Source organism: Canis lupus, chromosome 24 (genome assembly GCF_048164855.1).
Source record: "Canis lupus baileyi chromosome 24, mCanLup2.hap1, whole genome shotgun sequence".
Classification (NCBI taxonomy): domain Eukaryota; kingdom Metazoa; phylum Chordata; class Mammalia; order Carnivora; family Canidae; genus Canis; species Canis lupus.
The window spans coordinates 17569445-17713623 of NC_132861.1; the positions used below are offsets into that span (position 1 = coordinate 17569445).

The following is a 144179-nucleotide window of genomic DNA, read 5'->3' on the forward strand; positions in this document are numbered from 1 at the left end:
TGAGCCACCCAGGGATCCCCCGGATCTAGTATTTCTAATGAAAATTTCGAATTTAAATCAGAATGTTCTGTAAGTGTAAAGTACACACTAGATTGAGATGAAGGCAAGAAAAAAGAGAAAGAGGGATCCCTGGGTGGCGCAGCGGTTTGGCGCCTGCCTTTGGCCCAGGGCGCGATCCTGGAGACCCGGGATCGAATCCCACATCGGGCTCCCGGTGCATGGAGCCTGCTTCCCCCTCTACCTATGTCTCTGCCTCTCTCTCTCTGTGTGTGTGACTATCATAAATAAATAAAAATTAAAAAAAAAAAAAGAGAGAAAGAGAAGCAAACCAAGAAATAGACATTTAACTAGAAAGAACAAACTGATGGCTACCGGAAGGGAGGGGGTGGGGGATGGGAGAAATATGTGATGGGGATGAAGGAGTGCACTTGTGATGATCACCGAGTGCTGTATGGAAGTGCTGACTCACCATATTGAACATCTGAAATTAATATTACACTGTATGTTAACTCACTGGAATTCAAATAAAAATTTTAAAAAATAGATCTTAAAACTCAATATGAATAACAAAAAGGAAGTTAAGTTCATTAAAATATTATAATATTGATTTTTTCCTGAAATTACATTTTGGATGTATTTAATTATATAAAATATGTTCTTAAATTTAATTTCACCAGTTTCTTTTTATTTCTTTTCAGTGTAGACACTAGAAAATTAAAACTTACATTTATAGCTTGTGTTATATTTTTATTAGACATTGCCCTTATCTCCAAGAAGGTAAAAATCTTCGGAGGATGATAAATTATAAATCTATAACAAAGCTTATCTGTTTTTTAAAAGCTTTTATTTATTTATTTGAGAGAGAGAAAGAGAGAAAGAGAAAGAGCACAAGCGGGGTGGAGGGGCAGAGGGAGAGGGAGAAGCAGGCTACCTGCTGAGCAGAGAGCCCAAGGCTGGGCTCCATCCCAGAAGTCCGGATCATGACCTGAGCCAAAGGCAGAGGCTTAACTGACTGAGCCATCCAGGTGCCCCACAAAGCTTATCTTTTAATATTAATCCTTTGAGTGAAATATAATCTGATAAGCATAGCTCAGAATCAGAATTCACACCTATAATTTGCACTAAAAATTTAATTGACTCATTTTTTTTTGAGGATATCCCCATTTTAACTAATGACCATAAATCTCATAAAATAATCTGGTAGTAATTTTACCTTGATTTTCATTTAATCAATAAATCTCTTATTTATGACAACCTAAAATATAATTTAGTCTTAGAGAAGTTTAAAGAATAGCTTTCTTGGATCTTTTGAAAACTAATAATTATTATGTAGTTTCTGTTGCTGAGTAATAATTCCATCTTATTTGCTGTCTTTTTAAAAATGTGCAGACTTAACTGTAGTACCAATTACATAACATATACAAAATGTTACACCCTATATAATTTGAATTTCATTTAAAATATATTTTATGTAATGTTAAAATTCCTTTGTAGCTAAATCAAATACCAAAACTCACTTTAAGAACAATCACATCATGTTAGGCATTTACTTTCCTAGTCTCTATTTTTAGTGTCTATGTACCATGTTGAATAATGAATGGTCAACTTAAAATATTTGTTTAAATAGACATTTTCTGCTCCTTTTAAGACCAACTAGTGGCTGGTGAATAGGAATTCAGCTATTCATTATTAAGTTAGTATCTTAAATGCTACTGATATTGAACATATAGAGAAAAAATTAGTGCACTATTTTTTCTTGCATTACGTTTTTATTAGAATTTTGCTGACATACAACAAAATAGGGTTTAGTGTAGTGAATTCTCATATTTCTACTGCCAACATTCATCAGCTGTCAATATATTTCAAATCTTATTTCATCTATGTCCCTAAACAAGTTTTTCTAAAGTATTTATTTTTTTCTAAAGTATTTAAAGCATCATTTTATTTATTCATAAATGTCCTGAGAAGGATATTTAAATTTTGCTTAGCACTGTTGCCATACCATTATAACATCGAACAGAATATTATGTAATGTGAACTCTGTATGCAAGTATAATTTTAAAATCAGTGTGTTTGAATTGGGATACAAACAAGATCTACTTTTTTTTAAGATTTTATTTATTTATGTGAGACAGAGAGAGAGAGAGAGAAGGAGAGGCAGAGACACAGGCAGAGGGAGAAGCAGGCTCCAGGCAGGGAGCCTGATGTGGGACTTTATCCCAGGACTCCAGGATCACACCCTGGGCTGAAGGTGGCGCTAAACCGCTGAACCACCCTGGATCCCCAAGATCCACTTTTTTATGGCTTTGAAGTTGATCCTGAGAACCAGGTATTTCCCATTCTATACCAAGATGGAACAGGATGCAAATGTGCGTGTACTTGGTTCATTAATATAGTGGCTTTACATGGGCTGACCTAATTACTCTCAATAGTTGGAGTTACCTATAAACACTACATCTGTAAAGTTTTGTGGAGTAAATAGGTAGCTTTGAAGTTGGTTAAAATTAAACATCTATTACTTAAAAACAAATAACGGAGAGACAAAGAGGGATAAGAAATGGGAGTTTAAAAAGTAGACAGTTTGGTTTGAGGATCTGAAATTTTTTCTTTTCATTAATGTACATATGTAAGTACATATGAAGATATTTTACTATAAAGGGGAGGAGCCAAATAGAGTTTTAATTTGGAACAAAAAAACAGGTTTAAAAGAATTTCTTTATGAGATTAATTTGCTAATGATTTAAAGGAATGATCGGACTGCACAGGGAGCCCCCACACCTCTGTCTTGGGAATTTGTGGAAAATCCTGGAGAACTTATTTGGCCTTGAATGTGCTCTCTTTTTAAAATTCATTTGGAGAATTGTAAGAATTATGAGAGTCCCCACAGAAGAAGCAAAGCATGCCAGTGATTTCTTCATAAAAGATACTATTTCTCCCAATCTCTCTTCCCACTTCATGCAATATTTTTTACTCCCTCCCAAGTCAAGTCTACTTTTACATTTCTTAAATGTAAAATATCTCTAAAAATATTGTGGCAGTTTTATTCCCCATCCTTATTTTTCTATTCTCTTACATTTTAAAGAAATCATACATCGAAAAGCTTACCGTAGTTCATATATTACATCTCCCTATAATCCACAGAAACAGGATAACTGCAGAAAATAGAATCCTGGAGTCTCTGTCTCTGAATGATTGCTAATCCTGGCTAATCCTACATCTGATGAAAGATGTCTGTCTGCACGTGGAAAGAAAATTTGCTAAAGCCTAATCTAAGGATCAAAGGTCTTAAGAATCAGGGCTACAATGAAAGACAATGACAGAATTATTAAACATGACTACATTTCATTATAAAAGATTAATTATTTACTGTAGAATTAAAGGGATAAAATGAAATTAAAATCCATCAACCATTTTCATTTAACCAAGGCAAAAAAAAAAAAACAAAAAAAAAACACCACACACACACACAAAATCCAAAAAACCCAAGAGCATCCTAGTGACAAAGAACAATTTGATCCTTTCTTCATACCATTTTTCCCCCTTTGGATTATAATTATTAATGATAATTGCATTCTTGCTGCAAAAAAGATTAAACAAAATAATAAAAATTTTGTCACAGGAAGCCATTATTATTGGATATTTTGCTGAATTCAAGTATCATCAAAACATGGACTTAGTAATATTTTATACTTATATAATAAGAAATATTAATACACTTAGAACTGTAAGAAACTTCTATTTGTATTTTTTACACATATATATTATTTCATGTGCAAATTACTAACACAGACATGTATATTCAAATATCCACAGCCAATGATTTATATTATAGATTGTAAGAGGTTAAAACATACATCATTAGAAATTGAACATATTCCTCGAGGTGAAGTATTACAATTCATTATCTAAAAACATTTTAAAGATGATAAAGTTTGCCAGAAAAGAATGTTATGGTATTTGTCTTACATAATAGAGGTAATCGTGAACACCTCTTTTTGCAATGCCTTTTGAAATCCCCTATAGTTAGATATACTTTATCTACAGTGTAATCCAACCACTTTAAAAGTAAAATGTAGTCAGTTTTGACAAATGAATATACATAAGTTACCACCATGCAAATCAAGCTTCAGGAAATTTCCAACATTGCCAGAAGATCCCTCATATCTTGAAGAGTCAATTCTCCCCCATCTGTGACCTCGTACAATGACTAATCTATCTTCTATCCCTAAAAGTTCAATGTTTTCCCTGGAGTTTTATATAAAATGGAATCATATAGGATGCGTGATTCTCTTCTGTGTGGCCTTCTTTGCTCAGCCTAATGTTTTTGATATCCACGATGTTGAGCATAACGGTAATTTATTCTTTTAAATTGCCCAGTAGTATTCCATTGCTGAATATGACACAACTTGTTTATCTGTTCTTCAGTTTGATAGGCACTTGGCTGATTTTCAGTTGGCTTGTTTCCAAACTGTGCCTATTGATAGAGTCTCTATGTACATTCATAGAGAAGTAAATGCCTGAGAGTTATTGTATCATACAGTATATGTTCATTTAACTTGATAGAAACTTCCAAAAAGCAATATGAAGTCACTGTAACATTTACATTCCCACCAGCCTCCTGTAAGGAGAGTTCAAGTCTTTCTATATCCTCACTAAAACTTGGTACTGCCCATCTTTTAAATTTTAACCACCTTACTTGAGGTGTGGTGGCACACTGCTATGATTTTAATTTGTAATTCAGACAGGTAATTCTGAACATTGTTTCTTCCATGTGCATTGCCATTTGCGTTTTTCAAGAAAGTTCTGTTCGAGCTTTTTTGGCTTATTGTTATTTATTCCAGATAAAAGTTCTTTGTCAAATATTTGAATTGAGATTATTTTTTCCCTGCCATTAGACTCCCTCTTCGTTTTCTTAACCATGTCTTCTGAGGACAGAAGTTCTTTTTGATGAAATCTACTCACAATCTTTTTTTTTTTAAGATTTTATTTATTTATTCATTCATGAGAGACACAGAGAGCGAGAGAGAGGCAGAGACACAGGCAGAGGGAGAAGCAGGCTCCATGCAGGGAGCCGGACGTGGAACTCGATCCGGGGTCTCCTGGATCACGCCCTGGGCTGAAGGCGGTGCTAAACTGCCCCAAACTTGTTTCCCCCCCCCCATTTATTTTCTTTTCTTTTTATTTTTTTTAGCTTACTTTAATTTATGGTGTGATTTAAAGATTAAGGGATGTTTGTTGAAATATTAGCCAAATTTGTTAAAAAGGCTGTCTTTTCCTTTATTGAAAATATATTGGCCCTATATACACTGGTCTATTTATGGAACCTATTTTCTGTTTCTATATGCGTATCTTTGTGAAAATATCATCATGTAATGATTCTTATAGCTATATTACCCATCTTGAAATCAGGTAATGTGTAAGTCGTCCAATTTTGTTATATTTTTTCAAGAATATTTTGACTATTCTATATTCTTTTATTTTCATCAACACGTTAGAATTTGTTGGTCAATTTCTTTTTTAAAAGCTTGCTGAGATTTGTACTGGGATAACAGTTAGGTTTATAATTCAGTGGTTCTCAGCACTCTCTGGCAAACAGCATTAGCATCACCTGAGAACTTGTTAAAAATATAAATTCTCAATCCACACCTCTTGTCTACTGAATCAGAAAAATCTGGACGTGAAGATTTTCTTTTGCGCTATCATTGTCATTATATTTTACTTCCACAAATGATAATAATCACAGGGAGCATTCTTGTTTCTTCTGTGAATAGTTGATTAACTTTTACAAATATTTATAAAAACAGAAAAAACAAAAGTCTTGCATTTTCTGACATATATACCACTTCTGGTTGTGTTCATTCCTTTGCATAATTTGTGGTGTAGTTGGAATTATTTTCCTTAAGTTAGAAGAAATTCTTTAAAGATCCCTTATGTTGTAGATCTGCTGGTAACAGATTTATTAAGATACAGTTTGTTGGAAAGTATCTTTACCTTTTCCATTTTTTTTAGAGATTTTATTTATTCATGAGAGACACAGACAGAGAGAAGCAGAGACATAGGCAGAGGGAGAAGCAGGCTCCATGCAAGGAGCCTGATGTGGGTCACTCCCCGGGCTGAAGGCAGGTGCTTAACCACTGAGCCACCCAGGTGTCCCTATTTTTTTCCATTTTTTAATAATTCCCTTATATTTAAATACTGGTTCAGTACTCTTTTGTTATTATTTTTATTTTCATATTAAAGATGTTACTCATTTTTTCCATCATGGTTTCTTATGATGTCAGCAGTCATTCTTACTTTTGTTACCCTGATTGAAATGAGTCTTTGTGTAAAACAGGCTGCTTTAATGATATACACTTTATTATTAGTTTACAGCACATTTGTTATGATGTTTTGGTGTGTGTTTTTGTTGATGCTTTCATTTTTTTGCCTTTATCTGTCTTGGCATTTATTGAACTTATTAAAAGGATAAGAGATAACAAGTTTTGGTGATGATGTTGAGAAAAGGAAAAAAAAAACATTGTGCCCTGTTGGTGGGAATGTAAATTGGTGCAGCCACTGTGAAAAACAATAAAGAGATTCCTCACAACGTTAAAAATAGAACTACCATATGATGCAGTGGCCTTACTTTTGGATAGATATAAAAAGGGAACGAAAACAGAATCTCAAAGAGATAACTGTATTCCCATGTTCTTTGCAGCCTTACTAACAATGGCCAAGGTATAGAAACAACCTAAGTATCTGTCAATAGATGAATGGATAAAGAAGATGTAGTTTCTATGCACAATGTAATATTATTTGGCCATAAGGAAGAAGAAAATCCTAACATGTATGGCAACATGGATTGACCTTATAGGCATTATGCTGGGTGAAATAAATCAGACTGAGATAGACAAATACTGGAAGATATCACTGATATGTGGAATCTAAAAAAAGCTGAACTCATTAAAACAGAGACTAGAATGATGTTTGCCTGGATTGTGGGAGATGGAAGAAATATGGAGATATTGATCAAAGGAGAATAATTTCTAGAGATCAAATGCATAGTTCAAGGATTACAGTTAATAATACCGAGTTGTATACTTGAAAGTTGCTAAAGGAATAAGTCTTAAATATTCTCTCAGCAAAAAAGAAATGGTAATTATATAATGAGATGGAGCTGTTAGCTTGTGCAATAGTGATAATCTTTTCACAATATATTGTGCATCAGGTCAACTCTGTGTACATCTTACAGCTGCAAAATGCTATTTATCAACTATATTGCAACAAAGGGAAACAAAATAAAATGATTATAAATAAAAACAGTATCTCTTTTACTGAATTTTTCCGTTTTTTCCAATGTGAATAAGTTTTTTTGTTTGTTTGTTTGTTTTAACATGTGGCAAACCAACCTCTTAACTTGCCTCTTCTTAATGCCTGTGTTAGGAAGTATCACAGTACAAAATACATAGGGGTGTCATCTAACCCAAAATATATGAGTCTGTGACATAAAAAGAACTCTATAAAAATTGATAAGTGCATCACATAGGATGTTACTGTTGCTAAAAATAAATAGAAAATCCTAAGTCAGATCTCTCCAAGGTACTTTACTCCCTCAACCTGTTTCTTTATTTTAAACTTGGCCCTTAGTGCTCATCACACATTGTGACTGCATTTCAGATCAAATCTTCACTCTTTAGTAGGACTAGAGAGTTTTATAAGATGCTTTCTTGTCCACCTGTTTGATCCCACATTAGTACTGTGATGTGTGGGAAACAATCTAACTTTTATAAGAAAGTTTGGTGCGACCTCAAAGTCACATAAGCATTAAGTCAAACATTGCTTTGGATACCAATTGCAATGCTGCCTTTTATAGACAGTGAAAAGATTCTAATTTTGGTCTACTCATATAAAATTCAAGGAATCATTATTTCAGAATGTAATACTACTTATCTTCTTTGTCCTTGAATTCTGATTTTGTACCCCACTCTGGGCAAACATCAGTTGCCAGTTTGTGATCTTTTAAATATAGAATTACACTGCCTAGCTAGACTGGCTATGCTTAGTCAAGCTGGATTTCACATCACATGCTTTGAAAATGCTCTTTTCTTTTTCAAAATAAATATTACAGTATAATATGCCTACAGTATCATGCACTAGCGTATACAGTTTGAGGACTTGTTACATGTATTTAGTAAAGGTAACCATCACTGAGGTGAAGATGGACAAAATTTCTGGTATTCAAGTAGGTTCCCAAAATCTCCTCCCCACTCAGTAGTTATTTTCCAGAGGTTACTTAGTTTAACCTTTAGAACCTTCCATTTATCTTTCCTGTCTTTGAACCTCATTAAAATGTAATTGTACATTATGTACAATTTTGTATCTGGATTCTTTCAATCATCTTTACATTTTTCCATCCATCCACATTCATGTTTATATAAAAAGTTTGCTATTTTGTTGCTGTGTGGCATCCTGTAGCATAAATATAATTTATTCATCCCTTCTCATACTGAAGGACATTTGGTTTGTTTCAGCTTTTGGCTATTAGGAATAAAACTACAAGAGAAAAAAATTCTATAAAAAATCCTGTACATGTTTCCTAAGGACTTATACACTCATTATTCTTGGATATGAATTTAGAAGTTAAATTGTTAGATGATAAAGGAAATGGCTGTTTAGCTTCAGTAAATACTGTCAATTCTTTTTTTTTTTTTCTTATTGAAGTATAGCTAACACGTGTTATGTTAGTTTTAGGTATACAAATAGAGATTCAACATCTTTATACATTATGTTCTACTCACCACAAGTGGAGCTCCCATCTGTCACCATACAGCACTATTACTGTATCATTGACCATGTTCCCTATGTTGTACCTTTCATCACTGTGATTTATTCATTCCATAACTGGAAGCTTATACTTCATATTTCCCTTCACTCCTATCACCCATTCTCCCCTCTGCAAACCACTAGTTTGTTCTTAATATGTATAGGTCTGTTTCTGGTTTTGTTTGTTCATTCACTTTGTTTTGTAGATTCCACAAATAAATGAAATCATATGGTATTTGTCTTTTTCTGTCTGATTTATTTCACTTAGCATAATGCCCTGTAGGCCCATCCACATCACAAATGGCAAAATATCCCATTCTTTTTTATGGCTGAGTAATATTCTGTTAAATACACACACACACACACACACACACACACACAACTTCATTTTTTTTAAAGATTTTATTTATTCATGAAACACAGAGAGAGAGAGAGAGAGAGGAGGCAGAGACACAGGCAGAGGGAGAAGCAGGCTCCATGCAAGGAGCCTGATGTGGGACTTGATCCTGGGTCTCCAGGATCATACTCTGGGCCGAAGGCAGGCGCTAAACCGCTGAGCCACCCAGGAATCCCCATAGTATCAACTTTTAGTCTCAGCAGCAATGTAACCAGAGTTCCAGATGCTTTCTTCCTTCAGCAAAAAATGTTGGTATTTTTTTCTTAGAATATGTATCTTTGCATTTTACAGTCTACAATAAATGAGAATGTTCGTAACTTCCTGATCAAGAATCTTCTAATTCTAGCTACATCCCTTCTGCTTTTTCTTCTATTTCTGGCATGCATTTTAACTTGCACATTTGCCATAAACCCTTAAAGATATTTTGATTATTATTGTCTTAAACAATAATTTATTTTCATAGTCACTCTCTTATTTACCTTTGGAGTATACTTCTTTCTTTCTGATGGTTCCATATTTTTACCTGATATCATTTTCCTTCAACCTTAAAGACACCCTTTAGTATTTCTTATAGCACCATGACTGTTGGCAATACATTCCCTCAGATTTTTGTGTTTCTTATATCATCGTCATTCTTCCTTTATTCTTAAAAGAGTACTTTTGTTTTATATGCAATTCTGAATTGTCATAGTTTGTTTATCCTTTTAGCACTTTACAAATGTCAGTCCGTTATCTTCTCATTTTCATAGTTTCTTTTGAGAAATCAGATTATCTTTACTATATATAAAATAGTTTTTTTGTAGTCTTTGTCTGCCAGTTTCAACCACTGAATCATCCATGATTCTACTTCTATTTGCTTTTTTTCTCATCTTGATTCTTGGCCTCATTTTTTTCTGCATCTTTGCATATCTCATACATTTTATCACATACCTGACATTGTATGAAATTACTGTAGAGCATGAAAATGACGCTGTTTTTCTCCCAAGTATGTATTCCATCACCTCTGTTAAACAAATGAAAAGGATGTTTACCTCAGTTCCCATAGAAATTGAGCTGGGGCTACGTTGCAGTTCTATTTCGGCTCAGCCCACCTGTTTTATCTTGTGCATAAGGTATAGTCTTCTTAGGGTTTTTTTACAGAGAAAATATTGAATCTTTCTTTCCCCATCCCTTAAACAGTGTAGAAGATTTGGTCTTGCCCTGGAAATTTTAGTTTAACACTTAAGCCTCAGGACGCCTGGGTGGCTCAGTGGTTGAGTGCCTCCTTTCCACCCAGGGCATGATCCTGGAGTCCCGGGATCAAGTCCCACATCAGGCTCCCTGCATGGAGCCTGCTTCTCCCTCTGCCTATGTCTCTGCCTCTCTCTGTGTCTCTCATGAACAAGTAAATAAAATCTTTTTTAAAAAACAAAACACTTTAACGTCACATAATACGCAGTTGAAAATCTCTGCAAATAGTTTTTGGGGTTATCTGATATCTGTTAGCTTCAGCCCCTTTTCTGGAGTGGGCCACTGTTTGTAAAGCAACATCAGACTGTGAGAGATTTTATTCTATACTTTCAACTAGCTCTCCTCCAAATTTTGTCTTACCTCAGCACTCAGCAAAAAGCGTGTGAGGAGAAAGAAATATGCATTTGGGAATTCTTCTAGATTCCAAACCTCCACTCAATCCATGTGATCATCAAATGGTCTGTTTCTCTTTTACCCAGCAGAATCCTTCTTTCTTTACCGAGTGCAGTCATCAGTCTGTTTTCAGAATCCGTTTCCTTCAGAAAATAAAATGATTCATAATTGTCAATTTGGAATGGCTTTTCTGTCTCTGAAACTTTAGTTCATCTAGATCTTTTTGCTTTTTTCTGGTGTTTTTAAAATATAATAAATAATAGTAATATATGATATATATTAAATAACATATAATAAAAATATAATTTATCCATTTTCTTTCTAGTTGCTGTAGTAGGAGGGAAGAGCTGCTTGTTATTTATGCCATTTTACTCAGAAGAAGTCCTTGGGGAAGTTGGTTGGCTCAGTCCATGGAGCGTGCAACTCTTGATCTCAGGGTTCTGAGTTCAAGCCTCATTTTGGGTGTAGAGATTACTTAAAAACAAAATGTATTTTTAAAAAATTAGAAGTCCTTTTCTTTTTTTATTATTTAATTTTATTTTACTAGAAGACAGACATCTCATGTTATATTGAAGTTATTGAATGATTTCCCGCTTATCTTGGTCATTGATATTATTTTCTCATTATTAAAGTTGCTGAAATCTGTAAGGACTTAGATTCCATCATTAGACACAATGTGGCCCTTCCCTGGTCTTGAATTTTGTCCTCTTCTTTAATAGCTCAGAATGCAGTTTTCAGAGCAATTCCCAGATTCTTTCATGCATTTTAAATTGCATGTATGGCTTTCTGGTATATTGAACAATAATCTGTCTACTTGTTTGTCTTTTCTCTGAGTTTCAGGTTTCCATGGTCGCGGTACATTCTGGCATCTGCTCCACACATCTTGGTCTTAGCCTAAAATCATGGATTATGATATGAGAATACCTTTTGGAAAGGAATACACAGGTAATGGAAATAAGGATGGAATAGATGAAGCACTTCCCATTCACCTAGTCTCATTTTTATATAGAAAACACTCTAAGTTGAAGGAGAGCATCAATCTTTTCTGAAGAATGGGGAGACTAAAGGAAATTTAATCATATGATAGCATTACATATTTAGATTATCTCTAAATATCTTTGTAAATGTAATATTATAATTAATAACAATGTCTAATATCATATTTTTATATCGATATTTAATATATTCATTGTGTTCAAGGCACTTTACATACATTGTTTCCAACCTCAGCAATTCTTAAAGATCAGATAATTATATTTTCCTTTCCTTTCCAGGTAGTAAATGGCATTGAATCTGGAGCTAGACTGCTGGGGTTCAAATCCTGGCTCTGGCACTTGTTAGGTAATTGGCCTGCTAAGTTACTCCAAGTCTCTGTACCTTAATTCCTCTTCTGCATTTTGGGATGATAATAGCAACTATCTCCATAAGCTTTTTGTTTTTCAAAGATTTAATAATTTAATAAATTTAAGGAACTTAGAATAATATCTGACAAATGGTAAATACTCAATGAATATTAGTTAATATTTAATTTATAGGGAACAAAGTTATGGTTCACTTAATTTTAGTAGTTGCTCTAATGTGGTATAGCCAGAAAATGTGGCAAATCTTAGCTTTGAATTTAGTTAATAGACTTTTAAAGCCTGTGTTTTTTGCCCTATACTATGAGCATATAAAATAAACCTATATTAATTTAATGTGTTTTTTTAATTTATTAGCAACTAATGCCCAAAAATGACTGAATTAATTTTCACCAAATGTGACATTTTTGTTTGTAATGATTTTATTTAAAATACACCATTTTAATTTTAGAGATACCTCAAAAGCAGCCATCTTCCTTAAACTATTTTTAGTTACTAAGTTATGATAATAAGCGATAAGTCCATATAAAACCTAATAATATAAACATGCCATACATTTTTAAAAAGAGAGCATAAACACTGGGTTTATCGATGGGGCCTTAGTCAACTCTGACCTGTGTACACGAATGCATACATTATCCCAGCAGACTCTCTTGTGGAAAACTATGTTAGATTGTTAGCAACAAGAATTTGCTTAATAACAGTGGTTAATAATGCCCCTGAGTAGTGCTTAATGGGTCAGTCAGAGAATATCTAATTATAAGTCTGCATGTCCTTGCCCACATTTTCCTGATGAGTATCTGGAGTATCTCCTTAGTCTGTATAAAAATGGTCCCTCCAATTTTAGTGTCACAAATGTCTGCTTTTCAAAGGATCCTGACAAATACAAGCTACCAATCAAGTCAGATTCATGCAACTCTCAGGATATTTCTTTCACAGAAGGAAGAGAGAAAGCTAATCAAAAGCTAGGCACATCATTTTTGATTTAGAAATTTTCCCTGATGTATATCACTTTGTACAAAGTCTTTGGTGAAATATTTGAAAGGATAAATACAGTTTAGTTATGTAAGTTTTACTGCTTTGACCCTTTTATATAAATTTATTATTAATGTAATTTGGTAATCATATAAATACAGCTATTATATCAATATTGTATCAATGGCTTTATCTGCCATTATTAAGGAATAAATTCATACTTGGTTTGGTCAAAAGTGAAAGAAAAGCCAATAGTGGGCTAAGCAATTGGGTATTTATTTTCCTTCATGTACAATTCTGGGGGAAGACAGTCTAGAGATGTTATTGAGGATTTGAACTGTCAAAGACCTTGGCTTCTTGAGTTTTCATTCCCAAGGTCACTTTGTGGCCCAAGATGACTACCAGAGTTCCAGCCATTATTTCCTCATTCCAGCAAATGTAAATGAAAGGAGGGGATAAAGGACATGGCTTCTCTCTCCTTTAAGGACACTTTCCAGAAGGTACCATTCATGTTTACATAATATTGTCCATAACTTGGTAATATGGCCACACTCAGCCTCAAGAGTGGAAGAGAAACGTGGTCTTTCTTGGTGGATGGTCATATGGCAAGCTAAAACTTGGAGGTTTTGTTACAGAAGAATGGAATGTATTAGAGGACAGACGATATCCACATTGATAAATTTACCCTCTTATAATCTCTTTACCAGTTTGGCTAGCTGGAAAAGATGTTCCAAATATTATGTACTTCCCTAACTAAGCAGAGGATGCTGAACATGATTTCATTTTCTTCTCAGCATTGGAGGAGGTCATGGGGAGGAAGTGATCCCAGGTTGACCTACAGGCTGGACCCAGACAAAAGGCTCCTCACCCTCTCCCCTGTCCTTGGAATGTATATTCCACCTACCATTCCCATAACCAGTGCTGTCTCAAGGGTGTAGAGCATAAGGGATCACTAAGCACATGTGAACTGAATATGTGACTGAAGGCCTCTACATAAACTTTTAAGATTCAAGTGGGCAAATGCTGAAATCTACTCATCTCGCTAAGATAAGCCTCAGTCCCCTTGCTTATTAAACCTGCTACCTACCAATCTATAGTAGTCTGCCTGCTTCTTCAGACTTTCCTTGCCCTCTGTGTATAGGGGCCAGTTTCTATATATAGATGATATAGATATAGATATAGATATAGATATATGTAAATATATACATATACATATATGTATAAATATACATATATATGTAAATGATGTGGGTGCTCAGAGAAGGACTCCCATTTATAGAAAAGAAGCAGGGAACATTCCAAAAAGTAAGACAAGAATGTAGTCCCACCTCAGAAATGAGCTGAGCCTGAATCTCAACTCAGTTGAAACTTGTAGTCCTTGTAGCCCTGTCTGGGCTTCTCTATCCACATCTACTTCATGCTTGTTTCTTTCTGCAGACTATCTCTGCTTCTCTAGGCTACAGGCTAGAAACAGAACATAGAATATAAGTTTCACATTTTACATCTTACAATTTTGGCCACCAGGAAAGATGTCCTGTTCTTATTGTATGACCTCCTGATTATATAGCCTGATAATGACCAATTCTAGATTTAACCCTGAAATCACTGTGCCCTCTATTTGGTGCCTAAATTGTCTATTTGCTTATCTATCACCAGGTGGGTCAGTTATTTGATGCCCCTCCTCACCCCACTACCCTAGGAAGCCATTTTATGACCAGTTCTTTTTTTTCTGTTATTAACATTAACTTTAGTCCATATATCATGTGCTTATTATATACCAGGCCATTTTAACTGCTCTTCATGAATGATCTCACTGAAGACTTATGTATGCTTTGTGTGAAGTATATCTTCTCTCTAGAATTTTGCATGTTCATGAATGAATTTTATTGTAGATGGCTGCAGCTGCTTTAAGTTGGCTTAACATAATGATTTATTGTATTTTTCCAATTAAAACTAATAAGAATTGATCTGGAGTTTACCTGCCTTGGATGCAAGGTGGTATAGTATAGTCGCAAACATAGATGCAGGAGTTAGGTCAAATTCCCTGTTTTACCAATTACTGGCCAGACCACTTAGGCAAGTTACTTAACCTCTGTGTCCCTAATTCTTCATAAATGGAGGAGGGAAGAGGATGACAGCAGTACCCTCCCCACAGTGTTTAGTGAGTGTACCTATGCACAGTGCATAGCAAAGTACCTGACCGGTACCAAGGGTTATAAAATGGCATGATTTCCTTTTTTAAAAAAATTATTTATTCATGAGACAGAGAGAGAGAGAGAGAGAGAGGCAGAGACACAGGCAGAGGGAGAAGCAGGCTCCATGCAGGGAGCCTGACGTGGGACTTGATTCCGGGCCCTGGGCTGAAGGCGGCGCTAAACTACTGAGCCACAGGGGCTGCCCAATGGCATGATTTCCTGTCAGAAGATTCCTCCCTGTCAGTGCTGATCTGTATCAAACTCGAGCTAATAACTGCCCTGGCAGTTCACGGCTATCATATTCAAAATTATGATTTGGGGCTAAAGAATATTTCTGCCACCTGCCGAAGAGAGGTTCTGGACACTTAAAGTTAAGACAAAGAAGACCAATAACGGATCACCCTCTGTGTGGAGTAGAGATGAAGGAATTCTCACACAAATCCCAAATTCCTCCAGGCTTTTCAAAATGTGCTGTGGTTGCTATTAAGTGCATGTTTGCTAATAAAACGTCTCTCTTCTCAAGTTGGCCATCTCTTCCCACTGACATCAAATTTAAAGAAAGCCAGATTTGAAGAGGGTTTTATGGATGAAAAAGAAAACATGATGATACAAGGGCTCCAGAGCCAAGGAGAGAATTCAGGCTGGATGCTAATAAAAAAATTGTTCTAAGAACTGGGCAGAATGAATATGCCTCTGTCAGGGAGGTGATGAAAGGAAACAGACCAGAAGAAAGGTCTACATGGTTTTGACTTGTTTCATACCACAGACTCACAAGATCGTGCTTTGGCTGCGGGTCACATGCCTCCAACAGCTTCCCACAGGTGCTCCCATCAGGAGGAGTCAGAACTGAGTGCTCCGTAAGCACCTCTCCACCTCCTAGCTCTTGCTACTCACTTCCTGGACAGAGTGGAGGTTCTACTGTGTCCTTTCTGATTTTGTCTTTTAAAACAGGGCACATTTTAAGGGCACGCCAAATTCTGTTGCTCATGCCTCATACTTTTCTCTTTATGCATAGTTCTGAGCAAACCAAAGCACGTGTCAGACGGTCTTGGATCAGAAACCAAGAAAAACAAAACAAACAAACTGGTAGATGATCAAATACCCAAAGAAACTAAAAAGTGCTACTGAATTATTTTAAATGTGCAAATATTTCCCTAGAGGAAGGTGTTATTTTTGTAAAGGGATCTGTGCTTGTGGTGGAAGAAAAAGTATCAGGACATCTGCCTTGCTGAGGAAGAAGAAAAAATAATCTTTCTGTCACATATTTTTAATAGGCTGAGCCCAAATAAGGAATAGCTACAAATCTGAGTGCTTTTCATTTAAATCTATGAGGTTTCCCTTGGATCTTTAAACTTTTAGGAAATAAAATACAAACAGTTTCGGTCTCATAAGATGAATAATGCTGAAAGGCAAATTTTTTTCCTTCAAATTATAAAAAAGAAAAATATCAAGTTCTAGAGAAAGAGAATCTATATTTTATTCACCACAGTAGCCCCAGCACCTAGAACAGGGCCTGGTGGATGCAGGCACTGAGAAATGTGTGTTGAATGAATGCCTGGATAAATAATCATTTTGAGATTATGAGCACAAGGAGTGCAAAGGCAGCATTACCAGGAACTTCAATGGAAAAAAAAACAGATGCTAAATAAAGGTGATGCTAGTTTGCAGCTGGGAGAGGGAGAAAGATAAAGAGTTTGGTCACTGATGCATGAGTTGGTCAGTATTTTTGCAGAACACAGAGTTAACAACGGCCTTCAACAGTGCAGCACTCAGAGAGTGGTTAAAGAACCCAGCTTAGGGGACTCCTGGGTGGCTCAGCAATTGAGCATCTGCCTTTGGCTCAGGTCGTTATCCTGGGGTTCTGGGGTCAAGTCCCGCATCGGGCTCCCCACAGGGAGCCTGCTTCTCCCACTGTTGTGTCTCTGCCCGAATCTGTATTTTAGCTATATTTGTTTTCTTAGGTTTTTATTTATATTCCATTAGTTAACATACTGTTATATTAGTTTCAGGTGTAAAATGTAGTGATTCAACACTTATAGGTGCTCATCACAAGTTCTATATAGTTGAGTCTGCCTCTTGGTTTGCTTCTATTTTTCTTCTTTTTTTTTTATCTCTTTGTTCCTTTCTTTCATTTCCTTTTTCAGGTTTTTATTTAAATTCCAGTTAGTTAACATACAGTATACAGTATCATATTACTTTCAAGTGTACAATGTACTGATTCAACAATTGCATATATTACATTTGTAATCATGCAACTCATGATCAATTTTGATCAAAGCTGAAGCAGTGTCTTAAAATGCTTTCTTGGGGATTTTAATTCTGCTTTTCCATGGTAACACAGGTATATAATGAAGAAAAAGTATCTGTCCATAATCTGCTGTACATATATACACAATTAACTTTATTGAAAAATAATTTACATTCAATAAGATGCACTAATTTTAAGGGTTCAAAAAATAAGTTTTGGAAATCAATGCAACCTTGTAATTACAATCTGAGCAAGACATGAAAAAGTTACATTGTCCCAAAATTCCCATGTCAACCCTTCCCCTTAGGCAGCCACTGATCTGATTTCTCTGACTGTAAATAAGTTTTAGAGATTAAAAATGTTCGAACCTTACAGAATGTGTCTTTTGTGTCCTGACTCTCACTCAGTATAATATTCTTGAGGCCCATTCACATTGCTACCTATATCTGAAGTATGTTCCTATTTTATGCTGAATAATACTACTTTATGAACAGAGCATGGATAAATTAAGGTTTTTCCATTCACCTTTTAATGAACATTTTTATGGTGTCCAGCCTATTCTGAAGAAAGCTGCTATAAACTTTCATGTACAATTCTTTCTGTGAACTACTCTTCTTTTCACTCATATAAATAAAGGATTGAAATTCTAGTCATAAGTAACTGCCAAACAGGTTTACAATGCAGTTGTACTATTTCTTTTTACAGCCTGAGCCATAATGAAAGAATAGCTCTGCACTCCCACAATACATGATAATATTAATTACTTTTATGTTAGCCATTCTAGGGCCTATTGATTTCATTGTGATGTAATTTGCTCTTCCCTAAGAACTGGTAGTGTTGACCATCTTTTTTTTACATGCTCACTGGCCATTCATATATTTCTTATATAAGGATCAATCCAAATATTTCCCCCCATTTTTATTTGATTGTTTCTCTTTTTATTAGTGGCATAACAGTTCCTTGTACATGCTGAATATAAGCTGTTACTCAGATATATGCACTGACAATATTTTCTTCTTACCTATAATGTGCCTTTTTCCTTTTTTTTTTTTTCAGTATCTTTTGGAAAACAGAAGTTTTAGGTAGGCTTAAGGAAGTTTAATTTAGCATTTTTTTTCTTTTGCCATTAGTACTTTTTGTATAGATTTTACTACACAACAAAAAATTGTTTTCTGTGTTTCTTCTTTTTTTAATTCCTAAAGGCAGTATGGCTAGAAGTGTAAATTTTTTACACTTTATTATCCATTTCAAATTAAATTTTGAAGATGGTGTGAAGTTGAGATCAGAGTCTTTTTTTTTTTTGAACCACATACGTTTAATTGCTCAGTATCATTTGTTGAAAATTCTATCCTCTCTCAGTAAGATTACACTGAGAACTTTCTGAAAATTCGTTGATCATAGTTTTGAGTCTATTCCACCACCACTTGATGGAACTATGTATAAAACAAGGCACAAATGTTAGTCACATATGTAATTTTGCATTTTCTGTTGGCCTCAATAAAAAGTAAAAATAAACAGATGAAATTAATTTTAATACAATTTTATGTAACCTAATATACTCAAACTATTATTTCACCATGCAATCAATATAAAAATTATCACTATGGTATTTTACATTCCCTTTTTAGTACAATTTATCTTCATGATTTGATGTGCTTTTACATCTCAATTTGGATTAGTGACATTGCAAGTACTCAACAGCCACATGACTACTGAGGGGCAGTCATGGAATTCAAAGCAAAGTCTTGATTTCTGAAGTTTTATATTAAGTTTTCAAATCAGGCAGTGTAGATTCTCTAACATCATTCTAATTTTTGCAAATAATTTTGGCTATTTTATGATTTCACCATTCTATAAAATGAGTCAAACAGGCTGCTAAAGGTTTTAATTGGCATCATGTTAAATCTGTAGATGAAATTGGGACAAATGCCCCCACCCTTAACAATCTTGAATATATCAAATCATGAACTAGTTCTCATAACAAGATTTTTTTTATTATTATTATTGTGTTTTGTTTTTCGCTATTGAGTATTCATGATTTCACTATCACAGTTTTGTGTTGATTTAGTTAAATGTATTATAAAGTTTTTCATGCTTTTTGAAGCTGTATAGATAGCATTTAAAAATCATATTTGCAGATTTTTATTGCTAGTGTATAAAGCTAACTGATTTTTGTCATTGATCTTGTTTCCTATATTTATGCCTACCCCATTAATTCTGGAAGTTTTTTCATAGATTTCATAGAACATTCTGTTTAGAGAAACAAGCCTTTTAAAATAGGACAGTTTTTTTCCCCCAATTCTTTATATTCTATTTCCCTTTCTTGCTTTATTGCACTGGGTGAGGATTGATAGTAAAATATTGGCTTTTCTCCTGAACTTAGGAAAACATTTAGTCTTTTAACAGTGTGTGTGGTGTTTATTTCATGGGTGCCTTTATCACTTTTAGAACATTTCCTCTGATTCCTAGTTTGCTGAGAATTTTGATCACAAATGAGTGTTGAAGATGCCTTTTGTGTATCTGTTAGTTTGATTATATAATTGATAATCAACGTTGACCCAACCTTGCATTTCTGGAATAAACTCTGCTTGGCCTGCATGTAATATTTTTTATATGATCCTGAATAAAATTTACTAATGTTTTTTTGAGGTTTCACATTCGTGATAATGAAGAGAATTGCTCTGGTCTTCAATTTTTTTAAAAATTTCTTAATCTTATTTTAGTATTAAGGTCACTAATTGAGATTTGGTATTACTTCTCCTTTAGTGTGTTTTTCCCCACCAGTGAAATCGTGTGGATTTTAAGTTTTCTTTGTGGGAAGTTTTGGAGTATTAATTCAATTTATTTAAAAGACAGAGCTCTCTCTCTCTCGCTCTTTCTCTACATGCATTCATTGAGGTAAGATCATGAGAATACATAACAAGAAGGTGGCCACCTACAACTCAAGAGGATATCCTCCCCAAACACTAAACCGATTGGAATTTTGATCTTGGACTTCCTGATTTCATAGCTATGAGAAAATAAATGTCTGTTGTTGAAGTTTCTGGTCTATGGCATTTTGTTATGGCAGCTTAAACAGACTAATGCAAATGCTTATCAGATTTCTTCTTGTGTCATCACTGTTTTACATGGAAATAGTGAGATAGAATGGGCTTGTAAATAAAATTTCAAAAGTATTCTCGTGAAACAGAATAGTATGGAGTGAAATAAATTCTTTGGAAATTTCACCAGATACCAGAGTAAATGGTTTCGAGTGGTGGCATAGTTTTTCTGAACAAAGTCTGAGTGTTGATCAGTAATCAGTCAAGAAAAGGGGGCACATGCCTGGCATTTCAACAGAGGGATTTTAATATGGAGTACTTGCTGTAAAGCTATTGGAAGAGCCAAAAAGGAAGCAAGGCAATAGGAAGCAATCAGTAGTCCAAGGACTGAAAGAACAATGGGAGGAGGATGCCAGGGCATCTCGGCAGCAGATGGCACTATGGGCGAAACACACCACTGCTGGAGAGCAGACAGAACGGAACAGGGGGCATAGCCCTTGGAATCTCCTTTCTTCCCAACCTTCAATTTTATACTAGTGCCTTCCATTTCACAAACCAGATGGATAGCAATTGGCAAAGGAACAGAGAACAGGGTTTTGCAGAGTTAAGACCCTCTAAAGAGAGAACAGAAGAAAAGAAAAGAGAAAAGAAAAAAAAGGAAAGAAAAGAAAAAAGAAAAGAAAAGAAGAAAAGAAAAGAAGACAAGAAAAGAAAAGAAAAGAAAGAAAAGAAAAAGAAGAAAAAAGAAAAGAAAAGAAAGAAAAGATAGGGTGTATCTGAGAGCAGATAGGTGAATGACCAGCATCACCTTAAAACCAGCACCACTGTCCATCCATGAATCTATACTGTCACAGGTCTAAGACAACATGACACGTGGGACATATACCCTGGGATGACGTGGTGAATTATTGGGAGTTTGAGGAGCCATCATGATAATGGTTCTGTTTCTGTTTGCAGATATATTCTTCAATTCATAAACTATTATGACATCAAATTAAAGATGGGAATTTGCCCAGAGGGTGAATCAGATATGTATGGTGTTAGTGCATTCCAATTCAGCCTGAATTCCAAGATAAAAAAACTTAACACAACAATGTCTGAATCATTAAGCATTTTAACGTTATGTTAATATTAAAATAGTCGTGTTTGTGAAACATACAAAACTTTTAAAGCCAGACCATGGAAATTTCTTTCTTCCAGGATGTAACCCTCACCCTAGACCTCATTCTGCACACCAAGCCCCAGATAAGAAACATTAAAATAGTGCCTGGCCACTAAACATAGTACCTAACTAAACTTGCTCTAACTGATTTGGTTGGGGAGTAACAAAAGCATTTTAACACAGTATGAAAAAAAATTACAAAACAAAATTGAGCTATTTCGGGAACTTATATTTATTAGTTGCTTAGTAAAGACCCCCCATTACGCTAGACAATTCATTCATCTACTCGACAAACATTTGACTACCTACTATTTGCCAGGCTGGTAATAAAGTGTTAATGACTTTAAAGAGAACAGTCTGGTTATTTGTAGGCCTTTCTTCTCCATTGGTCTCCAGTTTACTGAAGGTAAGACCTCAGTCTCATTCTCTTTTGAATACCTCGCATTTAGGTCAGTGTCTGAACAGTGCAAAATTCTCAGTAAATATTGCTGATGCAATGAATGAATGTCTACCTTAAAGTTGCTTATCTAGATGTGCCATCACCAAGTTCTACCAGTCACCTCAGATTTGGCTCTCTGTTTGCCTTCATCATACCACTTCTCCCCATCCCATATCTATGAACAATTGTATTCTTCACTCTTGACCTCAAATTAGTCCTTTGTAGTGAATTTCACTGATTAAGCTATGTAGTAAATGAAAGAAAAAATAAATCAACTGCTGCCAGCAGCACAGACATGCATACAGCAAAATGAAATTTTTAAAAATCCCTACAAAACAGCCTAAAAAAAAGTAAAATGTGTTTGAAATGACCCAGTTGCCTTATGACAGTTAATCTCACTACCAAGCTTGACATGCCTTGTCCATTTGTCTTGGTGGATCTAAATGTAATACCGGATAACTTTGCTCATGTCCCAGTCATTACCCCATAGCTACAGCACATAAATTCGTCTGCACAGAGCACCATTGGCTTTGCCAGGACTGTACCCGAGCTCAGAGGCGACAAGCATGTGAACACATTTTTATGTCTTAGGAGTCGACCATTTTGATTGAATATTTCACAGAGACCACTTTCTTGACAACTCTTTCAGAAAAGAAAACAGATCATCATTCTCCAGAAGCAATGCAAGCAAGGTGGGTGGAAAGAGGTCAGAGAACACAGGCTGAAGCACTTGGGAGGGCCAGTCCCAGTTTGGTGTTGCTTTGTTTTGAAAATAATCAGCTGCTTATGCATCCTTTAAGCCTTTAAAGAGCAAGATGAAGTAGAAAATACTTCAGGACTAGGGCAGAATTGCGTCTGGATTTTTTCCTCACTACTTTGCTGCATGTATAACAGAAGGTCACTAGACGCTAAATGAGCTCTGCCCTGGGTGGTCTCTACCTATTGCCTCCCAGACGATGATTCGTGTTTCTTTCTGTTTCCATAGAAGGGGCAAGTAAGGAAAATTCAAAAGAACTGGCAATCTGTCCTTTGGATACAGCGACCTTTCTAAATAAGCATTCAGCCTTTGGAACTGTGGCGTACGAGCATTTTTCCCTTTGTTGTGGATCTTTTTAAAAAGCCACACGCAGAAGTAAAACTGGAGACAAATTTGAAAATACATTCATTTCAGTTAATTTGAGTGAAGTCTAATGTTAGGTAACCCAAACAAGACATACTTAATGTTAATTAATGGTAGAAATAAAAATGGGGTTTTTAAGCACAGGAGCAAAGAAATGATGCTTTCATTTACTCAATAATAATGAAAATCTTAAAAGGAACAAGAGGAAGAAAGTGATCAGCATACATATATGTATGTGTATTTGTACAGTAACTATGCATTTGTGGATGGACATGTACATAGATATTTGTGGTTTTGCCTCTTCTTCTTCTTTTTTTTTTTTTAAGTTAAAGCAACCAATTAATAACTTGGTGGTGTTTACACCTGCAGAGGGAATGTCCGACGGTACACAACGTGCTGACAGACAGTCCACTTGCAGTGTAAGAGACAAAAGCAAACCTTCTGTTTGAACTCCAGAGTGTTTCACGTAGGCTCGGCAGTTGTAAACTTACTAGAATAAATCACTCATACATTGCTGCATTGTTATTGTGGTATTGGGCAAAAATATTTGGCAGGCATTTCAAAGTAAATGCTTCAACCGAATGACGGCAGCTAGAAAGGAAAATGCCAAGACTAAAGCAAGTGCATACTTTGCTATGAAAGAAAGTGTTTTTCTAATGGAATATTTAATAAAATGAATTGCGGTCATACCTTAATTTAGTTAGAAGGGTGGTAACTTTCTTTAGGAATAAGAGGAAAGGTCAATTTTAACATGATGCATTTTTCATCAAGACATTAAAAGTAACAAATGTAAACATGTAGAAAATCTGCAAAGTAGAATGCGTAGAAGTTGTCAGTTCGGTTCAGTCATGATAAATACCCAATTCTACTTTGGAATTCCTCCCTGGAAATATAAATCGATTTTCCTCACAGCAAGAATGTGGTATGAGTTTGAATATAGAAAAACCAGATTTATTATTATTGTTATTATTGAAGCATGTTGCCTTACCAGAGCTTAGGTAGGTCCAAATTTCCATTATAAGTTGCTGTTTTCATAAGGACTTTATAACTTGGACATGACAATTGGCTTTAGCCTTTAACTTGGTAAATAACATCTCAGCCTGGGGCAGGCTTTTCTCCTCCTTTTAATAATACCAAAGGCAAAAATCGGGTGAGACAGCTGCTCTTTTTCCCCCCTTCAGATTTGAAGTAAGTTAGGAAGATATATTTCAATGTCAAATAAAGATCAGCTTCAGTTATTTAAAAAATAAGACTTTAAAAAATTTTAATTAAAAAATACTCATTGAACAGGTTTTTTTTTTTTTAGTTTTAGGGAAAATAAAAAAAATAAGCTCACCAAATGATTAAATTATACATGATATAATTTACCTTCATCACAAATGGGACTTTTTATTCTGATTTATCTGATAAGTATTCCACATAAAATATTGTGCCTCTTTATATTATATATTTGGGAATGCAGGATTAAATAAATGAAGAGATGTCAAAAATACCAAAAAATGTCAAATAATTCTTTAATTTGAGTACTCCTGTGGGATCATTCAATACTATGCTTATGGGGATGCCTGGGTGGCTCAGTGGTTGAGCATCTGCCTTCAGCTCAGAGTGTGATCCTGAGGTCTGAGATTGAGTTCTGCATTGGGCTCCTCGTGAGGAGCCTGCTTCTCACTCTGCCTGTGTCTCTGCCTCTCTCTCTGTGTCTCTCATGAATAAATAAGATCTTAAGTTAAAAAAAAAAATACTACACTTATCTTCTCAAAATAGGAAATTTATTCCAATTTTGAACCTAAATTACCTTCCTCTTTCATATTTTCATATTTAAAATAAATGTATGTTTTAACTTTGAGGAAACCAAATTGTTTTGAATGCTTTTTGTTTGAATATAATTTTACCATTGCTTAACATCCTCAAAGATAAGCTCTGTATGGAGGATCAGGGCTGCTGGTGGGGAAGCCGACTTGGATCTGGAGAACAGCAGAGTGCTGCTTACGACTGTCTGGCTTGCCCTTCTGTCTCTTCACCTGGACCTACATTTCTATGGCCTTCGTTTGGATTGGCTCCTCTTGATGCTTATCCAGGGTCTGTCTCCCTCTGATGACTCACTTTGAATATAGTTCTATAGCTGGACCCCAGCATCTGGGCCTCCAGCCACAATTCATTTTCTTGATGCAAATAAGGAAACCAGCACCACAGGCAAGAGGAATGCCAGCTCTCCTGTCAGGGTCAGGCCTGGATCACACATCCCGATTTGACACCCTGGCTACACTCTTTCTTTAGGAGGTTTACATATCTTGTTTTGTTTTTGAATCTTGTGTGAGTCATGAACACATTAGATAATCAAAAAACAGCTAGTAGCTCCCTCCCAGAAAAAAAGAAAAAATTGTGTATCTGAAGAAAATCCTTTGTACGGTTTTAGGGGACCCATGGATGTGCTAAAGGTCATTCATAAACTACTAAATCCACACGCCCCACCTAAGAAATGGTTCTATAGACTATCCAACAATCATAATCCAATAATTATATGTGATTACTCATATCTTCTCTCCAGCTTTAGGCACCCATTACTACCATCAGCTGACCCCTCATTTCACTGAGAAAACAGAAGTAACCTGAAGAGATCAGCTTCTGCCACTAAAAATTCTCACCTGCAAGTATGCATGCTTCCTGACTAAGCTCTTGTTTCCATGGATAAATTGTCTTGGCTGCTGGTTGAGGTGAACCCCTCCATCTACATGATGGTTCACAAACTTCCTCCCTCACTCCAACGACATTGTTCCAGCCATTTGCTGACCTCTCCGCACACTGCTTCCTCCATTCTCCCTCTCTTTTGAATCTTTCCTGCAGCATATTAACAAGTTATGTTTCTCCTACTTAAAAGAGAAATTGAAACCAACTGAATAAAGCTCTTTAATTACCCCCTCATCCCAACACACCCTTGTACCCCTAGCTACTGGCACATTTCTATCTTTTCTTAACAGAAAAACTTCTTCTTTTTGATTACTTGGGTTTTTCCCTCCTTCTTTATTTTAAGATTTTGTTTTTAAGCAAATCTGCACACCCACTAGAGGGCTTGAACTCAAAACCCTCCACTGACAGAGCCAGCCTGGTGCCCCTCCCATTGTTTTATTGAACCAAAGAAGCTGCCTCCATTTCCAATCATCCTACCAAAGTTGTTCCACATCAGAGCCACCAGTGGCTGCCACATTACTGAGTCCACTAGCCACTGCTCATATTTCATGTTGATGGACCAAATGGAGTTCTGTTATAGAGATCTCCTCCTCTTCTTTGGCTCTCTAGTTGTTTAACACCGAATTCCAGGAGAGTACATTCTCCTGATTTTCCTTGAGTGGTTCTTCTTTATCTTCTTCTGACTGCTAAATAATAGAGCAGCTCTCTACTTAAACCTTAGACCTCTTTCCTTTGTGGTTTAGTTTGCACTCTTGATGACTTCATAATATCTTACAGCTTAAAATTCCATGTATGTGCTGATGACTCAAAAATTTAAAACCACAGTCTAAATCTTCCCCTTATGCTTTTTTTCCTAGTATTTTTCACTGGCATGCTATAAATTTTACCACTTTATCCTAGTGTCCTTCTCCTGCCACTAGAATGTAAACACAAGAAGGGCAGGATCTCCATCTTATTCAATGCCGTATCCCTAGGCTTAGAACAATAGATGACATGAAAAGAGACAATAACTATTTATCAAAAAAGTTAATGGTCACAATAATTTCACATTTGTAAACTAAAAAAAGTTACTGAGCTTCTGCTCTGAGTGAAGCAGCTCAATAATCCCACACCATCCACAACTTAATACCTAGGACAATTTTCATGATTTGAATTTTACAGAGGCGTCAGCTGAAGAGAGTCTCGATCAAGAATCTGCAGACTATTGTCCTGGGCCAAATCCAGCCCACTCCTATTTTGTTTATGACCTAAGCACTAAAAGTTGACATTTTTAAGTGGATGAAAAAAAATCAAAAAACAACATCTCATGATACATTAAATAAAATTCAAATTTCAGTATTTCAATATCAAGTTTTATTGGCACACAGCACACTCATTTGTTCATGTACGGCTAATACGGTGCTGTAATAGAGAGTTCTAGAAGAGACCACGTGATCTGTAAAGCCCACACTATTTACTAGCCGGCCCTTTCCATGTTCTGGAAAGTGTGGCAACCTCTGATTTGGATTACTTGTGCAAAGCCATGCAGCTAGTAAACAGAGCTAACAGTGGGGAGTCTAACATGGAACAAATTGGTTCTGTGTTTTCTTAAGTTCCATGCCTTTTGGTGTCTTCCCTAAAGCTGCAAAGAATGTAAAGCAACTTTTAAAAGTTGTGCCCTCCTTTCCAAAATCAGTTATACATCACAGAACATATTTGGGAGAGAGTGCTATGATAGGAAACAAATGATGAGGGAATAGTTCATTTACATAAATGCCAATAATCTGTGCTTGATAATCTTACAAAGACCCTTGAGAGTTGAGGAGCCAGCTCCTATACTAGGCAACACTTCATGGTCTCTATCCAGTGCTTGGCTTCTTTAATTTTAATACTCCCTTCTTACTCTAAGAGAAAGGACATCCACAGCACCGTGGTAGCAGAGAGAGAAATTGCTGGTGTCAATGTATGACACTTGTGAAAAAGAGGGAAAGTCATTTTCCCAAGGGCGATATCAATCTACTTATTTACTAGTGGGCCAATCCTTCTTTTTCACTTTTAATGTTGAACAAAGAGCGCAAGAACAGCTGGCCCCATTTAATTCCCTTTCTATTAAAGTAGTGAAAGCAAAGACTGTGAGGCCTATGCTAGAACCTTTACTCTGCCTCTAATCAGCTTCGAGACCTTGGGAAACATTTAACATCTTTTTATTATATTCATAACATCTATTTAACATTTCTTAGCTTTATTTGACTTCTCTATAAAATGGCAATAAACATTATACCTAATCAATAAGTTTGTTGTGATTAAATCGCTATACATTTTCTGACTTGCTACCTCACATGTATGGATTCAAGAAAATTTTCATTTTTTAATTTTTTTTTGTCATTTGGGATAAAAAAACTTTTGGAAATTTTCTCGACTCTTTTTGTGAAGCTATTACAAAATTGATAAAGGAAAAAATAGGGCTCAACAAATGGCACTGGAAAAATTGGTTATTCGTATGGAAAAAAATGAAAATGAATTTCCTACTTCTTACCATACACAAAAATCAACTCCAGATGGATTAAGAACTTAAATGTCAAAAGTAAAACCTTAAAACTTTTAGAATAAGATATAAAGGAGCAGGTTTATTACCTCAGGGCAGAGAAATATTTTTAAATGTGACACAAAAAGTGCCAAACATAGTGAAAAAGAATTTTACATTTGATTATATATAAAAAATTTAAAAAATCTGTTTATTAAAAAAAATCTTAAATACCAGCTACAAAGTGGGGGAGAAATGTTTGCAACATCTAAAACCAACAAAAGTTTAATATTAAGAATGTGCAAAAAAATTTGCAAAAAAAATGAAATTATGTGACAGAAAACTGAACAGAACGCAAGAATAGGCATTTCACAAAGGAGAAAACATCTAGCGGTAGCAAACATGAAAAGATAGTCACTAATTAAAGACATGCAAGTCAACATAATAAAATGTCCTCTTAAGCACCTCTTTAGTTTATGAAGATTAAGAAGTCTGACAATACCAAATGTTGCAAAGGATGTGGATCAATGGGAGCTTCTATACGTCACATGTAAATTATACAAGCATATGGAACATATTTTGGCATTATTCTGTGAAATTGAACATCTGCATACCCTATGAGCCAGCAATCCCACATTCAGGAATATGCCCAAATATGAGTCTAGAGTCATGCTGGCAACAGAAGCCCTTTTCTTAATTACCAGAAACTATAAATGACTCAAATACCCATTCCCGGAAAAATGATAAATAAGTTAAAATATAAACACATAATGGAACATTGCAGAGCACTGAAAATGAAAGAATGGCAGTCCATACAACAAGATAGATTAATCTTTGTAAAGTCACTGTCTTTGCTCCAGTTGCCATGACAAAATACCATCGACTGGGTGGTGGAAAGAGCAGACATGTATTTCTCAGAGTTGTGAAGGCTGGAATCTAAGATCCAGGTGCTGGCTATTTGATTCCTGGTGAGAGCAGTCTTCCTGGCTTGTAGACAGCTGCCTTTTAGATGTACACTCACAATGCCTTTCCTCAGGGCATGTCACTGTGAGACAGAAAGCTCTGGTGTCTCTTTTTCCTCTTAGAATGGCACTAATCCCATCACAAGGGTTCCATCCTCATGACCTCATCTAAACTTACTTTCCTCCCAAAGGCCCTACCTAATAATACTATCACCTTGGGGGTGAGGGATTCTGACTGAATTTTGGAGGTATGTAAATGTCCAGTTCATAACAGTCACATTCCGTGGAAAAGCAAATACCAGAAGAAACATGCAGGATAAATTACCTCAAAGCATATAAATGTAAGTAGTGCATTGTTTAGGCTGTATAATGGGACATAAATTCACATAAGCTGGTATGTTCAAGGTCTTTGGTTGGGTAGCAGGTCATAGGGTATGGAGTTTAGGATATTGAATACATACAGGATATTTATATACTTAGTATATTAAATGAATGAATATAAAGAAGCAAATGAGTGGAAGAGGGATGGCGAGGCATGAACTCAGAATTACAGCATGCTAGGATGTCATTAACCACTGAGTATAATTAATTCAATACTTGAGATTTCCACCCCCCTCAAAAGAGTGAGAGAATGGACAGAAATCAGTGAAGTTCAGGCAATTAATCTCAGACAATGGGGATTAAGTTTAATTTCCCACGAGTGTCAGCTGGAGCTGGTGTGAGCATTCGGCCAATGCGCAGGCATGTGCCAGGCAGTTTTGTAAGTATGGTCTCACCACAGAGAACCATTTAGAAAATTACCTTATTTTAAAAAAAAAAAGAAAAAGAAAAAGAAAAAAGATTTTACTGGGATGCCTGGATGGCTCAGCAGTTGAGCGTCTGCCTTCGGCTCAGGTCTTAATCCCGGGATCCAGGATCGAGTCCCACATTGGGCTCCTTGTGGGGAGTCTGCTTTTCCCTCTGCCTGTGTCTCTGCCTCTCTGTGTGTGTCTCTCATGAATAAATAAATATAATCTTAAATCTTTCTTTTTTTTTTAAGATTGTATTTATTTATTCATGAGAGACACAGAGAGAGAGAGAGGCAGAGACACAGGCAGAGGGAGAAGCAGGCTCCCTGTGGAGGGCCCGAGGCAGGACTGGATCCCAGAGCCCTGGGATCACGACCTGAGCTGAAGACATGCTCAACTGCTGAGCCACCCAGGCATCCCTAGAAAATTACCTTCTTTCATGAATTTTTCCTTTCAGAGCAGGGGACGACAGTTGTGGAATGAGGAAACTACAAGCCAGTTATGAAAATAAATTTGTGAGTCAAATGAAGTCACAGCCCCAAATTGACTTAAATAACGATGGGGAGAAGATGGCAGAGTGATAGGTTAGCACCTCTCCCTTACCTTCTAACAAGTTGTTTTTATTAGAGGTCAAAAGACCTAAAAACCGTGCACTTTCTGTCATCTTCCTATCTCTGCAATTAACCAGGCAGTCTCTAAGGAAATATCTGTTCCCAAGTTTCAACCTCCTCACTCGATTTTTTCAAGTCATTTGAAGTCAGAACAACGTTGCGCACCTGAGTCGCAAACTCCTAGGATCAGAAATTCATAACAAAACACAATAACCTTGGGATTTTCTGGTTCATTACCCTTGGGCGGATTCATAAAAAGTTAAAAGTGGAGACCAAAGTAAGAGGTGAGCTAATAGACTGAGCCCACTCAGCACCACTGAAAATTGGCTTCTCCCGTGCAAGCCACCGGGTTCATGCATTTCTCAGCATATATGCTTTAAGGCCATTAGCTTCTCCAGAAGGCTCTTCTGGAATAGGTAAGGGTTCTCTCCCCAGCCCCCGGCCTGCCTCCCACAACTGAATACAGCAAAGTCGACCAAATGGCTCTAGGGAGAGGCAACCGTATGTGTCAATCTGTCCGAAAGACCACCAACAGAACCCTGCATAAGACAAAAAGATCCCCCCCCCCCAAGTAATTCAATACCCAGGTGAGCAGTTAACTTCCCATGCAAAGTGTGTGCACGCATTAGGAGCAGGCTGCCGTTTACATATGGTGACCTATAATTTATTGTTTCAACTGGAACACCTTTAAGCATGAAACAGGAACTCTATTAATAATTAAGTGGAAGCAAGGGGCATTAACCCGATCTGTGCAGGCGACCCAGGATTTATGCCATTATAACCCCAGCAAATGGGTGTCTTACATCAGGTCGTTCACCCCAGCTTTTACTTTGGGAGTGGCTCACATTCGAAGGTCAAAGGACAATGTGACTGAGTTTGTCAGAAAGGTATAGGTTTGTTTAGATCCAGTGCTTGGGGGACTCCCAGGTGGTTGTTGAGCATCTGCCTTTGGCTCAGGTTTTGATCCCCGGGTCCTGGAATCGAGTTCTGCATGGGGCTCCCCTCCCTGTGGGGAGCCTGCTTCTCTCTCTGCCTAGGTCTCTGCCCTTCTGTGTGCCTCTCATGAATAAATAAATAAAATCTTTTAAAAATTTTCAGTGCTTAGCCTTCTCATCCTGATAAGAGTTTATTCTGAAGGGGACTTTTTTGAAAATGATACTTCTGTGTAATCAGAAAGGCACAAATATGCACATATTATTTCTCACACTGGAAAGAAATACACTGGAGTGCCAACAGTGTTTAGCTCTTGGATTTGGGATTATGGACCATTTTAAATTTTTTGTTATATACTTCTTTCCATTTATCTAAGAAATGTATTCTATTTAGAGATTGCATTTAAAGGGCTTTATCTTACTCTCACATTTAGTCTACACATTTTTCATGAATCAGATTGCTTGAATTAGCGGGTAGTGAAGATCTTTCAAGGCTACCTGCATTCTGAAAATATCTTCAAGATGTAGCTTTGGGGGTGCCTGGGTGACTCAGTGGACTGAGCATCTGCCTTGGGCTCAGGTCACAATCTCAGAGTCTCAGGATAGAGTCCCACATGGGGCTCCCCTCTCATCAGGAGTCTGCTTTTCTCTCTGCTCCTCACTCTGCTCATGCTCTGTCTCTCAAATAAATAAGAATAAATAAATAAAATCTTAAAAAAAAAAAAAAAAGATGTGGCTTTGGAATTCACCTCTGTTAGGAGCCTTTCCTGTCAATTTGTGAAAATTGTGAATTCCTCTCTTTTGTCAGAACCCTGGTTCAGAACCATGTGAGGTAAGAGGTGGAGAACTGGATACTTTTTGCAGGCATCCATCAGGCAAATGCTGCGCAGATATTCATTTCTTCCGGCATAGGTATTAATAACAATATATTTACATGCAAAATCATGGGCCCTCTGAATAGCATTTCCTCCAGGGGCTCAGTAACCAAATATTGTCTCTTGACTTTGGCAAGTGTCACCTAGTATGTCATTGAGAAGCCCCTGGCAGGGTAGTTCTCTTAGTAGGACCCTTACCCTGCTGAGGACAAATGCTCAGAGCACCCTCCCAGGAAGCATACAGTCATCCATGGCGCAAGGTTAGGAGGATGACATGGCAGCTGGCTGCAAGATAAAATGAAACATATTCTAAAACTTAAAGCAAGATATTTTATCTGACCTTGAAATGGATGCTTGTCATTGAAATGATTTCAAAATGCCACTTTCCTTTGAGTGCAAGCTAAAATGGGACAATGGCTGATGTGGTTTTCCTGTGTGTATTTTTAAAGTGCACATCTGGAGAGAGACATAGTCACCCCGTGTCACTGAGAGCCGCACTGGACAGTAATAGCCGGAGGGTCAGGCTGCTGGGCCGCCTCTCCCCAGGCTCACCCAGGTCTCCTTCCCACCTTCGTACCCCAAAAGGGCTTGGGAAGATTGTGTGGAGCCACTAGAGGGACTGGAAACCCTCCCCCAGCTAAACTGACTGAAGAGATGAAAGCTACAGTGCTGTGGCGACCAGGCTTCCTAGGGCCAATGTCACTCAGGACTTTGAGTGCATGTCAAAGCATAAGATGCTGAACACCAAATCAAGTGTTCTCTAAATATTCTCAAGCGACTCTGTTTGCTTGTGCTGCCTCTATTCAGAAATAGGGCTTCCCCTGGGTCTCTAAAATAGTCAAACTGCTACCATGGACTCTGCTCAAAAATTCAAATGTACCTTCTCATAATAAATGTCTTTCCACCATACTGATCAGGCTTAAGCACAATAGCTAAATCATGGTCTAAGCAGAAGAGCAGCTAGAAAATGTATTCTGAGGTAATAATAGAGGTGGAGGTGGCGGAATGACAATCTCTTTGGAGGTAATAATTCCCTTTCCAAATTCCCCTTCAGCAGGGTCTGAATGGTCTTTTTCTTGGACCGTGGTCATCTCCATTTCTTTCTCATTTCATGGGCTTTTCAGTGGAGCCACCCTGACTTTAACTAATCTGAACAAAATCTCCAGCACACAAAAATACAGAATAAAAATTGGGCATCTATTTTTTAAAAGATTTTATTTATTTATTTGAAAGAGAGTGAGATAAAGTGAGAGAGAGCACAAGTGGAAAGGAGGAGCAGGCTCTCCACTGAACAGGGAGCCCCACACGGGGCTCGATCCCAGGACCCTGAGATCATGAGCTGAGCCAAAGGCAGATGCTTAACAGACTGAGCCACCCAGGTGTCCCTAAACATTTTTTTTAAGATTTTATTTATTTGACAGAGAGAGAGAGAGCACAGTCAGGAGGAACAGCAGAGGAAGATGGAGAAGCAGGCTCTCTGCTGAGCAGGGAGCCCCACATTGGGCTCAATCCTGGGATCTTTTTTTTTTTTTCCTTTTTTTTAAAAATTTTTTTATTTATTTATGATAGTCACAGAGAGAGAGAGAGAGAGAGAGAGAGAGAGAGAGAGAGGCAGAGACACAGGCAGAGGGAGAAGCAGGCTCCATGCATCGGGAGCCTGATGTGGGATTCGATCCCGGGTCTACCAGGATCGTGCCCTGGGCCAAAGGCAGGCGCCAAACCGCTGAGCCACCCAGGGATCCCAACCCTGGGATCTTGATCTGAGCCAAAGGCAGATGCTTAACTGACTGAGCCACCCAGGTCCCCCTCTATTTTGTTTTTAAAATGTCAGTTTCAGGCCATGTACTATGTAAGGATGAAAAATGTAACATTAACTTTCTGCCTTTAACTTCTTTTCCCCTTGATTATTATTAACTGGCAGCCAGGATGTTAGTTCTTTTATGTTCTTTATACAGGTGCTTCTCAAACTCTAAACATGCATCAGCATCACGTGGAGATCCTATTAAAATACAGATTCTGCTCACCCAGAACTGGAACAAGGCCTGGGATTCTGCATTTCTACCAATCCCACACGGGATGCTGAGGATCCAGGGCTCTGCAGACTCTGCTGTGAGTGGTAATACTTTAGATGGGCTCCTGGAGAGAGCAAGGGTGATGAGTTTATTTCCATACCTCTGTCAGTCACACTGGGGTGTTTTATAAGTCCATCTCTCTCTCTTTCTCTCTTTTTCCAAAGGATAAAGATGCCAGGAGGAGTTCTCTAGTTCTCTTTCTTCATTGCCACCTGCTGTAAATACCAAGGACAGGTGAGGACAAGGATGAGGGCCCACTGCTTTTTGCCTGCTCACCAGAGCCCACAGGTTCTCTTGATTCCAGGCCCCAGCAGGGCTAAAACACCGCTGATTGATGGCCCTGACCACCACAGTGACAGCAGGAGCATCGCAATTGTCAGAGCTCCATCTGCGGCTGTTGAACTTAGTAATGTTTCTTTTGAAACAGAGAAAGTTGGGCATGTCAAATGCTAAGAGGTTGAAAGTAAGTGTTGTAGGTGGTCTGTCTGATGAACTAGAACAGATGCCGCTTTTATTTGCACCCTAATTGTATCAGGCCTTCCTGGTGGGAGATTTAACACTTTTGGAGGGAAGAGTGCCACATTCCTTTTTTTTTTTTTTTTTTTTTTTTTTTTTTTTTTTTTACCTTAAATCCCAAGTGTCTTAGATTCAAAGTCGGGTTTACAAATGGGAAATTCCTAGATGTGTTTCTCCTCCTCCCCTCTGGAGCCCGGAGTTCAATGCATTCTTAACTTTCTCGCACCAGCATTTGCTCTTTCCCTATTGTTCTCCCATTATAAGACCAGAAGAGAAAGTAGGTTGGGTCATTTGCATCTCTTCATTGCAAGAGTAAGCTTTGTAAAAACACCAATACCGAGAGTAGGCAAGCAAGCGGCATGTTAATATAACTTTAGGGCAATGAGTTAAAAGCCCTAAAATGTATTTCTTTTGTTTTCTATTTAGTCACATTGGATTTATTATAAGCAGGTAGATTTCTCATTATAACATTGCACATGAGTTCAGCCCTGATCAGAGGTGTATCACACTAGTAGAAGATCTGAAACCATTAGGAGAAAAAAAAAATTCATTTACAAAAGAATGATTAAAATAATGACACAAAAAACCACCAACAACATGGTACTTACCTCCTCTGCTTTCAGGATGGTTAAAGACAAAACAAAGTAAAGCAAAACACAAACAAAACAGTATTTTTTTTTCATTTCAATTTGAAATCCTCAGCTTAGTTTTCAAAGCTCTTTTCATCTCTTGCTCCATTCAGAGTTTCCACCCTAAATTATCATTTAATCTGACATACAAACCTTGTCTTGTTTTATCCAGATGAAAATGGGCTCACCCCACATTCTGAGTTAGTTTCTACTTCCATCAGGAATGTTTCCTCTGCTGGTTCTGACTCTCCCTGCAAATTTGGCCTCGCTGCCCACCAGCACATATATACTAGCCTACTGTAAATGTCAGCTCAGTGTCCCCATGCCCATCCCAGGCTTTGACAAGTGAACTTTTCTAACCTCTCTTCAGTTACCTGGTTGATTGCCACTCAAATGCCATCGCAGGACCATATTCCTTCATTGTCTCATGCCTGCATATTCTGCTTCTGTGAGTAGAAGAGATCTTAAAAGATAGGTTTTCTTTTCTCCCCATTATTCTTGCAAGTACAAATAGTGCATACCAGTACTAAAGCCCTCCCAAAAGTGTGGTTATTTTTTTGTTTTCTTCAAAACCCTTCTAGCATTTCAACAAATTTATTATGTTCCTATTTTGGAAAAATATACTTTCTGCTCATTGTGAAATATTTGAAATTATGTGGGGGGAAAAGCCCCCAAATCATCCATAAACTACAATTAAGTTTTGTGATATATACTTCTATTTATTCCTCATTTGAAGGTCATACACACATACAGATTCTTTATTGCATCTATCTATCCATCATTCAAGAATAAGATGTTTCATTTAGGTTTCCCCCTAAAACTCTGAGTTTACATTGTGCTTGATATTTTGCAATTTACATTTTAAATTTAACATCATGGGAACAATATATGATGTCATTTTTCTATTCTTGTTATTAAGATTATTAAAACAACATGTTTTTAAATGCATATTATTCCATCACAGGGTATTATCCTAATCCATTAAAACAATTTTTATTATTGAACATTTAGAACATCTATGTGGTCGATTGTTACATTAATGGTCTCACATCTCCTGTGTGTCTCCTCCCATGCTGATTCTGGCTTGAATGTGAGACTTGTATATTTATTTTCCTCTTGCTGCTGTAACAAATTATGTCAAATTTTGTAGCTTAAAACAGTCAAATGTATTATTATTTTACCATTCTCAAGGTCAGAAGTCCAAAATTGGTCTTTCAGGGCTAAAATAAAAATTCAGCTGAACTGTGTACCTTCTACAGATTCTAGGGGAGAATTCATTTTCTACATTTCTAGCTTCTGGAGACCACTTTCATTCCTTGGCTCATGGTTCTATCACCCCAACCTCTGCTTTCGTCGTCATGTCTACTCTACTCTTACCCTCCCCTTTCCTCCCTTTTATAAGGACCCTTGTGATTATTACATCAGGACCACCCAGAGCATCCAGGATTATTTTACCATTCTAAGATCCTTAACTTAACCACACCTATAAAGTCCCTTCTGCCCTGTAATAACATTAGGATGTAGACATCTTTAGGGGCTATTCTTCTGCCTCTCATGAATTGCTTGGGTCAATGGGACATCAACAAATGCAGCACAAACTAATTTGGATAAGTGTCTAAGCAATAGGGTTTGTCTCCTTGGAATCATGCTGCTCCTGTGTATAAAATCTATGTTGTCCTGATAGAAACATCATTTGGTTAGGAACTAGAGTGCTCATGGCTTCAGCAAACAGCCAGGCCTAGGAGTGAGACTATCATGGATCATAGAGCCCTGAGTACTTTGTCAGGTATAGCCATGTGAATGACTCCAGGAGACACCAACAGTAGAACTCACTAGCCCAGTGAGGCCCAACTGAAACAGAAGAATCTTGAATAAATCAATCATTCTAGTTTTGAGATAATATGTTTAAGGCTATTTGTTATGCAGCAATACATAACTTGCTATTTTAAACAACATTGTGATGAAGAACAGTGCATGCACATCTTTGGGGAACATATGAGTTAGATAAAAGCTCTCCTAAAGATTAGCGAGACCCAAAAGGACAAATCTTTTGTGATAAGATTACTAGAAGCTCAGTAGATGAAATCATTTTCTTTTGTTAAACAGCTCCTTTGTAACTTTGAAGCCCAGCCAGACTGGTAGCAATGCACTGTAGTGGAAGAAAACATTGGTCTTGACACAATTGAATGACTTATTTAGCGTCTTTAAGCCTCCATCTTCTCAGAAAATGGAACTTCATCAGTAAAATAGGAATGAAAAAACAAATGGAGACTCTGTCATTCCCTTCTTTTGGGATTGTTGTTATCATCCAGTAAAATTGTCTTTACTAAATGTGCTGTGCAAACTTCAGAGTGTTGTAATTATAGAAACTCTTCTTTGGGTTCTCACTAAGTATTTGGATTCACCAGTAAGAAGACACATTTGGTCAGAGAGCTTTGAGAGCCTATGTGACCTTGACCAGTTGCTTCATCTCTCCAAATTCTGGCTTTCTCCTCTTGACTTTTATCTCTATAAAACCTTTTGATTTTCCTGCTTTTTAGAGTTGTATTGAACACTGAATGAGATGACAGACATTAAGCTCCTAGAAAAGTACACTGGATGGATTTTTCTTTCTTTCCTATCATTCACTCAGCTCCCTCCACCCAGCCACCACAGGCCATTTGCATCAGCTGTGTTTTATGTGTGTTTTTTGTACTGCCTTTATGAAAGAATGCAAGAATAGCAGGCATGTTCATTACTTAATATTTCACAAGAACATGCAAAATAGTTTATATGTCCTATATTATTCAAAGACTGAATACAGGGGATCCCTGGGTGGCTCAGCGGTTTGGCACCTGCCTTCAGCCCAGGGTGTGATCCTGGAGACCTGAGATCGAGTCCCATATCCGGCTCCCAGCATGGAGCCTGCTTCTCCCTCTGCCTGTGTCTCTGCACCCCACTCTTTCTTTCTCTCTCTCTCTCTGTGTCTCATGAATGGATGAATAAAATCTTAAAAAAAAAAAAGAGTGAATACAGACTGGTTAAGGGCTGCAAGATTTAAGAGACAGAGAATGGGCAGAAAAGTGCCTTAAGATGGATGCTGAGCCCAAAGGTGATGAGAAGGCATGCAGGAGTTAGCCAGCCAGGAGTTTCTGGCCATAAGTAAACATGAAGTGACTTAATATTTCAAACATTGATAATATCAAAAATATCTCTGATGAGGCTGAGGCCAAAACAAAACAACAACAAAAACAAGCAAACAAACAAACAAAAAAACTAAGCAAAATTTTTGATACCCAGGACAGGGTTGATTAGGAACTCATTCACAGATTCGACCCAGTTGAATTATTTGAGATTTATATTTATGAGCAATGAGTGCACTCAATAGCTAAAACAGAACAGGTGACATATCCAACCCCACCTCCTCCAGAAAGTTTTCCTGAATGATAGCATTTAGTCATCCTTCTTGCATTGTAGACTCCATATATGATACAGTCCCTGTTCCAGGCAACTTATTAATAACTGCTATTTTAGTGCTTAATTATATTTACTATTATAAATTATTTGCAATTGTTTCATAATATTATCTCACTCAGATTGTAAAACCCATGAAGAAAAAGTCCATATCTTGTATCTTCTTAAGAGTTTTGATTAGCCTTCTCCAAACCTTTCTGCCCACAGTTCAGGAAAATAACAAAAAATTCTAGAACTTAATTAATTGGTATTTTGATAATGACAGGGCCAATATTTCACAATCATTCTGAAGGCCTGCTTTGCCACTGTTCAGGGGTAAGTCAGATTGGGTAGGCCAAGTGTTCTGAATGGCCTTTGACCCTACCAAAGAATGCATTGGAATAAAAAAGTCAGAGAACTAACCGTTACCATTTTAACTTAGGTATACATACTCTTCGAAGTTCTCTTTAACGTCTTATCTAATCAATATGAATTTACCCCTTGAATTGCATGTTTAGCAATTCATGGCACAATCAAAATATAAACATAAAATTTAGTAGAATGCTGGGTTTTGTGGCCCATGTCATAATAGTCTATCTGTGAACAATACTTTTAGTGGATTGCAAGGCATTACTCAATTACAATATAAAATTAACCCAAAGGAGAAGGACACCTTTCTTGCAGGATTATGTTCTGTATGTTGACATATTCCTCTTCTGACAATTTGAAAACCAGGAAAGTGGTGAGTGGTTTTGTTGCTACTGTTATTTTACTATAGCCACCAGCATTAGAATCAGATAGGACACTTATTTAAAAAATCAGATTCCTGACACTAGACCAAGGTCTACAGATTCAGGATATGTGGAAGTGTGGGGGAAAAAAATCAATCTGTATTTTCAGCAAGTTTCCTAGGTAGTTTTATGGATCCTAATGATTGAAAACCATAATTTTATGTTTAATCATAGCTTAATTTCCTAGGCAATTGTGCACATTTCATCATCCCTCTTTTTCCTACTTGGTCTAGAATTGACTTCAATATATTCACTGAAGCTTATTTTGGTGTTTTGTTTTGTTTTAATACCTGATGTACTGCTAAGACTATATGCCATAGGATAATAGCTCTAAAACTTGACTTGCATCAGAATGATGACTGGAACTTAAGAAATAATACCTAGGCCCCATCCTAGATTCACTGTATCACACTCATGAGCACTAAGGCTGGGGTATACATTTGTTTCAAAAGCCAAACAGGTCACTCAGCAGTTGGGACAGAGAAACATCATCTTAAGGTGGAGGTATGACCATCTGGGAGACCATCACTGCTTTCCAGTCACTAGCATCTTGGGTGGCAGTGGCTCTCTGGCCCTGTTGATTGGCAAACCCGCCTGACCCTGGGTGTCCTACATGTGCAGCTGTAGAGCACATATATAGCACATGTGTCTGACATCTGCATGCCCCTCCCAACATTGACCCATCATTCCCTCTGTGGGTAAGTCAGTGTCTCTGAAGTCTTTCTCCTGTACTCCTAAACTGATGGCCATTCTCCCTAGAGCCTCTAGTGGCCAGTGTAGGAGCAATGCTTCCACTAAAATTTCCAGAGGCAATTATAAAGTTTTCTAGCTCATTCAGGAGATAATTATTTCTGGGAATTTTCATAAAACATTCTAGACTTACCAATTAGAATCATATTCCCAGTTCTGTTCCTCTGTTGAGTAGGAGGACAGGGCAGAGGCCCTTAAGCTTCCCTTGCCCTAAAGGAATCTTTCATGTTCCTAACTGACCCTCTTGGGTAGAATAGAGCAAACCTTACAACTTCTTGACATTATCCAAATACAGATCTTAAAGGCATTACCATACTCTCTAAATGTCTAGCAAATGGCCTTCTTTAATATGCTGGGAAGACATGTGCACCTCTAACTTTAGGCACAAGCAGACAAATCTGATAGGATTTCTTGGTAAATATGGAAATTAAATGTCAGCAATAAACCTGGATTCCAATAATGAAGTGCCAATATAAACATTTCCATATTCAGACAAGCCAAGGACACATGAAGGTGGCCATACGAATCCTAACCACCTTGGTAAGTTTAACACCACTGCTTTATATTTTGACTCTTGGGGCTGGCAAATAATTTAGCTAAAGGTTTTAGAGAGAACAAAAGGCATGGCCTCTATTCAAGGACCTCCTGTATTTTGAATTTTTGCAGGCTTAGGTCAGCCCATGAACTATAGGGCTGTTTTAAAATGTAATCATAACTACAAAGGTACTCTCTGGAATTCTTGCATTGTTTGGCATTTAGTGATTAAAGCTGACATTCGTTGGGCCAAACTGGAGCTTTAGAATTGATAGACCTCGACTAATCCTAGCAATAAAAATGGTCACAAATGAACGCTGTGACAGGTTTTGAACCAAGAAAAATCATCACTGAGCTCACTAGAAAAGATTAAGAGACTGTCAAGTTAAAAAATGATTGGCTCCATTTACACTTGCTTTGGGTAGTGAATGCTGTTTTATCCATTTGTACTTGCCCCGTCATCTCTTTCATGTGTCTTATTATAATAATTTCCAAAGTCATAAACAAAGAAAATAAGACATCACCTCAGATAAAATGGCACAAGACCTAATACAAAACATTAGCTATGGCACAACCTGGCCTCAGAGAACAAAGAAGTTTAAAATTCATCTTACTTTACAGTGTTAGAATGCTTTACATTAAATATAGATTTTCCCCCTGATTATATTGTTTCACATTCCACTGTTCCCATGCCATCAGCCTCGAGGACTTTATTATTTATGTAATTCCAAGATCTGATGCAGAGTAAGTGCATCTGATCTCAATGAATGGCATAGGATAAAAAAAAATTATCAGTAGATTTTAGGGGAGAGAAAAAGACCATTTTAATTCTCTTGCAAGGCTAATGATTAGTAACAGATGTTGCTTTTCTGATTGAATTATTTTTGATTCATTTTTCAAAAAAAATATAGATCTGTCAAAGTATTTTAAATCATCTAGAGATAGAGGTTATTTAAACAAGATTCTTTTATTTTTCATTTTAGGGAGAGCTTCTACCTTCAAGTGCTGCAGGTTACAGGGGGATCTAATTTAGAGTGACCTATGTTATATATATATATATATATATATATATATATATATATATATATATAGTAGTAGTAGTAGTGCCAGCTTCATTTAGGGACTCCTAGTCTCAAAGGAAATTTTTGAGTCCATTCTGGTGTCAAGAATCTTTGAGCAGTAGGATGAGCTACAGAGAGAAATTTGTGTAAAGGAGTCTTAGACAGGCATGAAGTCTCGTTTCTGGTCTTATTTGGGAATTCAGGAGTTCAACCAACAGGGCTTCCAGAGAGCAAATATTCTTCTCACAGCAGTCTTTTTGAGAGAAAGTCTCTGTATACTTCGTTCACCCATAACTTCTGTGCTCTACTTTATTCAAATGGCAGAGCTAACCTATGAAGAGGGAGATGGGGAGATCCATTTGAAAATAAGAAACAAGATTCCTGTGACTGTGTCCCAGTAGTTTCCAAATGGATATGGATTTCATCTCCAAAAGAATTAACAAGCAACCTTCCCTCTTATTTTCAGAATTTAGATCATCCATTCTTTATATATTAAAAACTTACAACATGGTGGGCAGAAGGTGATGAGTAGAGGAAGAAAACCCAGAAAAAGAGCATCATGTTCTAAATAAGAAATTTGAGAATAACAGAACAAAGCAAGGAGAAATAAATATGTCATTTTCTGTATCTCTGTAACAAAGAGTGAAAAGTGATACCCACTGGACAGATAGGGTTCTCATAGAATTAAAAAAAAAAAGGTTAAGTAATAAAAACATAAAAAAAGACATACTAGATGGACCTGGATCCTTGGCTGCTCTTGAGAACAAAATATAACATCTCAACTCTGGGCCAATTTTCCCACCCAGCACCATTGGTGAGGGCCCACAGATTCCAACTTTAGACTTCATTGCCTTTCCTTCTCCCTATTTTCTCCTGTACACTCATTTTCCTTTTTGTGAATCACATCCCTAAGCCCTCTAGACACTGAATTTTCAGTCACTTCTCTGTGCCTTCTTTGAAGACAAATTAAGTCCACCTGTTTGAAAATATCATTCTCTTCTCCCCTTGGAGGTAGAATCTCCACTGAGTTTTTTTTTTTTCAAAACTAAGCTACTTTAGCTTGAAACTCTGAATTTCTTATTCAGAACCTATATATATTGTTTTTCCCCTAAAATCTGAGATTTGTTTTTTGTTTGTTTGTTTGTTTAAATTACAGTCTTACTGTTGACAGTATGCTCTTGACAATATATGATAGGGTCACCTGCAGTCCCTGTATTCAATATTTTAGCTCCTCCATTTATAAAACAAATGATGTAATCCATGAATATATCAGAAAATTTCAGAAAAGAGTGAACTATTACAATGTATTATCCTCTGAATTCCTATTATATGCCAGTGTATGCAATGGTAGAAGAATTGATTTGGGGGAAAGAAAATGAATAGAGAAACAGGTGGAGATGTCCTGGCTTCTGGTCTGCATTTTCCATTACTAACAAGATACATTGGTTCCAAAGTAGTACATATAAACTTTTGCAATGAAATTGATAAAATGCAGCAAGTGAAAACCCAGCATTGGAATTAGAAAAGAAAGACAATTCAACTCCTTTGCCCAGGAGTGCCCTAGGTGAGCTGTACCTCTTGCTGGGCTTCTGTGGCCATCCTTCAGGCCAACTCATGACCCTTTCTTGAGATGTGTCCAACTGTTCTCTCCAGGATGATTGGCCAGAACATTTCCTGCATAAAAGCAATAATCTAGCCCAAACAAGATAATGACTCATTTCTTAAATGCCACATTAGGTGAGAAAACAGAAAAGAAAATACCATATGTAAAATGTATCAGTCTACATAAATTGGCTGAGCTGGCACATGAGCTAGGTAAGCAAATAAAAATTTGCAAATTGACTCATACAAACTCAAAGCTGTCACTATAATCAGAACATGCAGTGGAGGGCAGTTGTCTTTGGCATCCTGGAGAAATATATCAATATAGATAGTACACAAAATTTAACATAGATAAAGAATGGCTGATTGCATTTTCATCTATAGGTCAGATCAAACATTCCAGAGAGCCAAGGGTTTATCCTGTGCAGAAAAATGCAAGGTGAATTGCCAACTTGGACAGGTTTTTGTGGATCCGTGGAGGCTTGGCATTGATTTGCTGTTGACTATAATCAGACTCCTGGTGCATTTCAGGCATTTGTGTTTCTCCCCAGTCATACTGATCCAAGTCTGGCTGAAGATAATTGGACATTGGCCTTCAATACACTGCCTCTAGTGCAGACTGACAGGCTGGAAATGATCCTTATGGCCATCCTTTTGTAGTTAACAGTACTGACAAATGTAACTTTTCTCTCCTTCTAAAAAGTGCATTCGTATAATTTCAAGGTATTAATTTCCTTACTTGGATTCTGTCCTGAAACAATAATACTATTGGTTTGAATGTCTGGGATTTAAAAAACATTAAAATGATCACCGCTATAGGTTGAATAACAACATTCAGTAAATGTGTCTACAGAGAGACGAGACGAAGCTAACTTTTAGTTGTCTTTTGATTCAGTTCAAGGGAAAAAAAGGTCTTCCCAAGTGTGACCCACAATTCAAATAGCGTTATATTGAGACTACAGACAATTACTTTTTAAAACTGGAGTGTTTACAAGGAAGAAGACAGTAGCAAAGATTGGGAGAGGAGCATGGATTATGAATGTAAACAAGTACTAAATCAGCTAGGTCAACTCAACCTCAAGTTCACAAAAACCAGGCTAGGATGAGAGCCCTGTAATTATTGAGAGCCTGGATAACAGGAAAATTCTGAAACACATTCAAAGGCTTGAAAGCAGGATTCCTTAAAAATACCCTTTTAATGGCATGATTCAAAGATTTGACAGCTGGTTCTGAGATTAGCAGGTGGAGATGAGACATGGATTTTGGTTCCTGTGTTTTGGAAGAAAGAAATTATAGAAGAGAAAGAGTGGGGTGGTGATATAATTAAAACCCAACATTTTAGAGTGACTGCCAAAAAAGAGTTAGGAAAGACTCCTACTTTCTCAGAGTGGCAGACTCCCCAAAGAGTGGAAGTGAATGAAAATTCCCACTGTCCACTCCTGGATGGATGATACCTCACAGCTATAGCATATTTAAGATCAACAATAAAAAACAATTCCAAAGCTTAAAATGACTTAGCACGAAATAAGCTACAATGAAAAGGACCTAACTTGGATCAGGTGATGTGATCTGGCCACTCCTTTACTTGATGTGTATGGCTTTTCACCTTCTACTTGATCCATTTAGCTTCAGTTTTCTCTGAATTGAGTCACATCCACCTCAAAAGGCTGTTGATGATCAAACGAGGGAACCACATGTAATAATAATAATAATAATAAACTCATAAGTTCTAAACAAATGGGCAGTATTATAAAATTTGTAGTTATGAGATCATAATTCAGGAAAAGAATCATCATGTTCTTGATGTCACTTCTGCCCAAGTGGGGATCCAGGAGATGATGCAACTCCTGTCTGAGCAGAGAGCCCGACTCAGGACCCCAAGATCATGACCTGAGCAGCATGCAGATGTTTAACCAACTGAGCTACCCAGATGCCCCTGGGTTTTTAAACTTTTAATAAATCTTCTATTTGTAATCTGGATTTCTCAACTGGGAAGTTGCTGTGGAGAGAGGTATGATGGATTTTTTCAAGTGTATTCCTCATATTTTAGAATCACTGTAAGAGCAAGTACTATTATTAATAGCAGTTTGTAATCCCACTCAGGTATTTTCAAGTGGAAGAAGGATTGGCAAGTGCTTTAGGAGAAATCAAGCTGTGAATGTTGCAGGGGGAGCACTGTAGTTATTTTTAGTGTCTTAATGTATACATATTTCTATCATTACCTGATGGGTAGATAGTGGCTCTTTCCTGAAAATGAAAAGAAGGAAATACATATATATTTTTTGTTAATTTGTTTTCTTTTTAACTTTTTATTTTGACACAATTGTAGATTTATGAGAAATTGCAAAAAGGAGTATCTTACCAAAACCAGGAAATTGGCGTTGGTGCAATCCACAGATCTTATTCAGGTATCATTATTAATACATACACTCATTTGTGTATGTCAGTGTATGTGTGTGTGTGCGTATGTAGTTTTCTGCAATTTTATCACATGTGTAGAGTTGTGTATGTACTGGGGCAATCAAGATAAAGAATGATGCTATCACCACAAAGATTCTCAATGCTACCCCTCTATTACCAGGCCCCTCCACAACCCATTCCTAATTCCTGGAAACACTAGTCCATTCTCCATGTCTATAGTTTTGTCATTTCAAGAATGTTATATAAATAGAATCATGTAGTATATTACCTTTTATGACTGGTATTTTTCACTCAGCCTAATTTCCTTGAGATACATCCAAGTGTTTTTGTGTGTATCAATAGTTTGTTCATGTTTATTGCCACGCAGTCTTCCAAGGTATGGATGTACCACGGGTATTTAATCATTCACCCAGTGAGGGATATTTGTTTTGTTCTTTTCAATGTTTTGACTATTAAAAGTCACAAGTGCATACTTGTGGACTGGCTTTCTTGTGTGAACATAAGTTTTCAATTTTCTGGGATAAATGCCCAAGGGTGCAATTCCTGAGTCTTATGGTAAGTATAGTTTGATTTTACTTAGTATCTGGTATTATAAGAAAGTCCTAAACTGTCTTCCAGAGCACTTGGACCATTTACTTTCTCCCTCCAACACTGTGTGAGAGATTAAGTTATCCATATCCTTCCCAGCATTTGGTGCTATCAGAATTTTTAATTTTAGCCACTTGGCAAGTAACTGATAGCTATGATGATATCTATTTATGCTTTTGATTTTTAATGTGCTTATTTGTCCTCTATATATTGTCTTTAGTAAAATGTTCTTTCATGTCATTTACCCATTTTTATACTTGGATTATTTTCTTTGTAATGTTGAGTTTTGAAAGCTCTTTATATATTCTATATGCACGTCTTTAGTTGGCTATATGGCTTAAAATATTTTCTCCTATTCTGTTGTTTATTTTTTCATCCTCTTAGCAAGATCTTTCATAGAGCAAATATTTTTAATGTTGCTGAGGTTCAATTTATCATTTTTCCTTTAGGGTCATGTTTTGGTGTCATTACATATTTTTAAAATTGGAAACAATTGGTTTCTCTCACTGGCAAAACTCAAGATATTACAGATGCTCATTTTCACTTTTTTTTTCCAATAAAAGTGAAACAGGTAGGAATTATGGTTGTGGGTATTAGTATGACTTTGCAATTTGATAAACAGAAAGTATGTCTGGTTTCTGGTTTTAGAGGGGAGATCAAATACTAAAAGTATATGACATGTGAGAGATTTATATGACTTGTGGAGTGCATTGTTCTAAATCTCTGCATACATGCCAGAAAGGTTTTGCTTCTGAATTAAAAGATTTATAGTCTTTCAATTTCATTCAGAGCAAAACTATCACTAGAGTTATTGTAAGTAGTAATTAATAATTCTTAAGAAGCCTAAATTCAGTTATCTTGTACCTGTACAGGCATTTTTCTTTAGTTCTTGCTCTAATTTTTCACCAATCTAAATTTACGAATAAAATGTCTTAATGACATGTTCTTTATTGCTTAAGAGCATAGATCTCATATTTTTAAATATATGATCAAAAGGAAAATAACAATGCATTCTTGGCTAATCTTGTGTGGTTGTTTAGACCATGCAGGGTATGCAGCACAGCTCATCTGACCACACTGAGTCCCGCTCACAGGTAAGCTAGCTCTTAAGGGGAAAACTTCTTAAAACTCACCCTGAATCCAAAGTAAAAATCACTCCTTAACTCAGGACTTTGAGAAATATCTTCCTCTGTATAAACATTAGTTTCTACTAACTAGAACATGCTCACACATAGAAAGAAAGAAAGAAAGAAAGAAAGAAAGAAAGAAAGAAAGAAGAAAGAAAGAAAGAAAGAAAGAAAGAAAGAAAGAAGAAAGATAGAAAGAAAGAAAGAAAGAAAGAAAGAAAGAAAGAAAGAAAGAAGAAAGAAAGAAAAGAAAAGAAGGAAGCTATTACCTTTGGCATGAAGACAGCTCAGCTAGCAGAAAGTTTAAATTTGGCATAATTAACATTCTACAATTACTAGAAATTGCCAGTTAGTTTAAAATCAGTTGGAAACCTTGGCTGAAATCTATATTTATAGGAAGATATTTATACAATGTAATATTAAAAGGAAATAATAAATTAAAAATAATAAAAAAGAATAAAATAATAATCTGATGTCTTTATAAGTCCTCTATGAAATGTTGGTTTTGCTTTTTCATCTCTGTGTTTCCCATTCACAGACAAACACAAAAAAGTATAATTTTGTCAATCTATGTGATTTCTGATAGAATAATTGACCTATGTTCTTATAAATTAAGGTTACTTTGACAGTAGAGTTCTAAGCATCATACTTTAGTACTTAGACACTATTTTAAAATGAATGCTTTCAATTGTGGTTGTTTTTGTTTGTTTGCTTTTTGTTATTTTGACTGTGATAACTCATAATGATATTTATAATATTCTTCTCACCAAGAAAGTTTACTGAACAGCTGATCAGAATTGTATTGATAACATTTTTAATGAGGAGAATAAACTTGCTTAAAGAACTCATCCCCTTAAATGGTTTCCACTATACTTGTTTCTAAAAATACAATCACACTTCCTTGTAGTTTTCTTGTTAGTACTAATGTGTTTGGTTTACTCATTTACTGGCCATATTTTATCGACGACATTTTCAACCCTGAAAGTTGGAGTGACAAGTCCCAAAAGAAACAAAAGGTCACTGTTGAGACAAATAAGGCATATGTGAATGTTTCAGAGAGATTTCACACTGAATATAGAAGCACTCCTAATCCATAAAGGAAGATACCCTATGTCAGAACAACAGTGTAACTCTAGTTGCTCTTAGGTAGCTTTTCTGAGACTGCAATTTGCAATTGTTCTTTTACTATAAGGTGATGTTGAGGGATTTGGGGTGGGTGGATGCTAAGCCAACTTTCTCTCTATCCTTTTTTTAAGATGAGTTTATATAATCAATTTTTAAAAAAAACGATAAACACAGAAACCCAGCCAACAGAGGTAAATTAGAAAATATTCTCTCCACATGGTTGTATTACTAAACATATTGATCGAGTACCTATCATGTATGGTCATGGTTTCATTGAATTTTAAAAGTTTTAATATTTTCAGTAATCATCATCATCATCATCATCATCATCATCATCATCACAGCTTTTGAGCACTTACAACATGCCAGGCACTGTATTTAGGATTATTAAATCCTTACCTCATTTAATCCTCCAACAAATGAAGTATATTCAAGTGGTTATTCAGAGTCCATAGAGGAGAAAACATTGCCATTTGCCTGTGGATACCAGCTCTTACAGACATTCAGGACCACGTCTCAGGTGTGTCTACCTCCAAAGCCAGTCTCTTATCTACTTTGTCATTCAAATTTATTGTTAGTTGCATCTGAGTTTTCATTTCCAATGAAATGAAATCGTTTAAAAATTATTCAAATGAGAATGGGGAAAATTAACAAGGCAGGAAACAACAAATGTTGGAGAGCATGCGGAGAAAAGGGAACCCTCTTACACTGTTGGTGGGAATGTGAACTGGTGCAGCCACTCTGGAAAACTGTGTGGAGGTTCCTCAAAGAGTTAAAAATAGACCTGCCCTACGACCCAGCAATTGCACTGTTGGGGATTTACCCCAATGATTCAGATGCAATGAAACGCCGGGACACCTGCACCCCGATGTTTATAGCAGCAATGGCCACAATAGCCAAACTGTGGAAGGAGCCTCGGTGTCCATCGAAAGATGAATGGATAAAAAAGATGTGGTTTATGTATACAATGGAATATTACTCAGCCATTAGAAACGACAAATACCCACCATTTGCTTCAACGTGGATGGAACTGGAGGGTATTATGCTGAGTGAAGTAAGTCAGTCGGAGAAGGACAAACATTATATGTTCTCATTCATTTGGGGAATATAAATAATAGTGAAAGGGAATATAAGGGAAGGGAGAAGAAATGTGTGGGAAATATCAGAAAGGGAGACAGAACATAAAGACTCCTAACTCTGGGAAACGAACTAGGGGTGGTAGAAGGGGAGGAGGGCGGGGGGTGAGGGTGAGCGGGTGACGGGCACTGAGGGGGACACTTGACGGGATGAGCACTGGGTGTTATTCTGTATGTTGGTAAATTGAACACTAATAAAAATTATTTTATTAAAAAATATATATATATAAAAAATAAAAAAAGAAAACTAACAAAAAAAAATTATTCAAATGCTGGCGCTTCCATACTCAGCTTTCCTTGCTTTTCTCACACCTATTTGCTCCCTACAGGAGCTATCTGAATGGAAGGTGAATGTTTCCTACCTCCTACCTTCTTCCTTCTGAAGACCAGCCATTCTGAGACCAGATGGACATTGAACACTGAGCTGAACTACCTGTATTCATTCAGAAATGTTTTTACAGTATTTAATGGTCATGTAAAAGGTGCAATATAAACTCCACCAAAACTAGGATGGAGAAAGTATTTTTGTCTGATCATAAAGTGTTATTAATTTATTGTTGATGGCATGCCATAAAAATGTTTATCTCATTTTTCTCAGTACAGAAGTGCAGACGGTGATGGTTCAATGTAGGAGGTGCAGACTACAACTGTTCACACAGCAGGGATCCTGTACAGATATAGATACTTAAAACCACTGTCCACCTCATGGTGACACCAACATTCTAAAGGTTAAAGGCATTTCAGGTAGAGAAGCAGATTAAAACAAACAAAACAAAACAAATAACCTCTCATCTTGCCATCAAATGGGAAAAAGAACTAAACTATTTTCAAAATAAAAATAAGAGGTAGGAGACCTTTTTTTTTTTTTTTTTTTTGAAGATTTTATTTATTTATTCATGAGAGAGGCAGTGACACAGGCAGAGGGAGAAGTAGGTTCCATGCATGGAGGCTGATACGGCTTGATCCTGGATCTCCGGGATCACGCCATGAGCAAAAGGGCAATGTTCAAAGATTGAGCCACCCAGGCATCCTGAGAAGACATTGTTAATAGGAAAGAATGATTTCTTGATAGGACTCGGGGTTCTATCTGGAAGACAACTCCATGAGTAAAGCAAAATTCCATGTTAATAGGAACTCTCTAAATGGCAATGACCATTAAAGAACTTTCTTCATTGCTGGAAGGGTTATGTATCTAGACTGCTCAAATGATATTCATTGGCTACACATGAGTATTGAGCACTTGGATTGTGGCTAGTGTGATTAGTTTTAATTTTAATGGTTACCTATGACAACTGGCTACTGTACTGGACAGCATAGGTCTGAAATATAAATGCTTCCCTAGTGGAAGTCATGGAGATTTTTACCAGTCATTTCTATACCAATTCAACTTCTCATACATTTCCTATTCTAGGCACTTCCTATATAACCTCCTCTCTGAGTGGTGGGCTTATGGCTTGCTCTCAAGACTAGCAGGGGCCGAGGACCCACCTACCACTACATGAGCCCAGGGACACACCACATCATAAAATCCCAGAACTCACTGAGCCTCAGGCCTGTCCAGTAAGTACAGTTACCTGCAGGATATAATCAAGTCTGTGTGTTGAGTCTTGTGACTTCTGGAACACCACTGAAAAAAAAAAAAAAAAACAAAAAAACTTTGTATCTAAAGTGACCCATTGCAAACAAAGACAAAGATTTCTAAAATGGAGAAAAGGATGGCCAGGATCTCAGAGGCACAACTTGGATGTTTCATCTCGTGTACATCAAGGAGAGCTTGGTGAAGCGAGAAATGAAGATGTGGCCTTGCTCTTTGTATCTGTCCTTGCTCTTGACCCATTACCTACGACGTTCTGAGGCAGAGCCTGAGAATGTGAGAGGTGGGGTCTGGTGCTGGTAAGGAGGGTGCTGGCAAGCAAAGTTAGGCTGATGTGTCTTTTGATTCTCTGGACTCACATGATGAGCCCAAATGAGGTACTAAGGCAAACAGAGATTCCTAGCTCTCTGCCTGACCTCTAGTATCACTATCCATCCTCCCAGCCCCAACTCCCAATTTCTCCTCCCATTTTTCCTTACACACACACACACACACACACACACGAGTTTGGGGTTATAACTGGGCCCTCGCCTTAGGGTATGTACTCTCCATCTGTATGCTATCCTATAGGTGACCGCAGCATTATGAAAGTCAGCTTATTCTTACTCTTTCCAAATTCTCACAGATTACCCAAGAGCTATCAGCCCAGGAAGCCCTGAAACAAAAGAGCACAAAGTCCCTAGGAGCCATGATCATTATTGTGAAAGCATCTCTCACAGTTCTGGTTGCCCAGGAGATAACTCACAACACTTCAGTGTTTCAGCACCAAATAATGACTTCCTCTTCCTTTTCAGATTCTACTTCTAATCATTTCCTGTGGGTTCCTGCACTGTCTTTCCCTCACAACAAATAATAAACGTGTTCCCTCCCTCATGAGGATGAGAAGGGGTACAACTGGCTCTCTCAGAATAAAGCTGAGACTAAGGATGAGGGAGAGGAGAGGAAAGTGGGTGGAAGGGTAGAGGAGCCCAGTGCCATAGTTCAGGCCATGGCAGTGCAACCACAAGAGGGGTGTGACTGTGCCAACTGAAAGAAACCCGGGATTCATGCCTGTAGGAACTTCTTCAGAAGGACTTCCCTAACCATCCCCTGCTGCCCAGGAGGGCCCCAGCTCTGCTCCATGCCATGAGGATCTCACAGGTGCCCCGATTCCATCCCACCATGGTGCACCCTTGGTGCATTGTCACATCTGAGTTGCAAACCAGGAAGCAGCGCTGGGGCCTCCTGCATCCTCATTTGTTATCTGCTTTGCACAGTGTCAGACACATTCCGCTAGGAATGAGGAATGGGAGCCTGTAAATAATGTATTCAAACTGTCATAAACCACATCTTCTTTAGCCCCTTCCATTCCCTGTATATTAACCTCTATTTCTCACTGACAAACGAGATAAACATTAGGAGTAAAGACTGGCTGGTGGTATGGGGAACTAAATGTCATATCTAAATTAGACTGTTCTGAGAATTGTTATTAACTGTCATTGGAGTCTGATCAGTATATGTAGTCTGGTCAGTATATGGGAATCTAGTCAGTATGTGGAGTTTGGTCAGTATATTGGAATCTGTTCAGCATGTGGAGTCTGGTCAGTATATGTCCAAACAGGAAAGGAAAAATGGAAGAACAAATGACATCTTCCAATAAAATTAAGAGGATTATCAAGTTTTTCTTGATTCTGTCATCTATTTTTTTTTAATTCACTGTGTAGGTCTTTTCAAGGGATTTATTTCAAATAATATATATAAGCAAACATAAAGCTAACCTAGTATGCTTTGAAGTAAGTTGAAGTAAGTTGAGTAAGTCGAGTTTGAGTAAGTTCTCTGAGTAAACATGAATTAAAATCTTTGCCAGAGATAAAGAATCAAGATGAGCCAATTTGTCTTTCGGTTTGGAAGTTAAGAAGCTGCTATCTCCCCTGGATATCACTGAGTTTCAGCTTTGCTGCATAGAACGGGAGCTTCCACAGAGTTACTGTGACCTCTAAAGGACCCTGGTCCCCACAGGACCCAGAACTTGGGTCAGGCAGCAAAGAGCGGCAACCACGAATAAAAAAAAAAAAAATTAAATTAAAAAAAAAAAAAAACTTTAAAACACAATGAAGAGAAGAAGAAGGAAGAAAATCGTTAAACACAGAAACCATCTGTGCCTCTGCTCCATGCAGGCTTATTTTTCCAATACCTCACATACCTCAAATACTTCAGTACGACTCCTACATTTGAGAAGAAGAAAAGAAAAATAACAAAACTCAATATTTTATTAAGCAGATTATCTTTATTGACATGAAAAATTGGATACTTATTTAAAAAAAAAACAAATATAACTTTTGTTTGTTTTTGGAAGCTCCCTGTGTCTGCTTCTTTGGCCAGACGGGTATCTTTCCTACATCATTCTCCTGAGCTGAGCGTGGGTGTGCGTCCACCCTCAGGTAGTTTGGTGGGCTTTGCTATGCTGTGTATGTCATGGGCTAAGACTGCAAAAGGAAAAGAGTTAAAAGAAGCAAAATTGCTAGTAGACTATTTTTTTTATAAATAATTTTACAGCACATGTACATTACAGTGCCAACAAGAGGTTGTAAATATATTTGTCAGGTAGCTTTTTCTCTCTTTAAAAACAATTACTGCATCTGTAAATGCTTTCTTTGTGAGTATATTCTTATTAATTAAAAAAAAATTACTAGGCCTAAATTTTTCCATTGTTGTAGGGTTTGGAGTTAAAAACATGAGTGGTTCCTGATAGCTTAAACTTACCTGACAGACTATCATATTTTTATATGAACTCTTTCACCAACACTAATCAGAATGCCATTGTAGAAGCATTGAATAGATTTTGGTAATTATGAGCTAATTTCATGGGATGCGAGGTTTTGTGATACCTTCACAATATGTTTTCACACCCTTATCCTTAATTAAAGTCAATTTGTCTAAAAAATTATATTAGGAAACATTTGGTTCTACCTAAGTAGATGCTTGTGTTGTGTAAACAATCATGACCTACATTCAAAAGTAATCCTTGACCTTCTTTTGCAATTAACCAGACAAAACAAAATAAACATTGCCAATACACTTGGAAATTTCTATATATCTGGAAGCAAATGGAGGTAAGAGATCATATGTTTCAAGTTTAGTTCTACAAATTTGGAAGTTCTCATCTTTGAAATTGTCCTGTATTGCTTTGCTTAGAAATCCTTAGTCACTGCAGTGAACATAATATTGCTCTATTTATAAAGGAATCTTCACAAAGAGCAATGGTAGGAAAACATTATTGGGCCTGTTCAGTTGGAGTTCTTCCTCCTTGCCCCAGGAGAATATACAATATAATTCAACTATTTCTCATGTCATCTTTTACATGGGAAGATAATATTGATGATGAGAGATACCCACACTCTTATGTAGGTATTAGGATCTTCTCGGGTTTAGGGATGGTAGTTATCACTATTGCTGGTTTTTCTTTTTCTCTTTCATGAGCTATTTGAGGCCATAGATTCAAATGAGCCATTTGGTCTCTGGCTCCTAGGGAGCATTGATACACTGATTGTTCAAATTCAATAGTCATAGCCCATGATTCGAAATTGTGGCTTCTGTGTGTCTTAATGGCTCTTTTTTTTTTTCTAGGAAGTTTTCATGATCCAACTTATTAAAATTAAACTAAAAAAGTCAACAGACAAATTATTCCCACCCTTAAGCTAGAAGGAACATTTCTTCACCGCTGATTGAGTCATCACTGACAGGTTTGATATATAGATAGTAGCTCGGGTCTCAAAAATGTGTAGCTAAGACTTCAGGTAAACCCGTTTTTCATTAAAACAGCATAAGCCATTGATATTACTCAGCAAATCTGTGTTCTTTGAGGAATTCTGCAAATGTCAATTTTGAATGCTCAGTGTCCTTAAATCACAAATTATTTCATTCCCTTTGTTCAAATGTATGATACCTTCTCAAGGTTAACCTAAGTTATCTATATGTTCTTACCTACAACAATAAGAAAAGGTGAAGAAGAGTAGTGACTTCTGCCTCTCAGAGTGTTCAATTTTTATTTAATTAGCTTAGCCCCAAAAGCGATGATAACTTGAATGTGTGTTCCACTCATGGATGTCACTGTCCTTCAGCAGCAATAGCTATCTTGCATGAAAAGGTCATTGCCACATGTAAAAGAAATGCTCTGGTGATTCCTGGGTGGCTCAGCGGTTTAGTGCCTGCCTTTGACCCAGGGCATGATTCTGGAGTCCTGGGATCAAGTCCTACCTCAGGCTCCCTACATGGAGCCTGCTTCTCCCCCCGCCTGTGTCTCTGCCTCTTTTTTTCTCTCTCTATTTCTCTCTCTCTCTCTCTCTCTCATGAATAAATAAATGAAAGTCTTTTAAAAAATAGAAAAGAAAAGAAAAGAAAAGAAAGAAAAGAAAAGAAAAAAAGAAAAGAAAAAAGAAAAGAAAAGAAAAAAGAAAGAAAAGAAAAGAAAAGAGAAAAGAAAAGAAAAGAAAGAAAAGAAAAGAAAAGAAAAGAAAAGAAAAGAAAAGAAAAGAAAAGAAAAGAAAGAAAAGAAATGTTCCAACATCATAGGGCATGTGGAAGGAGTAGCAAGTGGCAGAGAGGTTGCAAGCACCTGAGTCATTGGTTATGACAGGATGCTGGACCTTTGATAAGTTTAGAATACCCTCAAGTGTATTGAGGTTCAAGTACCATTAACTCTTGGCAATATTCTCCTTCCTAATTCAAAGAACAAAGGATTACTAAAGCTCATAAAAAGGCTTCTCAAATTTCAAATAGCCCTAAAAAAACATTTAATGAGTTAAGAGTAATTGAATCAGAGACATATGGATTAAATTTTCCTTGAAATCACAAGGGTTTAATATTAAGGAAGAAGTCACTCAGCAGATCCCCCAAAGACTAGCCAAACCCATTTTTTAAGACCAACTAGTCATATTCTGTAACCCTTCATCTTCACCCATTTATCTTTGCCTAAAGAATTTTGTGGTTTGGGTGGTATTGCGTTGATTATAATTATTCCAATAGATAATACATCTGTCAATAAAAGAATTCAGTACATCTGCTGCTTATATATTCATGGTTTGATTCATTTACTTACTTAAATGTAATTTAACTGTGTAATAACCTCATCCATCTACAACTGTGGATTTCAACTGTTTAACTAATGTGAATTTTTTTTTTTTTTTTTGTAAACCCAAGCACATGCAGATCCACCATCTAGCAGGTTGAGGGGAAAGAGAAAAACATGGGCTCTAGTTTCCATCTGAGGTGGCTCCTCAGCACCTCTCCATAGAGGTAGAACACAATTTACAGGCCTTTGATCTAGCATATAGCCAATAATAGGGAAATATACAAAATAAAAGAGACAGGAGATTCCTAGGAAGCCAAATGGACATTACAAAGCCCATGGAACTATTAGAAAATTATCTGATTGTATTCATTATATTCTTACTTTACAGATAATTCTAGCAAGTGTTGAAAATTTATCTACAGAATATTGACAGTAACAACTTGGGAGACCTAAAACTGTGGGAAAAATAGGAGGGAAAGGAGGAAAATGGAAAATTGAGACAATTTTCAAAAGGTTTAGTTAGGTTTAAGAGAAACAGCCTACTACTTAAGTAGACTCAGAGTATCAATGAACCAAATGCAACATAATAACTGGTATGCATAGTTGAGAACTCAAGTTATAAAGAAAACTTCATGCTTAGAAATACTCTAGAGCAGGAGAAAATAGTATTGCACCATTACTTTTTATTCAAGGCGTATAGAATGTACCAAAAAACTATGGTGAGTTTATAGGAAACACTAAATGTGCAATGATAAAATCTGTACTATTACTGTGGGTTTCCCCCACTCCTCAGCATTTGTGCAAATGTCTTCTAATGCTTAATTAATATAAAATTAACGGGGAGGACAAATCAGTAGGGACAAAACTACTTGGGTCTCTATGGTTTGGTGAGGCTGTAAGGACAAGTACTGTTGTGGACAGCATTCATTCCAATAATTGGATAATCCACAAACAATACATGGAGCTTGACCACATCTATGTTTTCAGACTCAGTGAATTCTTTTTGGAAATGTGGCAGCAATGTGTTAGGCGTAGTCCTAGCTGGAGGCAGATGTAAGAGTCAGAGTAACATAGAAAATGTGGATCCAGAAAGAAATACCAAATTCCCTTAGGAAAAAAAAAATGGGTTGTATTATCTTGGCACAGAACCAAGTCTAGGTGGAGCCTTCAAAGACCTGTGGAAATTACTAACAGTAACATTTTGACTTCTACAGATTAAGTCCCAGAATATAATAATATAGTTCATACTTTCCTTCCTAACTCTGTAAGATAGGATTATTGTTGTCAAAAAAACACACTAACATGATAGTTGGGATTTCTTTATATGCGTGTGTGAAAATGAGTTTCCCAGAGCTTAGATGAATATAACTTCCCTCTTTTGGAATATTAAAGTATTGCTCATGAATGTTACCAAAAAAGATCTCCATATTAGAAGTTCCAAGGTACTGAACATTCTGAAAATTATTCACCGAGAGTTTGACCTTTTACAACCACCTAAAACTGAACCCCCAATGAAAACTAGAAACCCAGCTGGGAAAAGGAAAATACCAATACAAGGACACAAATGTAAGTATAACCCAAAGGTGATACACTTGTCCAAAACTCATTTTGGAGCAGAAATGGGGCTATTCCCATGGATCTTAAGATTTTGTAAAATAACTGTTGCAAATTTAATGTCACTATCTCATTCTCTTAAAACCCTAACACCTATCAAAGAACCCTGCCAGTTTCCATCGGAGCACAAAACAGACCTCACTCTCCTTGAAGATAAGCCAAGATCTGGTCTTCTGACTTGAATGTCTGCATCAGCAATGCTGCCAAACGTCTTTGAGCCCTGGAACCTCCCACGGATGAGTCCTGATTTTTTTCTGGATAGTGCTCTTTAGTTCACTTCCATGGGAGAAAGCATATTCTGGAGATTGAAACAGGATGACCCTCTGTCCTTCAGAGAGCTCACTGTAAAAACAAACAAACAACAACAAAAACCACTACCAACAACAAAAACATGTTATTTAGCTCCACTGTACCTTCAGTTTGTCAATAGTAGGAGAAAAACTGTGATTCTGATGTTTAAAAGAAAAAAATCAATTTGTGACTCATGCAATACCAAAAGAAGAATGTTTAAGGAAATAATTTTGAAGACACGATGTACTGATATGCTTACCTACCATGGGTAAGGTCTTGCAGAGTTAAAAGGAACATTTATTTCTTATTCTGTGATTTTTAATTTCAGCGAGTTAGAGAAAAACACCAGATATTCACAGTAGGAAACTTTCACATGAGCTGCTAGCAGTTCGCTCTCCTATGGTCTAGCGTTATTATTGACTGGGGTTTGATTTTGTTTTTGTTTTTTCACACCCAACATGCTACTTCTTGGGGAGTAAAATGCCATACTACAAGAAAATTTTCAAATAAAAAAAATGCATGTCCTTTCAGAAACCTCTGTTCAGTTCTGTCTTTATATAACAAAAAAATTCATGTTCTAATATGCTGAAAGCTCCAATAACTTTTTACAAGGAAACTTGAGGATAGTAGGCTGAAGTAGCACACTTGGCTACCATCAGAGTTAGTGCTGAATTGAAGAAGAGTACTTCCCTCCCCCCCCCCAAACATAGGCAGAGATGGAACAGACTGAAGGCAGCATAACTATCTGACTATTATGAATGCTCCAGTCTCTGGGTAGAAATATGCCCATTATGTATCCGTGCTCCATCTGCAGATTGTTTTGCAGCCTCTGCCCACATTGGAAAATCATTTAGCATCACTCAGAAAGAGAGCCAGAGCCGTGTGTGTGTGCATTTTTACTAAAGTAAAATGTGTACTCATATTTAAAAATAAAATAATCTGAGCACTTAAAATTGAAAGCAAGAACGCCCTTCCTCCTGCCCACCCCACCCAGCACCACTCCTAAAGAGGCAATCGCTATTAACTTTGTTGGCAACTTCTGGCCATGACCTCCATTTCTTTAAAACTCTGCACTTTCTTCTCCTTCATTCTCAATTAATCTATGTATTGTATTATATTGATCTCTTTTACCCCTTACTTATTGACTTACTAGAGCATCAGATGAAGATTGAAGTTGCCTCAAGTTCCAAATAAGTCCTAGTTCTGTTTAGATTCCTTTCTCACTTACCTTTGTGCTGGCCCATTCATTTGCCCTTGCTAAGTCTCTCTGTGGTCCAGGTTCAGCAATCATCCATGCTTCTAATAACAGAGTGGAAACAATTCTGGGTGTCTAAGGTATAAGCAATTCAAAAGTGAAGCCTAGGTAGTGCATCTAGCCTCTTGCTTCCTGAATTGTAGAACAGTCCTGTCATAAATGGCTATTAGATTTATCCCACAGCTACCAACCTTTAGCAACTTTGCAAAAGGGATAAGTTATTTTGTAAATGGAGGAGTAACAGGCTTTACTGTGCTGCCAAGGGGCAGGGCAATGCTGTCTTCATCTGGGCCGCCGGGTGCCCAGCTGAGAGGCTGGGTATTTTACCAGGGACAAAAAGAAGAAGAAGTGCCAGGAAACAATAAGAAGCCTTGGAACCTTCCCTTTATCCTGAGTCACCTTTGACCATCCTGAGATGGTTCTTCGCATCAGAAAATTACTACTTCTGCTCTGCAAGAAGAACAATTGAAAGACCTTCACCAGTTCTGGGCTGTTGGACTTACTGAGCTAGTCACAAGTGAACTTCCTCTTCCCTAGAACGGCTATTTTTGAAAACAGTATCATGTACTCTCAGTCCCAAAAAGTTGTCTGTTGTTTAATCTTGAGTCACTTGAAACTAAATGATTCTGCCTTAATAATCTATGTCACTGTCCCCTTAACAAATATCAGTCCAACTATTTCCTTTCTAACACATCTTCGAGACAAAAATCTGCTACTCACGACTTGTATGGCCCTGGGCATGCCATTGCAACTCTCTGAACCTTGGTTTCTTCACTTAGAATATGATTGTTTTTCAATGTCCAAGAACAACACATAAAATTGGAGAACTATAGAATCTTAAATGTGGAAAAAAATCTCAAAAGTCTTAAAATTCCATCTCTTTCCAAATGCATAAATCCTTCCCCCATATCCCTGGAATATGTCAGTTAGTGCCTAAATTCCTCTAGGAATAGGGAATTGAAAACAATACTTCAAGTGTGGTCTGACCTGAGCAGAGAACAGTGGGATTATTAACACCCTTGATCTTGACACTGTTCTGTTTAAAAAACCAAAGTTTGCATTAGGTTCATATGTAATTTTTGGCTGCTACATATTTTTGGCTCATTTGGTACTTGTGGTTACAAAATTATGAGAATCACACACACACACACACACACACACACACACACACATCCTTTCTGCTACATTCTGAATTTAATCTTTTTCCTTCAAATATAACTGTTGATTTTTGTTTTCTAAATTGTTGCTTTTGTTATTGTTTTCCTCTGATCAAATAAATAATTCAGGTTTGCTGTGAAAAAAGTCCAAAAGGTTTTCACAAATATGAAGTGAACATCAGTTATAATTCCAACCCAGAATGTACTTGTTATATTCTGACGAATATCACTTCATTTTTTTTTCTCCTCTACATATATGGCTATCTACCTGCCAATGCACATGCACTCATACACACACACACACACACACACACACATACACACACACACCCCCCAAATGATGGTACTTGTGATTGCTTTGGGCTGACAAAAGCCCATTTAAGTAAATTGACTTAAGTGATGGAAGTGGATAGTGGATAGTGAGCCTTTGTGGAACTAAGTCCAGAGGTAGGATGGTTTTCAGGGTTGATTGACTCAGTGGCTCAGTGATGTCATTGAGGATCTACCTGTGTCCTGTTTCTTCACTCTGTTTTCCATGGTATCAGCCTCACCAATGCTCTCCCTTTCTCTTATGATATCAGGATGGGTGCCAAACCATAACGGGAATAGATGTGCACATGACCACATCCAAGAAGAGGGATTGGGAGCCACTTCTGGAAGTTCTCTCAGGAGAGCAAAGACTGCCATCACTACAAGTTACCAGCAAACACATTCTCCCATTGCACTCTCCTGAGACGAATCACTGGTCCACACCCCAATCAATAACTGTATCCAGGTGAGATAGTATTACACTGGTCAGTTTAGGCCTTAAGCAACCATGCCACTCCCAGAGCCTTCTAGGTGGAGTTAGCTTCTCTCAAATTCACAGACTTGAGTGAAGAAGGTCTAAATATCTGGATGAAATTTAGTAAAGGAAGTAAAATAGGTTGTGGTGAAGCCATTGCAATGTTCACTATACCCGTCATATTGCATGATATCATATAATAATAATGTTATTATTCTATTATATATAATTATTAAATTACATGATATTATATATAAAAACCTTTTAGATAGGCAGGTAGGTAGGTAAATGGATGGATATATGAATGCATAGATAGATAGAAAGATGGATAAATTAGGTATATATATATATATATATATGTAAATAGGATCAAGTTAAACATGTCGTTTTGTAACCTGGTTTTCCATAACCATATTCCATGAACATTTTCTATGTCGATTCTCAGATTCTTACAACTTTTTAAATGGATAAATAATGTCCCAATATGGTCATGACTGATGATTTTAATTGGCCCTTATTACAGAACAATACTGTATTTTTAGTTCTTTCTAGCACATGTATAATGCTGAAATAACATGTTTGTACATGCATTCTGGCACAATCAGCTGCTTGTTTCCTTTGATAAATTTAGTTAAATATAGTTTCTGAGTAAACAGAGAGGAAAATATAAAATTTCAAGACATATGGCCAGATTCCCTTCCAAGAAGGCTATATGCACTTATTCTACTGCCAATATCATTTGTAACTGCCCATTTTGACACATATTTAACACAAATATATTGTTAATATATTTAATATGATCTTTACTCTATAAGTCTATTAGGGGAGTGGGAAATGATAACTACTCTGCATTTGTTTTCCAATTCTTTTGTTACTAGTGGGATTGAACATTTGAATACATATGGTTGTCTCTTTTTTCTTTGGCTTATTTTTCTATTGAAGCACTCATTTTATATAAGTGAGTAAATACTTGGTAAATGTTTAACTTCTGCTATATTTGTTGCATATTAATTATTCCTTATTTGTCCTTCAACTTTATTTATAGTGTTCTTGCCATATGAAGTTAAAACATTGCAATGTAATAAATCTGTTGCTGCTTTCACATAGGTGGGGGGAATTTTAAGTCTAAAACATGTTCAAATACTTTTGAACATCTCCATAGTGGTTCCTAATATATTTATCTAAATGATTTAAAATGTCATCTATGAATTTCAAAACACTGACAAAGTTTTAAAAAAAATGCTGGGTACCTGGGAGTGGGGAAGATTCCTATCTTAAAATATACATCAGAAAAATTTGGAAAAAAATCAAACATTTAAAAGTAAATAAATAAGTAAACTGAAAGAAACATGGAACATGTTTTTATAATCTTAAATATTTTTAAATATGCTATAAAACCCCAGAGCCCAAGAAGAACAGACTGATAGACTCATAAATATATTTAATGATTTTTAAATAAGCACAAACCCTCCCTCCAATGAGGTTTACCCAAGGTACAATTATTGCTAATTGAAAAAAAAAAAGCCCTATGTCAAAAACCAATAATAAAGTAGGAAAAATATTTGTAACTCATATCATAAGGACTAAGTCCCTTTACCACATGAAGACTCATCCAAGTCCATAAGGAAAATATATGTGTAAAATACAAACACTTCTTAAAAATCACAAAATATGCATAACCTCAGCCATATTAAGAGAAATTCATACTAATAACACAAGACACTATTTTTAACCTATCATATTAAAAAATTCAAAAAGTTTGCTACATTACAATTTTGGCAGGGTATGGGGTAGAAGGAGGTTGAGTTGATTGTTAGGAATATAAATCACTAGAGAGAAGAATTTGGCAAAATGTATTAGGAACCGGCGATGCTCAGGATTTATTCTACAGCTGTGTATTCTACAGAGAGAAACTGTATGTATGAGAAAGCCGCCATCATGCCTACAGTTTGTGGATAGACAATCCACATAGACTCTCTCAAACAAGTATATAATTTTGTTTTTGATTACCCAAGATGTTCTCAGGCTAAACAAACATGCTGAGTGAAATCAATCAGAGGAGGACAATCATCATATGGTTTCGCTCATACATGGAATATAAGAAATAGTGAAAGAGATTATAAGGGAAAGGAGGGAAACTGAGTAGGAAAAATTAGAGAGGAAGACAAACCATGAGAGACTCCTAACTCTGGGAAACAAAAAGTTGCAGAAGGAGAGGTGGCTGAGGGGATGGGGTAACTGGGTGACAGGCACTGAGGAGGGCACTTGACGGGATGAGCAAAGGGTGTTATACTATACGTTGGCAAATTGAATTTATTTTTTTAAATATTTTATTTATTTATTCATAAGAGACACACACAGAGAGAGGCAGAGACATAGGCAGGCTCCATGCAGGGAGCCCGATGTGGGACTTGATCCTGGGTCTCCAGGATCAAGCCCTGGGGCAAAGGGAGCGCTAAACCACTGAACCACCCGGGCTGCCCCAAATTGAATTTAAATAAAAAAGTAATAAAAATAAACAAAAATCATGTTGGCATGTGGGAATATTCATGCATCCTCACCTTTGTGGATTTATAAACCGCTAGGTGGTGGTGGGTAGAACACAGGTTTTGGAGTCAAAAGATGAACTATACTAGAACAGACAAGAACTCGTGATTTTGCATTAAACTTTGGATTGGGAGTAAAGAATAAGAGTCAGAAGCCAAAGACTATTTTTATAAGAGGTTTTGTGAGATTCTGAACAGAAGGAGATCTGCCATGAGGCATGAGTAATAAACCCTAGAAGAGGGTCACAGGGGCCATGCCACCTCTGCTCCGAGGCTGTACCATTGGTGCCTTGATACATTTGGCTCTTGGATGTCACAAGGCCTGAAGGGCATCATCAGTGGTGGCACTCATGAAGCTCCAGTGGAAACTGGTGTGGGAGAGGGTAAACATGGCAGACACCACATGGTGACCATACCAACAGACTGGTCTGTGACCTTAACACTGGCCTTTGGAGAGTTCAAAAATTGTTGGAGACCAGAAGAACAGAACTATGTCAGAGGTTCAGAAAGCTTCTATGAGAAAATTTTAAGTTGTTTTGTTACACAGGATGATGAGGTCTGATTATTGTCTGTTCACTTTGATTTTATAAAAAAGCCCAGAGGTGGTGGCAGAGCAAAATATCAATCTTCACAGACTACTTCATTTATTCCACAAGCATGCGCTGACCATCTGTTCTGGCTGGGCACCACAGAATGGGCAGACTTACCCTCTACCCTCAAGAAGCTCATGGTAGTGGGAGAAAAGAGTGGTTAAATAAATATTACAGGACAAAATAATGTTAGCCTTAATTTTGCTAAGGGAGCCCAGAGAGGAAGCGAAGAAATGTACAAGTTTTCAGAGATGAAGTGAAACTTAGGTTGAGTAAACCAAAAGGCAAAGACCGGCATCCTCAGGCAAAAGCAACATGCTGGACCAAGACAGGGAGATGTGGTAAAACGTGGGATTTTCTGGGAACAGCTAGTTGTTCAGTGTTGCTGAAATTGAAGATGTACAGAAGTAGCCATTGAATGGAAGATTCGCTGAATCTCTGGGGCCAGTGGGTTTGAGCCAGAGAGTGATGGGCACTGTGAAGCATTGGTTTAAGGTAATGAGAGTCATAGAAAATATGTTTTGCTTAAACTAGAGGGGCGATAACATCAGATGTCAGATTTAGGAAAATTTCTGCTGCAGTGCAAGGGATGAGACCAGTTTTACCTTGGTCCAGGATGAGGTAATGACGTTGTGTGTTGCAGTGACAACAATTTGCAAAATCATTACTGAGGGATGTTTGTCAGGTGTGTTAATGTTACTCCCTGCTCATCTTTCCAAAGGAATATGGAAAAGATTTAACAAACAACCTTCCCATTATCTCTAAATTGGATCTGCCTCCTGCTATTTAGACTGAATTTTTGTGGCCCCCTGACCTCCAATTCATATGTTGAAATCCTAACGAATGTGTGATGGTGCTAAGAAATGGGGCCTTTGGGTGGTGATTGTGTCATGCAAGTGGTGCCCTCATGAACGGGTGCCCTACAACCCTATGGAATAGATGCTATGATTTTCCTATTTTACAGACTGGAAAAGCAGAAGCATGGAGAAGTGTAGTAACATAATCCAGATCACACAAGGTGTTAACTCAAAGCAAGTCAATTGGGCTTCAGAGTCCCTGTTTTTAACCACCACATGAAGACCCTTCCTAGTATGTCACCCCACGCAGAAGGGAAACCTCTCAGTCTCTCACCTTCCTCAGATCAATCTTCTTCACAGCCACTGAAGGAAGCATGGCACAACCCAAAGCTAATCAGCCCTTTCCACTACTTCCTTTCTTCTGTAACTATCTCCCTCAGTATAATATCCTAGTCTAGCACGACTAGGAGGCATTCATGATCTGATATTTCTGAGTTTATCTCTTAGTCCTGCTCTCCCCTTCCTTCCCCAACACCCTTGCCCAAGCCCCACATGCTTCCTACCCCCTACTGTGTATATGCTGCTCTTTTTGCTGGGAAGGCTGTTCCTCTTTCCTTCTTGCTTTCCACCCTCATTCTCTATAACCTCCATTGCCAGTGGACTGCTCTGTTGCAACCTGTACCCTGAGTCATTTCCTGTGAAAGCCTGCTTTCGACCACCCTTGTAAGAGTAGGGAATGTTTGCCCTATACACTAAACAGTGCATGCACACCTGTTGCGGCATTTATCATTAGCGTGCATTCATCACATTCCCAAACTCTCCCTATAGAGTACAGTAGATGATTAGCAAGTGATCCTCAAATGAATACATGAGTGGAGAGAAAGGATTGGCCTGACTGAAGTATCAGATTTGTATTTATTCACTTGGCTATCAATACCTCTCTTATTATGGTTACTTTCTTCTTCTTCTTTTCAATAAGTAACATTTTTTTTTAAAATCACCTTGAATCTATCTTTAATGGTATATCATATTTAGGAATCCTGCTGAGGACTGGGGGATACAGGGCCTGGGGGTGGGACATCTGGTCACACAGCCATGGAACAGTGACCGGCTGCCATTCATTATGGAAGATCTGTAATATTTCACAATGCTGCACCCGTGCATGTGGCCCAGTGCTGGTTACCTGGGCCCAGCACTCTGTTCTCACCAGTGACAGTGACTCACATCCACAGTGGTTTCTTGTGGGAGGCTGCACACCCCCGCCAGGGAGAGAGGATAGCATTATTTCCAGGAGTATGTGGAGGAAGTATGAGAAAGCACTCTGGATGATTCTAATTTCTCTCTGCCAAAGCCCATGTACCCCCAACCCTCCAGAGTTCGGTAATAATGACTGGCTTCCCAAGCAATTATCCCTTGAATATGGACACTTGCCTTCCAGGCCCTGTGGATCTGTCCAGCATCCTGAAAAGTGCCTGGGTCTACTTGGGAAAAAGAGACCATCATAACAGGCCTCAGTACTGCTTAGAAACAGAGAGTACAGGAATCAGGCCCGATGAGGTTAATTTGCCAGAACAAAAATGAAACTTTATGTCAAAGGGTGAACTCAGGCAGGAGCTGGCACACGCAACGCAGCTGGAGGCTGGATAGGAGGTCCACAGGGTAAAATCAGACGGTGTTGCTGGCATTGCACCCGGCTGGATGCCTCTTCTGGAGAGGAGGAAGCCGGTGATTCATTCCCTGCAGCTGCTCCTTGACCTTGGCTAACCTTCAGGCTGGTTCAGTGGGCAGAGACCCTGACTCAGAGAGGTTCCATTTTCGGGTTCAGCCTTGGGTTGCCGCAGCTTGTATAGATGGTGGTGTTGGTACTTGAGAGGAGCAACCTAAAATTTTCTAAATGTTCATTGTTTGTCTAAGTGTGGACAAAAGATGATATGTCTCTCTTACTTTTGCTGTATTTTTATGACTATAAATATGTCGTCACTGTGTACTCATACAGAGCAAAGGGTGCTTTAAAAATAAGTCTCACTTAAAAAGATCATTCTTTCTTTTGTAAGTGTATATATATTTGATTCTAGATGGAAAGTAATTTCTGTGTAATCATTACAGTAACCAGCCATCCTAGGTCTTGAGGACTTATTCAGTCCTCTTCTGACTCTTTGCCTCTTCTGAATATCCACTTCTCTTGCCAGAGTTTAAGGACCTGTCAGACAGGGGTACCACTGTTCCTCTTGCCTCTCACAAAAAGAAAAATGGGCCCTTGTAGAGAGGAGAACTTTTTTTTAAATTTTTATTTATTTAGTTCAGAGAGAGAAAGAGAGCATAAGCAGGGGGCAAGGGCAGCGGGAGAAGCAGACTCCCCACCAAGCCGGGAGCCTGATGCAGGGCTCGATCCCAGGAGTCTGGGATCATGACCTGAGTTGAAGGCAGATGCTTAACCAACTAAGCCACCCAGGTGCCCTGAGAGAAGAGCTTTTACTATCCTTTTCTCTTGCCACCTAAAACATCCTGTCCTTCTCAGCTTTGTGATGGAGGGGACACCACAGAGTCAACTGGAAAGGAACCATACATTTATATCCCTTTTTAAATAAATATTTTATTTAAGGGCAGTTACAGATTTACAAAAGTAGTTGCAAAGATATAAAATGTTCCCATATATCCCATCCTCACTTTCCCTTATTGTTAACATCTTCTATTATTATGTTCTATTTGTTGCAATCAATGAGCCAATGCTAATACATTATTAATAAACTCTAATTAACCAATAGTAAATTATTAATGAATAAAGCCCTTACCTTATTCAGATTTTCTTAATTTTTTTTTACCCGATGTCCTTTTTCTGCTCCAGAATTCCACTCAGGAAACCATATTACATTTAGTGCGCATGTCTTAGGCTCCTCTGGGCTGTGACAATTTCTCAGGCTTGCTTTGTTTTTGATGACCTTGACAGTTTTGAGGAGTACTGGTCAAGTACTTTGTAGAATGCCTCTCAATTTGTGTTTTTATGATGATTTTCTCATGGTGAGACTGACATTCTGGGTTTTTGGAGGAAGACCACAGAGGTAAAGAGCCCTTCTATTCCCATCATCTCAATGATGCATGTGTGGTATCAACATGATTCATCACTACTGATGTTAACACCTGGTAGAGGTCATGTTTGTCAAATTTCTCCCCTGCAGGTACTTTCCCCAGCCCCTTCTCACTGTACTTCCTGGAGTGATGTCACCACGCACAACCTACACTTAAGGGGTGAGGCAGAGTGCTTGCATAAATTATATGAAACTACTCAGGACAGATTTATCTCTTCTCTTCCACTTATTTGTTTATTCAATCAATCATTAATCCATATCGCTATCTACTCTAAAATTTGAATTACAGTATAATACTGTGTTTTTAGTTGCTAAAATTGCCCCTGATTTGGTCGTTGGAGGCCTTTCAGTTGGATTCTGTCTCTTTTGGACATACGTCCATCACTGGCAGGGGAACTTTTGTTTTGTTTTTATTTTAAGCAATTCTTTACTTACACCACAAGATACCCCTGGCTTACCTTCAATATTTCCTGCCTCAGCCATAAGAGAATCGGCTATTTCCACAAAGGACTCAGGTTCCTTTGATGGGAAAATGGTATTAGAAGCCAGGATCTGGGCACTAGGTGTGCTCATTGCTACTGGGGTATCGTTGCTTCTATCCCCTTTTAGCTGACAGAGCAAAGAAAATATACTTAGATACATACATTTTCAGAGTTGCTTTTTATTACTTTTTCCATTGTATGTCCTTAAGAGCTATCATATTTCTTCTATCCTACAGGGAATGATATGGCAGTAAAAAGCATGTGGGCCAATGAACTGATAACTGTAAAATATTTCTACTACTCAGAACCCACACCTGACTTTGCAAAGAAAACTACAGAGGCATTTAAACTGGTTCTCAGTAGTTTCATGAATTGAAACAGTTAAGATTTTGCTCAATTGACATGTCTTCAAGGAGGATTTGCCTTATGAACTTTTTGTCCTAACTTTTAGACTGGATTGGCTGGTGACTTCCATGGATCTCCATGCAAATGGCAGCTATATTCTACTGATCTCTTCTTTTTTTTAAAATTTTTATTTATTTATGATAGTCACACACAGAGAGAGAGAGAGAGAGAGGCAGAGACACAGGCAGAGGGAGAAGCAGGCTCCATGCACCGGGAGCCCGACGTGGGATTCGATCCCGGGTCTCCAGGATCACGCCCTGGGCCAAAGGCAGGCGCCAAACCTCTGCACCACCCAGGGATCCCTACTGATCTCTTCTTATGTTTGCTTTATAATACATGGAAGGCAGACTTTAAGCATATGTCCTGTTTTCTAAAATGCCTGACACATTGTAATTCAGCAATAGACATCCGATAAATAAGTAAATGAACAAGTGAGCCAATAATCTGCTGCCCTGTTATATCTAAGTGATGGTATGTCATTAATAGAGTACTCTGGCACATGGTACTTAAAATATAGCTATAACTTATAAATACCTTCAGAAACTTATTCACCACAGTCTTAGGAGGATGGGAGTGGTCCCAAACTAGGGTTTCTCAGCCGTAGAACTAGTTCACTTATGGGCATTTGAGAAAACAGAGGAGCTGGCCTGTCATAGGTAATGCGTTGGGGTCAGATCAGTGCCATGCTTCTGACTCCTCCTGCGGCCAACCATTCATGGTACAGGAGTGCCAATGAAAGGAGCATCATGGCCTTTTCATTCTGCCCCTCTGCGTCTTCCTCCAGAACTGCTCCTGTGTCAGAGTGACTGATGGCATATGCAGTCATGTCATGTTTTGCTATCAAACTCTTTGATTCAAATGGCAAATATCAATATTCATATTACATTTTTTATGTACCAGAATTGTTTTGTAATATGATTTTACTTTAAAGTGAAGTGGAATCTGTTGTTTCCCAATTTTAAAAATTACCTTAGGTAATGCACCCTTCACGGATGCTCACAGTTCCACTAGGCAGCCTCATGGCTTGTGCTCTGAGACCCTGGGATGGATTCCTGTCCTCCCCTGCTGGCCCCATCACTTACCATTGCTTTATTTTCTATTTCAAGGAGAAAAACCAATTGTGTACATGCAGGATACTAACACAAGTATGCATTTATTCAAAGGTGCAGTCATAGCACCTTGATGCCCCGAGATTCCCTGCCTGACTGTGGTACCTAAAAATGGCCCACATTGCCTTCCTGTCTCACTGGAGAGCTGGGCTGCAGGTTGTGTTTTGCCTCCGTCTTCTGTCCTCCCAATACCCCGTCTGAAGCCTGCTCAAGCCTAGGTTTGCAGCTGCAGTTTTTATCCACAATGCTCTCCCTGGAAATACTTGTCTTTGTTGTGACTGAGATATTTAGATCTTTCCCTCAGTACTGTCCTCACTTGATTGACTGATGAGCCTGCGAGTTATTTTGAATCTGGGTTATTTCTATTTCCGGTGTAAGATGGTAGAGGCTGCATAATTGCTTACCCCATTCTTTTACTTACTTTGATAACCTAAATTAAGTGAGTAAGCTGTTTCGTTGTAGAGGCTGTATTTTTTTTTTTTTCAGAAATATTGATGGTCAGAACCCAACACTGGGCGTTTCCCCCTCGTATTAAATTACACTGCTTGGAGGCATAACATGTCAACATCTTGGTGTCTGGTGCTCTCACGGGAATCTTTTTTAGGATTCTTTTTCTGGAGGACAAAAAAAAAAAAAACACTGCCTCAAGGTCCTTTAGTAAATCATTCTGTAAGTGGCCCACAAAAGATGAAGGGATGTGACCTGGCAATAAAGATATTATCTGGAGAGGTTTAAATTAATGACTACATTCCAGGTGCTGAGTTGGTTTTCCCAATGACTAGATTTTGATAAATTTAGTTATTCACACTGCACAGAAATTTAATTTGATGACATCTTAAGGTTAAACTGTAAGGAGGCAGAATGACAGGACAGTCTAGAGAAAAATAACTGCCCACACAGGAAAGGAAGCCCTAGGTTAGCTCGGTCTCCTTCATGCAGTGTGCCCATGAGGTGAAAATTATTAATATTGTCCTTGTTTTTTAATGTAAACATTAACTTTAAATAGTTTTATGGTCTTTTATGAAATGAGATATTTTAAAATTGTAAAAATGAATAAAAATTAACTGGACAAGGAAGTAACTTAGGATGATTAATGTAAGTGTTTAGACTAAGAACATGAGTGTTAAAGTTTCCAGAGTTACAAAATTGCCAGATGAATGATTATTTAAAAGCAACATTGTCCTAGTAAACAAATGTAAAACCAGGCAAATACTAGATTTTATTATTGAAGCATAATATACATTTGTAAAGACAAAGCAAAGCAAAGGATTTTATAAAAATATACTGATGCATTCCATTTATCAAAAGTTATACTATGAAAGGATTCTTTTTTTAAGATTTTATTTATTTATTAATGAGAGCCACACACAGAGAGAGGCAGAGACACAGATAGGCTCCCCACAGGGAGCCTGATGTGGGACTTGATCCCAGGACCTTGGGATCACGGCCTGAGCCAAAGGCAGACACTCAAGCACTGAGCCACCCAGGTGTCCCACTATGAAGGGATTCTATGTGAAAGGAGAAATTACCAAACTACTAACATGTAGTTAGGACTTAATTAAAAATATCTGTGTACTTAGTTTCAAAAATTTTCTCTCAACCTATGTATTATCACTGTTATTAAATTGCCCACATACTAAGTGTATGAAGCATATTTGGTAAAATTATTCATTATTTTTTTAAAGATTCTATTTATTCGTGAGAGATAGAGAGAGAGAGAGAGGCAGAGACACAGGCAGAGGGAGAAGCAGGCTCCACGCAGGGAGCTCAATGTGAACTTGATCCCGGGACTCCAGGATCATGACCTGAGCTGAAGGCAGATGCTTAACTGCTGAGCCACCTAGGTGTTCCTATGCATTAAATTTTTAAGTGCAAATATAATTGATTACGTTTGCCTTTGGTGTGGTAAATTTTCAGTGCACATCATCTATTCATATTTGCCTATGAGTAGCAAAATATTAAGTCAACAGGTAATGAAAAATTCACTTAAGCCTGGCAACTAGCTCTGTGATAATTTATGCCAGGCTCTGTGTATTAGTAACAGGGAAAAGAAGCATGATATGTCATCATTTTATCTTTGAACTTCCTCCTTCAAAAGATATAAGAAGCTAAACTATTTTTTAAAGATTTTATTTATTTATTCATGATAGACACACACACACAGAGGCAGAGACACAGGCAGAGGGAGAAGCAGGCCACATGCAGGAAGCCCAACGTGGGACTCAATCTCGGGACTTGGGGATCATGTCCTGAGCCAAAGGCAGACGCTCAACTGCTGAGCCACACAGGCTTCCCATAAACTATTTTTTAAATAAACTTTTTATTTTAGCTTTCAGTTCACAAAAAGAATTGCAAAGCTAATACAGAGGGTTCCTATGCACCTCACACACAGTTTCCCGTATTGTTAACCTATTGCTAATATCAGACATACTATAATATGTTTGGCACAAGTAATGAAACAATACTCACCCATATTCACTAACGAAAGTCATACTTTATTCAGATTTCCTTAGTTTTTCCTATTTTTTTTCTTTTCTAAAATCTCACCCAGGTTTCTATATTAATATTTAGTTATCTTGATTCTAGATTCTGACAGTTTCTCAGACATTTCTTGGTCTTGATTTCATTGACAGTTTAAGGGAGTATTGGTCAAGTATTTTGTAGGATGTCCCTCTAATGCAAAACATCTGATATTTTTCTTATAATTAGACCCAGGTCATGTGTTTTGGAGAGGAAGGCCACAGAGGTGAAGTGCCTCCCATATTATCATATCAAGAGTGTATACTATCAGTATGACTTATTACTATAGATGACCTTGATCACTTTTGTCAAGTTTCTTTCCATTGTAAGGTTACTCTTTTTTTCCCATTTCAAAAGTGTACCCTTTCACTCTTTGGAAAATTGTCACCCTTCGAAGCCCAAGAACAAGATCAAGTCAGAAGTAGGAGAAACCTTACAAGACTGAAAGCCAGTTGGGAGTCAGCTTAATCTCTAACTGAGTTAGGTAAAAATAATCATCCCCTACTCAAACTATGTTGCAGAGAAAAGAGTGAATATTCTCTGAAGAAAAAAAAAATCATCAGGAGACTAAAAGTTTTAACACATTATTTTGTATTCAATAAAATATTTTCTAGAAAATCTGAGAAAGGGAGCCATGTGACCGAATATAAGAGAAAACTTAAACAAAAGAAATAGACCTAGTGATTCAGAAGGTGATAAGACAAATAACAACAGCAGCAGCAGCAGCAGCAGCAGCAGCAGCATCTGTAGAGATAAATATTAAGAATGTTCCCAAAAAAAAAAAAAAAAAAAAGAATGTTCCCAAAGTCATTAATGACATCAACTTATAGATTCAAGAAGTGGAGGGAATGTAAACAGAATAAATAAAAGGAAGGTACACTAAGGCAGGTCTCAGTAAAGTACTGAAAACCAAAGAAGACAGAGTAGAAAAACTTTTAAAACAGCCAAAATAAAGACACAATTTCTTCAAAGAAGCAAACAATAAACTACAATAAGACTTTCCTTTCAGTATTTAAAAACTGCCAGTATCCTTAAGTGTTGAAATAAAATGACTTCTAAAGTTGGATTCTACATCCAACAAAAAAATCTTTCAAAATAGAGGCAAAATAAAGACATTTTTCAGAGAAACAAAAATGGAGAGTATAGACCTGTATCAAATACTAAAATGATTTTTTAGGAGGAAGACAAATGTCCCTGAATGGAAACATGGAGATAGAAAAAATAATGAGTAATCAAGTATATTGATTATATTGTGGATAAGTATAAACATCTACCCTTAAAAATGATAAAATAATAATGTTTTATGTTGTTTAAAAAAATAGAAGTTAAAATACAAAATAATAATGTGAAAAGGTCTGAGGAAGGTAAAGGTATTAAATTCTACCAGCTGATAAAAAGAGAGGTCAAACAGGAAAATGAAAAGTAAAATGACGTGAACCCAAATATATCAGTAATTAGATACAGGTGAATGGGCTAAGTCTGACAATTTAAAGTCCAAGATTTTTAGAACGGATAAGAAAAAACAAAAGCTAACTTGTATATTTGCTTATTGAATAATCACCATAATAGAAGCACACAGCAGTTTGAAAGTAAAGGAGAAAGGATGTACTGCATAACCATCAACTAAAGGAAGACTCGTGCTGATACAATATCAGGCGAAGCAGATTTAAAGAAAAAAAAGTATTAAGAGAGCATAAATACAGACATTTTATTATGATTAACAGTAAAATGTAATTATATATATCCATGTATAAATTAATATTTTAAGTATATAAAATATAAATCATACACAAAATAATAAGTGATATAAATTAAATGAAATACAAAATAAATATGAAGTATGGATAGATTGAAATGTAAGGAAATAGGCAAAAAACCACACTGGGAGAGTTTCACACACTTCTGTCAATTAGTGACAGACTAAAAAGAATAGACAACATTAATAAGCTTAGTCTGATGTTATTCGTAGAAAATACAACTAACAGCAATGGAATAAAGCTTCTTTCAACAGCACATGTATTACCAAAATTGATCATATGCTGAATCACAAAGCAAATATTAATGTTTCACAAGATTAAAATAATTCAAAGTATGCTCTCTCCTCACATTGTAACTAAGGCAGGAATTAATAATAAAATAAAAAATATAATAACTCCACTACTTAGAGAGTAAGGAAGAAACTTTCCAAAGGCTTTTATGTCACGATAGAATTCAAATTGGAAGTTAAATCTTACTTTCCACTGATGACATAATATCAAAATATGTGGGATACAGATAAAGCAGTACCTACCAACAGGGAAATATAGAGTTGTGCAGGAATATAGTATAAAAGAGGAAAATCAATAATTTAAAGTTCCCATTTGAAGAACTTAGAGAATGTTAAATCATTTCCAAAGTAAAAGGAAAGAAATAATATAACTCAGAGAAGAAATCAATCAAGTGAAAAACAAATGTATAATGGAGAAAATCAGCACAGCCAAATAATGGCTTTATAAATGAATGATAAAATAGTGAAAGTTATCGGTTAATAAAAGAGGGAAAAGACAAAGAAATAATTTCCAGGAGTAAGAAAGAAGACATCCCTATAGATTCTATAGATATTTAAAAGACTATAAAAACATTTTAGAGAAAATGGACAAATTCCTTTAAAAGTACAACCAATCAAAAAGGTTCAAGAAGAAATTTTAAAAATCTGAATATTCCTAGAAAAACTGAATCAATGATGAAATGGAAAAAGGAAAAACAACTCCTGGAACAGAAAGTTTTACTAGTGACTCCTCTCATTTTTTTTTTAAGGACCAATGTCAGTCTTACTCAAATTCTTTGAGAAAATTGAAAATAATACTTATAAATGTATTTTAAAGGCTAGCTTGATCTTGATACAAAACTCCAAAACAGAAACATAAGAAAAGAGAATTATAGGCCAACACACTCTTGAAAATGGAAGTGAAAACCTTAAAATGTCAGCAAAACAAATTCAGCAATATTAAGAAAAGGAAAATCCATTGCAACCATAGTAGAGTTTATACCAGAAGAGCAAAACTGTTTATACACTGGGTTAATCATTGTAATTCACCATCTTATCAGAGAACAAAGTGAAAATCACCAGATAATCCCAGTATTGACTGAATAACACATTTGATGGAATTTAATAGATGCACTCCACAAAAGCTTTTAACAAACTAAGATTAGAAGGAAATTTCTTAGATTTAATAAAGAATACCTAATACAACAACAACAAAACAACAATAAAAGCACTACATTAAATGGTGAATTTCAAATGGTGAAGAATTCCAAATAGTGAAGAAAGCTTTCTTCCTGAAAATAAGAACAAGACAAGGATTTCACTTGCTACCACTTCTATTTATCATGTTACAGGACATATGATGTAATAGGGAAAATTATTTAAAAAAGGTTTAAAAGGAAGTATAAAAACACATTATTCAGAGTTAAGATGGTTGTATATATTTAGACTCCCTCAAAAATCTCTAGATAAAATATTAAAATTGGTAAGGGAGTCAGCAAAGTCACAGGACGAAAGGCAAAAAAAAAATCAATGGTATTTATATGTATTAGGAACAAACAGAAAATGAAATTTTAAAATATTGGTTAGTATAAAAAGAATTATTAGAAATAATCTAATAAAAGATGTACAGGAATTGTACTGAAAATAAGAAAACATTACTAAGAGTGCTTTTAAAAGACCTAAAAATATGTGGAAAGATATACCACATTTATGAATGTGAAGGTTCATTATTGTGAGGATGTTAATTCTTTTCGAATTGGTATATAGATTTAATACAATTCCCATCTGTATCTCAGCAGATTTTGTGAAAATTTGCAAACTAATGTTAAGTTAGCTGTACATGCAAAAGCAAAGGATAGTCAAGGCAGTTTTGAGAAAGAAAAAGAAAGCTGAAGGATTTACATGGTTAAAATGAAAGAAAAAACAAGAGAATACCAAGTGTTGGCAAGGATTTAAGTAACAGTAACTCATCATACTTCATACTCTGCTTGGCAAGAGTGTACATTGTTAAGATCTCTTTGGAAAACTGATGGCATCTGCTCGGTCTGAACATAGGTATACCTCATGACCCACAAATTTCAGTTCTACAATATGTTCTGTGTGATCAAGAATGGAGAGACATGCAGATGTTCATTAAAAGGTACTTAGGAATTCATCCTGGCACTATGCACAACAAATCCGACCTGGAGTCCCAATGCCCATGAATATTAGATTGAACAAATAAACTGTGGTATATTCATGAGATGAAATATACAGGAATAAGCATGAACAAACCATCATTACACATAAAGCCATGTTTGGATTGCAAAATATAATGTCAAAAATATATAATTATATATATATATATAATTAAATTTCTACAAAGCTATAAAACAGGTAAAATTAATGTATCATGTTATAAATCATGATAGTGGTTATTTTGGGGGTAGCAAGAGGGGTGGAACATTAGGAGTAATTGTGGTATGAGTAATGTCTGATATATTTCTTGAGCTGAGAGTTGGTACCTTAAAATGTCCCTTTCCTAAGTTTAATCAAGCTCTACACCTCCTCCCTAAAAATTTTGCTTAAAAAATTTCAAATGGGCAAGGGGATGAGAAATCCAGCTTACTGTGAAAGATTATTTTGAATTGAAATATAGTGAAAAGCAGAGACATCATATGTGAATGCAATTAGAAGCACCTTTCTCCTTGACCAAGTCTGTCTCCATCCAGCTGTAATAAATGTTTCAGTAGCAGACGTTGACCATAATAAGTACTTTTGCAGGCTCAAAGCCAAACCCAGATAAGCCTCAGTAGGACTTTGTCCAATTTCTTAATTTAAAAATGCAGTATTCATTTTAAAGGCCAATTTTAGCCATCCTGTTAAATCTTTGTTGCACCAGGCTGTTCTATTCAACTTCCCCAATGTTTACTAATCCCTGAAAATAATTGAAAGCAATTTTACAGAAGCATGAAATGAGTTTTCATGGATTTTCATCTATACAAAGTGGGCTCCAAAATTATATTTGATCCTGAGTAGATTACCTACTTATGTTTTTTCAACTTCTCCTATTTCCTTATTGCAACTTTACTAAGTCTCACATGTTGTTCCCCCAAAAGATTTTTAAGAAGTAATTGCTAAGCAAATAACATAAGCGAGATTATACAATTTTCTATCAATTGTCAAGTAAAAAGTATACCATGATGCCTATTCTGAAAAATTCTTTCCACTTTTGATCATCCATTATCTACAGCATGCCGTTAACTTTTATAACACTAAAGTTATTTTCATTTTATAAGTAATATATTCTTTGTGTCAATTCATTTTATTTATTTTTTTGTGTGTCAATTAATTTTATATGGGAATATATACACACATATCCATACATGCATACACATTTGTTAGTAATGCTCCCTTCCTCTGTTCCTAATCCCACTGGGTCTTTCTAGCAGGTGACTGACTATACTATATTATTTATGAAATGATTTATCTTTGCAGACCCAGTATCTTCAAATCCCAGAGCATCATTTGATCATACCATTTTCTATTTCTTACATGAGAAAGAAATCTCTAAAAAGGATGAATTTTCTATTTTCACTTGCTTCATCATGGTAGTAGTAACAGGTAACATATATTGTGCCGCCACTGGGACAGTTTACTAAGCACTTTACAAAGACCAAATCACTTTATCATCCTAACATTCTATGTGTCAGGTATCTGCTACCTCCAATGTAGAAATTCATTCAGGGAGAGGAAAATAGATACCTAGAGCCACCATTATTAACTGGCAGATGTGAATTTTGAATTAGTGAAATCTGATTCCAAACTTTCTATTAACTCATGTCTCCATAAGTGGGATTCTTACCTTGAATGTGTGATTTCCACATTTGACTATAACAGAGAGTGAGTAAGGAATTCAGGTAGTCATATGGATATGGCACCCTTGACTCACTTGGTACAACCGCTTATCTCAAAGTTACAAAAGTACCAGCATATCTCCCAATGTTTACCAGTTGATTGCAATTTGGAAAAAGCTACCTCAAGAACTCATGAGTTGTATTTTATTATGATTAAGTAAGAAAATCAGCTGTGAGATTTTAGTGAATCTGGCCAATAGCCTCTGTGATAATTATGGAAGATATTCCTAGTTATCACAAATATTTCCACTCTCCTCACCTCACCCCGCTCGACCACTTCTGGCAAATGGTGTTTCCCAATACCCCTGATGCTGGGGGCCCTCCATCACGTAACTTACTTTGGCTAAGGAAATGTGGGCAGAGCAATATTTTTGAGCTGTTGAGCATCTGTTGGGCTCTTTGTACTATGTTCAACCTTCAACCGAAACCTCATGCCGCGATGTCAGCCTCCTCATACTAAGGGGCCACCAGGTGGGGCAGAGTTCCTCCGGATCACCACTAACTCAGCTTGGTCCTAGGTCATGAGCCAGAAATAAACATTGTTATTTAAGCCACTCTCAGTTTGGGGATTTTTCATAACTACAAAAATCTCTTGGTTGTCCTGACAGTTAACTAAAAGATAAACAAACTTGCTTTGCTGGGTGTATATATTATATCCTACTTACAACAATTCTGTTAGGTGTTATCCATAATCCACCCCCCCCTCCCCGCCCTTAATCTTCATAAGGGCAAAGGCTAAAATGTAAATGGCACTTAATATATACTGAGCACTATTTACTTGTTTAAAAATACTATGAAGAAGGTGGTATTACGATTTCCATTTTGCAGGAGAGCAAACACACTCTTGGTCACATGGCTAACAAGGGATAGAGGCAGAATTTGAAATGGGGCAATCTATACACAGAGACGTGAAAAAGTCTGTGGGAAAATTGTGTTTCGGGGAAGCTGAATGAGTTCTAAACACCACATGGCTATTAAGTGTTGGCAACCTCACAGGATTCATAAGAAATAAACAAAGGGGAATTCAGTTATTTCTCTCTCTCTCTTTGTGTTTTGGTTAGGAGTAGTCTTCAAAGCTGTGATTTTAGTTTTCCTTCTGTTTACTTTTGCTAATTAATACTAATCCCATAAATACTAATATAATGATGCAAAGGGTAACTTTCAGAAGAGTTACACAACTCTCTATAATTTGTTGCCTGGTTCTAGAAATACCTAGAAGGTTGCAAAATGCTGGGTTACTAATATTTCCTTCATGTGAAGCAGAAATTAGAAAAATTGAATTATTAGATGCTTTATTTATTTGCTTTTTTGTTCGTATTTATAGAACTATGCACCTGAAAAGGATATTAATCATTCCTAGGAGATAATGCCACATCTATATCAATCTACATTATTCTCCAGTCCTTAAAAATTATATATTTATGTAACTGACCTAAAAGTCAAGTCAACAATTTATTTTCTTTCTTTATTACTCCTAGCATGAATTCCTACACCAAGGAGACCTTTCAAGTTTCTGTTTCCCGCCATTTGCTCACAAGTTATTTTTGCCAATGTGGCCTGTCCTTTGCTATTTCATTTCTATCTGTGCAAATTCTCCTGTTCCCAGTATCCAGTGAAAGTTCTAGCTCTCCTTAAACCACTCTGTCTCTATTAGTTTTGCCCAAGTGATCAATTGTGCCTCACTCTTCCAGGAAAGAGTAGGGGCTGCATCATTTATTAAACAGCATTTATGACTGCATTCATTGTTTGGTTATCTTTTGATGTCTATCCCCTCTTAAGTTTCTTAAGGAAATCTGTCTTAAGTGTAAGTTTCTTAAGGAAATGACTTCTATCTTATGTTATCTCAAAGAATCTCGTGCAGAACTATAAACATACTAAGTGTTAATAAATGTTTTTCGATTCACTACTGGGTAGTCACCAACTATACACAGTAGTATCTTATAATCAAAAGTTGCTTCTAAGTGATTTGTATGCCACAATCTCCTATTAACATATACTACTACATGTTATGTTATCAATTCAACCAAACACCTAACACAGATATAATCAGTGTTTCTTTTATGTCTTATCTTTTAGAGCATAAAAATCCTGGGATACAGGCCATGCTTTCTCGTTTTTGTTTATTTGTTTGTTTGTGTTTTGTTTTTACCAATATTTGGGTATTTCTTTCCAAACACAAATACCTTTCTAGCATCTGAGCCACCAGCTCAAATTCTGATAGTTTCTTTTTCTTTTTCTCTTTCTTTATAATTTTATAGCCTATATTTGCGTTTTAAAGCATGTTTGGTATGTTTTCAATCTCCTGAAATTTGTTGAGATTTTATTTATGTGCAGTATATAGCCAGCTTTTTAAAAAATGGTCCATGTGCATTTAAAATAATTTTTTTGGCAAATAGTTGGACATGGTACCATTTCTATGCCTATTTGGCTAAGATTGTTAATCATAATTCTATCTGTAGATTCTATCAATTACTCAGGAAGATGAGTTAAAAATCTGCACTATGACTATGATTGTGAATTTTTTCTTTGTTTCTTCTTGCAGTCTTTCTCTCCCCCTTCCCCCTCTCTAACTCTGTCTCTCGGTCTTGGAGGAAAACTCAGTTTCGAAAACAAAGTATATACTATACATTATGTACCACTTAAAGCAGAAGAAGAACAGTACCCTGTATTAAAGCACATTAATATTCTAAAACAAAGCCACCACAGTGGATAAATAAAGACTATAAATGATATCTTGTCAAGTCAGCTCAAGTCTTGGCAGCAAACATGCAAGGCTTTCAGTTTTCAAGGCTTTGTTGATTTCATCATTGTGGACAAGAGATTTTACATCTGTATTTTCAGGGTAGGTTATAATGTGTGATATAAACAGTGTTCTCTTCTAGCACATGGAACCATTTATCATTATAAAGTGATGTTCATCTCTAGAAATACCTTTCACTATAAGTTCTATTTGTCTGATATTAATACAGTTGATATCAATGTATATTATTATAGCAGCAAACTAATGTATTATATATGATATTCTATTACATCTATAAAATTGGTTTTGTATTTATGTGGTATATTTTTCTCCATCTTTGTCTGCATCCTTATAATTTAAGTATATTTTTGATGTGTCTCCTATAAGTATATAATTGAATTTTTAAAAACACACTCTAAAAATATCTGTCTTGAAGTACTTAGTTTCTTTACAGTGAATGTAATTACCACATTGCATTGAATGAAATAATTATGTTTAAATACATTGTCATACTTTCTGGTTTCTGTATTTCTCTCCAATTTTATGTCTTTCTCACCTTTTTCAACCACTTTTCCTAATTGCTTTTTGTACTTATGTGTTTTTCTCCCTACACATACAAAAGTGTTTCTCTTTCCTATTATTTGCTATCTTAAAAATTAAAATATGCAAATCTGACAAAATAGAAAATTTTCTTTTCATCTTCAACCAGATAATAATACAAGGGAAAATACAAGGACCTTAAAACAATGCACATTCATGCATTCCCCTGGCTTGCGTGCTCTTCTAGCCATCACTATTTTCATCTTTTCCAAAATACCTTGGGTCAAGATGATGTGAGCATGAACATTGAGTAGACTTCAGTGCAGCTTTTCCCAGCTTCTCCTCACCCTTCTCCTCACTGCTGGTACCAAGGCACCCTCCTGGAATATCCCCTACAGGTGGAATCAGGGTCTGGTTAGATTTAGTTCATCTTTTACCTGACCTTAGCTTTGGGAGAATCCTCCCTTTAAAGAGTCAGCTTTCTTGTCAGACCGATAGCCTCTGGCTCTTGATCCATATTTTCACTACCTCCAGGGACCCTCACAACAAAACATTGGATTCACTTGTATCAGTAATTGCCCTCAGGTTAAGGCTCTTTCAGGACTCAGCTTGATTTCTTGGGTCTCTGCTTCCACTTAGTTTTGGAACCCAGTAACTCCTTTCTTTCTCTTTCTTTCTTTTTTTTTTTTTAAGATTTTATTTATTTATTCATGAGAGACAGAGACAGAGAGAGAGGCAGGGACACAGACAGAGGGAGAAGCAGGCTCCATCCTGGGACTCCAGGATCACACCCTGGACCAAAGACAGGCGCTAAACCGCTGAGCCACCCAGGGATCCCCTCTTTCTTTTTTTCTTTCTTTCTTTCTTTCTCTTTCTTTCTTTCTTTCTTTCTTTCTTTCTTTCTTTCTTTCTTTCTTTTTCTTTCTTTCTTTCTTCTTTCTTTCTTTCTTTCTTTCTTTTTCTTTTTTTCTTTCTTTCTTTTTTTTAAATTTGAGTATAGCTGACATACAATGTTACATTAGTTTCAGGTGTACAGCATAGTTACTGGATAATTTTATGTATTATGCCATGTTCACTGCAAGTGCAGCTACCTTCTATTACCATGCAATATCATTACAATATCATTGACTATATTCCTTATGCTGTGTCCTTTATTCCCATGATTTAGCCTGGACCAGATAACTTCTAATAAATTCATCAGGTTCTCAGTATTTAAAAAATCTTTTAAAAACCTGTATCTACATTATAAGTATAATGTCTCAATTAATGTCACAACCATGTATTTAAGGACAATATGAATTCATTTATTAACAAGTGTGCATGTGCATTTACTAGCATGGGGCAGATATGCTTAAATATATTAATTATAGGATACCAATGTTTCTGAAGATACTAGAGGTATTATTGCTATTTCACAAACAAATGTCTTGGTAGTTAGGGGAAAATGAATGCCAAGGGGAAGGCTAGTTAATGTCTTTCTAGAGAACATATATGTCTCTAAGATTTCACATTCTATGTGAAATCAGTCAATGAGAGTTCCTTCCCCTTAGAATTCACAGCTCCCCTCACCAAGAATCTGCAGAGCGAATCTAGGCACCTCATTAACCTCTTCTGTGGATCAAGCTCCTTCAGCAAGTTCTGCTTTCTCAGGGTCCATGATTGGAGAACCTGCCTGCAGATCCCAAAGCAGAAGCCCATCAAAAAACTCTTAGGAATTTTTGTAAGCTTCACTATCCTCCTTGGAAAACATGACACCCACACCTCTGGCCTCCACATTGCAAAAGGTTCTTTTCTTTCCCTGGAAGCAGCCTTGGGCAGCTTCCTTTTATTTGCATGACTCTTTTGAGAGACTTTCTTTCTTTAATTGACTAATTAAGTTAAAGGCCACGGTATCATCCTGGAAGTATTTTTCCTTCTAAAAACAGCATTTTGGCCTTTAAGAGTTCCAGAGAATGGCCTCCTCTACCGCAAGTGCCATTGGGCTTGGCGCCTGACCTTATCCAGCCACCACATGCATGGTGTTTCTTTGAATCTAAAATGAGAGAGGGAGCTAGAAAGCCAGAATCGGCCAGTCTTTCTTTTCTCCCAACTTACTCATTTCCATTAAGTGCCTTAGGGACTGGCTGCTAAATTGTGAACCCAGCAAAGTACATTTGGGCTGTGAGTGGAAACAGTTGGAAAGTTTGGGTTGCTCATCCCAACCAGCAGATCCTCTCTGCCTGTAAAAGAAAGTGGCTCACTTTCTGTGATGTGAAGCAGTAGGTGGATGTGAGTGTAGTCAAAGCTGGGAGAGTGGGGGTGAAGGGTTGGGGGTGGGGGGGGTAGGTGAAGGGGAGAGGCAGTCTTCTGAGATTTCTGGAACTCAGTGCTTCACATCCAGCTAGAAATAACACATGAACAGCTGTACAAGGGTCACAGGTCCTCTCCCAGCTGAAAGCCCTTAAAAACCCAGCAAACTAACTAAATGTGCTGTGGACTTTATTTATGATATTTATTGCACTAGTAGAAACATGGGATAGGGCAGTGGCCTGGGAAATTGTCCTCTGGGAATTTATGCAAATACAGCACAGGAATGTGCAGCTGATAAGATCACCTGCAGTGTCCACCTCAAAGCAAGGGGATTTGAGATTGCTAAGGTCCATCTGTCCTGATCATGGGTAATTGTTGTAATGTGGAAACCCCGCAGCCCACAATGGCAAGTGCATGAGAATTCTTTGCCTTTTCTCGGCTAACACTACTATTTTAACATCATAGTAGGCAGACATTAGACAGTAAGAACTTTCTCATAAGGAATGATATTGCTGGCACTTCTTTAGAAGATGTCAAATGGGTCATAGGACAGGGCTGCAAAGAGGTCACAGAAGTTAGCAGCCAGAGCTCTCTGACTGGCCAGTGTGTTGCTGAACACTTCTCTTTATTCTACGTGACCCATTTGAAAATCAATATAATAATCCCTTTTATCCTAAAACTAAACAGATACTTCTAAGTCTTTACCGATAAAACTAAGCAATGAAAAATTACTATAAGCAATGACCACATATGCTTGACTCTATATTTCTCTTTCTTCCCCAATTCTCTGCTGTCCATCTACAACAACTCCACTGACACCTCTTCCCCCTTTTTCATCTTCACTGCCATCACCCTGATTTGGGACTTCACTATTTATTTACATAAAATCATTCCAATAGCTAAGTCATTGGATTTTTGCCCAATAAGCCTCCAAGTGCTTTCTCTTTCAATTCATGCTAAATACCACAGTGAAATGGATTTGCCTAAAGCACACCACTGACATAAAATTTCTCTGATAGGTGCCTGTCACCTATCAAATTGAGTCAGATATCTTAGTTTCGTATTCAGGTCTTCAACGTACCCATCTTCCTAGCCCTAACTTCTTTGTTCATTATCCTTGTCTTATATTTCAGTCTTAGCTCCAATTTGGGAGAGATGCCTGTGTTTTTGGGCCAGCATAGATTCAATCACTGGGTTCTAGAAAACTACCAAGAGATTATAAGCAAGAAAATGATGTGGTTATATCAGGCTTTAGGTAAGCCTGTGAGTATGGCTTAGAGGGTGACTGAGGAGTTTGAAAGCTCCTGCACTTCTCAAGTGTGAGGGCTTGCTTGACCTTGACAGTAGAAGGAAGAATGGAGAGGAAAGAGATGAACCAAGAAAAAGGCACCAAAAAGAAAGGATTTCTAAAAATAACAGTATTGATGAAGAGGAATGACTTAAAAATTAGAGAAACAAGCAACTTCCCAAATTCCCCATTCTATTTGAGCTCTCTTCTAAGGTTTCAACAACAGTCCTTTGAGATAAAGCTCCGTGTAGTAGGTTGTATGTCTTGTAGTTTTATTTTTTATTTTTTTTTGTCTTGTAGTTTTAAATGACATGTATATTATTTCATTTTAAATATGACTCAAATTAACATTACTTCATTTATCCACTAATCTATCTCCAATGTTTATCATCTTTTAACCACAGGCCTATCAGATATTCTGATTTACTTCCTCAAAATATTTTAATACTTGAGTCACTATTAGCCAAGCAATCAAATAGCTGATTCACAGTTAACTATAATTCTAATCACTGTGTCTTCTGATTGTGGAGCAGAGAAAAATGTATTTTCTGTAAAGTTATTTAAAACAATATTGTGAATGTACAATTCTTTTTCTTTGTGTCTGTTTTAAATGTGCAAATGATCTATAAGACTAAACAAGGTATAGATATACTATGTTATATCAACACAATGGTTGGCTACACAGTCAGCACTCAATAAAGTCTTACTGAACAATTAATATGTTCTTCAGAGTTTTAAAGTTGAAAACATAATAAGTCCCATTTCAGAAAAACAGGTGCAATTGTTATCACTTCCATTTCACAAGGGCAATGGATAAAGGATTTCCTAGCTTGTTTAAACCATTTTAAAAAATTTATAAAAATAGTATTGTGGGGTGGTTTGTTGTTAAATTCCTTGAAGCCTTTATTTAGAAAAAAAATCTTGATATATGAGAGTTTACTTATTGAGTAATATAAGGATTAGGAAAATATTAGGCTGCAACTTGCTCACTGAGTGAATATGGTTCTGATTATCTCTCAGGAATCAGAAAATAAAAAACACTAGAGACCAGGAATTCTACAGCGAAAATTCTAAATATCTGATGAAATGTGTCTTACAAATTAAGTCCCAGACCCTTTTCTGAGCACTTAATACACTCTCAGGGGTAAAATGTGTTTGTTTTTAGCAAAGTAGATTAGCTTACATCTTGTGATGGGAAAAGTCTATGTAATCCAGCCTGTCCTGTAGCTCTCATTTCGAAGCATTTCTTCTGGGTTGTATCTTTTGGCCATAGTTATGGATCTCAATTTTCTTCTCTGTCTGAGTGCTAAATCGTTTTCTGTCTGCTGTCAAGCTGTCTCTTTTGGTTCCCAGGACCCCTCCCCTTTTTGTGAGTTACTCACTTCCAAGGTCAAGTTGAATCCATCTTTAGTTTTCTTTATTTATCACACACTTCAAAATCTAGCATTGCTTCATGTACCTGACTGCTGAGTATGTCCAATTTTAACTTAGAAGATCAATTATTAGACTATAAATAATTGAGATCAAATTTTGTAAAACACTGCATGTTCAATGGACAACCCTAGGTCTTCCAGAGTTCAAAAAACGTGGGGTAGGGCATTAGCTTAATAGGTTTTAAACAATAACTATTTCCAGTAGTTGGATAATTTGGAGGACTGGTCAATATAAGACCCTACCATTGTCCAAACCGCCTTCTGTGTCCCTTCTATGGTGTCAAAAGCCTGGAGAGAGCTACCATTCCCAAGCTCACAGGCTGCCTCCATCAACCCTTCCAGATGGAACTCCCCTGCTAAGCCAGGGGCCTAGGCCTACTTTCATTCTTTCTCATGGCAAATGGTCCAACAGATGTTTCCTAGAGGGTTGTGGTGGCTGGAAGATTGATTTCCTGGCTTACTGGGGTGCTAACATAGTATCTTGAAAATTATGTCATGTGGATTATAACCCTTATGCTTTTCTAAAAGAAACTTTACACTTGTTTGGAAGAGGATACATGTCTATATGGAATTACTTTGGCAATAGCCTTTATTCCTGCTTCCAAATCAAGGAGGGCAACTTCAAATACTAGAAGACAGGCTTCAACATGATTCAGTCCCCCAAAGTGCAAGATCTCCATCACAAAGCAATGTTATGCAGCTCATCACAGATATTTATTATAATGAATTCCAGCAAGCAAACTATATTGTCTCCTGATGAAAAGTATGATAGTTTATCAAGACTATTTTGAATTCTAAGCCTGATCTTCAACCAGCTTGCATAGCTTCCACATGTGGATAATAATAGCTAACACTGATATAGCAATTCACTTTACACCAGATGCCCTTAAAAACACTTTACATGTGTTAACTAACTTGATCTACTCCTAACAATCATCCTATGATACAGGTACTATTATAATTCCCATGTTAAAGGCAGAGAACTACTGCAAGTGACTTGCCCCAAATCCAACAGGCTCATAACAGTTGGGGTCAGGATTTGAATCCATTAGTATCAATCTCAGATTAACTGTTGTACAATATTCCATCTCCATAAACTTTAACCCAATTTGAACATTTATAAATCATCAATGTATTTTTTTAAAGTGCCTTTTATTTCTTTTTGTTGTCTGATTGTTGAGGCTAGAATTTCTAGTACTATATTGAACAAAAGTGGTAGGAGTGGGCATCCCTATCATGTTCCTCACCTGTGGGGAAAAGTTCTCAGTTTTTCCTTATTGAGAATGATATTCACTGTGGGCCTTTTGTAGATGGCTCTTATGATATTGAGGTATGTTCCCTCTGTCCCTGTACTTTGGAGAGTTTTAATTGAGAAAGGATGCTGTATTTAGTCAAATTCTCACTCTTCTCAGATAAAATGATACTTTGTGTGGAAAACCCAAAGACTCCACTCCAAAATTGATAGAATCCATACAGCAATTCAGCAATGTGTCAGGATATAAAATCAATGCATAGAACTCAGTTATACTTCTATACACTAATGATATAGAAGAAAGAGAAATTAAGGAATAGATCCCATTTACAATTGCACCAAAAACTATAAGATACATAGGAATAAACCTAATCAAAAAGGTAAATTATCTATACTCTAAAACCTATAGAATACTTATGAATTAAATTGAGGAAGACACAAAGACATGGAAAAGCATTCCATGTTCATGGATTAGAAGATTAAATATTGTTAAAATGTCTATGCTACCCAGAGCACTCTACACATTCAATGCAATCCCTATCATTATACCATTGACATTTTCCTCGGAGTTGGAATGAATAATCCTAACGTTGTATAGAATCAGAGACATCTGGTGATTCAGGGTTTGAGTGTCTGCCTTTGGCTCAGGGCATGATCTTGGGGTCCTAGGATTGAGTCCTCCATCGGGCTCCCTGCAGGGAGCCTGCTTCTCCCTCTGCTTATGTCTTTGCCTCTCTCTCTCTCTGTCTCTGTGTGTTTCTCATGAATAAATGAATAAAATCTTTTTAAAAATCTTTCAAAAATTGTATGGAATCAGAAAAGACCCTGAATAGCCAGAGGAATGTTGAAAAAGAAAACCAAAGCTAGGGGCATCACAATGCCAACTTCAAGCTATATTACAAAGCTGTAATCATCAAGACAGTATGGTACTGGCACAAAAACAGACACGTTGATCAATGGAACAGAATAGAGAACCCAGAAATGGACCCTCAACTTTATGGTAAAATAATCTTTGACAAAGTAGGGAAGAATATCTAATGGAAAAAAGACAGTCTCTTAAACAAGTGGTGTTAGAAAAATTGGACAGCCACATGCAGAAGAATGAAACTGGACCACTTTCTTATACCACACCCAAAAATAAATTCAAAATAGGGGGAAGATCTAAATGTGAGACTGGAATCTATCAAAATCCTAGAGAACATAGGCAACAACTTCTTTGAACTCAGCCACAGCAACTTTGTGGAAGACACGCCTATAAAGACAAGGGAAACAACAGCAAAAATGAATTATTGGGGCTTCATCAAAATAGAAATCTTCTGCACAGAAAAGGAAAATAATCAACAAAACTAAAAGGCAACTTATGGAATGGGAAAAGATATTTGCAAATGATAGATTGGATAAAGCTCTAGCATCCAAAATCTATAAAGAATTTATCAAGCTCAACACCCAAAAAACAAATAATCCAGTCAAGAAATAGGCAGAAGGCATGAACAGACATTTCTCTAAAGAAGACATACAAATGGCCAATAGACACATGAAAAAATGTTTCATATCACTTGCCATCAGGGAAATGCAAATCAAAATCACGGTGAGATTCCACCTTACACCAGACAGAATGGCTAAAGTTAACAAGACCGGAAACAACAAACATTGGTGAGAATGCAGAGAAAGAGGAACCCTCCCACACTGTTGGTGGGAATGCAAGCTGGTTGAGCCACTCTTGAAAACAGTATGGAGGTTCCCCTAGAAGTTAAAAATAGAGCTACCTTATGATTCAGTAATTGCACGACTGAATATTTGCACCAAAGATACAAATGTAGTGACCTGAAGGGGCACCTGCACCCCAATGTTCATAATAGCATGTCCACAGTAGCCAAACTGTGGAAAGAGCTGAGATGTCCATTGACATATGAATGGATAAAGAAGATGTGGTAAATAATACATACAATGGAATATTACTCAGCCATCAGAAAGAACGAATACTTAACATTTACATTGACATGGATGGAACTGGAGGGTATTTTCTGAGTGAAATAAGTCAGAGAAAAACAATTATATGGCTTCACTCACATGTGGAATATAAGAAACAGCACAGAGGATCATAGGGTAAGGGAGGGAAAACTGAATGGGAAGTCATCAGGAGAGAGGAGGAAAAACCATGAGACTCAACCATAGGAAACAAACTAAGGGTTGATGGTGGGGAGATGGGTGGGGGAAGGGGTAATTTGGTGATAAGCATTAAGGAGGACACATAATGTGATGAACATTAGGTGTTATATGCAACTAATAAATCATCACACACTAAGAAGGAAGGGAATGAGGTAGTTTAAGTATATAATAATATATCGATAGAGTAGGGATAATTGAAAGATATAGAAACTGGAGGCCTGAAAAGGACAATGAGCAATTAGAGTGAACATCAGAATATGAGACAGATGGATAGGAAATAGTCATAGAAGAGTTTAAGTTTTATGATATAAGCATCAAAGAGTTTAGGAGGTTGAAAGAAGGCAAAGGTGAAGATCAAGAATCCTGATGATGCTCAAGGACCTAGATGCTGACCTCTTGGCCACTTTGGCCATAGGAATATTGAAACCAGCCAGTTTGGTGGTACAACATGGGCTATAGAAGATTATTATGGCCTAGGTGCTAATGTCTTGAGCTTATGTCTTAATTGTAGCAGCATGACTAAAGGTGGACAGCTTTGTGACAATACGAAGGATGAAAGACAGGAAAAGTCAGGTAGTATTAATTTAGAATGCAGTTTTACATAGAGACAGAAGAACAGTTCTTTCACAAGTGGCATTGAAGAGCTCAGAATGCCATTCCCTCTCCTGGCCCTTGAGTAGATCAGGAAACATTGACTTCAAAGGGCAGCATGAAAGAAAAAAAAAATCAGGGTAGATCCTGGATTTCTTTAAGGGATGGAGGGAAAATTCTGAGAACATCTGGGGGCATAGGGTAGGATTTTGTCATAATATAGGCTCTGAGAGCACAGATGAAAGATGGGAAATTAGGAAGAGTGGAGACAGGAAATGGGAGGAATCAAAGAGCAGTGTGAGAAAGGAAAAAAAAAAAAAAGGCAAACCCAACCAACCAACCAAACAAACAAAAACAAAGAGCAGTGTGAAAAAAAAAAAAAAAGGAGTAGGACATTATGGGGCAGAGGGAGTACCATAGAGAAAGATCAGAGGATGTATGGCATGTTCAAAAGCTTCCAGTGTTTCACTCCAGCCTCAGCACAGAGAACAAGGCTGGAGCACGGGGGAAGATAATGTGATTCCAGAGCTCATTAATTAATCTGAATATGTAGATTGCTTACAGTTGGTGTAGATGAAGTGAAGACCTGGGACAGCTTACCGGTTAATATCACCTACAGTTCTGGCATAGTAACTCTTCATTACACATGAAGGAAGGACTGAGGCCCATTTATCAAGAGTTATTAAATACACTGTGGCTATTATTAAGGATCAATTAAGTTAATTCTTCAATTCATTTTTAACATCTGGTATCCACATTCTAGTGTAGTGTCAAGAAGTCTTGCAACACTAGAGTAGGACTGATGGTCAACAAATTTAGACCATTGAGCTTAGAGTCTGAGTCTGAACAAGTCAACTACAGATAATGGAAACTGATAATAAAATCTTGATGGAAAATGCAAGAAATGCATCACTTTACCATTTCAAATAATTTGCATGAATACTGTTTATTTTTCCCCTAATTTTCCATTTGACATGGTCTAATAAATAACAAACTGTTATTAATTACTGCTTAAATGGGAAAGCATACTTAAGCCGTGTAACCTTTTAGACTGAAAAAAACAAATACTTATTTTTGATGATGTCTTAAATGTTGTTTCCAGTCTCATGTTTTTATCTTAGTAAAAATTAGCTAACCTAGCACTATCTTTCAGGAATGCCTTTTTTTGCAGTTCAAAAACACTTGCTATATGTGTGTAAAAGCTATTTGAATTAAGTATAAAGTTAAAACTTCATGCCTCAAACCTCATTCAAGTCATATTCAAATATGTTTATAATAATTTCCTCTACAAATTCAAGAGTAGAACTATTATCCCTTAATGAGGATCTTTTCAATGGTGTAGTATTCATCACATCATGAGATTTGAGAATGACAAAGGACTATGCCTAGAATTAGAGCTTAAATGGAACAAGTTCTTACGGTATTAAAATGCAGTATGTTGGGGAAAATGAACAGGCAGGAAAGGGACCAGAGAATTTATAGTTGGCTGCCATGATCAGTAAAGAGAACTGGGAATATATATATATATATATATATATATATATATATATATATTTATATAAAATATATATTTGCTTTTACCACTATATTCCTGACAACAGTATTTGATGCTTTGGATTTGTAGACATGATCTCAATTTTAAACTATTCTAGAACCCATTCTTCTGATTATAGACCTACAGGGCTAGATATTCTTCAAGTTTACCTAGTTATAGGAGAATTTATTTTCAAATTATTGTGGGAGTGGGAAATGGTTTATTTTTTCCATTCTATGACCCTGTGTGCTATATTATAGGTCATAGGGATTGAATCAAACTGAATTGTATTTTCCTCCAATGTCTTATGATTGTTATTACCTTTCTTTATTCTTTGAAAGGGGAGAGTATAAACAGAAATTATCCACTACACACAACACACACAGTGACCAAATACAATCTTTAAAATTTTAAATATCATAAAGTTAACTGGGGAACATAATGTTTTTCCAAACAATACCCCATTATCTTTAATCTTCTCACTGATAGGATACAGAGTAGATGTCTACGATGAAAAATTCCACTAGAAATTTCCTTTGGGGGAGGAGGGCAGTGGATGGTTTTTGTTGTTTGTTTTATATTTGATAGTAGAATAAATTGGAATGTTTCATACCAAGGATTGAGCTAAATTGTTTAATTGCATGTGAGGGATGAAAATGGCTATAAAAATTGTATTGGATTCCAAATCACATTTTGAAATATGGATACAATTAGGAAAGTGTATCCTCCATTAAAAAAGGATTTAATAAACAAATGAAAGAATTTGTCAGTTATCATCTTTTTCCACAAAACTTGAATCAGTTGTACTAAACCCTTCACTCTTTAATTTTCTCTTAGTCAGCTGCTCCCTGTCTTGGCTTTCCTTGTCACCACACTCCTAGCTTCCTGAATTCTTCTTTACCAGGCTCTTCCTCCTGGCTTAACAAATACATCTCTAACTGGCCATTTGTCTTGGAGATGTCATTCTATTTTCTTCAGTTCCCATTATTTCCACACAGGTATTTACAAAAATCAACTTTCACTAATCTCACTACCTTCCAGTTTCTTTTTTTTTAAAGTATTTTTTAAATTTTTATTTATTTATGATAGTCACACAGAGAGAGAGAGAGAGAGAGGCAGAGACACAGGCAGAGGGAGAAGCAGGCTCCATGCACCGGGAGCCCGACGTGGGATTCGATCCGGGGTCTCCAGGATCGCGCCCTGGGCCAAAGGCAGGCGCTAAACCGCTGCGCCACCCAGGGATCCCCTACCTTCCAGTTTCTTAAGAGAATGCACATCCTAACAATAGGAAAAATAAATTGTTGGAAATTCTGTGCATTACATAGACATAGTTTGGATTTAAATACACTTAAAATGTTTGTAGGATTGTGGCCACCCCAATTGTCATATCTTCTAATTACTTGTATGTGTGTGTGCCTTCTGGCTCACTACCATCCAGGCTATGTTATCATACTAAAGGTCCTGAAGTTGTACCTTCACAGGACAAATAAACTCAGGCCTCTCATCATCCCCAAGACAAATGAGCCAAGTCCTCTGCCTACTACTCTGCAACTAGTGACATCAAATAGGCCAAAATTCATTAGGGCTCCAATTTCTCTTTGTCAGTCAATTTCTATAATGTTCTTTATTTCCTGGCACCTCACTCAGATCAGCCTGCATGTACTTCCTAAACCACTCTATTTAGGGATTTGTACTATTTATCTCTAACACTTCTTTCCCCTTCTCATTAATGTCTTCCACCAACCTTTGAGCCATTTCTTTCCTTCACTGAGAAGTTTGGAAAATGGTTCATAGCCTTACCTTATTTCTAAAGCTTGCTATCACCCTGAGTGGGTTTGTGACATCCCCTTCATGGTTCATCCTGCATTTCCCTCATGAATCACAGTCATCTCCTCTTTGCTATATTAGCTATTTCTACTAAGAGCTTTCCTTAAATAGAGTACAGATTCACCCTGAATAGATTAAAGTAGTGTGACAGTTCGATTGAAAGTATAGGTTTGTCGTAAGAGAGACCTAGCTTTGAATCCTGACTCTACAGGAGTAGTTGTTTTAATTTGGACAAGCTATTTAATCTTTATAAACTGTATTTTTCCCAACTTTAACTTGGAGAGGATATTACTTACCTCAAATGATGGATGATTGAATGACATAATACATAAACCTTCTTGGCAGGTTATTCTTTCATTAATTGCTTCAATAAGCAAAAATTTGAGTACGTGGTACATATTGTACTAGACAGAGCGAAAACAACAGCCAGCAAATACAAAGCAGGGCTTCCTCTTAAAAAGCTTACAGTGGAGGCACCTGGGTGACTCAGCAGTTGAGCGTCTGCCTTTGGCTCAGGTCGTGATCCCAGGGGCCTGGGATCCAGTCCCGCATCAGGCTCCCTGTGGAGATCCTGCTTCTCTCTCTGCCTATGTCTCTGCCTCCCTCTCTGTGTCTCTCATGAATAAATAAATAAATAAATCTTTAAAGCTTACAGGGTACTGAATAATGAATAATGTATACATTCTTAATCAAATAATTACTTTAATTAAAGAACATGCAACTTAAAAGTATCATAAGGACTCTAAAGAAAAGGGAAGTTGTGCTCCATAGACAGATGGCAGAGGAAGCTGACTTCGACTGGTTATCCACAAGGCTTTCCTAAAGAGGAGGTATTTAAGCCAAGATCTGAAGATGTAATAGGCATTAACTAGATAAAGAGCTTTTTTTATTTGTTTTGTGACATGAGAAGGAGAGAACTTTTCAGGTAGAGGAAAGCATGTGCAAAGACCTTATGTTGGAAAGGATCATGTTGGATTAGGAGGATTGAAAACATGCCAGTATAACTCAGATAGTGAGGGAAAGAGCAGGTTCAGATGGGACAAGAGAAATGAGCAGAAATCAGAACATTAAAGCATTTCTATGTTATATTAAGGATTTTTGTTACTCTTCTAAGAGCAATGAGAAGCTATCAAAAAGATTTATACAGAGACATGGCATGATCACCAAGAGAGTTTATTGCTGCTCTAGGAGAAATGCTAAAGGAAGTTCTTTTGGTGGAAATGAAAGGACACTAGAAAATAATTCTAATTCACATGAGTAAATAGAGTACCAGCGAGGGTAATTACATGGGTAAATATAAAATTAAGTATTAATGTATTTTGATATATTACTTATCTTTTTTCCTAAATGATTTAAAAGACAATTGAATAAACCAATAATTATAAATCTAAATTGGGTACACAATGAATACAGATTTATAACAATAGCATAACTATGGAAACAGAGCTATTTATAATAGTAAAGCTTTAGTATACTATTGAAACTTAATTGTTATGGGGCGCCTGGGTGGCTCAGTGGTTGAACGTCTGCCTTTGGCTCAGGGCGTGATCCCAGAGGCCTGAGATAGAGTCCCACATTGGGCTCCCCACAGGGAGCCTGTTTCTCCTTCTGCCTATGTCTCTGCCTCTGCCTCTGTGTGTGTGTGTGTGTGTGTGTGTGTGTGTCTCATGAATAAATAAATAAAATCTTAAAAAAAGAACCTAAATTGTTATTAATTTCAACTGGAATAATATAATTGAGATGTTATTACTAAGAAAATAACTCAAAACTTATGGTAAAAAATGACACAAAAGACTTAAAATAGCATACAAGAAAATATCTAGGGATATTTTCTTAGGGGAAAATAAGGAGCAAAGTGACAGAAGTTCAGAGCCCCTTTTTAGTAACTATATTAAATGTAAATGGATTAAGCTCTTCATTTAACAAGCAGAGATTAATAGAATGAATATTTTAAATGATCAAACTATATTCTGTGTAGAAGAAATTCACTTTAGATTTAAAGACATAAGTTGATATAAAAAGATGGAAAGAAATATTTTATTCAGACTATAGCCAAAAGAAGATCTGGAGTGATTATATTAACAATGAAAAAAATAAAATTTAAACAAAAATTGCTGTAAGAGATAATGAAGAGCATTATATAATTATTAAAGGAATAATCTATCAAGAAGTCATAGCAACTATATACACCTAACAATAGAACCCCAAATGTATGAAACAGAAATAAACTTCCACATTTTGGTAAATTTGTTTTTTTGACAATGTTGCCAAGACAATTCAATAATAGTGAACAATAATGCAACAAATGGGGGCATCTGGGTGGCTCAGTCCATTAAGTGTCTGCCTTCAGCTCAAGTCATGATCCCAGGATCCTGGGATTGAGTCTGGCATTGGGAATCCCTATTCACCAGGGAGTCTGCTTCTCTTTCTCCTCCCTTTGCCCCCCCCCACCCCAACTCATACTCTCTCTCTCTCTCTCTCTCACTGTTTCTCAAATAAATAAATAATATCTTTAAAAAAAATAATGCAACAAATGATACTGGAAAACTAAATGTTCATATAGAAAAAAAAATTTGAACTCCTGCCTCATACCACATATAAAAATTCAAAAATGAATTAAAGACCTGAATGTAAGAGCTAAAACTATAGAAATTTTAGAAAAAATATAGAAATAAATTTTTGTGACCTTAGATTAGGTGGTAGTTTCTTAGATATGACACCAAAAGCACAAACATACAAACAGAAAATAAATTATACTTCAACAAAATTAAAAACTTGGTGTTTCAAAGATATCACTGAGAAAGAGAAAAACCAGCACATTCTCAAGAATGGAAGATAATATTTGCAAGTCATATATATGTTATATTAAGAGGTTTTGAATATAAAAAGATTTCTTACAACTCAATAACAACAACAACGACAAAACACCAGATAACCCCATTCAAAAGTGGGCAAAGGATCTGAATAAACATCTCTTCAAAGAAAATACACAAGTGATGAATAAGCAAATAAGAAAAGCAGCTCAGCCTCAGGAATTTTCAATTCAAGACCACAAAAGATATCACTAAAAGATAATAAAAAGCACTGGTGAGGATGCGAGAAATCTCAGCACTCATACATTGAGATAGGAATGCAAAGTGGTAAAAAAAAAAAAAAATAAATAAATAAATAAATAAATAAATAAATAAATAAAATAAATTTAAAAAAATAAATAAAATTAAAAAAAAAAAAAGGAATGCAAAGTGGTACAGTCGCTTTAGAAAACATTCCCCAAATGTTAAACATAGGGTTTCCATACAACCCATCAATGCCACTCTTAGGTGAACCCAAGAGAAATATAACATAAATCCATGCAAAAAACTTTAATGTATATTTACAACAGCTATATTCATAATAGTCAAAAAGTAGAAACCATCCAAATGTTCATTACTGATGAATGGAAAAACAAATGTGACATGTCCATACAATGAGATGGTATTTTCTCATTAAAAATAAATGAAGTATGGGTACATGCTACAACATGGATACTTTGTAAACATTATGCTAAGTAAACCAATCAGAAAAGACCACATGTAGTATGATTCCATTTATATGGAATTATACGAATTATATAGTTTGTATAAAATTATACCCAAATCTGTAGAGACAAAAAGTAAGTCACTGGTTGCCTGGGCCTAGAGAATTTGGGGGCAAAGAAGGAGTAATTAAGTGCTAAGGGACTGGGATTTCTTTTCGTGGTGCCAGGAATGTTCTAAAAGTTGACTATGTTGATAATTATATAGTTCTGCAAATATATCTAAAAACCATTGAATGGTTAAGTGGGTGGATTATATGGTATGCAAATTATATCTAAATAAAGCTGCTGTTTTACAAAACCTCAATATTAGAAAATATCTGAAAGAAACCAGTGAATTTCATTTTATAATAAAACAAAAGCTCAATTGTCTATCCCTTAGAAAAACATAGATTGGCATGCTATAGAAATTAAAGCAAAGAAGAAGCAATCTTTTTCAAAAGGCACACACACACACACACACTCAAGCTGGGAGTGACTCTGAAGCATGGTGGATCAGACAAGTCTGTCTTCACAGCATATGGCTGGATCCTGTTTTCTCTTCAAAAGAAATAAAGTGGCAGTTTTTGTTACTTTAGAGGCGATCTGGCCATGACAGGAGGCTTCTTTTGTTCCATGACTAGGTAAATGGGCTGTAATGACTCCAGAGAGATCAATCATGCTTTGTTATATATGCATATTCATTTACATTTTCATTTCCTCATGAATTCATTCAAAATAAATGGAGTATCTATAGTGAGCTGGAGCTATATCAAGGTCACCCTGAGATGAAATAGATATTTTTTGGAATTGCAAGATTGGCTTTCTCCATTCTTCTCTTTACTGCTTTTCATTCTTACCCCTTCAGTGTCCCCTTACTTCTGTTGTTCAAATGTGTAACGTCCTCCAAACTCAATCCTTCATCACTAAGAAGTTCTAGGAAAATTATAGAGCTCAAATATTATCACTCTTAGAATAATTTTCTATCTTAAAAAAAGTAAATAAAAGCTGTAAACCAAAAGAAACACTAAAAGTGGGATTTTGAGCATTAAGAGGGTTTTGTGTATTCATTCATTCAACAAATATAACTTGCCTATTGAGCTCTAGAACTAGGTGATAGAAATTTTTAAAAATGAACCAGACACATGGATCCTGCCCCAATGAAGTTTATTTGTGAATATGGGTGTGGTGTGCATATAAACATACAATCTTGAGGGCACCTGGGTGGTTCAGGGGTTAAGCATCTGCTTTTCGCTCAGGTTATAATCCTGGAGTCCCGGGATCAAGTCCCACATCAGGCTGCATGCAGGGAGCCTGCTTCTCCCTCTGCCTGTGTCTCTGCCTCTCTCTCTCTGTGTCTCTCATGAATAAATAAAATCTTTAAGAAAAATGTATGATCTTGAAATACAGGGCAATGAGTATTTCTAGTTGGTGAGTACCCACTAAACTTTAGGAAATTTTTAAAAATAGAATTGACTTGAAACTTTGCTTATATTTTGTCATTTAAAAAACACATTTATATCATAGTAAATATTTGTGACAGGGAAGAGAAAAGGCTGAGGGAAAACTGGGTTTGATGAAAGGTGGACAAAAAAGACATCTTTTTGTTGAAAGGTGCAAAGGAAGCAGAAGAAATGTGGCTTAACTGTGGAAGGTCTGTGATCAAGGACCACAGCCTTGGAGGTGAACACAGTTGTGGACTTGCTAATTCCTTCTCTGACCTGCAGAAATTTAGAATGATTCCCGGACATCGATCCACTTTTTATAGACTAACCTTAATTTTCAAAAATTTTAATGGGGTATTCACTGGACTGTCTGAAACCCCAGCGCCACATGGAGCAGGAGAGCTCTACACACAGATCGAGTCTGGTAGATTTGAGTTCCCCAGCTCAAGGGTTTTCAGGACCTAGACATAAGGCTATTGGATAAGAGCTTGGGGCACTAGAAGGAGCATGGTCCACCTAAATGCATTCCAGTTCAAATTTTTTTAAATACTTGCTAGCCTAAGAGGACATGGCTACTAGTCTTGAATCACTGGAATAGAGCTTCCTGTTATCTGAAGAAATACAAACAGGACAAATGACTCAATCTTCTCCATTCTTTCAATGTCACTGGACCATGCCTCACTCAGCCTCCCTTCGCCCACTACTGTGCTCCTCCTAGATAATGCATTTTTCTTCTGATAACTGCCTTTTCTCTCTTCCTTATCAATTTGTAACCCCTCAGTGCAATAATATAAACTAAATTTTAAAGATTAATGTGACCTAATTAAATGAAAACCCATCAAATTGGAAATGACCCATTACTCTTGATTTTCCCGAGAGGCTTTCCATTAAAATGCTTCAAAAAGGTAACTTCCCTGACTCTCCAGGGGGGGAAATTCAGTGAAGAAATAGTTCATAAGCAATCTGGGATTCTGACTTTGATATGTTTAGCCCTGTATGTTTTTACAAAACTGGAGGTCTGCATACTTCTCATTTTACAAACAAAATAATACATAAAACCCCCTACAACCAGAGAAGCCATTATAATTGGTTGACCTTAAGCAAAAATGCCTCAGAACAAACTTGTGGATGCTGGTCTGTTGGATATTTCTGGCTAAATGAAGTGCTTTGGCTGTCTCATACGGTGAGAGTTAAGTCAAGAGCGGAAACGCAGTTAATTGTCTTAGAGACACAACAGTTCTTCCCTAGCCTTCCAAGACATCCCTCACTAACCTGGAGTTATATAATGAGTTCAACTAAGTCCAAACACGTCTCTTTACATGGTAAGTTATTCATGGAAAAGTGAGCAAGTACAGAATGACATGAGACGTTCAGATCACTGGATGCCATTGAAATAAATATCTGTCAGTCACTGGCAATGGCTTTTAAAAACAAGCTGCATTTTACATTGCACGGTGTAATAAAGATCACATCACAGCCAACCTATTATCAAAGCTCAAAAACAAATAAATGTACAGTATACTTGCCAAGGCCTTTTCTCAGGTTTTATCATTGCTGACAATAGAGCCGGTGTTGTGAGAACCATGTTAGTTGGCCAATTCACACATGTCATGCTTTGTTCTCTGCCTGAACCTGCTCCTGCATGACTTTTGGACTAATGCTATTTATTTTTGTTGTTATTATTCAATGCAATTTGGCAGAAATGCAGAAATTCTGCAATCATTTAGTCAGTCTCTGAAATTCTTGTGAAATTCTTCCAGGCTGGCAAGAAAAATAACATTTCTGTACTAAGATTAAAACACCTAAGTGACACATAATTGACCTTGACAGCTTGTATTGTGGAGAAAATTGTGGGGGGATAATCAAGAGACATCATGTCTTGCCTTGACACAGGTACAAGAGCAAACAAAGGAGTATGAGATGCTGGAGGTCAGGAAACACTTCTGGTAGATCTACCTTCCTCAGCAAATATCGTTTGGGCTATCATCATGGCCAAGGCTCTGTGCTTGGCTCTGTGAGGACATGTGAGGACGTATGAGACAAAGGGCCTTCAGTGAATTATACAAGAGATGCATGTGCCAAATTTAGATGCCGTGGATGGGAAAGGAAAACTGGATAGGTACCCAATTCACCTGGGGCCTAGTCCAGTCTCTGATACTAACCTGTGAGCTCAGATAAGTGTCTTTACATTGTGCTTCTGTTCCTCACCTTAAATGTCTACAACCAAATTTAGGTGTCATCTCGAAATAAGTTGACCAGTGCATCGAGTTTTCCTGGTGAAAGGGTCTGGCTCAGCAAGGTCCGGATTCTACTACCAGTCAGTCTTCCAAAGGATTCCCTTTCCTCTTAATCTGCCATGAACATTCAACATCTACTCAGAGTTTCTGAGTATCTAATGATAAAAGTTGGATTGTGGTAGCTTTATTTAAGAACATGCCATTTAGAGGATAAAATTGTTTTTCTTTTTCTTTTTTAAATATTTTATTTATTTATTCATGAGAGACACACAGAAGGAGAATCAGGCTCCCTCCGGGGAGCCCAATGTGGGACTCAATCCCAGAACCCCAGGATCATGACCTGAGCTGAAGGCAGACGCTCAATCGTTGAGCCACCCAGTTGTCCCAAAACTGCTTTTCAAATACAGTTTTTATAAACTCTCCAAATGTTGAGGTAAATGACATCACTGTGGCAACATCTGAATAGCTCATAGCTAATTCTTCATTTAAAATGTATTGTTATTATTCCATTTCTATTTGCAGAACTACCGTTATATGGTGCGATTCAAGTTCTGGAAAGACCATACGGTCTGCTGGGCAGATACTGTCCCACGAGCACCTGCTGTGGGCCAGGGTGCAATCGCAGACGTCCACTGTCCCCAGGTCTGGGCCACTTTTAGCACAGGAAGGCATGCCACGAGCAAGAAATACGACCTGGGATTATATTCTAAATGTGATTAACAGCTCCTCTCTCTACTTCTCAGCAGTGTAGCTGGAAAGACAGAGTAAGTATATATTTCTAACGCCACTGACCAAAAACGAGGGCCAGCAATTAAACTTATTCCACAACCTAGGAGAAATTCCGAATAAGCAGAAGATAGACAGTGCTAAAGCCTCCAGCTGTCAAAAACAAGTAAAATCTGGCTGCCAGAATGTAGGCAGTCAGCCCCCTCGCCCCCCCCCCCCGTTTTAGAAATATAAGAGACGCCCTAAGATTGCCCCCGTGCTGTGGATTGTGAATCTGGCACAGAGGGATTGCGATGAAGCCTCCAAGCTGCCGAAATCCTTCCACCTCCACCGGCACTTTTCTTCTCTTATCCATTCAAGCTTTCAGCTTACAGGAGCAACTGAGAGCAGAAGTGGATTCATGGTGAGGCATTGTATTCAGGAAGGTGTAGACTCTGCCAGTAAAATACTCCAAGCAGAAGTGGGGAGAGGAAGAGCCACCTCGATAGCAGTGCAGTCTATCTTGGCCTAAAAGCTTGCCAACCTCTGCTGTATATTATAATTGGCCAAGATATGAGAGGGCATCCCTAGAGAATGGGATCATGGGGACGCAGTAAAGGGGCAAGAAGCAAGACAGGGACAAGACAAGATATTTAGAACCCCAGGGACGACAAAGACAGATGTCGTGCCTGCTTTGCAATTTCACCATGGAACAGTAAACCCAGTTCACAGATATGGATCCTCTTCGGTTCATAATCCCTCTCATGGGGCACCTGCACGGCCCACTTGGTGAGGTGACCGCCTTCAGCTCAGGTCATGATTCTCTGATCTTAGGATGGGGCTAAGGTGGGGCTCCCTGCTCAGTGGGAGTCAGCTTCTCCCTCTCCCTCTGCCTCCTCTGGCCTGCTCATGCTCTGTCTCTCTCTCTTTCAAATAAATAAAGTCATATATATATATATATATATTCCCTCTCATGCTTTTATCTGATTCACTTTCATTTAAGATTTGAAGTTAATATAGTCATTTTCTTAGTTTCCAAAACCTGAAATTATTTTTTTCCCTCAAGATGGTGAGCTAGGCAAGAGTCTTCATGCAAATGCTATATGGGGGTATATACTCAAAAAAGTCATTTTCACACATCTCTTTCAATTGCAGGTTATGCTAACCCAGAGAAAGTATGTATGACTAACCATTGCAAATAATACAGGAGAAAAATACTATTTGTATGTTTGTTTTCCTCCTCAGTTGAAAGAAAGGTCACTAACAATTCTTTTCCAACATGAGCGAAATTGTTTCAAATAATCAGCCCATGTTAAAAAAAATGATTTTGAGACAAATAAAATATTTAGGCCATAAGGTTGGAATGTAAAACAATATCACCAAGATAAAAGAAATGCCTGTTTATATAGAAAACAGACTTGATATTTTCAATGAGGAAAAAAAAAACCAGCATTCAAAGGGATTTTAATATGCCTCCGAAGGCAGTGTACCCAAAAAGTGTTTTTTTATCCTTTCATGTAGTCTTTTCGACTTCCAAGTGCTATGTTCCCAAAGGTCACATGTGATCTGATTAAGTGGAAGCAAAGAAAGAGGTCAGCTATGAAGTTCACAGAAAGTTCCTAGGGCTGAATGGGCTAGTGCACAGAGAAGTCCCGTTAAGGGAGCAACCCAGTTTGGGTCTCTCTAGGTGCTTAATTTGGAGGCTCAGAATCTATCAGCCTCCCTAAAATCACCACGTTCTCAGGGATCTCTGTAACAGGAGTCACTGATGGCACCCAGCACACTCAGTGGAGTAAGAGGCTGCTTCAGGCTTTGGTACTGGTACTCAATGTTAGGAAATCACATCAGAGAGTTTGCTGAACTTACAGCCAGCCTAAGCATTTCTAGCTAGCGTATAAAAGCATTCCAGAGGTGAAGAATGGCAAAAATGATAGTACTTTTCAAGCTTTGGGTTTTTACCCCCAAATAAAATGCTATAAAAAACAGTATGCATGTCTTCGTTATTCATTCACTCACTCATTCATTCTTTTTTTTTTTTTTAAGATTTATTTATTTGAGAGAGAGAGAGCGAGGGCATGCGAGCAGGGGGGCAAGAGCAGAGAGAGAGGGAGAGAATCTTAAGCAGACTCCAGGCTGAGTGCAGAGCCCAACATGGGACTGGATCCCTTGACCCTGAGATGACCACCTGAGCTGAATCCAAGTGGAACACAAAGCCAGCTGAGCAACCCAGGCACCCCTCATTCATTCACTCCAACAAATACTTACTAAACATCTACTCTGCATGGGAAATAGGATGGGGCATCAGAAGAGTCCTTATCTTTTAGAAATTTACTGGATAAGTAAATTTGGGCTTCCCATCACACTCTAAAACTTACTGGACTAGAATACGAATGCTAAACCACTTCTTAAAAGAAACGAGGGAAGGGGAAGGGGAGGGGAAGTGAAATGGAGGGTAAAGGAAGGGAATAGAAGGAAAAGGTAGGGAGGGGAAGCAGAAGGAAAGGGAAAGGGAGGGAAGAGAAAGAGAAGGGAAGGGAAAGGGAAGGAAGGGGTATGGAAGGAAAGGAAGGGAAGGGAAGGGAAGGGAAGGGAAGGGAAGGGAAGGGAAGGGAAGGGAAGGGAAGGGAAGGGAAGAAATAACTGTCAAAGTGCTTACTGTCCTAATAGTGAGAAAGTAGCATCATGAACATATAAGTATCATAACAATGGCAAAATGTTCTCAATGTTTACTTTATAATTGTGTTCATGAATTTTCCCCAAAACACAGACTTTAAAATTAATGGCAGATCTAGCATCAATAATGAGTTCACAGAGCCAATGACTTACTAAACGGTGCAGGGCATTTGGGATGTTTCACCACATGGTTGGTATTTCCTTTACAATCCACCCTGGCTTAAGCTTAAAAGCCTACTGTGTTTTAAAAATGTTCAAGACCATCAGCGAAGGTGTTGGACTGAATTCCGATTCTTACATTCCATTGCTTTGTGAGCTTCTAACATTCCACTGCTTTTGTGATCCATATTCTGGGTTTCCACTCTCCAAGAAGGAAAGACAGATTTTTATTTGCATTCATCTGGACAATGTGTGTGCTTTAAAATTTCCATAGCTCTACCACTGCTTGTGAACTGTGAAGTGTCTGGAAGCTCAAGCGGTACCTGGATCTACAGAGCTGTGCTTCTGGTTGAAAATGAAGAAAAGCTTCCAACAAAGATCAGAGGGCAAATTGGGTGATTTTGAAACTTAACAGGTCTTCTTATTGCAAACTCCTCAGGAAAGAGAAGGGGCCAGCAAAGTGGAGAAATGAGGGCACAGCCGAAATTAGGCAAGGGGTGTCGGGAGGTAGAAATCAAATCTATTTAAATTTCACAAAATCAGAATGTATAAAGTGAACCTAGCCACCACTAGTGTTGCTCAAATTCCATTCTGAGACTTAGTCATTAATATTTAGCATTTTTTGTGATTATTTTATAGACATGATGTCATTGTTTCAGAGTGTTTTACTAATCACCAATGACACAGTTGCCAGAGAGCAAAGTTACAATGTAGTGATGTTATGAGTGGAAAATGCTGCAATTGTGGTGGGGATGGGGGTGGGGAGAGAGAAGTTCAGATTAAGTTCAAGGCATTTCACTTGGATTTTCTGGGTGAACCAAATCTAGACTTCTCGGGGGGTTCTACATCTTAGAACCATGTTTAGAAACTCCCCGTTTTATTGTTTTAAAAAAATACCTATAAAAGTTAAAGCTTCTGAAATGGGGATCTTGGGGAAAGGGAATAAAACCACAGACATTCCAGCAAAAACAACCTTCTTCTTTTTGACAACTCCAGGTTTAGACATTCCTTAGGTTTATTACCACAAAGCAGACCAGGCTGGCAAAGGAGCCAGCAGGCCCCGCGGTCCTTCTGTGCAGCGCGCTTGCAACAGCTGCTCTGACTAACGCACCTCCCGGGGGTGATGGATGTGCCCACTGCCGGGGAAGACCCAGGCGGATGCAGATGTTGCTGCATGAGGAGGTGATATGCATTTGTGATCTGAGGCTCAAAGTGGAGCTGCCAGGGCATGTGTGATGAATGGAGACAGACTCTGTGAACATTCTTGGCTGGGCCACGAGAGAGGGACCTGGGATGTGTAAACCCCAGGCCCTGGTATGGATTTTTGCTTCAGAGCTGCTGTTCTTTTCCCTTCCTTCACCCAAAACCTCGACACTGCTTTCGATCTCTCATCTACTCACCTTATTTCATCCCGGCTTTAGCTGCTCTAATGATGGAGCTTGATCAAAGGCAGAGGCATACTCCTCTGGTAGGAAGGCAGTTCAGACTCTTCTGCAGATTTTGAAGTGGAACTTGGTTAAGTGAAATGTGGAATGGTGGGGAAACTATCCCATGCATAGATCCTGAAGAAAGATACCTTGAGTTGTTGCATGAAAAGAAGCACAAACTCATCTAGGTCTTTATTTCTTTGTTCAGAAGGACTCTCTGTTCCTGTTTTCCTAGCCCTGGGGATCACGAGGAGATTTAATTATACTGGACTTTCTCTCCACTCATCAGCAGAAAAGTGCAGAATAAATGTAAGCGTATTAGAGATTGTTAGGGGTCAGAGGCTGAGAAACCAGTTGCTCTAATTATGTGAATATCTTCTTTCCCAGAGACGCACTTGAATAGAGATTACAGAAACTCTGAAATAAAGCAAACACCAGCTACAGAGCAACTTCTGCCTCAAGAAACCCCTCCTTTCAGATGTTTGCAATTGTGATAGCAGGTACGTCGTGTTAGGTTTAGTGTGATGTGTGCCTGGTAATGAAACTATTTAACCACCCCTCCACCCCCCAGCCTGGTAATCATACCACCAACTAAACCTACTGTGAAGAGTTATAAAAATACACAGAGAAAACTGATAACTAACTAAGCAGAATAGATAGGAATCATATTATTTATTCCCCAAACTTCACACAGCTTACACAAAAAACACTTTGGAAAAATCACATATATTCCTGAAACAAATGTGACTAAAAGAAGCTAAGGATTCTGAAAAGTAACAAGACAATCAGAAAATACCAAAAAGACAATACATAGGGAGAAAGATGTTTAGGCAAAACTTCATAAATCCCACGTCTCAAAAGAATCTCTTAAATGGAAAAATAATTTAATCTATAACTTCAAAATAAATAGTACTTTCTCATTTAAAAGCACATAACTTGTTAAATAATAGCAAATTAACATACATATAATTATTTTGCTAAAGCGCTTCCTCTTGCCACTTCTCCATGACCTAGGTGGCATTCATAGATTTTGGGTTTTATCTTTGTCTCTGGTAGCTTTTTACAAATGGCTTGTAAGTTCAATTTCTGAGTGGAGGTTTTCTTAATTTCTCATCTATTGCATTGGTTTCTGGAGATTCCCAAGGTCAGGCAAGTAACGCATTCACCTATAGCACAAGATTCAAGTGATGTCAATAAATGCAGTAATCAAGGTAGGTATTTTAATACAGTATTTTAAACGATGAAAATTAATGCAAAAAATTCATAATGAACCAAATGTCCACATTCTAAATAAAGATGGGATCTATTCCTGTACTGAAAGAATCGGCCTCCCAATCGTCACCTAATTCAGGCCCCGCTTGTTAAAAATATTCTTGCTTGTTTATGGAACACCTGGGTGGCTCAGCAGTTGAGCACCTGCCTTTGGCCCAGGGCATGATCCTGGAGTCCTGGGATTGAGTCCCACATCGGGTTCCCTGCATGGAGCCTGCTTCTCTTTCTGCCTAGGTCTCTGCCTCTGTGTGTGTGTGTCTCTCGTGAATAAATAAATAAAATCCTTTATAAGAAAAATAATATTCTTGCTTGTTCATTGACTGATAATATCACCCATTATATTGGCCAACCAGAACACTATCACCGGCAGATGTAAGTTGCATGTTTTCGCATCCTACACAAACACCTATGAAGTGAGGAATTCGAAGGAAGGAGTGAAGACGCGAATGAGAGAAAGAAGGATGGAAGAGATTTAGAGAATATTAAAATTGTGTTTTAAAGAAATTTCCCAGAATCTTTTTATTAGCATTATTTCCCAGTCTCCCCTCCATATCTATCAATAAAGGTGATAAATAAACAATCCAGTAAGGTTGCCTTAGCCAAGACAGAAGAGTTCCCATTCAAGCCAGATCTTAAGATAATGCAGGAAAAGGGGTGCTAAATATGAATGACAGGTAAGAGAAAGAGTGCTTTCTATCATGTACCATCCTTCTCTATGTGTTTCATTTATCAGTCTTGGGGTGCATGGCCCCTGAGAACCATTCATACTGCTCTGAGAGAAATGAACTTGGTACTCTTGAAATACTATTTTCCATTTCAAAATCAGGACTTCCAGAAAAATGTTAGTGTGAAGAGGTCAGACAAAAATGTTTTGTCTGATAACCTTATAAACGTTGGAGGGCTTTGACATGAAGTTAATTGTGAAATGTTTAAATTTCACAAATGTCTACAACTCAGACTCATGAAGTTATAAGTAGGGCAAATTGTTCAATCAGTTGGAGGATGTCGAGGGGTGGCCCAAGCAGGGTAGGGCAAAAGCTAAGTCAGCTTTGGAAAACACCCATTGGCCAGTTCCATCATATCAGCTACCCAAGGCCATCTGCTGTCTTCCTATGTCTCTCAAGTCTATGTTACATCCCTAGCTTTGTGTGCAGCCTGTGAAATGAGCTCTCTCCAAAGCTTGTCCAGACGAAGGATCATTTTTCAAATACCACATACATTCGAAACATGTGCAGCAAATGCCAGTTTGAAAAGCCCAGATCAGCAGGAGATGGCATCCTGCACTTAGAGACAGATCTAAAGGGACTGAAGGAGAACAAAACCTTATACATGAGCTTCTCTGCTAAGAAGCATGTTAGGTTCAGAATGGTAATAGAAAAATGTCTTTGCTGGTAAGTCCAACAGGCCTCTCCAGGGAAAAGTAAAGCAACCTGTGGCTATGTGTTTTGCTCTGGTGCACAGTTCTGGGTGATTCTATGAAAATTCATATATTGGAATTTGTGGGCAGGAAACTTCAGTGATGGCTACGAAAGCTCACATTCCCGCAGAGGCTGCCTCTCACTAGTGACTGGCGCTCATCGATGAGTACCTCAGAGGATAGTGTGAGGTTTTGAAATAACAAAGTCTTAAATTTCTAATTATGTTAATTATTAAATGTCTTACTGTGGACAAATTATTCCAAATCTTTGAATACTTCTCCCTTAAAAAAAAAGGAGTTGTAAGATTTTGCCTAAGTATAACTGAGCTAATAATGTGAAATCACATAGTTCATTTCTTTCTTTGTTACTAGGTACTCTCAAAGGTTTGAATGATTCAGCCTCCTGAAACTTTAAAGACCTAAGACTTTTAATTTGTTAGAGACCAATGATAGAAATAGAACTATTTACTATAATAACAGCAGCACTGATACCATATCTTCAAGAGAACAAGTAACACCCAACAAAAGAGGAAAAAGTCCAAACACATACTGAAAATATTTTACCTCACTATGTAAGCAAAGATATTCAAATTCAGGAGGAAACTTGGTTTTTTTTTCCCACTTGTGAAACTAAAAGTTGTAGTTTAAAGATATTATTAAATGCTGATAGGTGAGTGATGAAATAAGAATCTTATTTTGTATATTCCAGAGGCAATGGTTTTCACAAACTTTTGAAAACATTCTGAAAATAAATATCAAGAAACTTACATTTTTCTTACCTTTTTGACTCTTGGGAATATGAGAGTATAATCTGCAATCAAAATTTGAATTTACTACACAATAGTATTTATCTCACAAAAGATCTAAAACACAAAAGGGAGAGAATGGAAATTTGTGTCCAATATCAATAAAATAGTTAAGCAAATTATATCTCCTCCTGCGTGGAATAATATTCTGCATTCATTAGGAAACTGTGAACATTTATGTACTAATTTATTTGATATCAGTATGCAATACCCAATAAGCAATATAGACATAATGATTTTTAAATATACAAAAAGGCCAAGATATAGTGATTGTTTCTGTTTTTCATGATTATAATAATTGGGGAAAATTAAATTTTTAAAACCTAAAAAACCCACAGAAATGTGTAGACCCAACAGTCATATTCTAATGGCAAAATATCCTTACAGAAGGTTAGTGAAATATTTAGTGAAAAATACTGCTCTTCTACATTTTTCCTGAAATGTTGATTAACAAAATATATTATGATCTTGAGAATTTCACAATGGCCTTTGGATTCATGTTATGGTTATAAAAATACAACTTTAGTACCATCACCTCACTCTAAGGAAAGCAAATGACTAATGGAACATTTGCAGGTCTGTAGAGCTACCCGCATAACAGGTTCCGCTGGCTCTGGAGAGTACCAGCACTTAATATGGCTAACACAAATTCTGTTTGGAATTGATGCTCTGATCATGCCATCTCCTTTAGATGAAATCCGATAGCCTCTCACTCAACAGATGTGTGTTTGTTGTCTGTGGCAACGGAAAGATTCCCAATGATAAGGTGGGAAGCAAGTACACAATCAGAAGTACACCTAGGAATCCCTATTTTCAAGGGGGTTATGGCTCTACCTCCCTGAAATCTCTGGCATCTGTTCTTTTGCTCTCTCTCTCTCTCTGTCTCTCTCTCTCCCTTTCTCTCTGTATCTCTGTCTCTGTCAGAACTCTTTAAGGCTTCTTCTAGGCATCTCACTAATTCATGTTTTTCTGCATCAAGACTAGCTTTAAAGTGTGAGCACAGCATTCTTCCAAACTTACTTTATAGTTAACTTCTTGATAAGTGGCATTTTTAAAGACAGCATGTTGTAAGTTTATGTCTACATGTAAAATGAGTTTAAAGATCTGGAATGGATCTGCTAACACCCAAATTTATATATTGATACTTATTTTTAGTAGCTGTTAAATCTAACCACACAGTCTTAATCTAATTCTAGTCCCATATGCCTTTTCTGCATAAAGATATGCCAGGTGCTGGATTACAAGTTCTGAGGGCAAAGACCAGGCTTTATGTTTTTCTATTACCCTGACCCTCCCCTATATTTAGCTCTGTCCCAAGTTAGAGAAAGCCATGTAGTCATCCATCAAATCCTTATTGGATACCTTCTAGACGATGTAGGTGCTAGGACCCATCAGGGAATAAGGCAGTGTCTGTGCTCTTATGCAGATTATATTTCCATGAGCGGGAACTGAGAACAAACAATGGAATGGGAAGGGAGTGCGGTGGATGTTTCCCAGGGCTCTGCTGAGATGTGAACTAAGGGGATAGGAGACTGGCTGGCTGGCTGCCCTAGACTGGAAAGAACTCTTGGAGGTGGTAATATTTATGGTGGAACAGAAGGGACAAGAAGAGCCCACACATGAGCATATTGTTGGGAAAAGCATATCAGGCTGGAGGTGGGGAGGGTTCAGGTAAAGTCCATACAGTGAGAAAGAGTGGGAGAAACAGAAACAGAAGTGAAACTGTTAGAGCTTAGCTTGGAAGGAGGAAAGTGGTGTGAGGTGAGTCAGAGGCCAATAAAGGTACAACTCATGTAGAGCTTCATAATGATGTGCTCAGAATCTCCTGAAATTCCTTTTTTTTTTTTTTTTTTTTTTTTTTTTGAAATTTCTTGACGCTGCATTAACTCCCAATTATTGGAGTTTGGGAAATACGGTTACTCTCTGTGAGACTCAGTTTTTTCCGTCTTGAGAGTCTTGGTATTTATATCACATAATTTTACATAATGTTCATTGATACCAAATATATGAAAGGGCCTCACACAATCCCTTACATCCACTAGAATATAAATTTAAGTTGGATATGATTTTATTTGCATGACAGTAAAATATTTCCTAGCAGCTGTAAGGCAAGCTGAATAAAATGATTGTAGTATAGGAAGAACAGGAAAAGTATGCGTTCAATGAAGATGAACTGCCTAACTTTGGAAGTTGTAACACACCACTAAAAGAGAGTAAGGGTAGACCTATCAGACTCCTTTACCAGGAACGGTGTGAGTTAATTTTTTCTTCTTTTTTAAATAAGAGAAAATGACAATAAAGCAAAGAACATTTGTGTGCACAATGTGGAAAAATTCTCTTTTTTCAAATTACTCATCAGCAGAATGACCCATGACAGAAAGTTCAAGTCCTTTTTAATTATAAACCTTATTTGTATGCTAATATATTCATCTTGGGAAAACTCTATTTTGTGAACAAATGAGTTCTTACATGAATTATGAATATAAATATGGATTAAATTAGATAGCTCCCAAATTTCAATTCTCTCTTTTTTTTCCTACACAGGACAGGGAATATTCTTCAAGCATGTAGCAGTGAATAGTTGGGCTTCAGCCTGTATTTTTCTCACTTCCCAGGATCTCAGTGAAGAAAATCAAGTCTCCAATAATCCAGATGGCCACTGAATGTCCAGTATGAGTCCAACCCAGTGAGCCTTTCGGACCTGTGTCCCTCAGACTGCTGTGGGCACCTCAGATTCTGTTCCCATTATTCCTCTCTATATGAGCCTTTTTATTCAAACATAAAAGGTTCCCCCCCCCGCCCCGATACTGCTTTATTAGGAGTAGGGTGTAGTATTTTTAAACCACAGAGGTTTGTAGCAACTTGGATGTTCAGGCAACAACTCAGAAGGGCAGCTTGTAGAGAAGAACCTCACTGTGCACAGTAACTGCCAGGAAAATTCTAGAGAAAATGAGGAGACTACCCGCCAGATAGCAAACTATATTGCAAAGCTACAGAAATTAATATATTCTCAAACAGAGAAAAATAAAGAATCCAGAACCAGAACTAAATAGCAAGTAATGACTTGTAATTGATAAAGGGGACATTTAATACCAGTGGAGAAAAGCTGGCTTATTCAATAAATGGTATTGGCCGTGTCACTCCCTCATCAAAATAAATTCCAGATGAACCTTTAAGCACTTAAACATGAACCATAAAAGTGCTAAAATAAATCATGAAAGAATTTTTTATAATCTTGGAAAGGGAAGCTTTTATAAACATAACACAAATCCAGAAGCCATTGAAAACATTAAAAAAAAATCTGTATGACACAATGCCATTAATGAAGTATTAACTATACCAAAAATGTGGTGAGACAAGATATGGCTTTTATTTCCTTCATGAAAAAGCTCCTCTAAATTGTTTTTTAAACAAGCAAAACCCAAGAGAAAAACAACATAACAGAGAGATTACAAAAAAGAGAAATACAAATGGCTCAAAGATATAAAAAGATTATTAACTTCCCTCGGAAGATAAGAAATACAAATTAGAACTGTAACCTAATGTTACTCTCAGATTAGCAAAACTCAAAAAAAAATTGATAATACAAAGACAAGGGAGCCCTCCTTTCACTATCAATAAGAAGAGAAAAACACAGGCTGTGAAGTATACTTGGAAGACAGCTCCTAAAATTCAAAATGCACATTTTCAGTGACCAGAAGATTCTACTTCCAGGAATTTGTGCTACTGAGATATTCCTCATAACATTGACCCAAGAAAAATCACAGCAGTATTTTTTTAAACATCAGAAGATTGGAAACAAGCTAAATATTCATCAATAGGGGACTTACTAAAGAAAGGAAAAACGGTCTATCTGTAAATGGTATTTTATGCCTCCATTAGAAAGGAAGAGGCAGCAGCTTTAGAATAAACTTGAAGCTCCAGAAAGGGAACAAAATAAAGGTTCAGAACTATAGGAATTCACCATCTATAATAAAGGAGGAACATGTCTCCAAATGTGTTTGCATATGCATAAAACATTCCTGAAAATGTCTAAGACAGACCTAGACACCAATGGTGGCCGATCTCAGGGAGAAAAACTGGGTGTCTGAGGTTATGGGTGGTGGGAGGATTATTTCACTCTTTTCTGTTTAGAACCCATGGGATTTTGTACAAAGTCCATTTATTACATGTCCCCTAAGTTAATGGACTTTAATTTTTTTTATTTTTTTTATGGACTTTAATTTTTAATTAAATTTTATTAAATTTTTACTTATTACATTTTATTAAATTAATAATAACTTTATGATTAATTAAATTACTTATTGTATCTAGGGGTACCTGGATGACTCAGTCGGTTAGCATCAAACTCTTGGTTTCAGCTTAGATAATGATCTCAGGGTTGTGAGTTCAAGCCCTGTGTGGGGCTCTTCGCTCAGCACGCAGTCTACTCAAGATTCTCTCTCTCTCTCCCTCCGCCCCTTCCCCTGCTCGCTTAAGCTCTTTAAAGTAAATAAATACATTGGGATGCCTGGGTGGCTCAGTGGTTGAGCGCCTGCCTTTGGCCCAGGGCGTGATCTGGAGTCCCAGGATCAAGTCCCACATCGGGGTGCCTGAGACAGAGAGAGAAGCAGGCATGGAGCCTTATCTTTCTCTCTCTACCTATATCTCTGCCTCTCTCTGTGTGTGTCTCTCATGAATAAATAAAGTCTTAAAAAAATAAATATATAAGATCTCTAAAAAAAAGAATATTGTACTCTACACACTCTAAATATTGTATTGCGTAACTCTAAGCACAGAGAATTATGGTGGGCACACATCAAGAAAAAGAAAAGAGAGTCACAGAAGGATCTTCCTTGGTGCAGCTTCTGACAATACAGAAAGAACCCTTCTCTGTGTGCAACTAAATATCAACCTAATTTCAGTTGAATTCTATTTTTCTCAGTACAAACTGACCATCCAATTTTACGCAGTATCAGACCCCTCAAAAATACACAGATGCCCTTACTTGAGTTCAATCTGTTTTGCAATAACTTTTTGCACAATAACAATTTTGTTCCAGCTGAGCTGTTCCACAATGGTGATGTCCCAGTAAGAGTGCTCACCATGTGTATCTCAGGGACCCTTAATCTCTCTGGTTTTGATATTGTTTCATCTGTTTATTACTTCTGTGTCCTTGAGCAAATAGTTATAAATAATCTATATTATGGAGACAGCAGAAGTACCAGCCTACGGACATTCAGATTACTGGTTCAGAAATAACTTATTGTATCCCCACTTCCTTCCATGGGTCAGAGTGGTTTACATATCCCTTTGACTTGCATTTGTCTCTGTGACTTTTTTTTTCCAGTCAATGAGGATGAGTGACTAAAGGCTGGAAAGTTCCCTACAACTGAGCTTCCTATGGTGCATGTCTGCCATCAGCAGGAGAACATGATGGAGCTAACCTGCTAGAAAAAGAAGAGAGACACAGAAGGATGCCTGGGTCGCTCCGATGGTTAAGCATCTGCCTTCAGCTCAGATCATGATCCTGGGGTCCTGGATTAAGCCCCACATCAGGCTCCCTGCTCTGCAGGGAACCTGCTTTTCCCTCTTCTGCCTCACCACCCACCTCCCTGCTTGTGCTTTCTTTCACTATCTCTCAAATAAATAAACACAATCTTTAAAAGAGAGAGAGAGAGAAGCAGAGCAAAGAAATCTCAGCTGAGTTCAAGCTAGATCAGCAGATTTTCAGACAGTGCAGCAAGCCCACCAAGAACAGCCTTCCCCAAACACTGAGAAGCTGAAGAAATGTTTGCTGCTATATGCTGATGAAATTTTGTGGGTGTCTGTTACATGGCATTAATTTTGACATGGTTAACTGCCTATATAACTACCAGTTTAGGAAAATTAAGAGAAAAAGCACAGAGAATTATGGTGGGCACACATCAAGCACTCTCTAAAAATTTCCTATTGCAATTGTCTTCATAGATGTTACTCATGTCTCTGATATGTTCAGATATTAGCTATGGATCTGTTCTATTTCTTCTGCTGGAGATAGCTGCCTCCCTGGTTGCCATGTAGCCTTTTGGGTGTCACTCAAATTTTCCCAGCACAGGAGAGTTTCTTTCTTAATCTCATATGACACACACGCACCCCTAAACCTAGCACGCCTTTAACACGACACATCATGTCATGCATCCTTACCTCTTTAATTCATTTCCCTCTATTCTTACTGCCCTACTCTGTCTCACGAGAGCAGGGAGGCCAATGACTATTCCCATTCTTCGTGACTCTGGCTTCAGGCAGGATTCTATTCTGGAGGAGTTCCAACAAGGAGTGTGATTCTTGGTGATTATTTCCTGTTTCTCGACTTCAGATTTCTCATTTGCAAAATGAGGTGTTAGGTTATGCCCTCTTTGAGAAGTCCTCCACCTCCATTTCCTCGATTTAAACGAAATAAAGCAGAAGTACATAAGCAGTTTCTTCTGAACTGATAAACTCTGAGGTTTTGTTTCCCTACTTGTTTAAAACTTAAGAGGGACAGAAGAACATCTTTGACACGTTTTTAAAGGTTCTTAACAAGGTCATGCCAAAAACATTATCGTTGTTATTCAAAATGAAAAGTTTTACTCACCAAGAATCTTCTAACTTTTAATTTGATTTTTCTGATTCCAGAATATTTTCTTTGAAATGTCTCATAACACAACATCTGGGTTACTTTATGATATATAGATTCTATAGAAATGATGTATGATACAATGACAGTGGAAATCCCTATTTATCTTCATGGTTGTTAATATTTAATGCACATCCTGAAATTGGAAACTTCATTATTAAGATTCTTTTTCTATTCCATTATAATTCTAGAACACAATTTTTAAAAACCCATAATTTGAAACCTTTAAATAATGTTTCATATATTTGAGGTGAATTTATTGCATATTGGAGAAACACAAGAAAGTATAAAAATATCTCATATTTTAAGTATATTCTGAGAGAGAGGGGGAGACAGAGAGAGGTGAGTGAGAGAGAGAGGTATGTTCCATCTAATCCACTAATCAAGGTTACCATAATTAGAAGTTTAGTGGATATTATTTCAACTTTTTTTGGTCTTACATGCAGATATACATGCACACAGAATTTATTTTGCAAGCACAGTATCTTATTGCTATATAACTTCTTTTTCACCTTAAAAATTTACAGTGAGAAATTGGCATGGCCCTCTCTAATAGCTGCATAATAAAACGGTGTATCGATATGCTGTGATAATTTAGAAAATATGCTGTTATGACTTGGATTGTTTCCATTTGTCCTTACAGAGGATATGGATTGGACCCCTTATTTATGTATCATTATATGTGTGAGTAAGCATTTCTGGGGATCACTGTCAAAAACTGAAATTGCTGAATCATAGCATCTGTTCATTGTTTGTCTTGTTAAATACGTCCAAATGACCTTCCAAAGAAGTTGTGCCAAAATACAGCCCTGCCAACCCTGTCTTATACTCTATTTCTCCATCTCCCTGATAAGCTGGGTGGTTACATTTTATTTATTTGCTAGGGAACTGCGACAGATAAAAATGATGTTAGTTTGCTTCTGTCTAATGATATAACCGCTGTCTTTATGCCTTCTTACATTAAATATTTTTATTTTATGAATTGCTATCTGTTCATATCTTATCACCTTTTTTCTATTGAGTATTTTTATCTCGTTGAATTTTAGTAGCTGTTTGTATATCTAGATATGGACCCTATGTGTTGCAAATATTTTATTCTCAGGTACCTCTTAAGTTTCAATGTGACTTGTATTTTTCCCAATCATAAGTTGTCTGACATTGAAATAGTTTGAGTGTTAAACCTTCTTCAGAAGGCTTTCGATAGCCCAGAATCACAAACATGTCCCTGTATTTTTTTCTTGTCATATTTCGAAAATTAAGTGAATCCAGGGCCATCTGTACCCCACATCAAAGACCTGGAAAACCCAGAAACATTAACATTGGATTCTGTTTTTAACAACAATTCTGCATACAGCCTCATATTCCCAAACCAACACCCCCCAGATACTGTAAGTTTTAGAGATGCTGCCCAAGCAGCTCCTCCACTTGGTGGAGCCCATGTATATCTCTGGAAATCTGCTCTGGGATCACAGGCCTCCTCTCTGAGGGTGGGATTTAGCCAGCTTCCATCTTGCCTGAGGACAAACCAAAGGAATTGGCTGGAAACCTTGGCACCAAGGATTGATAAAACTTGGCGTATATTACCAAGGTCAAGGACGGAATCTCTTTCCACATTAGATCTCAGAGATTGTTATCATTCTGTCATCAATAATAGCAGCCCACACTCTGCTAACAATACAAAGGAGACATGATGTTGGAGCCAAATTATACCTTAAAGGTGGAATAACTGACCTCATGAACTGGGCCACGAGTATCTTTATTCAAAATAGTCTCAGAGAAATGGCAGTTCCAGTCTAAAACATATCTACACTTGCATCACTTTCATAATAGAATCACTATTTTTTTAACTAGATGGGAGATGATATGTGTAATACTGTGTATTTTCTGGCGAGTTTTTCCTCTACCGACTCAAGGTACCATCAAATAATATGAGGAACATGCTGTATTATTTTTTTTCTTTTTTATGTGTTTTTCCCCCCTTAGCAATTACTCAGCACCATATACTATTGTTAGCAAGCTAGTCAAGTTTCAGAGCCTCAATTCAGTTTTGAGACTGATTTAAAGTTCCACTAGATCTCCTGCAGCTGTCAAAGGAAATGCCCTAGTTGCTATTCTGGGGCAGTCTTTGGTGTTTCTGTTCAACCCTTACTATCTGGAAAATCTCTAAATAAGTTCTATAAATGGAACTTTCAGCTGCTTTTACCAAGAGTGACTTGGATTATAAGGTTTTAAGGTCACGAATTTTTATTTGGAGCTAACTCGTACTACCGAGGTTGTATTCAACCATCATATATCACCTATAGAAAAAGAAAAGAAGGAAAAGAAAGACAACATTCTACCTTTTGGATATTATTATATATTGGTGTATTTACATCTATAGGCATATGTTCAGGAAGATTTGGAAAGCACATGGTGAGGGAAATATGGCAATTAGCTCTAGGCAGAAATCTAGGCAGGACATAGTCAATGGTAAGCAGAACAACACAGCCTGAGGATAGCAAACATAACAGCGTATAAATGAAATCTAGGACTGGCATCAGTTGTTGGTAATTTCAAATTTAGGAATTGCATTTCAGGACTATGGACCCAATCCATGTTTGGGGGACAAGAAAAATACTGTGGTATGCTAACTAGATAGGGGGCTGGTGGGGGTAGATGAGCGTGGGGGAGGTTGATATAAGGGAGACAATCTTGGACAAGGTCTATTTAGCACTAGAATTTGCAAAACTTTTTCACATCAATTTTATCTTTGATCTTATACCATTCCTATGAGGCAGCGTTATTACTCTCTTTCTACAAAAAAGGAAATTGAATCTTAAAGAGATTAATCTAACTTTACCCCAAAACACATGGCTAGTAAATGGTAAACTTGAGATTCACAACCCAAGATTGCTGATTCATTTTTAAAAATTCACTTCGTGTTCACTCTTTTATCCTCCTATTGGAAATTATTTTAAGAACAGATTATGGCCTAGTCATTTAGCATAGTACCTGTTGCAGTGTGAGGGCTAGATAATAAAATCACTCTTCTCTCCCCATGCACTTTTGGAGAACCATGTGAGTTTGACAAATGGAGACTAAAATATAACCTTTAGTTCTAATAAAATTTAAGTTAAAGAGCATGACTCTAGGTCTGTTAGCTGAGCGGGTTAATACTGTTCCTCTGGATTGAACTTGCCCAGCTAGTCATAGCTCTTCCCAAAAGGAGAGTAAAGTGAAAAGAGAAGAGGAGGAAAATTTGCCTCAGGCAATCTGGTAAGGTACTGTGTTAGTGGGAGAAAGAGAGAGGTTCTAAGTTACTCAAATTGAAGTCCCTCCTGGTGGAAAATAGGGAGTAGTAAGGATATCCTCCCTCTTTCCACAGAGTGCCTGGCTTTTTTTTTTTTTTTTTTTTTTTGAGTGCCTGGCTTTTAATCAGCATTTAGTTACAGTTTGTTGGATAAATAATGAGTAGATGGGTGATGCCCACCTACTTCTTACATACTCTTTACCTGCTTAATATACTATGTTGACCTCAAATCTCTTGGCTTCATCCTGATATTTTTGATGCTTTTACCTTCTTTATTGCCTATTCTTTTACTTTGAAATTTCATTATTTTGCAGCTGTCCTCACATACTCCGAAAGGAAAATAATGAGAAATCACAGATAATAGGGTACACTGGGTACTAGAAGAGAACATTGAAATGGACAGTGATTTGAAGCAAAGCAGTTTTTTTAAAAAATAACCACCACCTGTGTTTCATTGTTCACAAAGTAGGTTTCAGTTCTGATATCTCATTTAACTCACACGATCATTTGAGGACTTTGTCATTATACAATAATCTTTACAGATAAGTGAGGGGATCTGGCTCCTGAGTGGTTAGACCTGGACACGCACTAGTTAATGGAGAGTCTGGGACACTGAACTCACGTCGTCTGGTCCAGAATCTGGTATGTCAATCAGGCAGCACGTACAAAGATTTCCATTAGAGCAATATGTGAGCATACCCCCATCAACTGCTCCACTCCTTCTTTGACCAGATGAAAATTATATCCATGGCCTTCCCCTTCATACTGTGCCTTGAAGAGCTGCCTGCTTAGGTTCCACATGTCCTAAACTAGGAGAAAGAATGAAAGGACTCTGCCTAACCAGATTTTGATAAGAATGAAGACAACCAGGAAGGAAGAAGTAACAGCATACACAAGATGCTGACTGGGAAGGGAGAGGTGAGAGAGGGCGTGAGACAAAAGGGAAGGGACTGCACTAGAGAGTGTTGGTTTCCTCCCACCTTCCCACTTAGGAGAATGAATTTGGGTAAAAAGGAATAGGAAGATCAAGCCAAATTTAATGGGCTTCCAAGGACTATTTACTTTGACCCCATAAAGTATTTGAAGTCAACATAATTAAGGATCAGGATTTTTGTTCACCCTGAGCTTCTTTCTCTAGAAACTAGATCCACTCCAGGACTGGCTAACTTGGGTCACTGCTCCATAAGCACGGGGCTGCCCTTCCCCCAGCTGCCATGCTCATTTTATTGAATTCCCAGGTCAAAGGCCACACTTCTCAATATTTCATCTTCCTCTTATTTTATAGTATCATCTCCACATTTGTCCTTGTCTCTTTTCCTCAACTGGGATCAACTCTACTATCTGCGGCATGCCTTTTCTCCCACCATGGTTAGCTAAATGTACTCAAGGACAACCCTTAGTTATATCCTTTAGGCTCAAGCCTACACCCTACATGACACCAGGGATATTTCTTTCCCTAATCACTCCACAGGGAGTTCTCCAAGTTTGGCTAGGACTCAGAGGAAGTGACTGGAAGCAGAAATCACTTTGTGCTGACACACATGTCACACCATGTTACAATTCCTTTATTTACTTCATCTGAAAGACAGTCTTTCAAATTCATTACATTTTCATTTCTTTTTTCTAGAAAATTTCTTCAAATTTCCGGTCATATGGCAAACAGTGGGAATAATTCCACCTGACAATTACCTTGACTCCCGTTTCTGTGAGCAAACAATGTTGTGGTTACCACTTTCATAAGTTCATGGGTAAACTTTTTATGCTTTAATACTTCAAAGAAATGTCAGCATGTTTATTCAAAATGGTGGATTTTATTTCATTGTTTTAAGGATTTCATTTATTTATTCATGAGAGAGAGAGAGAGAAAAACAGAGAGAGAGAGAGAGAGAGAGAGAGAGGCAGAGACACAGAGGGAGAAGCAGGCTCCATGCAGGGAGCCCGACATGGGACTTGATCCCAGGTCTCCGAGATCTCGCCCTGGGCTGAAGGTGGCGCTAAACCCCTGAGCCACCTGAGCTGCCCCAAAATGGTGGATTTTAATAAAAAATTGCCTCACATCAGATTATTTTGTTTTTAGATAGTCACTCTAAAAAGAAAATATTATAAACCTTAAAGATCATGACCTATTTCAACACATGTGGAAATATCACAATTAACCACACTGATTTGAACCCACGTGAAGAAGCAAAGAGTCACTATTTTTAGTTTGTAACTACAGGAATTTTTATTTAACAGCAAATTTACTACAAAATTTTGCTTATACTGCTAAGCAGAGATAATTTCAAACCACTTGCTCAGAATAAGAAGAAAATTCCATGGTTCCAAACTCCTACTCAAGAGGAATACCTTCTACTCTATTCTAGAGTAGTTACTCAGCACTAATGGTTGGAAACATTCATTTCACATCAAGCCAGCCAGCCATCTTTTGCAATTTTTGACAATTGTTTACAGTTCTACCTTCCAGGAGCAAAACTAAACAAACCTACTACACATTCCACATGACAGAACTTGAGATACTTAAAAGACATTCACAATGTCCACCATGAGCCTTCTTTTACCCTGGCTAAATATTTTATGAAGTTTTATTAAGTGTTCCCACCCATGGTATTTTTAATTTCCAGATCCTTCACTGATTTTATAAACAGCCCTTTGAAACAGTGCTACCTAGAAATGAACAGTGTGTCCCAGTGTCTGACCAGGGCTGAAAAACAGGGCTAGAAGATCTTCCCCGATCTAGAACTGACAGCTAAAGACTATATTTAAAAGAAATGGCATCATGTTCAGTTTTCAAGTTTATGAGCAGCTAAAAATCCAAGATGCTCTTTGCCCTCCCGTCTCATCCAACGCACACAAGAACAGGTGGACAGCCTGACTCTCCCCTTCATTAGTAAATATACAATTGGAAGTCAAATGCAGAACTATATCCCTGATCATTATTTTAATCCAGCATTCTACTCTTTGGTATACTCAATGCTAAGAGAAATTTCTTTCATTTTGTGCAAGCTAAATAATAACTCTTCACTGAGGTCATAGATTCACCTGAATATAACCAGCAATAGAATTGCTATTAAGGACTCTTTCTCTTGAAATGTTCTTTAGGTATGAGTTAATCAGTTGCAACTCTGTAGGAAGACACTGTCAAACACTTGTTCCTAAGTATTCCTTAAAAAATCCAAAATACATAAAAACTATAATACCTCTAAAACTTTAGATCAAAAAATAAAATAAAATAAAAAAATAAAAAAATAAAAAAAATAAAACTTTAGGTCAACAAAACAGGTAAATTCTTAAAAATCATAACCATTAAGAATTTAAAATAATACATTATTAATTTAATATTCTATAATGCATTAGATTATTTGAATTGTAATATTTCAAAATGTCCTCAAAACTTGGTGGCAAGTCCTTTGAGCTGTAGCTCAAGTTCCTTATCCAGTAGGTTTAATTTCCTATATTTCATTTCCAATAAATTGGACATAATTTGACTAAATTCAGCATGTTCACTCTGTAGATAAGGTTTGTTTCCCCTCTGATTTACTTTAAGATTGCAATTTGTATATACACGTCTAGCTGTGTTATGTTTGTTGTTTTGTATTTATCCTGCTTGAAAGGGCTCTGAGGTTTTGGGAATGATAGTTTGGTATCTGCCATCTATCTTGGAAACTTCATAGCCATAGTTTCTTCAAATGTCTCTTCTTCCTTGTTCTTTCTTTTTCCAAATATACATATGTTACATTTGATACTGCCACACAGTTCTTGGATGCTCTTTTTTACTTTTATTTTTGTGTGTGAGTTTTGGAAATTTCTGGGGTTTTGTTTTGTTTTATTTTTGTTTTTTAAGATTTTATTTATTTATGATAGACATAGAGAGAGGCAGAGACACAGGCAGAGAGAGAGAGGGAGAAGCAGGCTCCATGCCGGGAGCCCGATGTGGGACTCGATCCCGGGACTCCAGGATCGTGCCCTGGGCCAAAGGCAGGCGCCAAACCGCTGAGCCAACCAGGGATCCTCTGGAAGTTTCTGTTGATCTATTTTCAAACCTGCTGATTCTTTCATGGTTATATTTAATCTACTGATGAGCCCCCTTGAAGGCACTAATAATTTCTGTTACTATTTTTTTTTAATTTCTAGCATTTCCTTTTGATTTTTTCTCATATTTCCACCTTCCTGCTGACATTACCCATCTGCTCTTGCATGTTGTTTACTTTTTCCATTAGTCCATTTCCATTAAAATATTAACTTATTTTAAATTTGCTTTGTGATACTTCCAACATCTGTGTCATATCTGAGTTTTGCTCTGGTCATTGCTCTGTCTCTTCAGACTGTGTTTCTCTTGCCTTTGGCATTCCTTGTCATGTCTTTTCTCTTGCTTGCTTGCTTTTTGAAAGCAGATGTGCTGCAAAAAGTAATAGATATGAGGTAAATAGACTTTTAATGTGAGGATTTATGTTAATATGGCAAAGATTTGGGCCATGTTTAATGTTTGTTGTATTTATTGGGACCAGGGGCTTCAGGTTCCTCTAATGTCCTAGTTTTCTCCCCCCACCCCCACCCCCCGCCGGCTTTGGAACTTCCCTTTGTACTATTCCTTAGGGAGAGTCTATGTCTGATAGTTCTTTCAGCTCTAATCCATTGTTATTACTGGAGGCTTATTAGTATAATTGTGGGGTGTCAAGGGGGTGAGGGGTATTCTCTGATCTTCTAGTGAAGTCTCAGTATTTGAGTAGGCCTGTGTCTCAGAGGAGTGGTCTTCCAAGTATGTGTGAATTTCTTCCAGAGGCATGACTCTCCCTCACCCTTCCCCCCAATCTGTTCCCCACTACAACTCTCCAACCTATTACCTCAAAGCCCTATTCCCAGTTGGCTGATGCTTGTATTTATTTATTTTTCCTTCAATGAGACAGGAAGGCCAGATTAAGCTGGAGTGAGTTGGAAGGTTTCAGTTTTACTCCGATGAAATCTCTTCTCCCCAGGTGTTATGGCTTTGTTAGAGGGAAGTCTTGGGGAGGGAGGGTGATTCATCCTACCCCTGGCCAGGGTATGTGGGGAGCTCTCTCAGATCTTTCCCAAGAGGATCTGGGTAGGGTTCCTGGCAGAAAAGCCTGGATATCTTGGGCCCTTCTATAACTGTGGCCTCTAGGAGCTTTTTGTTAACATGCTAGTCTGCATTTAGCTTGCAGTCAGATTACTAGCAAAGTGCTCCTACTGGCTTGTGGCATATGTGGTCCTCTGTTCCAGGAAAGCAAATCTCAAGTGCTGTATTTCTCTGGGCATGCCTGGCCCTCCAGACTTGGAGATAAAAATTTGCCCTGTGACCTCAGTTCTGTGACATCTAAGATAAGTCATTGATTTTTCAGTTTGTCTAGCTTCTTCCTGTTGTAAGACAAGGCTAACAACTTCTCACTTTAGGGAGTAAAGCCCAAAAGTCAGTGTTTTTTTCATTTCCTTTGATACTAAATCAAAGCCAAGCAAGTTACTCCAAACTTTTCTGTTAGGATAAACCAAGATATAGACTATCATTCAAATGCATGTTTTTATTCATGCTTACTTCATATATCACTATCCTGGTCATGATGTACAGTATATGATGCGGCTCACGAAACAGTTATCACCCAATTGGAAAGCATCCTTAGTAAGAAGATTAGAAGTGATTTATCTAACAAAAAGTAGTAAAGAACTTTCCCCCATATATGTGCCTTGCATAGATTGAGCTATTTTTTATTCCATGTTAGTAGTTTTATAATTCATTTTAAAGCAAAACATGTGGTAGTATTCATACACCATAGTAATTTTCAGTTATTAGTCCTTATTATAAATCATTGCTACTGTGGATATCCAACATAATCATTTGATAAGGAATTTCATCATCAATAGTTCCTCTTGTTTTTCATTTTCTTTTTTCCTTTTCTCTGAATATATTTGATTTTAGCTTCATGTATGGTTTTATATATTTCTCAAAAAAATGACATGTGCCTAGTTTTGCACTTAAAACTGATACTCCTGTAGTTTTACTGTCTCCAATAATTTAAAAAATATATTTAAAAAGCATAATTTTTGTTCTGAAATGATTCTTGTCTACTAAAAATTTTTGAAATGGTGTGAAAATATTACTTCATCCTGTCAGATGTGGAAATGTATAACCAGTGTGACCATATCTTTGAAAATGGTGTGAAAATATTACTTCATCCTATCAGACGTGGAAATGTATAACCAGTGTGACCATATCTTTTTCCTAAGATGGCCTAACTTTGTACTTGTTGTGGCATCCTGTCCGTTTCAGCTTTTAGAAATTATTTCATGTTTCAGTTTCTGCCATGGTCTCTTTTGGTAGTATGTGAGAGTCTTGTGTAATAAATAAGATGATGAGATATGAATGCCAAGCAATGCTAGCCCTGGGTGGTTTATCAGCTGCACTTGTTTAGGGCCTCTCCTGACCTCCTGATCCTGTGTTCAGACAGAGGCTGGGGCCAAACCATCCAAGATGGCATTTCCTCTCACACATCTTCATCTCAGTGCTTTTCTATGAGGATGACCCTCAATGCACCCCGATTTCCTGCACACCAAAGTCTGAGGATTCAGAGTCCTGTTCATTTTCAGTGAACTCTGTCCCTTGCAATCCAAGAAATTACGTTGTCTTTTGTGGGTTTCCTATGCATCAAATTATAAATCCATTTCAAAGACAAAAGACATAGTCCTATATGTCTTCAAGACGAGCTTCTCTCTACATTAGACTGCTCTGAGCCAATCCCCTAAGATGTTGGTCATGTTCTTAGAAGTCATTTTGTTTAGTGAGCATCATTTGAAATAATTCTGAGGTCTTAGAATGTTTCTTAGAGCTACACCTGTGAGGTTTTGACGTTAAAACCATACCTAACTGACAGCACTCAAGATTTGGTCATGGTCCTGAGCCTATTTCTTACTTTGAGTATCATCTGCTAAGAAATACTAAGGATAACGTTTTATTTTTAAACACAGCAAATCTCAGCTACTTCATATTCTCTCTAAATTTTGCTTGAAATGAAACAGCTCCTTCTTCTACTCATCTGTCTACTTCCATATTTTATTATAAGCAGCTAATAGAAGCCTAGAAGGAGACTTAGTCTGGAAAACTTAACTTGATATCCAGTTTCATTAAAGTAATTTCTGTCTTCCATATTAGCAGAGGTGACACTATTTTCAAACTTCCCACCACAGTGTAAAACCACTGCCTCTTCCCGCCTATCTTTCCTGTTTTTCTAGCTTTTTTAAAAAAAGATTTTATTTATTTATTTGAGAGAGAGCACAAGCAGGGGAGCGGGAGAGGGAGAAGCAGGCTCACTGCTGAGCAAGGAACCTGATGCAGGGCTCTATCCCAGGACTCTGGGATCATGGCTTGAGCAGAAGGCAAACACTTAACAGACTGAGCCACCCATGGTCCCCTTTTATAGCTTTTAATAAGAGTTTCATCAAGCCTCTTCCAACTTCTACCTGCCAGCCAATCCCTACACCAATACCATGTATTTTAGATTTTTGTTATGCTAACCCCAATTTGAGTACCAATTCCTGTTTTAGTAATCTAATGCTGCATAACAAACTATCCCAAACCTTAATTGTTTAAAACAGTGACAATTTTATTCTATCCCATTATTATGTGGGTTGGCTGAGGTATAGCTTGTGGTTCTTCTGCTCATCTCTCTTCTGCTATCTTACATGATTACATGTAAATGAATGGAAGTTGCAATAGCAAAGATGGATATCCCACTCACAGGTCCAGAGCCTCTGTGCTCCTACATATGACCTCTCTCTCCATGTGGTGTTCCCTTCTCCCAGGAGTCTCCACACAGCTTTTCTTTCTAGAAAGGCAGACCAATAGGGCAGCAGAGAATGCTGCCAAGACTGATCAAGAATTACGCTTTAATACTAGCCCTTTATCTGATATGTCATTTGCAAATATCTTCTCCCATTCTGTAGGTTGTCTTTTAGTTTTGTTGACTGTTTCTTTTGCTGTGCAGAAGCTTTTTATTTTGATTAAGTCCCAATATCCAAGATCTATAAAGAACTTATTAAACTCAACAGCAAAGAAACAATCCAATCATGAGATGAGCAAAAGACATGAACAGAAATTTCACCAAAGAAGACATAGACATGGCCAATAAGCACATGAGAAAATGCTCCACATCACTTGCCATCAGGGGAATACAAATCAAAACCACAATGAGATACCACCTCACACCAGTGAGAATGGTGACAATTAACAAGACAGGAAACACAAATGTTGGAGAGGATGTGGAGAAAGGGGAACCCTCGTGCACTGTTGGTGGGAAAGTGAACTGGTACAGCCACTCTGGAAAACTGTGTAGAGGTTCCTCAAAGAGTTAAAAATAGAACTGCCCTACGACCCAGCAATTGCACTGCTGGGGATTTACCCCAAAGATACAGATGCAGTGAAATGCCAGAACACCTGCACCCCAATGTTTATAGAAGCAATGTCCATGATAGCCAAACTGTAGAAGGAGCCTCAGTGTCCATCGAAAGATGAATGGATAAAGAAGGTGTGGTCTATGTACACAATGGAATATTCCTCAGCCATTAGAAATGACAAATACCCACCATTTGCTTCGACATGGATGGAACTGGAGGGTATTATGTTGAGTGAAGTAAGTCAGAGAAGGACAAACATTATATGGGTTCACTCATATGGGGAATATAAAAAAATAGTGAAAGGGATTATAGGGAAAAGGAGAGAAAATGAATGAAAATATCAGTGAGGGTGACAAAACATGAGAGGCACCTAACTCTGGAAAACAAACAAGGGGTAGTGGAAAGGGAGGTGGGCGGGGGTTGGGGTAACTGGGTGACAGGCACTGAGGGGGACACTTGAGATGAGTACTGGGTGTTAGGCTATATGTTGGCAAATTGAACTCCAATAAAAAAATAATAAAATAGTAATAAAATAATAAATTAATAAATTAAAAATAATAAAGGATTACATAAAATATAATTTTATGTAATTTATATTGACATAGCATAGCATCACTTTCACCACTTTCTGTTGGTTAAAGCAAAACACAGAGCAAGTCCAGATTCAATGTGGGAGAGGACCACACAAGGGCAGAGGAAACTATAGGCATGAATGTATTTATTTTATTATTTGGTTATGCTTTGATGTCTTGCAATAAACTCATTTGACAGTAATGAGCTAAAAAGAGAGAGAGAGAGTAAATGCATAATTATTGTTTTAAAAATACTTAATTTTGATTTCTCAGAAATATGAAAATGAATTTGCACTAGGTATTCATTAACACATACCATTTGCTATGGGAGCAGTGGTAATATCAATATTCACAGAAATGGCCAAAGACACGAAACTCCTGGCAATGCATCTGCATCAACTTCAAAAATAATAGAAAAGCTACTTTTACAAAGGCTTTGCTCAAAAATGACAATTCATCATATACTGTTGTGTTTACATATTATTTTATAAAAATAATAGATTTGTCATTTAGACCAAATAGCTTGTCTCCTTAATTAATTTTCTAAAATAATTTTTGCAAATGTGCAGAATGTTAACTGATGGTTGTTTCCCTTGTTGACTCTATTAGCACAATAACTGTATAAATTATGCAAGTGCCATATCAGTATCATTTGGTGATTTAAATAGGAAATCAGTTAAGTAAATTTCATCAATGATTCTATTTTCCCTAATTTGTAGAATTACACTAAGGTTTTATATTCATTATGTCAAAGATAAAAATTCAAACATTTTTGGCAAATGTTATTGTAAATCTAATTAAAAAGTTTACTTTTAAAGATAAATTATGTGTAGGGAAAGGAGAGTCATAGAGATGCAAACATTGTTGTATTGTTTTATAGTTAAACCAATGTTATTGTTACATTAAGAAAACTATAGAACATACACTTGGAATTGATTGAGGCAGTGTGGACTACAGATTGGGCAGTGGGAGCAGTCTGCCCCGGTACCAACAACAAAGAATTGCATTATCCACCGCAAATTGAAAACAATTCAGTCACCCCCAAGCAATTGCTTATTACCATCATAACTGGGCCATCCTAAACAATACCAATGATGGAACACTTCTACCCCTAAAATCATTTTTTAATTAAAGTTCTAAATAATTTCTACAATTACTTTTGAGCTTTAGCAATACAAGTCTGTATGTATGCTTCAAATTAGCATATTTTTTACTCTTACCTTGCAAGATAATTCTTTATGGAAGTTGATTCAGAGAACTAATCGTGTAGTTCACCCTAACACATGCAGACTCAGCTACATGGTGAAGAATATATCACATACTTCTTTTTTTGCCTCCAGTCATTAACTAGATTTTAGAAAAGTTTCCACTGTTAGACAATTTCTTTTAGATTAATCAATTTTTCTTAGGGCATTACATTTTTTTAAAAAAAGATGTCTTTAGATTTCTTTTGTTTAATTTTTATTTTAATTCCAATATAGTTAACACATGGTATTATGATATTTTCAGGTGTACAATATAGTGATTCAACATTTCCATATATTAGTTAGTGCTCATCATGATCAGTGTGATCTCTTTAGGTTTCTGTTGCATTTTTGGCAAAATCACTTGGAAATAGTTCATCAAAAATTTTCAATGGATTATCTAAAATTTCAACATGTTAAACTTAGAAAGTTGTAATTCTTGAAAAGAAAACTAATAAAAAGGAGATGTTTAAATATATTCCCCCCAGAGGAAGGGGGAAACTAACTAAATTACATGATTAAGAGCTCAAAGAATATATACAATCCACAGATTTTGAATTCTAAAATTCTACTTTAGAATATTTTTACTTGATAACTTTTTTGATGAGGGGTCATATTTTTAATCAGCCAATGATGTGCTCCTTATTTGGAATGGAATAAAATTGAGAAGATCTACAACATTGAAAACCTAAACTTGGCAAGACATCCAAAAAGGTAATAACCAAAGATAATTTATTTGATGAATTTTTGTCACACAAAAATTTTTGTTGGATGGAGGCATTCTGAAGCAAAAATACAGAATCTGTGAAGATATGTGAGCAAATTACTTGTGTTTAAAATAAAAGGACTTAAAATAGTCTTTTTTAAGCAGAATTTGTGCCGAGTTTTTAGGCATCTCATCACTCATAGGAGAGCATCTTCTCAACCATGCAGATGGTCTACAGAGAAGAATTAGTTGAAGAGTCAGCAATTTCAGAGTTCTTAGCCACAAAGGAAATGTAGCAGATGAGAGGCAATATCACTGTAAAAGTAAGTGCATTCATCAGAAATACATCAGCAATAAAGAGGTACATTTATAACACTGTAAGAAACATGAATATGTACCAAGAATAGTCATTCCAATCATGCTGTTTTTAGTTTTTGGATCATTATAATTAGTAAGTATTTCAATAGATATTTAGCAAATTTCTATTCTGTTTCATTCAATGTATGTAATATGCGAAGTTTTTTAAGGGAAGATACTTAGTTTTAAAAGTGGTTTTAATAGACATTTTAAGTCCAATGTAATAAACTCATTTCATAGTAAATTAATAAATATTTTAAATTAATGATTAAAAATATTATGGTACCCTCTTCAAAATAGAAAACACACTGGAATCTAGAAGTAAATAATCCACTTAAAAACACACTTCAGAATGTTGCTTTTTTTATTTGCACTTTTCCTTTCTTTAAAAAAAAAGTTTTTTCAAAGCCTCTCACTCACAGATTTATTTATTATTTTTTAAAGTTTTTTTTTTTAAAGATTTTATTTATTTATTCATGAGAGACACATACAGAGAGAGAGAGGCAGAGACACAGGCAGAGGGAGAAGCAGGCTCCATGCAGGGAGCCTGATGTGGGACTCAGTCTGGGTCTCCAGGATCATGCCCTGGGCCTAAGAGAGACACTAAACCACTGCGCCACCCAGGGATCCCCTCACTCACAGATTTAAATAAAGATTCACATTCTGATTTCTGCTAGAGTCCTCTTCATTATTGATACTTGCAGCCTAATTCCAAGTGGTAGAATTTCCTTGATCCTACCTCTGAGCCCTCACTCTTGCCATTTACTCTGCTGGCTAGGATTTTCCCTGGACTTTACTATTGCTGATTCCTTATCCAGACTGCAGTTCAACTTAAAAACTTGAATGCATTAAGTTCATTAAATGCATAACCACAAATGAAAGCATTTTGTATTTTCTCATGACCCATACTACCAGCTGACTTTTTCCATTGTTTGTTTGTTTGCAACTTATTGTCTGTCTCTTTCCATCATGGATCTAGAGTGCCTGATTGGAGGCACCTGCTCTGTCCCCCTCACTGTCACATCTCTGGCGGGGGAGAGGGGGAGTAGCTGGCAAGAAATAGATATTCCAAAAAAGTTGCTTAGAAAAAGCTTTATAAAAAAAAAAAAAAAAAAAAAAAAGCTTTATGCTACAATGACCAATTTTGAGCCATTGATTCATATTACTAAAGTTGGGGCAAAAATACACTGCACTAGTAACAATGAAAATGACAGTGTAATAACTATAAACAAAGGCAGGGAAATCCCAGGAAGTTATTGGTAAGCACATCTACCCAATTCCCTGTTGGCCAAATGTTGGCCCAAGAGACATGAATAAACCAGTGTTTTAGTATGTAGATAACTTTTGGACATAATGACTTGAGAAATACATAAGATACTTCTGAAAATTGTAATTAATCTGATCTTTTAAATCTGTGAGATGTATAAATGCAAAATAATTTCAATTCTTTCTTTCTTTTCTCAAACTATCAAAGGACCACTTCACAGAAAATCAGAAACCATTAGTGAGCAACAGAAAACTCTGAAAACATGGACCTAGCAGTATGATTTGAATATTCCTTTCTACTTTTCCCAAAATCATGGCTCTTGCCCTCTGGTTTACTCATTCCTCAGTTGTGTTTCTTAATTCTCTTGATGTAAATCCTCCACGTTGATTTACCTTTTTCTCTCATAAGCTTCCTGTCGTACTTCATTCTAATCAGAAATTCTCTTCTGAACAGATGGCCCAGTATTTCCAATACATTGATACTATAGAAACGACAGCAATAGTGGTACCAAGCATTTGTGCAGTGCTTATAGTTTACACTCCTTCCTGCCCTGGCATAATAAAACACAAATCCTTATCAGGGACTTCACTTGCCTGCCCTTCTGCATCATTTCCCAGCAACCAATCATGGTATCATTGATGACATATATTTATTCATTTGAATCAACCTTCCCAAATACAATTATAAATCACTCTCTTAACATGTACGATCACATTTTACAATAACCTCAACTTATGTCTCTTCATGACTTAGAAACACCCTAAGTGCCCATTGTGACTACATGCTCCAATTTAACTGGAATCACATGGAATGGCCAGAGAATTTTATTCCTGCAGCCATTCAGATGAAGTCCCAGATGGCCATTACAAAGAGTGACTTGAATGACATTTTCTCTTGTTTTCTTCTTCCATCAGCAGAATATGAAGCCAGCTTCCAAATGAGAAAAATAGTCTTCCAAGAAAGCCTTGTTGCTCTGCTTCAATGTTGGCTTAAGAAACTTGAAAGAGATTATATGTTATATTGTGCTTGAAACTTTCATTCTCTTGTCGACTGTAGTAAGGAAAAAAAAAAAAAAAAAAAAACTCCTCACCCTCCTCTTGAGCATTTCAACTGTCCCATCTTTTGTTGAGAGAGCAAAAAGATAGCTATAGGAACTCCAACCCATAATTTGGTGCTAACGTAATGGAAAGGGACATGTAGCCATATAATAACTGCATGTTTCAGCAGATTACTCAGTAGTTTTTTTTAATTATCAAGTTACCTTAAACGTAATTACCACGTTACCTGACATTCTCAGCTCACCTTGTAGTTCTACAAAATATAAAATAATGTAATCCTTCTGTCATTACAATTCATTTGTTATTGTGTAGGCATCTGGCAGAGAGCTGCAGTGTATTAGCATGCCAACAGTTCTATCTGCAGTACTATCAGGAAATAGCATGCTTTTACACTGTAATTAAGGGGGAAATTCCTGCTAAGTAACTACATTTTTGAGAATGAAAAACATGTTCATCATTAGAAAATTCCATGAAAAACTCACAGTATCACAGACTTTACCCCTATAGGGTAGAGTTTCACCTGGAAAACAGCACTCCCCCACACATTCTGCTGTGCTTTTGCTATCTGTCTGTTAAACTTTCTAACATTCAAAAAGAGCCTGGCAAGAACCATACATGATAAAAAAAAAGGCTTCCAAATTAAGAACTGGTTTGTCAAAATCACTTTGTTTTTCTACCTGTGATTATAAAGCACAATTCAGAATAAAAGATTTAAATCTGGAGCTCTACTCAAATTACTAGAATCAACAAAACTTTGTGATAATCCAATTTCGCCTATTTTGTGGTCTCATAATACATCTCCTAAAATAAGACTTAAAGTCCATTTTCCTTCTGAGAAAGCTTATATGAAATTTGACAGCTCAAATTTTATTTTCTCTTTATTTGTATTTAAGAGTATCTGTGGTTCCTCCTTCGGGAAAGTGCTCTCTCACAATGAAAAATTTCTGGATGTTTGGCTCAAACAGGTTATTTCTTGTTGGCTGGTTCAACTGATGGGAGAGTAGAATTATGAGACCAGAGCCTTGTGTGCAAACCACATCTGCATATGTCAGACGTGTGCAGCCACATAGCCACAGATGGCAGCTGGCTGCAGCCAGCAATCTCATATTTGTGTGCATGGTCATTAGGAACTAGTAATAGGGGGCAAATCAAAGCAAACATCACCTGTACTAGAGAAAAACTTCCATCCTGCTTACCTATTCAGGACACAGGTGTCATCTGTCTACACAAACAGCAGTATAAAGATGTTGAATAATGTAAAGATGATCTAGATTTCCAAGGTGAAGTCACTGTGTCACCACTCTGACCTAACATCATTAGTACCTCTACCAGATTTTAATCTACACAGTGGTGCCTCTAAAGAGACTAGAATTATAGTAAATAATGGTGGCTAAGATGTGCATATAAATTGAAAACTTCTCTTAGGAAATCATTATCAAGAGTTTTGATTAGTATCTATAATTATTTACCCTTACCCCCATCCCCCACACTCCCCACCAAAGGCTAGGCAAATACGTCTCCTAAGGGGAAACGTTGATTGTAAGGCAGATATGTTTCTAGAAATTCTTGAAAGCAGGCATGCATGGAGAGTTCATCAGTCTCCATATGGCTATTTTAATAGCATTTGGAGGAAGGTTATGTGATTCTGCAGGGTCCTCAAAGCTGTGAAGTAGGCTTCTTTGAATTTTATACCTTCCAAAGTATTCTTTTACTCCCTCTTCCCACCAATTAAGTTACTTTGCCTGTGTTGTATCCCCAACTAGAGGGGGAATATTGCACAATTTAAAGAGCAATAACTATCTACCTAAAATTATTTTTCCCGAATCTTTGCTAATAGTTTGATGAGGTAAAGAGCTAATTCTTTTTATATTTTCATAAACAGTGCCAGATTGCACTCCAAAAAGACTATGGCAAACTCTCATCAAAAGTACTTGAAAGTATCTATTTCCCCTTAGTGTCACCTACACTGGACATCTAAAGTGACTTGTTTTAAAAGTCTAGTAAATAAAAATGCATATTTTTTCTTTTAATATACATTTTCTTTGCTAGTGAGTTTGAGCATGTGACATATGCTTATTTCCTATATACATTTCCTGTATATAGTTTCTTGCACCATTTTTTTGTTTTGTTATGGTTTTAAATTTTGAATTGCATTGTTCCTCATCCACCCCCTGCCCCCCCCTCCCCCCCCCCCCCCCCCCGCCCCGAGGACATATAGTATAGACGTCTTAACCCTGCATGGCTCCTGAAATCAGAATTATAGGGTTTGAAGTCAACTTCTGTTCCTTGCTACTTTCATGACTTTGCTTAATCTGTCTTATTTATTTATTTTTTTATTTTAAAGATTTTTATTTATTTATTCATGAGAGACACAGAAAGAGAGGCCCAGACATAGGCAGAGAGAGAAGCAGGCTCCCTGCGGTGAACACGATGTGGGACCACAGGATCATGCCCTGGGCAGAAGGCAGACGCTTAACACTGAGCCACGCAGACATCCTGCTTTGTCTTTCTTAACCTCCAGTTGCTCCTCTGGAAGGAAGACAGGGATATAAGAAATATTCATCTGGTAGGATTGGAATTCGGATGAAATAATATGTATTCAAAATAGGAGAACAAAGTAAACACTGAACACATATTCACATTAGCTATATTTTATTATCTTGTGTCTAAGATCTTTACTTATAATGAATAGGCAAAGTTTTCTTTCTCAGATAATATTTTCTCTCAGTCTTTTAATTTGGTTCATCATTTTGTTCATTCATGTCTTATATACAAATATTTGAAAAATTACAGAGCTTGATATTATGCCTATGGTTACTAGGTTTTATGAAAGATATAATAATTTATTCATTTAATAGTTTTAGGGACCTTTAATGTTTCATTAGATTATGAAATATCTGAAATATGTATTTGAAACAGATATTTCACAATCTGTCCTTAATCCTGTTAATATCCCCTTTTAATAGAATTAAGTATTAATATGGCTAGCTAAGCTGTTTTTGTATTTTCTGGCATATAATTTTGATCCTTTTACTTTTAGTTTAGTTTTTATTCTATGTTTAATTGTACAATAAAATTGACTACTTTGGGTCATACTGTCCCATCAATACTGTCAATATTAATACATGTGTAGATGCATATAACCATATGATACTTCAGAGATTTTCCAATTCTAGAAATTTCATAATCATATGAAAGACTAAAAATCTCTAAAATTATTAAAAAGAGTAAATTATTATGCTCCCCACAAGACCCAGATACCAAAAGAATAAAATTAAACTATATAAATTTGCAAGTATCTGCCGTATAACAGACACCACTATATAAATTTGCAAATATCTGCCATATAATAGAACAAACCTGAGAAAGAGAGAGACAGAGAATAGACTGATAAAACCCCTGCTTAATCAGCACTGACTTAAGAAATAAAACCTATCGATGAGGTTCCATTAACATCTTCTCAGATGTAACCACTATCCTGAATTTTTCTAACAATTTTTTCAAGTATTTTGCACATTTACATAAGCTAAAGCTTGTTAATCGTGTAATATAAATATTCCTAATCCTTCCTAATTTTGGTCTGCCTCTGTATGCCAGCTGTAGAGTGGATTTTTTAAAAATATCTCCTTAATTCTATTTTATTTTATGTATTTTTAAGCTGTGTAATGATGTGCATTCTAGGGTCATATGTGAAAATTTCCTGGTGATTTAAACTGGGATGATTTATGATGGTTTACCATTACACAATGACTTTTAAAACTTTCATGGCATAATTTTTCATTAAAGATTGTTATCTAGGGCAGCCCCCATGGTGCAGCGCTTTAGCACCGCCTGCAGCCTGGGGTGTGATCTTGGGGTCCCAGGATCGAGTCCCACGTCGGGCTTCCTTCATGGAGCCTGCTTCTCCCTCTGCCTGTGTCTCTGCCCCTCTCTCTGAATAATAAATAAATAAATAAATAAATAAATAAATAAATAAATAAATAAATAAATATTGTTATCTAATATTAATATGGTTATATAAGCTACTTTGTATTTTCTGATATATAATTTGGGCTCTTTTCCTTTTTATTTATGCTTTTTCATTCTCTCTTTCTCTCTCTCTCTCTTTTTCTTTTTTTTTTTTTTGGCCCTTTTAATTTTTTTATTTTATGCTTAAATGATCATACAGTAAAATTGCCTTCTTTTGTAATACAATTCTATCAATAATCTGTCGATATTAATACATTCATAGATCAGTGTAACCACCACCACACATTGTTAGTTTCTTTTTTTAAGTGGCTCTCTTGAAAACAGCATAGAGATGCATTTTTATAAACCTACTAAGATAAATTTTTGTCTTCTGGCTTGGGACTTGGGTCCACATACATTTATTGAGATTCTTTATACATTAGTGATGATTTTTACACACATTTTTTATGCTCTTTTTTTAAATCTTTTATTTCTAGGTTCTTTCAGCTCTATTCCTACCTTCTTTTGGATTTATTGAAGTCTTATATTACTATTATAATTATTTTGAGAGAAGTTATATATTTGAATTCCATTATCATCTTTAATTTTTTTAACATGCATCATCAATTTCCTAAGCCCGAAGATAATTAATACCTCTATCTTCCTCCTAAGCAAAGTTTTTAAAATGCTTTGCATCTCTTCACTACTATCTTACTTATTATTTTTATCCATTAATTCACTTTCACTATATTTATTACCTTTATCAGTTAATGTTATTATTCTTTTATTGTTTTATTTGGTCCATGCTTATTTAAATTTACTCTTGTTTCTCTGTTTCTTTGTTCATCCATTTTTCTTGTAACTCCAGGCTCTCAACTGGGTTTAGTTTTCCTTTTTCCTGGAGATCATTACCTTTAGAGATCTTGTGGTGAAAACTTAATAGTTGTACCTTTTTTAAAAAATTCTTTGAAAATGTGATTTTTCCTAGGGAGAATTCTAGAGATGCTTGCTCCCAAGCTCCCCACACCCCCTGGGCATTATCCAGTCAAACGCTAATCTGGGACTGCTTTGAGGGGTTGTTGCGGATGTAATGCAAGTGCTTCTTTTTAAGCCAGCAGCCAGGAAGGGGGGACCTTAGTCCTACAGGCAGGAGAAACTGAATTCTGACAACACCCTGAGTCTGTTTCTCTGGTTGAATCCTAACTGAGACAATACATAATGAAAAGTTCATTTCTAGAAAGGTCAAGAACAAACAAATTAATTGATGGTGGTAGAGACCAAAATATTATTACTTCTGCAGACATGGATATTGATTGAAAAGAAGCAAAAGGACTTTCTGTAGTAAATAAATATTTTATATTCTGGTCATGTTATGTTTATGAGACAATACATATTTAAAAACTCACCTAGCCATATGATGAAGAATAGTCCACTCTATACACTTTCTATATGTATGTAGTCCCTCATTTAAAAAATAAAAGAAAAAGGGCACTGAGTGGCTCAGTTGATTAGGCATCCAACTCTTGATTTCATCTTAGGTTGTGAGACCAAAACTGCACTGGGCTGGGCTTGGAACCTGCTTAATATTCTCCCTCCCTCAATATTCCCCTCCCTCTGCTCCTCACCCCACTCTAAAAAAAAAAAAAAAGGTGAAAGAAAAATCAGTTTATAATCTTTTCTCATATCTACTTAAATGTTACTTAAAAATCCTCTTTAGTTATTTTCTATACATTTAACTATGTAGTAATTTTGTTATTTTGGATAATCATAGTTAATTTTAATTAAAATTTAGTCATTTTAGTTAAAACAGTACTTTAATTTTTATTATGATGTCACTTGACACATGGGTTATTAATTTTTTAACAGTTTTTTAAAGATATTATTTATTTATCCATAAGAGACACACAGAGAGAGAGGCAGAGACACAAGGAGAAGGAGAAGCAGGCTCTCTGCAGGGAACCTGATGTGGAACTCAATCCCAGACCCTGGAATCACCACCTGAGCTGAAGGCAGACACTCAACCACTGAGCCACCCAGATACCCCTTAATAGTTTTATGAATACGTATATAAATTACGTATACATACAATTCATCCACTTAAAATGTACAGTTCAGTGAGATTTACACAGATATGTGCAACAAATAGCACACTCAATTTTAGAGCATTTTTATCACCCTGAGGAGAAACCCTATACCCTGTAGCAATACTGTCACAAATATACCTCTAGCCCTAAGCAACTAGCAATTTACTTTCTGACTGTATAGAGTTCCCTGTTCTAGACAGTCCATGTGATAGGAAGCATACATTATTTTGAATGGAAGTGATCAGAGCAGACATCCTTGTCTTAACCTGATCTTAGAAGGAAAGCATTCTGTTTTGCATCACTAAGGATGATGTTGACTGTGGGCTTTCTTTCCATCAATGCACTTTTTTATCTGGTTGAGGAAGTTCCCTTCTGTTTCTATTTTGTTGAAAGGGGGCTGGGTTTTGTCACCTGCATTTCCTGAATATTTTTAAATGATCATGTGATTTTGTTTTTTTGTTCTACTGTTATGATGTTTTATATTGGGTGCTATTTGAATCTCGTATACCTCAGATAAATCCCACTTGGTCATAATGTATATTTTTTATTTGTTACAGTATTTGGTTTCCTTATATTTTGTTGAGGATTTTTGTATCTATATTCATAAAATATATTGTTTGGTAGTTTTCTTTTCTTGTGCTATTTTTTGCCTGATTTTGGTATCAGAGTAGTATTGGCTTTGTTCTTTAAATGTTTGGTCGAATTCAATGGTGAAGCCATCTGACCTGGGTTTTTCTTCATGTATAGTCTTCATTATTACTTTAACCTTTATATATTATAAGTCTAGTTGAATTGTCTATTTTTTCTTGAGTCAAATTCAGTACCTTGTGTCTTTCTAAGAATTTGACCATTTCATCTAGGTTATCCAATCTGTTAGCATTAGTGTTACTTTTATTTCTTTTTCTTTTCTTTTCTTTTCTTTTCTTTTTTTTTTTTTATTTATTTATTTTTTTTTTTTAGTAAGATCAGTAGTGATGTCTCTGGTTTCATTTCTACTTCTAAAAATTGAGACTTTTCTCTTCTCTCTTGGTTAGTCTAGCTGAAGGTTTATCTTTTGTCGATCTTTTCAAAGAACTAGCTCTTGGTTTCATTGGTTACCAATAAATTATCAATAAACTGATTATCAGTAGAAAAACAATAGAGTTTTTCTATTCTCTTTTTTATTAATAACTATTCTACTCTTGATTATTTTATTCCTTCTGCTTATTTGAGCTTTAGTTTGCTTTTATTTTTTCACTGATAAAATGCTGGAAAATTGATTTGAGATCCTTCTTCTCTCTTTAATATAGATATTTGCAGCTATAGATTTCCTTCTACACAGTTTTGGCTAATTCTGAGAATTCTTGTTATATTGTGTTTTCATTTGTATTTATCTTAAAATATTTTCTAATTTTTATTTTCATGCCTTTTTTGACCCTTTAGAAGCATATTGTTTAATTTCCACATGTTAATGTTTCCCAAGTTTTTCCTTGCTACTGATTTCTAATTTCATTTCATTGTGGTCAATAGTTAATTTTATCATCCTAAACTTATTGAGGTTTATCTTATGGCCTAGGATGCTTTCTATGCTGGAGAAAGTTCCACATGTACTGAAACGAATGTGTATTCTACTATTGTCAGGTGGAGTGTACTACAAATGTTTGTTAGGTCTAGTTGGCTCATGGTATTTTTTAAGTCTTTTATTTCCTGATTGACTTCTATCTAATTGTCTCATTCTTTATGAAAGCAGGTTATTGAGGCTCCTACTATTATTGTTGAATTATCTATTTCTTACTACAGTTCTGTCAATTTTGGTGTTATTAGGTGTTTATATATTTATAAATTTTATATCACTTTAATGTATTGACTATTTTATTATAAAGTATCCCGGGCAGCCTCGTGGCACAGCAGTTTGGCGCTGCCTGCAGCCCAGGGTGTGATCCTGGAGACCCAGGATCGAGTCCCATGTCTGGCTCCCTACATGGAGCCTGCTTCTCCCTCTGCCTGTGTCTCTGCCTCTGTGTGTGTGTGTGTGTCTCTATGAATAAATAAATAAATAAAATCTTTAAAAAAATAAAGTATCCCTATTTAACTACTATATTTTATTTTGTTTTGTTTTAAAGCCTGTTGTGTTTGATATAAGTAAAGCCACTTCATATTTCTTGTGGTTGCTGTTTGCAGGGTATGTCTTTTCTTAGGCTTTTACTTTCTATTTGTTTTTGTATCTTTGAATCTGAACTAGGTCTCCTGAAGACAGCATATAGTTGGATCATGATTGCTTTTCTTTTCTTTTTTTTTTTTTTTGCTTTTCTTTTTTGTTTTGACAATGTATGTTTTTCTGATATGATTAAACAATATTTATCATTAATATTTAATATATTTAATATTATTATTTAATATTATTAATATAGTTAAATTTCTGCTCATCATTTTATTATCTGTATATCTTTATCTTTTGTTTCTATATTCCTCCTTTACATTTTTTTGCATTTAGTACTTTTCTAATGTAGAATTTTAATTTCTTTATTGGCTTTAAACTATATTAAAAGTTATTTTTAGTAGTAGTTTCAGGTTTGTCATATACATCTTAATTTTCCAAATCAGTTTCTGATTTATACTAGCATAACTCTAGTGTTATATAAAAATGTTGCTTCTATATAGATTTATTCCCTTTTCCATTTTTTATCTGTTAATTTATCTATTAATGTTATAAATGAAACAATACATTATAATAATTATGACTTTATCATCTATAGTTATTTCCTTAGCCCAAAACTAGTGTATACCTCCTTTCAACAGTTATTAGAAAATGTTACATGTATACTATATTTCTATATGTTATGGGCTCAATAACACATTACATACATATTATAGTATATAATGCTTTTAAAAATAAAGAGAAGAAGGAAAAATGTGCATTTCTGTTGTGTTTAATAATTACATAATGAATTTACTGGTGCTTTTTGTTTTTTCATGTGGATTTGAGTTAATGTCCCTGGTTACTTGCTCTGACCCTGCAGAATTTCCTTTAGTATTACTTGTAAGGTAGGTCTCCTAGCAATAAATTCCTGCAATATTCATTTATCTGGGAAAGGCTTTATTTTCCACTTCTTTTTAGAAAAATAATTTTGCTGGGTATAGAATTCATGGTTGACAGTTGTTTTTCTTTGAACACTTTGAATATGTTATCCAACTGTATTCTGAATCCACTGTTTCTGCTGAGAAGTCAGCCATTAATCTTATTTGTGTTCCCTTGTAAGTAATAATTCATTTTTCTCTTGCTGCTTCCAAGATTTCTTCCTTGTTTTTGACTGTCAGTTTTGTCACTTTTTTTTTTTTTTTTTTTTTTTTTTTTATGATAGTCACAGAGAGAGAGAGAGAGGCAGAGACATAGGCAGAGGGAGAAGCAGGCTCCATGCACCGGGAGCCCGACGTGGGATTCGATCCGGGGTCTCCAGGATCGCGCCCTGGGCCAAAGGCAAGTGCTAAACCTCTGCGCCACCCAGGGATCCCAGTTTTGTCACTTGTTGATAGGCTTCTTTGTGTTTATCTTATGTGGAGTTCTATGAGCTTCCT

The 144179-nt window shown here is 36.8% G+C and overlaps 2 long non-coding RNA genes across 10 annotated transcripts; one reads left to right on the forward strand and one right to left on the reverse strand.

Moving 5' to 3' along the window:
• Positions 1-54343: 54343 nt before the first annotated feature.
• Positions 54344-106273, reverse strand: LOC140615822 (uncharacterized). 2 transcript variants are annotated; one of them, XR_012016300.1, is made up of 5 exons: positions 106135-106273; positions 83263-83377; positions 80044-80219; positions 58899-59103; positions 54344-54562 (listed from the first exon to the last, which is right to left on the reverse strand). It is a non-coding gene; the product is annotated as an uncharacterized lncRNA (long non-coding RNA). The 2 variants fall into 2 exon arrangements; XR_012016299.1 differs by lacking the exon at positions 83263-83377.
• Positions 106274-106329: 56 nt separating this feature from the next.
• Positions 106330-118644, forward strand: LOC140615823 (uncharacterized). Of its 8 annotated transcripts, XR_012016308.1 has the most exons (6): positions 106330-106647; positions 107137-107322; positions 107776-107876; positions 107955-108067; positions 108703-108778; positions 109193-109305. It is a non-coding gene; the product is annotated as an uncharacterized lncRNA (long non-coding RNA). The 8 variants fall into 8 exon arrangements; XR_012016304.1 differs by lacking the exons at positions 108703-108778; positions 109193-109305 and adding an exon at positions 116392-118644; XR_012016305.1 differs by lacking the exons at positions 108703-108778; positions 109193-109305 and adding an exon at positions 113607-115266.
• Positions 118645-144179: the final 25535 nt, after the last annotated feature.